The 144179-nt window shown below is 41.1% G+C and overlaps 3 protein-coding genes across 8 annotated transcripts; 1 reads left to right on the plus strand and 2 right to left on the minus strand.

Annotated features, from left to right (window-relative positions):
* Positions 1-7146: 7146 nt before the first annotated feature.
* Positions 7147-29568, minus strand: CLTRN (collectrin, amino acid transport regulator). Its single transcript, XM_019282651.3, has 6 exons — positions 29371-29568; positions 28941-28999; positions 23178-23263; positions 15286-15402; positions 11989-12183; positions 7147-7963 (listed from the first exon to the last, which is right to left on the minus strand). The coding sequence occupies exons 1-6, from the start codon at positions 29435-29437 to the stop codon at positions 7813-7815; spliced, it is 675 nt and encodes a 224-aa protein (XP_019138196.1). The 5' UTR covers positions 29438-29568; the 3' UTR covers positions 7147-7812.
* Positions 29569-36023: 6455 nt separating this feature from the next.
* ZRSR2 (zinc finger CCCH-type, RNA binding motif and serine/arginine rich 2) lies at positions 36024-54899 on the plus strand. Its single transcript, XM_039550847.1, is given in 12 exon segments — positions 36024-36124; positions 37896-37975; positions 38124-38220; positions 38516-38627; positions 38630-38749; positions 38939-39025; positions 41273-41311; positions 43374-43489; positions 46348-46561; positions 48851-48906; positions 49079-49188; positions 49819-54899. Coding segments are annotated over 12 exon segments (1560 nt in total). The 5' UTR covers positions 36024-36077; the 3' UTR covers positions 50301-54899.
* A 62-nt stretch (positions 54900-54961) lies between these two features.
* On the minus strand, positions 54962-86123 carry AP1S2 (adaptor related protein complex 1 subunit sigma 2). 6 transcript variants are annotated; one of them, XR_005601751.1, is made up of 7 exons: positions 85960-86123; positions 84793-84971; positions 77505-77613; positions 76464-76601; positions 68660-68752; positions 57782-57790; positions 56838-56920 (listed from the first exon to the last, which is right to left on the minus strand). XR_005601751.1 is itself a non-coding variant. In XM_039550842.1 (7 exons), the coding sequence occupies exons 2-5, from the start codon at positions 84969-84971 to the stop codon at positions 76059-76061; spliced, it is 447 nt and encodes a 148-aa protein (XP_039406776.1). In that variant the 5' UTR covers positions 85960-86122; the 3' UTR covers positions 56856-56920; positions 57782-57790; positions 76048-76058. The 6 variants fall into 6 exon arrangements, 5 of the variants coding, with proteins under 5 accessions (XP_039406764.1, XP_039406771.1, XP_039406768.1 ...); XM_039550842.1 differs by lacking the exon at positions 68660-68752 and adding an exon at positions 76048-76079 and having other exon boundaries at positions 56856-56920; positions 85960-86122; XM_039550830.1 differs by lacking the exon at positions 68660-68752 and having other exon boundaries at positions 54962-56920.
* Between the last annotated feature and the right edge of the window lie 58056 nt (positions 86124-144179).

Consider the following 144179-nt stretch of genomic DNA (forward strand, 5'->3'; position numbering starts at 1 on the left):
ATGCAAACCTTGATATCATATCTGAGGAATAATCCAATAACTACACTCCACCTTTCTTGCCATTGCCTTTACACAACAGAAAAAAATAACCTGTGAGATGAATTAGCACAAAGTTATGTTTTTAAAAACTGTGTAAGAGCAGTGAGGAGTCACTGAGCCTCAAGCACATCAAACTTTCACAGATGGATTTGTTCCCACTGAGAAGATACATGGGAGACACTAGATTCATAGAACCATAGAATCCTAGAACATCCTGAGTTGGAAGGGATTCACAAGGATCAGCAAACTCCAACTCCTGGCCCTGCACAGGACAGGTCTGAAGCTCACACCATGTGTCTGAGAGAAGTATCCATGTCCTTCTTGAACTCTGACAGGGTTGGTATTGTGATCATTTCCCTGGTGCCCAGCCATCTCCTGGGGTGATACAAACTTGTTTGTGTCAGCCTTACAACCATGACAGGCTTTCTGCAGATTGGCCAGGCTCTTAGCTGGGAGTGATTTATATAGCCAGAGATGGTGATGGCCACCCATGCTTGGCTGAGGAGAATTTCTTGTGGTGGACCTTCATGCTGGTCTGGAAAGCTGGTGAGAGCATGGAGACAGTTTGTGCCACACCAAAAAGGAAACAGCAAACAGCTGAGAAAGGGAAGTACCTCGAGCCTTTCCAGGAAATTCAAACCTCCAAGGGCAGCAAGGCAGCAGCCATTGGTTTGGGTGATAGGAGAAGAGCAGCTGGGGGTTTAAACCATGTCTCAGTGAAATCCGCTGTTGTGTGCGATGGCAGCCAGCCTGCTTGGCAGGAGCAAAGGGCTGTGTCAGCTTGCCGCTGCCACAGCACAAAGGCTGCCTGTAACCTGACATGCTGACACAGGCTCCTTCTCCTCCCGTGAGCCAGTCCTCCCCTCCACCCCTCCCGTCTGCAGCAGGAGCTGCGGCTCCCAGCTCCTACCTGAGACTCCCAGTCCTGTCCCTAGGGTTCCGAGTTGTCTGACATCTGCTGAAAGAGCTGCCCACTGATGTTCATCTGTACCCCGGCTCTGTTAGAGCAGTTTTCTGCCTCACCACTCATGTTGTTGGCTGAGTCCTGTGAAACTAGGACTGCAATAACAGAGAATTGCAGTTAGGACGTGTCTCAATAAAAACCCTCTGTGCTGTGTATTGGGCAGCACACACCCTTAAAAATTGCTTAAAACACCATGATCAGGACAATTTTTCCACACAGGAGCGCTGGTTAAGCTCTCTGCTACACTCTGTCGTTCTGCCTAGTGCGTAAAAGACGGACAGAAGCGTTACTCAGTGGCCGCTTTGCGAAGAGGGCTCTGAGAGGCTGCGGCTGCACGGCGCCGGGATTGCCCGGCCTGGAGCATCCCCAGGGAGAATGAGCTGCCGTGGCAGAGCCACCTCACGGCCTGCACAAGGCTGCGGCCACCCCACTCTCTGCCACTCCTCTGCCCTTTGCCAAAGACCAGCTCACTTCAGTTAAATACCTGGCAAATCCTTGCTCTGAGGACTCCCGTAAAGTGCCTTTGTGGAGGCAGTGACCCGCCCAGGGGAGGCTTCAGCCCCTCCGCACATCTCCCTGTAGAGAGGGGCCGTGCTGCACCTGGGCATCCCTGGGGGGCAATCCCCCATCCTCTCCCTCTTCCTCGTGCTTCGAACTGGGCGCTGGGCAAACAGTCCTTTTAATCCCCTGAGCAGCCTTTTTCCCACATGACTAACTCTTCTGCATGCGTGACATCTGCCTTTTCTCAGATGAAAGCCCTCCCGCCAGTGCTGGCACTGGGATGCTGGCTCCCTGGCTCACAGCTGCGAGCTTCAGCCCGTGCAACAGGGGCTGTCCCCACGCTGGGACACATCCCCGTCCACACGAGGAGGCTTTCATGAGATCCTCGTGTCCAGTCTCTCAGGGGATACCGGAGCTGTGTGGCAGTGAGGAGGGTGGGCATCTCTGCTCCTCTGCAGGCAGGCACAGCCTGTCCAGCTCGACATCTGAGCCACCAAAGGCACGTTACCAGCACAAAGTCTCAGCTCGAGCATCAGCAGTTTGGAGTTAGCTGGCTCTTCCTCTGCAGGAACAAGAAAGGGCAGATGAGTGGCTGGGTGGATTAATTCCCCATTGCCCAGCAGGAATGGAGGTAAAGGCAGCAAGTGCAAAGCGCAGAGACTCACCACCTGCTGCCCCACACTCAGGACCTCTGTCTCTGAGGGGAAGAAGCGAAGGGAGGCTGCTACCTGGAGAGCACCCATCTCCTGCAGCCGGTTCGACTGCCCAGCCACAGGCCAGCGACCTCCCAGAGCATGGAGGGCTTTGTACCCCACTGCTCTGAGCCTGGGACTAATGCCTTAGACAACTAATCCATACCTCTCCATAACCTCCTGTCCCAAGACAGGCTGATTCGCTCCCTGTTTTTCTTTTTCGGACCTAAAACATGCTGTCACCTCCACACAGCTCCTTTGCACTCCAAGGTTGCCACAGGCTGATGGCTGTTTCACACATCAAAGAGTGCTCAGCATTGCCACGGGGACAGTGCCCCATGTACAGGGGCCAGCTCCAGATCTGAGGACATTAGGAACAGTGTAAAGATGCTGTCAGTTTCCCAAAGCATCAGGAAATCCAAGTGTTGTGTCGAAGTTTAGATGAAAGCTTAGAAGCTGAATGATTTTCAGGCAGATGAGTGTACAAACTGGCAGGTTAAATTAGGGTATCATGAAGTACTACTTTGAAGGCTACAGTCAAAATCAAAACCATATGTTACGAAGGCAGAGGAGAGGCAACCACTCAGGGGCACAGTATTCTGCATCCCTTACACCTTGCCCTTTACAAAAAGCCACCTTGCCCCAACAAGGAAGGGAAAGGAATTGATCCTCTGAAACATGGCTTTGCATCCGGGCAACGTGTGTTTCTCACTTCAGTTTTACTGAGTGGTCCCAGTTCATTTTACAGTGACCATGTGTTCGCACATCAGCACCTGCAAAGCTGTTTAGATACAATATCATAAAGAATGTTAGTCCAAAGTCTAAAATTCCTGTTGGTCCAGAACTGATAAAAGCCACACACTGTAATTTGTAGCAATTAGAATTCAAATTATAGGACAGAAGCAAAGGTGATAGAGAAATAATGCAAGAACACTCTTGCAGTTTCTCCAAAATTAAATGCTTTCCATTTAGCCATTGCTGTAGCTAACAAGATGCTTTGACAGCTTCAAATCGCCACCTCCATGGGAAAGGGAAACATGGTAGGAAGGAAGAGGACAGGCTAACAAAATCAAACTTTACTTTTTGATCTTTGGTCAAATTCAGTTTCTACTGAACCTGCTTACTTTACTCAGAACAAAGCTGAATCTGGGCTATAAGGGCAAAATTCCTCTGGACTGATGCAAAATACCCAGTTAAAACACAAGTCTATTATGTGGAATGCATTCACAGTGCTTAATGTAGTCACAAAACTGAACATACTGACACAATGTGCTGGCAAGAGTGTACCACTCATCACTGTTGATGTACTTTAGCTTTATGTGATTTGAAAACTAGCAAGGTCAGTCTGTCAAATTAGGTGTATCTAACTGTGCAAATTTTTCATTAGCAATTGCCTGTTTGCATAGGAAGCTGTGGTGTCACTCCGTTGCACACATCCCTTCTTGCATGCCACATTAAAAGGAAGCAAAAACCATGAGAGGCCAAAAGAAGCTGCTCATAGAAAGCCAAGCACAGATTGCTCATTGCTAATGGATTGTGGACAGTTGGTCAATGCATTTTCTATAAAAACTTGGCATATTTAAAGCAGCTCATTTCATGAGTCACAGGTTACTGCACTGATGAACTGACCAAATTTCTGGGATCATCTGAGCCATGTTTTAAGAGGGTCTAGAATCACAGAGTCCTGCTATTCACTGAGTTATTTCACGTCTTTCTTGCACTTCTGCCATGAGCATGAAAGTAATTTCTTTTGTTTTCCCAGATGTGGGAGTTTACACATGAAAAACTCCTTCTGATGTGATAACTCTCCTTGCTTGGTCAAAACTGGCACCCAGCCCTTGAAAGAAATTATCAAACCAAAAGCTCTTGTGCTAATACTGTGATTTGTATTAATTTGGGAATTATTTTGTTCTCACAGTGATGAAGGAACAGGACTTGAATCCTGCCCTGAGGCTTCTTGAGCCCGCTTCACGCATCTCTTTTGTGAACAACAGCAGAAACAATGGACTGACTTCCCTCAAAATGTAGAATAAAGGTGCCCCTTTATGAAGGCTCAGCCAGGAAAGGGTTCTCCATGAAGATCAGTAAGACAGAAGCAAATGTTATACCTGGACAGACAAACAGGAGCATATAGTGTGCATGAGGCCCATGAGTTCAGCCTTGAAGGCTCTTCAGCACTGGCAGAGCCCCAGGGGAATACTGATTCTAGTTGTGAGTACCAGGCTTCAAGGTGGGCTGACAGAGATGTTTAGGGCTGAGTACCACAGACAGACTCTTTATATCGACGTTCTGCAGCACTCCAAATGTGTAGCTAATGACTGACAGTGTAAACAACTTATTCGTGCATGATTTGTGCTCATTCTAGTGTAGACATCAATGCTCTCTCTCAAGTAAGCTGAACAGAACTGTAAATGTCCTTTCTGAAATGTCAACTTGCTGGGGATGTGGAGCTAGTGATAAACATTGCAGATGTTCTTCAAACAGAACTTCTCTGGGTATATTGATTCATTTAATTTAATTTTCCTTTCTCCTCTCTTTTCTCAAACACTGCTCTTGAAAATGAAACAGTTCAGTCTTGGGCACACCATGTACCTTTTTTCAAAATTCATTGGCACTGTAAAAATGTAACTAAAAGCAGAACCAACTCATTATTTTAGGAAGCAGTTCACCATATATTCTATATTGCTTGCTACTCACTTTCTTTTTTCTTATCAACTGTTGGATGCAGGTGTTTTAGAGAAAAAAAATGTGGAAGTTACATAAAACATCTGGGCCAGATCCTCAAGGGATATAAATTGTTGTTGTACCATTTGCAGGCTCTGGAGGACAGGCTGTACCAAATCAAAGTGTTCTTTGTTTTCTAATATGATCCTACTGCACAGACTAGAAAAGAGATTTATTTCTTCTGCAGCACTGTGCCCTTGATTAACCTCATTTGTGGTATCTATTTCAGTGAAAGAGCTAATACCTACACCGGCTTCAAAGTGTTGCTAAGTGTGGTATATGGCTGCTCATGTATCATTTGGTTCTCTCAAGCCATTTTCTGTCATAAGAGAGGCAAGTTAGATGTATGCTCTGGGTGAATCCCATATCATCAGCAGCAGAATATTAAGCCAAACTGCTGTAAAGTAATGATGCTAAAAGGTGAGCTGTAAGACACTGATTAAATACTTACCACCACAGTTAGCCCACATGGCATAATGTTTTGTTCAGAGGCTTTCAACCTCTTTTCAAACTGGTGGCCAGTGCCATGGGCTGAAACAAACCTTCACTCAGGCCTTAAGAGGTATGCTCAGATAAGCTTGGCCCTGTTTCATCTCAAGTGAATTTTATTTCAGTATCATATAGTAAAATACAGGATAACAGCAATTCTTAATCTGTAGCTTGAGGTTACTCTTGCACCACTAAGCTGTTCTCACCAAAATCTCTCACAGGTTTCTTGCAGAGGTGCTGCAGTCACAGCAATCCATTGTGGTCACACTGAGGTGTAGCTATCTTTCATACCAAGAATGGGAAAAGTGTGAAGGTTTAGAAATGATGGGATCTGAATTACCCCAATAAAACTTTTCCTGCATGAGAGACCTTGGTGCAACCACTGACGCAGTAATAATAACACTGTACTCTATATTCCCCCTCCAGCACTGGCAAGCTTCATCTTTGACATTCCTGTGGGAAATACACCCACATGTTGTGGATGGGAATTTTGATATTATATATTATATTTGATATATTATCACTAATAACCAACTTTATTAGTCCTTTTCAGAATGGAGCAGCACACACTGGGACACAGAGAAGATGCAGTCCTTGTGCAGAGGTACTCACCAGCAGGACATCAAAGACAACTGTGACAAATGAGACCACATGATGCAAATGATCAGTGGGTTCTGTAGTTTTGTTTTGCATTTAGCCTTACTCTCCCCTGCCTCCCCTAGCCTCGGGCTTCCCCTGCTCAGCTTTCCCCCTTCACCCTGCTGCTTTCCCTTCTCCTTCCCATTCCTCCCTGTCTGCTGACACCGGTCCAAAGAGCCAGTAGAGACAAGTCAAAGGTGCTCAATACAGCCAAAAGGCTGAAGGATTTCTACCCTGAGAAACAAGAAACCTTTGTACCTTCAGGACACTGGATGGTCCTTTACAAGCAGCTTTTACTCTGTTTAACCCTGTTCCTATTGGTGAGGAGTCTGATGAAATAATTCTATTAAGCAAAGAGGTTTTCTAATACTGCCTCTAAACATGACACTGGAAAGAGGATGGCTAATGGTCAAATCCTGCCTCTAGTGATGTGGGCAGATGGTTGGTGACTGCAGATACTGGATTTTGCTTCAACACATTTCCATTCTTTTTTTACAATTACCCACACACAAAACTCCCCTTTTCTGTGGATCCGTACTTCTGAATTTTATCACTTATCCAGGTCAGGTGCACCAAACCCAGCAGCTGGTGTTTCACACCTTGAATCCTTTCAAAAATTATCCACCTGTCACATGAAGGTTCTTTTGACCCCAGACTGGCTATGCTGGAAATCTACTCTAGCTTTATTATTAAAAAATGTAAGGAAGATTTTTCCAGAGAGTTGTGAAAGAATATTTACAAGGGCATGTAGGGGCAGGACAAGGAGGAATGGCTTCAAACTGAAAGAGGGCAGGTTATATTAGATACTAGGAAAAATCCTTTACCATGAGGGTGGTGAGGCACTGGAACAGAGTGCCCAGACAAGCTGTTGAGGCCCCACCCCTGAAAGTGTTCAAGGCTGGACTGGATGGGGCTCTGAGTAACCTGGTCTACTGGAAGGTGCCCCTGCCCATGGCAGGGGGATTGGAACTAGATGATCCTTAAGGTTCCTTCCAACCCAGGCTGTCCTGTAATTCTATGATTTAATGAGAGCTGGGCACTAAACACTGACTACACCTGTGGAAAATCTGCCCTTTGTTGACTTTGAATTTCAACAAATTTCAGAGTTTTGCAACTTTTAATTTCCAGCTCACATGACCTGTAACTTTAACAGTTAAGTGAAAAACACTTCTAAGTACCAGATCTTTGCTAGCCCCAGAGCTATAGATGATCCAGCTATTTTGACCTGGTCTTACAGAGACTGTGAAAGCTTCTTTGTTTCTCAATAAATGAAAACTTTCATGCACTGGTCACTGTTCCATCCAAAGGCATACAACATAGCAGCAAACAGAAGTAATTTTACAGAGAAACTTTTGCATATGACTTGAGAGAAAACCCATCAAGGACTGACAATGATAGATGATCTCCCCTGTGACATTCAGGAATAATGCAGTTTCACATTTACGTCAGGGAAAAACAAGCAATGGACGTATTTAAATAATCATTAAAAATGAGATGCCTGACACAAGGCAGGTTCCAACCCTGTTCTGCCACACATCTTCTGGAGATCTTTTCTGGATATTATCTGAGGCCTTCTCATTTGTGTTGCTCACGAAAAATTGTAATGGAGGTTCAAGTGTATGTGTTATCAGCAAAAGGTTCTCTCAAGGGAAATTACGTGAAAGGACATTTTTCTTGTCTTCATGTTTGACATTCAGGAGTAGTGATGAGAAAAGGTAGGCACAGGAGTCTTTCAGGAAAACACCAGAGAGCCGTGGCAGCATTTCATAGGGATGTGAACCGTTCATCATCAGCTGCAAAGACTCCATTAATGTGGCTTGCTTTTAAATCCAGTGCTTCACAAGGAATCCCATTTTCTAGTGTCACTTCAACTTTCTCTTCTAAATTTTCTCTCTCTGTTGAGTCTTTATTCTTTCTAAAAACAAGAAAGAAAATATCATCTTATTCTGTTGACCTGCAGCACTCCACCATGATTCCACAGACAGAAAACTGCATATTTAGTTAGAAGTTTGTCATAGGTTATGCTCATAAAGGCACAATCTGGTGTACTTCCTTGCTGTAGTAAATACACCAGATGGACGTATCTAGATACAATAGCTAGGGAACCCACAGATTGGAAGCCCTTGTTTAGGTGAGCTCACAACTGGAAACCAGAAAATCTGAAGTAGACATGTTGTAAGTATGTTTTAGAAATTATTTACTCTTTTTATTCTGTAAAATGACTGGAAGCTGCAGAAGGAAAAGATGGGGCAAAAAAAAAATTGAAAAAATCTCTAAATCTGTTTGGGATTTTTTACATCAAGAAGGACTGCACTAAACATCTAGTCTGACTCTGCAATGTATGTCATAGATTTCACCCCATGATCTGTACAAAAATAAAACACACTTTTTAGAAACAGATCAGTCTTAGACTAACTATAGCTTCCAAATGTGGAGACTTGGGTGCCCTCACATGCCTGATTACCTTCTTCAGAACATTCATGATTACCTTTTTAGGTAATCTCAATGCTGCAAATCTGCATTTTTTTTCTTCAAACTTCATTAGCAGCCACCTTCCTACCCAGTATTTTATACTTTTGTTTTCTAGATCAGATAATTGCATGGCTTTCACTTTTCCAGGCTCCAGTTGTCGCAAAAACATATTATAATAGTGGCTGAATAAAATTATCTACATTAAAAAAAAAAACAACCCTAAAATAAATTATCTAAAATAAAATCATGAGAAGATGTAATAAAGAAATATCAGTCAACAGGTCATGATGTTCCTTTAATTCCAGATTTATTCTGACCTTGAGGACAACTAGTTCATAGTTGAAAAACCTGCTGTACTTTACGGCCTGCAGCATCAGCGGTTTCAGAGGATAAGAAACTCAAAGGTCAGCTGCACTGCTTCTTCCTACCCCACAACATGTCCTCTAACAGCCTGACTCAGGACAACCATAAAAATCTGACTCAGTGTAACTGCTAATAACAGAGATATTAACAAGAATAACATTTTATTGGCCTTTGGAAAATTCTTGGCATTACAGACTTGTTAAAACAAACTTGGGGTGTAGTAGCAGAAATCTCTGACCTCCGGCTGTTCTTATGCTGATAAAAAGGAGTGTTCTTTAATACAAAACTGTGGGGACAAAATATAAAAGTTACTAAGAAGGAGGTTCAAACAAAATGAGAGAAGATGTGTGAAACTCATCACCAGAGGAATTCAGAGAAGCTAAAAATTTCCATGAATCCAAGGGGTGACTCAACAAGTTAAGGGAAGAGAAAACATTGTGGGTTTCCCAATACAAGAAGACCAAATCCAGCTCAGGAAGGCCCACAGCTGCAAATTAAATGCTGGGACACGAATAGAGGGAAAGACTGCCTGTCTACTCTGTTTTCACTCTTCCCAAGGCAAATGTTTATGGCCTCTGCTGCAGATGGAATTTTGGGGGATAGGGGGAGACTTTGGACTCGTTCAGGACAGACAGTAGAGGATGGTCCTGCCCTGGGCATGTGGCAAATCTATTGCTGTAGAGGGAGGTGTCCTATTGCTGCAAGGACAGGAGAACAAACATAAGGGAGACAGTGTGTCTGACCCAGATCACTGTAGGCACTGCAAGAAGCAAATCTCAGTTCAATAAATGATGCATGAGTCTAACTCGATAGTGAAACTCCTGTATAGGCCAACTCCCCTTCCCTGACACCCTGAGCACGGACAGCCTGGAGCATGTGCTTTTGGTCTTATCTGAACCAAGGTATTTAAATGATACTTTAAAGAGAGAATGCCAGATTTATGAGAAGTCAACACCATCCTTGGGGCCAGATTTCCAACACAGCTTACTAGGCAACAGAGTTCCCATTATGTAAGCTCTGGACAAGCTCCCAAGAAAACTAATTACTGGACACACTGAAGTCTTTGAAAACCTGGTCACTTACTTCAGTGTCTGAAAAAGAGATCAGTGCTTTTGTAATTCTTTTCTCTGATGTCTGGCTTTTTTTTTTTCCCAAGAAGCCAAATTGCCCAGACCATCCCATTTACCTCTCCAGTCCTCATGACAGTAGATAGAAGAAATATATGCTTGGTTTATCCTCTGTCTCACTTCCCTGCCCCTGCCTGCAGATGTTATTGATGTGAAAGGAGGGTTAGAGTTCAGCCACAGATGAACCTGCTCTGAGGAAAGGTTATATGTAATGGTAGAGTAGGGAAACAGAGGGACAAGTGAAAAAAGGAAAAAAGCATAGCAACTAAAAGGACAAGAGCATGAGACAGAGAGGGTGCCAAGCGCACACAGGCAGGCATCAAGAAGCCATATCAATGGCAGTGTGATGATAAAAGCATGGAGCTCACACCATATTGAGGGGAACTGCTCAAGCTCAGCTGAGTTATTTTGGAAATACAGGGGGAAATCCTGTCTTTCAGCGTGATAAGAAGCACAAGTGATTATTTTAGCTAGAAGAATCACAGCTATTTATCATAGTTTATTTATATTACACTTACGTGAAATGTTTGAAGACTCCCTTTAAGTTAGGCACTATAAAGAAACACAGAGCCAAGATACTACACAGAGGGCAGGTATGGGCTTCAGGTAGCAACATCATTCAGTTTTACAGAAGAGGTTGCCTATATTTGGGGCATGAAATAATTCAGTCCATACAACATGGTTGTGATAGGGCTTTAACTATCCACAGATTCCAAATACCTTGCCAGACTCTTTCCTCAACAGCATCTTTCATCTATTGTTTGCTGAATTTTGGGGGATTTTTATGAAAACAGAAAAGGGGTTTTGGAAATTCATACAATTCCTCTGAATGCAAAATATAACTGAAGGGATTCTGACCACACTACTAAAGGTTTTCTATGAGAAGCACTTAACCTTCACAAGTGTTGTTCTTCTTAGGTCTTTTAACATTCTTCAAGGTCATAAAAAGGCAGAAAGGAAGTCTCTGCAACATACCACTTTTCATATATTAATTCCTTGTTCTGATATTTTTGGGAATACAATCCATCATAGAGTCAGTAATTTTGATATCATCTAGTTATCAGCAGGAATTTACCCTTTTTCAGTTCTTCTGCTGTTCCTGTATGAATCTATTGCTGAAGTCATAATTTTGTGTAAACCTAAACTCTGCGGCAGCCAAAAGCATGGTAGAAGCTGAACTTCTGTGGCAGAATCTCAACACAGCTGAGAAATTTCTATTCCTTATGCTAAACTCCGAGTCAGCAGAGACGGGAGGATCAAAACTCCGCCTGCTCCCTGTGCTCCTCCCACATGCTCACACTAGGGAAGCATGAATAGCCTTCTCTTTTTCACCCGTGCCACCAGGGCAGAAACGGAGAAGAAAAGAGAGTCTCCCTCTCCTACCCTACCACCAGAAAAGCTCCTAAGCTCACGGGGAGATCTGCCCATGAACCTGTGAAGGGCTGGGTATTTTGGGCTCATCAAGTCATGAATGGTAGGTGAAACCCTGCACTGTTCCAGTGAGCAGGTCCTCTTCAGCCATACATTAATCATTACTGTGTGCTCTACTGAGTCTTCTCAAGCTGCAGAAGCACAGTTTTTTTAGCCCTGCCAGCTTTTGACACTACTGCCCTGGAAGGGATACAGTCACTGCCAGCTCCCTCTTGGTAGCTATGTGGGTGGTCTGTGGCACAATAAACCTTCACAAGAATGACATCAATTGTCTTTTTAAAGCTCATCTCTAGTTAGGTGGCCTCCAGGATCATATTCTTACACTCTCCATTTCCTCATTACATTCCAAAATTACTAAAGCATCTATACTTCACAGCTAAAAATTTTAAGCCTTTTTCTCAGAAAAGGAGACATGGGTTACCTTTACCTAGTTAGGGAAGGGAGCACAGCATTAATCTGTCCGAGGCTGCTCTGAAACACAAAACCAGCCCAGCTGACCTAACTAGCAAGTATTTCATTAAAACAGAAGAAAGACTAAGCTGCTTACTTCTTGTGTTTCTGAATTCCTGAAATAATGAGGAAAACAATCCCAGCCACAATGAGACAAAGAACAACACCAAATACAATAAGCCAGACAGGTGTAGAGGGTTCAACAGGAGGTGCTAAGGTTGAGGTTATCTTCAGGAACTGCAGTGTTTTGTCACTCAGTAGGAAGGCACTGTTGATTCTGTTCCGGTTCATCCTTCAGGAAAATAAAACAGAAAAACATCACAACTCTTTATAAAGGTATTTTACAAGTTCAAAAGGTAGTAGAAAACAAAAGGATTTTCCATGAATGTGCTGCAAGTTTGGCAGGGCTGAATGTCATCCACCATAATGAAGAAAAGGATGTTGTCTACCTTTAATGGGGGTCAGCCTCTTTTCTCAGGAAACAGAACAAGAGGACATAGCCTCAAACTGCACCAGGGGAGGTTCAGGTTGGACAACAGAAAGAATGTTCTTCACTGCAAGGGTGGTTAAGCATTGGAAAAGGCTGCCCAGGCAGTGGAGGAGTCACTGTCCCTGGAGGTGTTCCCAATGGCACCCAATGCCATGGTCTGCTTGACACAGTGGTGTTCGGTCAAAGGTTGGACGTGATGACCTTGGAGGTCTTTTCCAACATAAATGATTCTGTGATTCTATGATTTTATGATTCTGTGATTCTATGATGTTGTCAGGATTACACAGACCTTGGCTATACCAGAGACCTCAGTTAATCCATAGACACCCACACATTCGGAACATTTCGAACACCAGACTTTCCTACGCATTTATCTGAAAAACTGGGAAATACAAATGAGACCTGCAGTACAGTATTATTATTTATTTCTGGTTTGAATCATGTCCTGAAGACATAGTAGCTTGTAAGCAGTAAGGCTGGCTCTGTTACCTTGCTCATGTAGCATTCAAGACTAGCACAGGAGTGGCAGATCTACCCTTCAATGCTCAGAGGATTTACTTACAGTGCCTCCTCAAACTGAACCATCCTGCATGTTATGGGCTGGTACACGTGCCCCTGCTGCTGTAGATTTTCTTAGGTCCATGAGGCACAGGATACAATTCGTTCTGGAAGAATCCACACCTATTGGCAACATGTCCTTCTTCCCTGCAGGATGCAGCTAAAGGGATTTGTACCTTGCATATTTTTCCCATTATGAGAAACTGTAAGTCTGAGAAATATGCTTTTTCACAGAAGTAATACAACTGCTACCCTTCAGTGGATATCTCCACCCATTTTCACTGCCTGTAAGCATTTCACTGCCTGTAAGATATTTCTGGATCTAAATCTAAGCAGGCTTAAGGGGCTTTAGAAGTATCTTTCATTAGCTTTTTCAAAATGTTAAAAATTTTTAAGCAAATGGATTACATATATTGGTCTTGAGAGATTCTTTCTGATAGCCATTATGTGAATTAATGCAGCTCTTTTTTGTATACAATTCAATTTATTTACCAGAGAACAAGTATTTCTTAAGAAAAGATGTATGGGAAATACAGGGACAAGTTAGCAAATTTCACTTCTTGGAAATCATAATGTTTGGCTGTCCCTTAAACAGGAAGTTCTTAGCCTTAATGGAAAGTCAGCATTCCTGGACAGGACTGAAAGCCATGGCATGTTTTAAGACTCATAATACCGTAAGCTGTCTGCCATTTAGAAAAGATTTCCTTACTGATGTGAAAGGATCATTGTGAACAGCTGAAATAAGCATTGTTTACCCTCATCTAATGGCTTGAGTTTCAGAATTATGTGCTGAAACAGGCAACTACAAGTGCATTTCATGTTTGTATATGCATAGCTACATCTTGTGTATATTTATGCAAAATCTTGAGTATCATACAGAGCTCTGACATGGTTTACCTTCCTCTTTATTCTTACTTTGTAGGAATCTCATACAACAAAATTCTAGTCCATGACTAGTGTTATGTGCTACCATAGTATGAAGAATTATGATAAAGGTTTTGTATGGAAGCCTGCAATCAGAAGCAATTGAACAAAAAGCATTGTAGTTTTATAGACCATTTTATTTCTTGCTTTTAAACTAGGTAGGAATTAAAACTTTTCATAAATAGCATATTCTTTATCAAGTGACAGACAACAGTTAAAAACCAAACAATAACAGCATCCAATTTCTGTGCCAAACAGGGCACATAAAAGACTTAAATAAATCAGCTTATGCTACTGAACGTATCAAAGAATAACAGAAATGCAAAACCCCCGCATTCCAGCGCTCTTACAGAGAGCTTCAGTGAATAAATAATCTGTTTGCTCCACTAATGCTATGAAGCTATTGTTTGGTGTCTCTGTAGGAAATAGTTTAATCTGCTCATAAGCTTAAATTAATCTTTCCAAAAGAACGCACACTCATTCATCAGGAATTAGGCATTACACCTCCATAGAGATAACATGAATTTTCAAGACAGAGCACAGAATGCCTGAAAACAAAGAGATCCATTTTCCACTCCATGCTTGAGAAATGTATGTGCATTATGCTGCTTGAGGGACTCATCCCTATAAACCCCTTGTGCAGGTTTTTTTGGACCATTGAAGTCAGATTACCCATTTTTTCTTTTTTCCTTGTCAGTTCCACATTCTTCCTTTTACTTGCTACAGAATGTGATGGTAGAAAGTGAAGTGATTTGTAGTGCACTGTACTTTGTACAAGCACTGCTCAGCTGTGATCTTGACTGGCATTCTAGAACGAGCTGGTATGAAAAGAATGTGAGCATAAAATTGTTTAAACCAAGCTGGAACACAGCCAGCTCTGCTCACGAGGAGTTCACAGGAGCTCTTCTCATGTGAAAGCTGACTTCTAAATTAAGTCAGATGAAATGTTAGTGAGAAGCACTGAAAGGGAGCCTATGGTCATTAGCCCAGGTGTAGATGTGCATGTAGCATGCAGTGAAAACTAAATTATATTAATCCCACCCAGAAAGTGTGCCCTTCCATCATCTGAGGAAGAAGGCTATCTCACTGGGAAATGCAGCAGCTGGATGAGAGCAATGTACCACACACTGGACAGCACATCACAGGCAGGGCTCTGGAAAGGGACTAGATTTCTTCTGAGTCTCAGCATCAAAAGAGATTCTTTCCAAAGTTATAATCCCAAGGCTCACATGCTTTGCATTCTGTGGGACTGGTAAAAATCCTCTTATCTCACATTCATTAAAGAGTACTGATCCCTCAGTATTTTAGCAACTTGGATTAGTTCATCCTTAAAGAGGCAGAGTGCTCACTCATACAAGGCCCAGAGAGAGAAAACATCCCCGGTAAACAAGGAAGAAAGCATTGCAAAAGCAGTGACTGTACCTGATGGCTGCTTCTACCTCACTTCCAGGAACAGTTGTCACATTTTTGGAAGAATCTGTGACCACGAACCAAAATGACACCCGATCTGTCACATTGCAGAGCAGCACATTGGAAATTCTGCAGATAGTTAAAATAAAAATTATCGTTAAAGAAGCATGGAAGGAATTATTTAAATATTTTAGATTTTCATAAAATATTGCTCTCACCTAAGGGGGGGGGGGAGGGGGAATTCTTATTTTTTAAAAAGTTACCAGTTAATACTCAAGAAAGAAATCACTCACTGCATTTCCCATTTCCCAATATGATTTTATAAAAATCAAGCTTATGAAGACCAAACGAGTCTTCAAAAATTTTTCTAAATCTATTACAAACTTGCATGGTCTTGGAAATATATTCAACATAATTAAATGGACAAATACATATTTGAATAACAGTCATCACTGGCTGTGACAAAGGCCATATAATGAAGCAAATGCTTTGGTGAACTAAGAATTCTGGTTTTGACAGCAAACACCACAGGAACCGGTCATGGAGAATTGCACACAGGATTGTCAAGTGAGTGAGTTCTTCTACAAGATATATTTTTTGAAGGGAAGATCAGTGGACTTGATGTTATTCCTTTCGACATCTTTGTTCACAGAGCCAGGCACAGAGTGGAGGGAACAAGCTAAATTTAGTCCTTCTACTGGCATTGGCCTCTGCCCTTTAGCAGTGTCAAATATTTATATTATGTATTTTAAAGGAAGATTGCTCAGCTTTATGTGAAGTTAAATGTGGAGGGGCATGGGCAGGCAGCTTCTCATGGCATACTACGTAAATAGTGTGCAAAATGCCTTTTAAGCGCCATTTTTTTCATATCTCTCCTAGTAAATGGTGGAAATATCAGAAAACCCTTATGGAATGACACAATCACGGGTATTTAAAGGAAGGGAGGAAAAGCCGATAATGCAGGGCCGCGACAGGGCCCCAGCGCCCCGCGCTCTGCTGGGCAGCGCCACCTGCCGGCCGCCCGCAGCACCGCCCCGGCCCCGCGGGAGCTGGCAGTGGTGCGACCGGGGGCACTGGGGGCACTGCGGGGACTGGGGGGACTGGGGGGCTGGAGGGACCGGGGGGATTGGGGAGACTGGAGGGACTGGTGGCACTGGGGGACTGGTGGCACTGGGGGGACTGGAGGTACTGGGGGGACTGGGGGGGACTGGGGGGACTGGAGGCACTGGTGGCACTGGGGGGACTGGGGGGACTGGAGGGACTGATGGCACTGGGGGGTCTGGGGGGACTGGAGGGACTGGTGGCACTGGGGGACTGGTGGCACTGGGGGGACTGGGAGGACTGGAGGGACTGGTGGCACTGGGGGACTGGTGGCACTGGGGGGACTGGGAGGACTGGAGGGACTGGTGGCACTGGGGGACTGGTGGCACTGGGGGGACTGGGAGGACTGGAGGGACTGGTGGCACTGGGGCGACTGGAGAGACTGGGGGGACTGGAGGGACTGGTGGCACTGGGGGGACTGGAGGGACTGGGGGGACTGGTGGCACTGGGGGGACTGGTGCGATTGGTGGGACTGATGGGATTGGGGGTAAGAGGGGCAGGAGGGAACACTAATACCCACCAATATCTGGGCAGTCCCCATCCAGCCAGGGAGTTGCTTGTAAGGCAGATCACAGTACCTCATTATGGGTATTTTCTAGAAATGTTTTACTTGCTGATTAAAGCTTTTTTTGAGTGATGTTTCAGGTGCCCTGGGTAGTGCAATACCTCGTTTTACAGAGGTCTATCTATCATCTATCTATCTCATGGAATCATAAAATGGCTTGAGCTGCAAAGAACCTTAGAGATTTGTTCCAACCTTCCTGCCATTGGCAGTGAACCTCCCACTAGACAGGTTGCTCAGAGCTCCATCCAGCCTGGCTTTGCATACTGCCAGGCATGGGGCATTCATAGCTTCTCTGGGCAACCTGTGCCAGTGATTCACCACCAGTAAAGAATTTCTTCCTAACATCTAAACTAAATCTACTCTCAGTTTGAAGACATTCCCCCTTGTCCTGTCACATGCCCCTGTCAAAAGTCTCTTTCCATCTTTCTGATAGGTTCCCTTCAGGTACTGGTAGGTGCTATAAGGTCACACCAGAGCTCTCTCTTCTCCAGGGTGAACAGACCAAATTGTCTCATCTTTTCCTTGCAGGAGAGGTGCTCCAGTCCTCTAATCACAGAATCACAGAATATTCTGAATTGGAAGGGACCCACAAGGATCATTAAGTCCAACACTTATGGGAATGATCCATACAGGGATTGAAGCCACAACCTTGGCATTATTAGCACCACGCTCCAACCATCTGAGCTGATTTCATGTTGGCTCTTTAGAGCTCGCTCCAATAGGTCCGTGTCTTTCCTGTGTTGAGGACCCCAGAGCTGGATGCAGCACTGCAGGTGGGGTCTCACCAGAGCAGAGCAGAGGGGCAGAATCCCTTCCCTTGCCCTGCTGGCCACACTGCTCTTGGTGCAGCCCAGGATGCAGTCAGCTTTCTGGGCACATTCCAGAGAGATGTGCAATAAAATGGAAAGCAATGATTTTACTGAGCCAAAATGACCACTTTTACTTCTCTAGAACAGTATCAATTTTGCAAATACAGAGAATTTTTATACATAAAAGAGGAAAGCCATCCTCTGGAATTTGAAAACATGTTCACATCAGTTTGCTGGCAACAATCAGAAGATGAAAGCAGCTTTATTCTTTGCAAAACAAAAGGAAAGCACAAAACTTACAGGAGAGGGGGAAAAATGCCTACTTTTGGCTGGTGGCTGACAAACTCTTGCTGACTTCACAGAATATCTAAAATTGTAACTGCAGAGGACATTTTCCATCTGGGTGTTTATAACAGTAGGACCCAAAACTTCATGTTGCTGAAGTTCCTAAAGCTGCAGTTTCTGTGGTGCAATCAGAAACTGGGCCAGGTGGAAAATCTGAGCCTGGTGTTGCCCTACAGATGTTCTTGAAATGCAGTAAGTGAAGAAAGATTGATCCCCAAAGAGAAAGATAAAGGTAGACAAGGACTGGCAGAAGACCCTGACTTTCATACCCTCATTCAAAGACTCTTCAAGCTAGGGTCTTCTCTAAAGTGCCAAGGTTTTAGCATGAGACAAGGCAGCCAGTCACCATGGGGGTAACATCTGTGTCTAGACCAAACAGCACTGAAACAAGGGGCAGCGAGGAGTGCACTAAGATACATAAATTTGGCTTCCTTTCTTCTCCCCGTTGTTTCTAAAATCCTTCTCGATTACAAGCCACCACTTTTTCATCAGTGGAATCCAAATGCCATAAACCCTTCCAGGTCCCAAAGAGAATAATCCCACTCATGAGAAGCTCAAAGAAGATGAGTAAACACCAAAACAGACTGGTTCAACAAGCACCAATGTGGCAATTTCTATGCAGTGGTGCACTTTTTTTTCTCCCATGCCACTTGCATTCAGGTTTGATTCACAACATGCAGAACCATTGCAACTATGACATCACACTGTATGGATCTGAGAAACCTGGCTTCTCCAGGCACCAATGAAGTGTATTTGTAAATATATATGTGGACATTTCTTTCTTTCCTTAGCAGCTGATAGACTTTTGACATGGGATTATATCAGACTGTTATCATCAAAATGACAAGATCCTGGTTCAGCCTTATGGCACCATGGCAAAAGTCCAAAACTACATTTCCTTTTATATACACAAACACTGGTGAGCAGAGTACAGGAAACCCTAGCAATTCCTTGGTCTAAAACACCATCATTGTTCCTTCTGGAGATTTAAAGGATTGTTTAGGGGTAAGATAGAGCTGTCAGAGAGTCAAAGGGAGCTGAGTGCCCACAATGGCTGTTAGCTCATGAAAGAACCACAGCCCCAAGTCTCAAGTGCATATCTCCAGCTCTCCCAAAAGCATCACGCCTCTTCCAACACAGGGCTCTGCAGCTGCTCCTGCAAAGGAACATTATATTCTTCCCAGCAGCCATGGGATCGCCTTGATGTAACAGCTTTACTCCAGAGTCTTATTTTGTTGTTCTAAATGGTCACAATATTTTTAGTATTAAAAAAGCCTGTCTTAGAAAGATGGATAATGTTGATGAATTTTTTTCTGGTCACTTTGTAAGGAAAATTTCAGGGTTTTTTATCTATAAATGGGGGGAAGATGTACCAAAAGTAGATTCTGTTACTTGAATGGAAACAAATGTGTTGACATTCTTTTTGCTCTAAAGATTAACTAGTCTCAGGCCCAAAAGAGATGCATATTATTTCAAATGAGTCACAGATTAGAGAAGCCAGGGTTACTAACAAAGGCTACAACAATAATTTTTTAACACTGAGAGACCAAAGGTTGGCTTACGTAGTTCATGACCATATGTATTGAGAATCAATTGAAAGGCCACATATAAAGCAGGAAATAAAGGGGTATTAATTCTCCACTGAAAAAGAAGTGTTTCTATCTATATTATTAGTTACTGGGTGATTTGATTGATTGTGCCTTTCTTCTGCTTCACACAAACTTGAAAATTTGACAAGCCTTTCAAACATTAAACACTGTTCCATGATTTTTTCAGTTTGGAAATTAACTGCAGAGAACTTGAGATGTAACGTGCAATCCTCCCCAGTCTACGCTGGGTCACTCAGTGGTTACACAAGGGAAACAACAGCATCAACTGCTGTTTGCAGCAGCACATTGAAATGCTTGTCATCACAGGCTGGCTTTTATCCAGCTTCAGAAGCCTAACAAGAGGTGACTTTGAATATCAAAAATGATGGGACAGACTGCAACAATAGTTATCCTGATCCACCAGACAAATTATTTTGGGGCCTGACAGAGCTTGTGGAAGTTAATAGCATTTGGGTCTCATGTGGAAGTTAGTTGTGGCTGTGAGTTACTTCGGGGATGTGGGTGTGTTAGAAATTACTGGGATGTAAAAGGGGAGGTTTGTCACATCCTGGCTATGGCCATGTGCATAATTTATACCCTGACAGAACCAGTATTTAATTATGTAAAATAATAGTGATTTTTGACAGGTTCTATTTTGACAAAAAACTTCATTTAACCAGATACAAAATTTCCGTAAGTTTAGATGCTACCAGAATGCAGCCACAGGCAATTTGTTTGTTCTTACATGACAGAATAATTGGTCATTGGTCTTTTACATCTCCTGAAGAAAATCTGTTGGCATTTTCCTGCAAAATCTCCTGTAGTGAAATGTAATTTATTTGCCAGCAGTGCAGTGTAATTTATTTACTACAACCTCCTGCTTGTGCCTCCCTCTTCACCACAGTGAACTCTCTTTCCCAGCTCTGCCAGGGTGCTGTTCCTGTGTGCAGCATGCTGCTGTACCTTCTGGGACGCTGGGTGCTCCCACACCTCCATGCCCACTGCAGAAGGAATGCAGCAGGACTACAGTCCTTCCTTACAGCTGCCAGACACATGGGTGGGGAGTGTGTTATTTCCGAGGCATCTAATAGGATGGAGACTTTCACAGCCTGCCATGTAAAAGTCAGATTATTTGAGGTATATTGGGAGGTTTATCTAGCCTTTCCATCACTAAATGGGGACTTCAAGGTCCCTTGGGATTTGGGAGAGATTTATGCATAGGAAACTCCTCAGCCTGTTGCCTAGGAAGTTGTGCCAGAACTCAGAGCTGCAAAGCTCTCCTTCAGGCGACATGCTGTCTGTAATGACCCCAAAGGAGTCTCTAAGTCCTAGATGAGTTATCAGTTATACCTGCAATATACACCCCATGAGGGGGGTACCCAAGTTACACCCCACGAGAAAATCTGATACCATATTAAAAAGAGGTAAAGATGCCCACAGTTGGCTGATTCCAAATATTATACTGACTTTTCTGGCCAACTTAGTAGCAGGGAATTATTGATGTGTGCAACACCACCTCCAAACTGGAGTTGATGCCTTTTCCTGGTCTTAAAATCAAGAGTCAAACACAGTTTGAAGGGAAAAAGGGATTTTACCTTGGTATTTATTTTAAGGATCCTTAGGTGCACTACGTCCGGGTCGAATGCACCTCAATGCACTCCACAATGCACACCCCCAAAAGATCTGGTATAATATTATAGGTCTTACTAATTAGCATATCTATCAAAAATTCCCCAGTGAGAGGCTCGAATGAGCCCCCCTCCCCAAGGAACCTTCCCCTGGATGGTTCTATCTTAGTTTACAGACTGTGTTCTGGAGAAGACCTTGGTGTCTGAGGCATATTGATCCCTAACTACAAAACCTCTAAAATGTTGAGTCTCCTAGCTTTACAAACAAGTCCAAGAATGTAGGCAAAAAACACTAAAGAATACAGAAGTTGTAAAAAGGTATAAAAAGAAAAGGCAAAAAATCATCATGGCATCAGAGTAACACTGACATCATCATATTTGTCCATAGGGCAAATTCTCTTAGCAGGAAACTGAATTAATGAGTATAAATTCTATGATTGCCCAGAGTGGGTACAGATAACTGCCATTAAAACTTCTACTCCTTCCATACCGGCTTGACTTTTTCCCATTCCTGCACCAACCTTATTTTAATCTTCAGAAAACCACAGTGCTTGAAGAGGAAAAAGATCACTGGCTTCTGACACAAGTCTTTTGCTGTATGAAAGTACCATGACTTTGAAGGAAGAGAATAATTTTAAAAAAGGACCCAGGAATAAAATAAGTATACAAAAGTGAATCTTTATGGATCAGATGCTGAATGAAAACTCTGCTCCTTTGAAATCCTGAGAGAAAGTCCTACATAATCATCTCTAATTAGCTTGTATCTTGAACTCATTTTTGAAAGTGTCATTTTAATTGGGTTGAGTAGCACACTTGGCTGTTTTTGTTAAGCTTGACGTAACAGCTCTCTTGCTCAAAGGAGACCACTTCTGAGGAATAAAAATGAAACAGCAGGAATCAAACATTCCTGTCACATGGAGGGGGAAATCCCCTTTTACTTAAGAGAAGTGCAGCAGCCACAATAATCATCATGTTACTAAAGTTAACTAATATCTTTGCAAATGTGGAATATGCTTCACCTGATGCAGTGACTGCCTGAAGCAGTTTTATTTTTAAGTAAATTGAAAACCTTATCCTCATTAGCCTACCAGAACCATCAATCTTTCATTTCAGGTTGAAAAACAATGAAAAAAATAATAGGTCTATGGAAATGCACTTACAAGGTTTTTTATTTAAGAAAGATAAGAACATCCTGAAAATATAGCTTGCTAAATGGTCTGTCTAATCTGGTATCTAATTTCATAGAGTAGCAAGGATCAGAAGCCTGAAAAGAATATTCAATACTTCAGGGTAGATTTAATCCCAAAACCAATTACAGGCTGATTTCTATCTGCACTGCAACATCTGAAACTTCTTGATGGTAGGTAACTCAACCGCTGTGATATCAGGGATAGGAACGCCCAGCAGAGCACAGCACCGGCATACCCACCTCCCAGGGCTCTGAGTCAGCTCATCTTCAGCACATTGCTGAAGCTGAGCTCCAAGGAATCATGCACCAGAGCTGCTTACTCAAAGATCTGTGCTGCCTTTCCTGACCTCCCAGTGTGTCCCTTTGCCTCCTCCCAGTATAGTCTCCAGAAGGTGTCAAATCGTCCTGCCGCATTCTGCTTAAAGTGAACAGGCACCATCCCACTGAGCTCCACAGCTGTGTCACTTCCCATCCACAGGAACACTGGTTCAAAGATTGAACATTGCTTAAGACAGAGACAGTGTGATGTTGCATATGTATGTGGGTGTCAGAAGTACACTGCAACAGCCTGGTTTTAGAATCTCTATATAATGATTCCTACAGCTCAGTACAGCAGAGGAAAGGTCACTACATGCAGCATTGTTAATATGTATAAGGCAAATCCAAGCAGATGCTTACTGAGTTGTGCTCTTGCTGGAATATCTTCTCATTGCAAAAGCCACCATTGCTTTGAAGAGGTACTCTTCATTAGCATCCCAGGCATACTGTAAAGGAAGATGGAAAATAATTAGTTTCAGCACCAGTGCTGGCAGTACAGAGAGGGAAAAGAGTTGCTGAACTTGAAATGCTGTATTGATCAAGAAAATGAATAAATTCTCTGGTTGTGCTAAGAAAATAAATGCCCATTGTTTAGTATGGACAAAGGACTTTTTCTAACGGAAAAAAAAAAGTGCAATATAAACTGCAATATAAATAATATAAACTGCAAAGAATGTTTCCAAAAATTGAATTAACTTAATATTTCTGAAAGCTGACCAAACTGGAGATGTAAAGTTTCTTATACCAAAGACTAGAATTCTCCCCACACAGCTGCTTTCATGGCCTTGCCTCTTTTGCTGGATAAACTCAGTAAAAGGTTTAAAACCACCCTCAAAGACTTTTGGCCCTGCCCAAAAATAACAATAAAAAAACCCCTAATGTTGAATGTGGTCTCTGGGAGCTGGACATCAGGACAGCAGGAAATAAAATGAGATTGCAGCCTTATTGCTGCACACTGTTCTGATTACAAGAAGACTCAACTATATTACAAATTATTATATTGCATGTGAGATAAAAGAAAGAAAATAGCATCCCTACTACTTCAATAAGGAGAACATAGGCTCCAAAAACTGTTCTCTGTTGTCTTGATGAAAAATCATGCTTTCATAATCTAAGTTTTCTGAGACGGCTTCACTGGGTTCCCCTGGGCTTTCACTCACATATGCAATTCTAATGACCTGTAAGAACTGCATCTATTACATTTTTATAACAGGAGCCATGACTGAGGCATACCGATTGAATTTCTTCCCCTTTCAGCAGATTACAGAGATTATTAGTTTCTTGGAATTATATTAAGGGAGGTTAGAAACAGCTGTCTTCAGTCAATCAGAACACAAATCTAATCTTTAACTTTCAGCATTAAAAAAATCTGCTCTGTAATCATCCAAACCAGACACCCAGTGGTGCGGACACTTAACTCTGTTGTCAACTTGGACCTACTTTTTCATAGTCCTTTGTAACACATTCAAAAAACAGCAATGTACATCAAAAAGAAGTAAATAGCATTGCAAATTCGAAATCTTAATTCTGGTCTTTAAATTCTGATTTTGGGTGCATGGAGATGCAACCTCTCCACAAAAAAAAGAGAATCCAACTTTCAGGTATCTGCAGCCCTCATGTTGTGCTGGCATCCTGTGGACTGGGAAACTAAACAGGGAAGGAGACAGTCATTTAAAGAGGAGAAAGTGATTTGTTTATCATCCCTAGATGAATGTTGAGTGAAATGGGCTCCCTGAGATGAGACAGGACAGGGTCAGCAAAGCTGAGGCAGCAGTCAACTTGAGCAGCATCGAAGTGCAGCTGCAGTGCTGAGAACCTGGGTTCTGACTCACTACTCTTGCCTCATGAATGAAGAGGGTCGTGAGCATACTGTAATAATGCCTGCCAACCTGGGAACTTCAACTGAAAAAAAAAAAAAAAACAGAAAGAAACTCTTTGGAAAAAATTTATAAAAGCCTGTGTTTTGAACCCACTGCACTGAAGAAAATGTGACAGTAATGAGAGCAACTAATACTAAAAGAGATCATGCAGTAAAGGAATTAATACAGATCGGAGCCATAAAACTATTTATCATCATTTTAAAGATATCTATATTTAAACCATGAAGCACAATTTGCAGTACTAACAGGGAAGATCTCTTTTTTTCTGTGTATGGCACTATTGACTGAATCCCTACATGCCATCTGCAGTCTTTGAGAACAGGTCTAAGAGGACAGAAAAAAGTCATTTGTTAGCCAGTGGATTAAGCCAGCTGTAGAGATAATTTAATCAGTTGTCTTGAAAATGGATAATGATGAAGCACACTCCATTTCATGCTTACATGGACACAAATACAATGCAGCAGTACCAAGTACATGTTTATGTTTAGTGCAATGCATATATACATGCACAATTTGTCACAGTTTTCATAAATAATGCAGTAGCCTAGCACTTCTTTAAGTCAGAGTAAAAAAAAGGGTATCTCAAAACAGGGAAAATAATTTGTAGTGAGGAATTCCAGGCCCAGCTGAAAGAGTAAGCACTTTAAAAGAGACAGAATAAACAGAAAACTGCAAGAAAGAGGGGGAGAAGGCTGGCAGAGAAAGCTCAGCAGAAGTCAGGGGTCTGCCTGAGTAAGGAGAAGATACTGCAGACAGCCCTCTGGGCCAAAGGGCAAGAAGCCCCAGGAAAATGGAGATTAAACAGGAAGTAGTGGAGATGGAGATTGCTGTGGGCTCCAGGTGAACAAGAACCTCTGTCCATGACTGCATACAGGAATATACAAGGTGAAGGCAACATAACGAGGAGGAAAAGTAAGGCAAGAACTTCAAGCTAAAAAACTGTATGAACTCAGGACAGGTCGGCATGAATTTCCAGAAAACAGTTTCTAATCAGCAGCTTTCTCCAATCAGAGGGATGGATGCAAAGAAACCTTGAATGATTTGGATTGAAAGGACTCTAAAGATCATCTAGTTCCAACTCTCCTGCCATGGGCAGGGACACTTCCGCTAGACCTGATTCATTGTACTATGGGGCTTTATCAGCTTCATCTTTACCCTCCAAATGCAAAGGCCTGGCGTGCAGCTGATGACTGAGGATGTTCCTATACAGAGCAGCTATTGATGCACACTTTCTGCTGCTCTAGAGGAAACATTAAATATTATTTGCAACCACACACTATAAACATAACTGTTAACAATGAAACACTACATGACGCTATCAGAACTATTAATGTTTACATCTTCCTGGTGCTGCAAAGGAACCAACACAAAGACGTTGGCTCAGTTGCACTCGCCATCCTTTATATTTCAAGGAGGAGCAGAATTGGACACAGGTGACTGTGAAAGGCAGTCTTAACTGCCTCTTACTGAACGAAGATGATGAGATAATGCATGAAAGATGATGAATGCAGGTTGCTGATGGGGTGAAATGCTGTAATAGTGCTCTAAATGACAAAATTTAAGATATGAGAATATGATATTACAAGACTGCTCTGACCTGATTTCAGTGTGGACCTGGCTTGGAGCAGCAGAGGACTAGGGACCCTAGAAAATCTTTTCCCTCCTAAATGGTTCTGTGTTTAACTGTACAGCCATTCAGACTGCAGAATGGCTACAGACACACAACACTTCTGGATCCCATCTTGTGGCAAGACACAAGGTGTATGTTAGCATTCCTCCTCTTCATCCTCTACCCTGGAAGCAGCGTGAATACATGAGCCAGAAGCAAGTGCACTTTCTACTTCACCTGGCTGCACCCCTGAGGTGCCAACTCTTTGACTCTTACGGTTAAAATGAGTGGTGACACCAAGTTACATGGACTTGTCAGTGCTCATCACTTCTCACTCTCTAGTTGCCTCTGTTCCTTTTGAATTAACTCTCTACTCCTCTGCTGACTCCATGAACAGAAAGCAACCAGTGACTAGCAGCTATTCCAGAAGCCACTCATGAAGTCAAAACCATCCTCAGAGAGACTCATAAATCACCTTCCATTTAAGGCCTACAGGCACCGTGTTTCCTCCCACGGATCAGCAAACATCTCTGTCAAGTACACCCATTATTTGCAAATAAAATGATAACAGCTGAATATCTACTGCATCTGAACTGCTCTGTCCAGCTCCATTGTGATAAGAACTAAATAAATACACTAAATGGAACTCTCTGCCTCAGAGTACAGCTTAGGTGATGAACAAATTAAAAAATGGTGTCCCGTTTTCATCTGCTTCACACACAGTGGATGGCGTGCACTAAACCATGTGAAAAGCTGCACCAACCTATTTCCTATGCCCTTGCATGTACACTGGAATTACCCTGCCACTCCTAGAGGAAAATTCCCACAGTATCAGGGCTTTCTGTTATCATGGAGCTTGAAGTGACTTGGAAATGAACAAAGCTGACCGTGTCCTGCTGTGACACAATGAGAGTATTACACTTTTCTTTGCTAAAATACATAACACAAAAAAGTAAAGTGTCCCAAATCCTTTAACCAAAATGAATTTCAGTTTCATAGTAGTTTCAGTTTTCAATTTCAGTCATTCACAGAGAAGACTGAAATGGCTATGAAAAGTAACTATTACTACCTGTGTACTAAATAAATTGTTTATTATTTGTGGGTGATTTTCTATGGCATCATACCAGTTTCAGCAAGCTGTTGTTCCAAAATGCTGCTCTCAATTGTACCATTCTTTGCGCTTTCACACACTTCGTTATATGAAATAAATGACTACAAAAAAAAATAGACTCCTCAGTTGTTGCTTTTATCTTGCAATATAAAGTGCCTTCAATGGTAATGATTTGTTTCATATCCTTTTTGAATGAAAAACAAAAAAAAAAATAAATGATCAAACAAGCTCCCCTTATTTTACTACAGCTGGAGATGGAAAAGGCACTAAAAAAGGTCATTACTGGGAACTGCAATTTTTGTTCTTTGCTACTATGTTGAACCAAGATTAAACCAAAATATTAGCAGTTGTCATCAAGGAGAGATTTAATAATTATTTTGATGTATTTTCAGCCATAGTATTACACTATTTTTAATAATTAAAAAAAAAAAATCTAGGCTCGCACTACTGTTTAATTAAAGTCTCCCACCGAAGAGAATTGACTTCAGTATGAATTCCAGACATTTACTTTAGCTGGTATGTTGAATATTTCTTTGTACTTTGTCTGGTTTACGAAGTTACCAGTGAAATTTAGGTTCCTGCTAATGTTAGTTTAACTTACCTGATCTTTCAGGGTAATTTCAGAACAGCTTCTACAGTCATAGGGAGTTTCTCATATCACCAACCTTTTATAACATAATACTGCTTTATTTCCCAGGGCTCATAACACAGTCAGACACCAGACTCACAAGTGGAGATGACTGTCCAGGATGTTTCATACCTAATTTTCTGCTGAGCCCTGTTAACATGCTGCAGATTTGCTCTACGTATTCAAACTAACAAAGTACTGGGCTCTGACATATTAAATAGTGCCTTAGATCAGGAAGGACCACTCAGTCATCTAATGTCCTGATCTCTTATGTATCTCTCATTGCTCACACCAGTACTTCTACATTAAGCCCAAAGATCTGAATTAAGCCAAAGCATTTCAGTCCTTATGAGACAAGCCTGCGCACCACAAGCAGAGAAGAAAGGCCACTATCTGAAGCCCTCCATTAGCAGGGAATTGATGAGACATGCTTGAATGATCTCTACAGTTAATGCTTGTCTGAAAGCCTGATATAAAGCCCCATTTCATAAAGACGTAAAAATCTTTTCCTGCTTCTCTTTCCCAGACATGCTTGACTTTACAATTAGCACCCTCGAACAGAAGTGCTTTTCCCAAAATACAGACTTACATTTATGCAGCACTTCTCATGCATAAAGTGTAACATCCCTACTGTTTTTCCAGGGGAAAAAAAATCTTTGACAGAAAACTACCTTTATGAAAAAGCAAGCTTTATATTTCTTCTAAAGAATGCTTTTTAAGGAGTGGGCTAGTCAAATGTCAAGAAATGGGTGCCTGGATCATGACTTGAGCAAACTATTACAATGAACACTGCAGAACAAATTGCTTCTATTGCCTTCAGAAATTTTACAGTATATATTACTTCTATTTTGGCAGATATTGAGTTAGGAAGAATATGTGAAGATACAGTACTTACTGCATTATCTCCCAAAGCTGTTTTGATACTAATTCGTACTTTGAAAGCATTCTGTGCATCTGGCACAAAGAGAAAAAGCAAACATATACAGATAGTCAGTCAAAATAGGACTTTAAATCATTTACTTCCCTGATTATTTCACAAACATCAGTTTCTAAATGTGTCTTAAGAGATCACCCGCTTAGGAGAACAGAAGTTACTTGCATGAAAAAGCCCTACAGAGTCTCAGTGAGGTTTACCACAACCTCTTTAAGTGACATCAACTTCCATACTTAATTTGCAAACTCATAAAAGATCTGAATGCTCAGTGTTTTAATCTTCAAACTGAAGAAAAACAGTTAAAATAAAAATCTGAGAAGTTGGCAGCTTTGTAATCTAAACTGATAGCTACTTTACTTAAAGAAGGATGGCAATCGGTTCCAAATCTTACCTGGCTTGCAGAGCTCAGCACGAGCAATGGCAACTGCAGAGAGTGTAAGCAGCAAAGCCCGTAACATCCCGTCTGCATGGAAAGGTTGAGGCAAAAAGAAGTGAGTCTCCCCAGCAAAGCACTCTTAAACTTTCTGTGACCCAGGATTAAAGCATCAGGAGCACAAGTGAGCAACCAAGTAAAAGGTTTAATAATTAACCCCCATTATTTTAGCTAAAAACAGGCACTAGAAACAACTGTCTTCTGTTAGTTATTTACTAGTTTTCTCTGTAGTAAAAAAAAAAAAAAAAGCTGCAACAAATATTAATTTTCCTTCTTCCTTTTTAGAAAAATACAAAATTTTACAGAGTGCTCCAGGCCAATCATTTTTTCTCACAGGCGTAGTATCAGACAGACACACGAGGTGTCTGTGGGATGTCACACCAGAGCAGCTGGCAACTGTTACCCACAGCAGGTGAATCTGAAGCTTGGCTGACACTAGATCCCAAAGAAAGCCACCACCTGTCTTCCCTGGGAAACTGTCTGGCCCTACTGAGGGTCCTTGAGGATAAAGGAAGATTGAGCACCCTTTTCACCCCGCCAAAAGAAATGTGTGATGAACACAGAATCCCTGGACCCAAAAAACAGGGCTCAGGTATTGCCCCTCACTTGCCTTTGAACTCACAGCACTTGTGAAGGGCCAGTCTGATGAGCACAGTGCCACGTCCCCCCATCCCCACCCCGGTCCCACTCCCATGTCCTGGCTCAGGAGCTGGTCTGAGCACATCAGAGCAAATGCCTTGTTCTACACAAAAACATCCAACATCTGAGGCATTGCTTTGCATGAAAAGAACTGTTATGTGCATGGAGAAATACTTTTTTCCTGTTAGAGGCTCGTTACGGTAGCAACTAGAATAAGCAGAGGTGCAATAAAAGGATTTAGTAGGAAGCATGTTGTATAGGAACATATTTTTGTTTTGTAGACATGACTCACTGTGTATACGTGTACACACACGTGAGGAAATATTTTAATGCACTCTACACTATTAATCAAATGTTTACCAAGACAAATAAATAAATGTGGACAAAAACAATTCCGAAACTGAGATGTATTGCAGGTATTTGAACAGTCTCTGCAATCTAGGCAGCAAGACAGGATTACTTTATTTCATTCTGTTGCTGTACTCCTCCTGTAGCCATTCTGATTAATGGTTAGTTCCTACATTGAAGATCGCTTCAGAATTACTTTCAGTTGGTCCTTTAGCACTACGAAGGGTGTCTTGAGACTGCAAACCCAAAGAGCTTCACACAAATGACAAACAGTGAGAAAATCTGACTTAATTGTTGGACTGAATTTACAAAAAACAATAACCAGTATTTACTACATTCGATATTTGACTTTGGGGTAACAGAGAACTTACTGTTTCAGTAATTTAAACCATTTTTAGAAGCCAATTTTAAAGGACTTGATATCCCATCTTTGAAAGTCATTCACCAAGCTGATTCCCAGGTACCTCTTTACTCTTACTAGGCAACCCAGTCTGGGTTCAAAACTATTGGATACATTATCTACTTGAATGTTTAATCTCTGCCTATGAAAACAAAAGTGATGTATTCATTTCTAAAGACAGCTTAAATTAACCTGCTTTATATATGCACATCAAAAGGAGCGAACTGAAAAACGTACAGATGTATGAAGGACTGTCAGGTTACTGGAACATCTGTAACTTTAAAAAAATCTTAAAACAATGTGAATACAATCAGTTTCATGGTAAATTCATGTGCATTGCTTCAATAGTGAACACGTGAACTTTTTTGTACCTTAGGGGGAAACACTGAAGAAGTTGGGAAGAGAGGAGAAGAGCCAAGCACTCTTTCCCTGCTGCCAGAAGGCAAATGGAACTGAGTGTGATACGCAGCATCACCACTTCTCCCTGCTGTAAAACACCACAAATCAGTTCTTCCCCTCAGAATTGCACAGGACCGGTGTCAAAGTACATCGAAGGCACACGACACCCAGCAAGAACAAACTCAGAGGACATGACTGGATTCCCTGATCAGAGCTGCTGAATTCCAGCCAGGATGGCTGATTTTCCCCAATTTGTCTTGCTGGCAAGAAGCAAGACAAATGATTTTTTCCAGCAGAGAGGGGAGGAGGCCAGGAGAAGAAGCAGTGTGATAAACACCCCAGCTCACAGCTCACAGGGAGAGCACCGTGCACTTGATATATATGTGCACAGCAACGTGGATGTGTGCCAAATGTATCCAGCTGAAGGCCCACGTGCTTATCCATTTGTACATGCACAAAGTGCTGCACATAAGCAATCAGTTGCTACACATCTATAAATCTTTTCCCAAAGCCAGCACGTTTTTTAAATAAGCCAGGTGGACATGCAAGACTACACCAGGTGTTAGCAGGAAGATAACTTTGCTCCAAATTAATGGTATTTTTAAATACTGTCTTAAAAAGCACTGCAACTTTTCAGTTTACAAATGGGGTATATCTGCATAATCTAAAAAGACAGACAGACATTCTGCCACTCTGTATCTTTTAATAAATCTATATGCATGGATAACTTTCTGTTCCCATTTTGGCCAGATACATAGCACTGTTTAAGCATGTCTGCATTTGTTTACCACTGATTAATCAGTCAGGCATCAGTTTGTTTGAACAAATTACAATCTTCATGTACATATGCAAGGTATGTTTTTAACTGACTACTTTGTGAGGCGTTAGACTTTTAAGTAGCTCCTCTTTTATAGCATCTTTTTTTTTCCTAACTACTGTGGAGCTACAGATCATAGCCATGCAAAATTTCATGCACGATCTGCATTCCAGAAATATCACTGAACTAGTGCAAAGAATTATTTCTCTTATTGCACCAAATGAATTTGTCTGCCTGGTTGAAAATAAGAGTATCTCTGTAATTTTTTTCAATGCTTTTGGTCTACAGAAGCTAATGTATTATCTGTACATACATATTTTAAAATACATCAAATTTTGGACTACCAAACAAATCAGGAGAGGACTGAAATTTCAAGGAAGCATATGACTTGGTAAAATAAACAAACCCCTTCCATCTTCTCCATGTGATTAGCAATGTACTTTTTCTGCTCCTTTTGATGTCTTTGAAATGGAAAATCCCAGGGAAGTAAAATATTGATAGCTATTGTATAAGTTAATTAACAGCTATGGCTAAACTTAACCTCAGTTTTCAAATTTGACAAATTAACAGTTTTAAACTCTGAGGAAGTTAATCTTTAGTCTTAAATAGTAGTGTCGAACTCTTATGAGGAAAGAGTCAATGTGTGACTGTCAGCATTAGTCACTCATGGAAATGTACCTGGCGAACTCCAGACCCAGTTGTGCACAGCGCTGCACGGTTCCTTGGGTGCAGTGGAAATTACAAACACTGCAGATCTTTACCAGAAGGTTTTGGGGAAACAGGGCATTGGATGAGGGCTGCCACCACTGTCATCACTGTAACAGTGCAGAAGTGACTTGGTTGTCTCTGAGTTTTTATCAGTGCTCACAGAAGCAGACAGTGTGTGAGAAATCATTTAGCTCTCGACACAGTCATGTAGCTGGGGGAAGGATGCACTCTCCAGCATTCCCATGTATCGCCTTGGAAAGGGCACTTTGCAGTGGAAAGCACCAAGGACAGCCCACAGTGGGGATGGCACTGAGACTGAGAACACAGAGACCTCCAGCATAGAGGGGGTGGGAGGATGGTGCTGCTGCCGCCACTTCATCATCAAACAACAAACAACAGCCCTGAAGTATCAATGAAAACTGACCCGTCCCAAGCCCACACCTCCTGGATGTCTCCTACTTAGCATGTACTTTCTGGGTCCAACAAATCCAGGCTAGTGATTGACTGCCATTTCCCTCGTGTTCTCTTATGTCCATTTGCATCAACCATGAAAAAAAAAAAAAAAAGTACAATTCCATGAGGGAAAGTGCCACTCTTCTCCTGGAGCATATGGCAAATATTATGGTGAGGACAACTTTTACATAATCTGTATGTTTATAAAATGTATCTTTCTTTTTTCCACGGAGGGCTTGGGCATACTACAAAGAGAGTGAACCCTTCTTATCTGCTTGTGTCAGTCTACAATGGCAGAAAATACAAGAAATGGAAACCAGAAGAGCCACAGTGAAAGGAAGTTCAAATGTGTGCCAAACAGAGTCACTGCACTTCGACTCAGAGCTGCTCTACTGTGCATGCACAGTTCTGTGCAGACATCTGGAAAGGCACAGAGAGATTTAGAGTGCAACGTGGTATGTAACTCATGGTATGTAACCAGAAGTTGTAAGATAAAAGTTTCTCTGTTCTGGGCTATTCCATGAAGTATAATCTGTGCATCCAATACTGACCTTCTCATGATGGGGTTCACATGGCAGTAGACCATGCAGGAGTACTTTTCTTTACAAAATATGGAAAAGTGAGTTCCACAACCTGAAGGTTGACACAAAAATAAACTCTGCTTGTGAAGGCCCACAGTCTATAATTCCAGTGTAAGGACTAACAGCTACTGACTGGAATGCAATATTACTTTGGATATGTGAATGGCTCTTGCCTGGAATGGCCATATTTTTTTCTTTCTGACACTGTATTAATTAAATTGTATGGAAGTCTGCACCTGGACGTGAAGATCAAGTTGCTGTATGTGTATAAATTAATAGGAATAAACAAAACGGAGAAAAACACAACTATTGTATTCCTGCTTTGAAGAGAATGACTGCTTTTTCCAGAATCATTATGGATATCTGTAATAGCTGTTATATTTTGTGTTTTCTTAAAATGAAATCCTACTTTTCGTTGCTGAAATAGATAAGCTTAAGATGGTGCCTTCCCTAAGAACATTGGAAAAACACCATGATGAAATGTAGCATACCAAAGAAAGAAATGATTGAATTTCTCAATTTAGACTTATAAATAGTTTAAAGGAAGGTTAATATTATGGCACTTCCTCTCTTGAAGGGAGGATGAAAGTTATAATTTCCTAATGAAATAAGATTACAAAACACATTTGGCTGTTTTTTTCAAAACTTTCACAGGTGTCATGGCTCATCAGTTGTTAAATGCACAATACTGCCATCTTCTGTATCCAAGAAACAGCAAATTATGTGTTATTTTACATGTATGTTCTGCACAAGAACACTGAAAGTACTACTGATGACAACTCCTTCATTTTAAAAGAGAGTCTAGGATCTGGCACATGGTTAAGTAACAGCAGAGAGGTCACGGTCTGAATATTCATTGGTCAAGTGGCAAATGTAACTGCTGACTGTAGCAGTCACATGCTTGCTTTGAATAACTTCACTGAGCTTCAACCTAAGAGGATACTCATTATGCTGTTAACGAACAGCACAGTCAATTAGTCGGATTTTGATGGAGCCTGCTGTGGTGTGCTTCACCGTCAGCAGCTCTGGCTGTTTATGCAGCGTAGTACCTCTAGGATACAGGAAATAAGCTCACACATTGTGGTTTAGGAGAATAATTTAGGCCTTAATCAACAATGTACATTATTAATAACTATGCAAAACATGCCCAAATGAAAGCTACAAATACACTGCCTCCGAAGGCTGCAATCTAGCACTCGTGTCGCAGAGGAATTGATTACTGACAACTTGCGTATTTCCATCCATCATACCATGAGGGTCTGTGTGGAGTAGTTTCCTGCCATGAAATGCGTTTATAATCAGGTCAGGTACTATGCCTCAGAGACGATGATGGGAATACATCAGCAGTGTGAGCTAAATTGATCTATGTACCACTCCGGTGTGTTGCTGCTACTGCTGCTGCTGCACTGGAACTGTGACTTCCCTCAACTCTGAGAGGCTGTGGGCCAGGGCAGCCATGCTCACAGCAGCCAAGGGACACACTAATAGTTCACCTCATGGCAGGCACCGAAACCCCCGTTCCCACACACAATTCCCAACACAACCAAGACAGCTCCCAGAGCACAGGCTGTGGGCAGCCAGTCACTGCCCGGAGCATCACTCAGGCACTGCCATGAGCAGCAACACCCCAGGCGAGCTGAGACTGCACAGGCACCCAGTCACCCAGCAGGGCTGAGGACATTACACAGAATCAGGAAAGGCCGAGGGAACTGGGCCTGTTCACCCCGAGAAGAGACAACTGAGAGACCTCATCAACACATTCGAATATCAAAAGCGGGGTGCCAGAGGATGGATCCAGGGGTGGACCATATTCAGGGGGTGCCGAGCAACAGGACAAGAGGCAATGGGCAGAAACTGATGCAAAGAAGTTCCACTTGAACATGAGGAAGAACTTCTTTACTGTGCGTGACGGAGCACTGGAACAGATTGCCCAGACAGGGTGTGGAGTCTCCCTCACTGGAGATATTCAGGAACCGTCTGGACACAGCCCTGTGCCCTCTGATGGCCCTGCCTGAGCACGGAGGTTGGAGCAGATGATCCACTGTGGTTCCTTCCAACCTGGCCAATTCTGCGATTCTGTGACAAAAGAGCGTTCAGTGCACTCCCTCGCTTTTGGTCTTTGAGAGAGTTCGGTAAATGGGACTCCGCAGTGCCGCCTTTCCGTGCCCTCGGTGCCTCGGCAGCGCTCCGGACGGAGCGGCCACACGAGCCCCCCCCGCGCCACGCGAACGCGGCGCGCGCCCGGCCCGCGCGCGGCTGCCGGAACCGATTGCGCGCCCTTCCGCCGCGGGGTCACGTGACGTCCCGTCGGCACCGCAAGATGGCGGCGCCCATGTTGGTGCCCGAGCCCCCCCTGGGGAAGCCGAGGTGAGGCCGCGGCCGGGCCGGGGCCGGGACCCCCCGGGGCAAGGGGAAGGGCCCGCGGGTCCCTGCGGAGAGTCGCCGCCTCGTCCTGGCTGGGACCGCCCGAGCGCACGGCGGCCGCGGCTGAGGCCGCCCCGTGGCCCGGCCCGGCAGTGGCGCAGCTCCGCGCGGCCGGGGCCCGGTGGGGCGAGGGGAGCCGGGCTCGGAGGTTCGCGGGACGGGAGCGCGGCCGCCCTGGGGGCGGCGAACGGGCCCGGAGGCAGTGGAGCCGCGGGCGGGGGGCGCTGCCGGTCCCGCCCCGGCCGGAACCGGGGGGAGCGGGGCCGCTGTGCTTGCCCGCCCGAGCTGTGGAGGGGCGGTGCAGCGTCCCGAGCCCGGGAAAGCGGCGGCCGTGGGTGGTGCGGGGAGCGGCGGAGGCCGCGGCGCAGAGCGGCATGTGCGTGCCCGGGCTGAGCCCCGTCCAGCCCCGGCGCGGAGGCTGTGGGCCAGGGCAGCCATGCTCACAGCGACGTTCCCCGGTCGGGGTGTCCAGGTGTTTGCCAAGGCCTCGCTGCGGTGTCGTGCGGCTGGAGGGAGAGGCGAACCCCGGCACTGCAGCGGCTTGGGCTACGCTGCTCCTCCTCGCGTGCTAGCCTGAGAGTAAGGGGAGTTCCTCCGTCCCTTCCTTGGGTGTCAAGAAAGGGAAGTTCCCAGGGAACTGGAAAGGAGGTTATCGCTTGTCAGCGCCAGGCACCTGCTGAGGGATGCGATCCGTTTCAGGCAGGGACACGAGGTGAGAAGCAGCCGGGCTGGCCGGGTCAGAGGCGGAGGGCACAGGTGGGGACATTGGTCTGTGCGGGCAGGCGCTGCTGCCAGAACACGCACCGTGGTGTCACCTGGGCACGCAGAGGTGTGCAGGTGGTGAGGATGTGAGCAATCCTGAACAGGATTGGAGATGTGGGTGAAGTTCTGAGTTACGCTTGTGGAATCTTTAAAATTACACGCTCCAAAAGGGGAAGGTTTTGATCTCCCGTCAGCATTTGGTGTGGCACAAATATCAAGAGCTGAAGATCGTCCCTCCCTATTTATCCATTATGAACTGGCTAGGAATAGGAAAAATAGAATGAAACTTGAAAGAAAAGAGCCTGATGTGAAAAGGCTTTTAGACATTAGAGGCATTTTAACCATAGTGAAAACGTGGTGCTGCCTGTAGGCAGCTCTTCAAAGCTGTCAGACAAGCAAGGAAGAGTCTGGCCAAGCTTCTGTAGCAGAAGAGCAGAGCTGAGCATTGTCTGTGGGGGCTGTGGAGTGTATTTTGTTAGCTGTGCATTGAGACTGCTGCCTGTGGAGAATATCAAAGGAGAAGAGAAAGGACTTGAAATTTCATGTCCTGTAAATAAAAGACTAGAATGTGCTGAAAGGTGTGCCAAAATTGTAGGGTAGGAGATCTCCAAGCTTTTCTCCCTGATCTTATCTAGTGACCAAGTTTTAGAAGCTGAGTGAGATTTCATGGAGTTGGTGATGATGTCAAATACTGCATAACTTAAATAGGATTAGACCCCATGTGCGGTGTCTTCTTGCTGCTGCCCACATGCAAGTCTTAACAGCACAGCCACAGATTTACAGATGTCCTTGTCACGTCAGATGCTGCCGTGGAGTTACTGTTTCATATAAGTGCCTGTTAATTGTGCAGTTTGTGGGATTTTTCTATTGCTGAAGGAAATTAAGTGCACATATGACAGTAAAAATTATTTGTTTGGCTGTTTTAACATAAGGAATGTTCTCTCATCCTCAGCCATCAAAAGTACAGAGCTATTCTAAAGAAGGAGAAGAGGAAAAAAAAGCGGCAGGCACTTGCCAAACTAAGGGACTCAGGTAACTGAATTTGGTACTGTCAGTGGAACTAGAAGTGATTGGGGGTTTTTTGTTTCTTTAAAAGATATCACTTTGTGTATCTTTGTTGGCTGTAGCATCATGTAGATGTTATGTAGATGCATTGAACTTCTCATGCGTTTTTTCTCAGAAGCTGCAGAAAAAGATGAATCTGTGTCAGAGGAGGAAGAGGAGGAAGTGGAAGAAGAGGAGGAAGAAGAGGAAGAAAAAAAACTTGAGGCAGAAAGGTGAGAAATCTAGAAAATGGCATATATGCAGTAAACACTCGTAATCAATTCCATTTTGGTACTTTGAAAAGTTTGAATATATTCCATGAAACACAATCTTTATTGAGTATGTCAGGCTACACCGTCCTTTTCTCTAAAGCCTGAATGATTCCTATGGAATTTTCTCCTTTAAAGAAGATTAGATAAGTTGCAGTTATTACTATAGTAACAAAGTTGAGTTGTATTTATGACAGTTGCATCAGTTATGGGTAGTCATTAAGTGGGTGGTCTAAGTGGTGTCTGGTTTCTTTGGTAGACAAAAACTACATGAGCAGTGGTTGCTGAGAGAAGAAAAGGCCCAAGAAGAGTTCAAGCTAAAGAAAGAAAAAGAAGAGGCCGCAAGAAAGCGTCAAGAAGAAGAAGAGGTATAAAGATATAAAAACTTAGAGTTGGGCTTGGCAACAAGGTAGACTTAGTATACTACCTTTTATTATTTTGTGATGGACTCACTTTTCTTGATGCTGTTGTGTTTGGAAGCATAGACTCTACTGTCTTTCGTATAGAAAAGCACAATGGAAAAGAAAAGAAAAGAAAAGAACTCCTAAAATGGTTTTTGTCAGAGATTTAGTTGCTTCTGACTGGATGAAAACTTAATGGTCAAGGAGTTGTAATGCAACATGGTAGTTTTGACTTTGACTGATTGTAAAACCTTGTTCCCTAATTTCTTTTTATTACAAAGAGGAAGATCAAAGAAGAATGGGAAGAGCAGCAAAGAAAAGAGAGAGAAGTGGCACAGCAGAAGCAACAGGAGAAGAAAGAGAGAGAGGTAATTCCTGGTGGTGGGAGGATATACATATTATATATCCTGTGACATGATCAGATGCAACAGTTATGCATGTTGAAGAGGGATTTTGTTATAATTAGCAAATGCATTAGTTAACCCATTCTGTCTAAGTTACTAAACTATTGTTCAGTGTTAAAGAGCATCCAGGGGGTCCAGATACCCTGAAGTAACTCTTGGTAATGCATCTGGTTGTTCACAGTATGTAATTGTTTACATCAGGTAAATATGAAGGCACTGTGCCAATGCAGGTTCTGATAAGTGCACTTTCTGCATCATGTGTTAAAGATAATCCTTCCTTAATGTCCCAGTTGAACACAGTCAGTGCTGAAGAAAATGCTCAAAGAGGATATGGAATATGGAAGTACATTGCTGCTGTTCCTTAACACAGTTCTTAATCAAAAGATGTGTTACAGCTCTTCTTTACCTGACTCATCCAACAGGACGTATCTTTTTTTCAGAGCTCCTTGAGTGGAATAAAAAATGATATTGAAGATATAAGTCATTGATAACATTTCTGTTAACAATACATTATTCTTAATATTCTAAGTTTTAGAAGTTCAGTGACCTGGATATAAGATGTCCTGTACAGTAATGCAGTGTGAGGACTGGTCTTATTGCCACTGAAGAGTGACTGCAGCTTTCTAGGATCTGGTCATTTTAGATTCTCCACAATCACAAAGTTTCCAGTCATTTCACTGGGAGGTGTGTTGTGGCTGTGTCTGGTAGCCATGGCAGGAGAAGAGCCATGAACAGACAGTTCTGTCTCTCTGCAGTTAATAGTTGGTTGTGCCACTGATTATGTAACAGATGAATAAGAGATGCCAAAGAACAGCAATTGTTGTATTTTCTGTCTTACTCCCTCAGGTACTGAGTGTCCGTTTCTCTTTTTGCAGAGTAGGGAGAGAAAATGATGCTCGTGTCCTTTATTTAGGGTTGAGATATAGTTTGAAGAGAGTTGAACCATGATAACAGCAAGATTTTATTCCTCCCCTCTGTCCACGTGTCTGGGTTTGCCAAGCCTTCAGTGGGATAACTTGTGTCCCTGAACTAGATGGACGCAGCTTTCTTTTTTGCTTGGTTGTTGGATTCTTTGCTTTTTGTTTTTCTGGGTTATTATTTACTGGGATAGTGAGTTGTTGGCTCATAGAGGGCACTGACAGGCACCCAGAGGGAAACTGATACCCAGCTAAGAGTGGAGTCACCCATTTTAGCAGCAGAAAGTTAATTGGTTTTGCCTGTGTCTTGAAACAGCAGTTTATTCAAATTGTAACAGTGATAAAAGAAAAAAACTAATTTTCCTCCCTAAAATGAAGAAATAGGTTTTCTGGTTTGATGGATGGTGGTGGTTTGAGGCTTTTTTGGAGAGGGTGAAGGAGTGGTTTTGGCTTTGGATTTTTGTTTGTGTGGTTTGGGGAGTTTGTTTGTTCTGTTTCATTTTTCTTTATTAGGGTGGATAATATCTGACATCCTTGGTGATCAGTACCAGATGCTGTCTGAGTCCTCATCTTGAATTACATTTTTAATTTTTATTTCCTCTTTTTTAATTTAATTAATTCTCTTTCAAATTAGATCGGTCCTAGCATATTTTCTTGTATTGATTATGTTTAAATGTCTTTTTCCTAGGAATTTCATAGAACAATTTGTTAGAAGTAGTGTCCAGCCAGTTTTGGAGAGTGATACTGTTTTACTCAGCCCGCTTAGGAAGAGGAAGGGAAAGAATATCCTCATTGCTTTCCTGTATTTGAAGAGCTAGATGTGGTTAACTTATGATGTTTAAGTTTCTTACGAGTTGCATCTCTTGTTTCAACAGAGGCTCACTAAGCATTGTGTTTTTCTGTGTGTTCCATAAAATGTGTAAGTTAAAACATTTAGTGCAACTAAACCATTATGGACTTAATTGTAACCAGGCTGTGTACTAGAGCAGGAGACAGATTTAAGCATCCATAGTTCAATGATAGTTTTAAAAAAGAAAATTAAACTTTGACATTGTCTATCATTTAGTTTGGAAAATAATCTACATGAGGGTCTTGTCTGATGTATCCTTTAACAGCTTTGTAGTACATGAATTGCTACAGAGCCAAAGTAAATCTCTTGTTTTTAAAGCAAACCCCATCACACTTTCATTATACATAATCACTGAGCATTGTAAATTAGGTTCTTAACTAAAGAAACCAGATGTTTTGCGTGTCCTCAGGGTTTTCACTAGTCCTGTGTTTGCACCATTTATAGGCAGCTGTGCAGAGGATGCTGGATCAAGCTGAAAGCCAGGTATGCTCAGAGACTTTTTGAAAAAAGAACTGAAAAGTAATTTAATTTCCATCCGGTGTTTGCCTTCTAGCATGTTGTCCATCTGCTCTCGAAAACCTAAGGGCCTGAATAAATTTAATATATAGTGGCTTGCATGAGCTGTAAACAATTATTTACTGGGTGGAACATAATTAAGCATATTTCTGGCTGGTTGGTGGCAGTGCAGTTGTGCATGCTGATGACTGTTCAGGAGGTCTGAGTCAAAATGAACCTGGAAATACTGCTGGGTGCTATTAAAAAACACTATGCATGATGGTTTATTTGTGAATTGTAATTCTAAATAAATCTGTCAGTCCTGGGTGGCCAGATAAACTTGTCTTTTTAAGCAGATGTCAGGCTGTAAATAAGAGGATTCAGTGGTAGAGGAGGGCACAGATCTTTAAGGAAAAGATAAAAAGGTGGGGGAGGGAGAAGCTTGACTGCTTGGATGTCTGGAAGAGCATGGATCTCAAGCTGGCAGTGTGTAGCAAAAAAACCTGCAGTTTTCATTTGATCTTAGAGACTGCCTTAAAGAATAATATGGCTTTTATCCCTGTCATGTGGTTAAACTTGTGAAGATTCTTGCTCTGTTTAAACCACTGCATGAATCTGAAAAAATGTTTTAACTTAGTTATCCATTGTTTATTGACTGCCATAGCTACATTGGAGTTACATTTGGTTCCAAATCATGTTTAAACAGTTCTTTAGGGAATCTGTTTCATAAGATGGGTAGGAAAGTGCTCTGAACTGCTGCCTGCCCAGAGCTCAAGATGCATTAGCAGTCATGTCTGTGAAGGAATAGTCAGAAATGTGGTATGTTAGAGACTGCATTAGAGTATCAGTTCAGGGTTCAGTTACTGCTGATATAACAGGGCTGTTCTGGTGATAGAAAATTATGGCTGCAAGTCATGAACAGAACTGGTAGCTAGGTCAAATGCTGCTTGTGAATAAAAAGAGTTCTCAGTTGATTTAAAATGAGAACTTAGGCCAGTCAGCTTTACAGATTATTTGGTTAGAATGAAAATTCCCTTTTTTAAATATGTGTCTGGGTTGTAGTCATTCAAGGCTTGCAACTTGGTAAAGCCATTTTGAATTATAGAAATCTTAATGATCCAAGATGATCAGTGTGGACACTTTTACTTCCAGTTTTAACTATGAATTTAATTTTTTTAAATTCTGGCCTTTAGCAGGTTACTTTTATTTTAGCCTTTTCTATATGCAGTTATATACTTAACAGTGATAATGCTGAGCTTTGGGCTGTTGCAGAGAAAAATAAGTAAATAGTTGTAGCTTTCTCTCTGCCAGGTTATGGTGGTTTTGGCTGGGGTAGAGTTAATTTTTTTCATGGTGGCTAGTATGGGGCTTCGTTTTGGATTTACACTCAAAATAGGGTTGAGAATGTGGAGATGTTTTTGTTATGGCTGAGCAGGGCTTACACAGAGCCAAGGCCTTTTCTGCTTCTCATACTGCCACGCTGGTGAAGAGGCAGAGGGTGCATGGTAGGTTGGGAGGAGACACAGCCAGGACAGGTGACCCCAACTGACCAAAGGGATATTCCAGACCATTGATATCATGCTCAGTATATAAAGGGGGGAGAAGAAGGAGGAAGGGGGGGGAACATTTGGAGTGATTGAGTTTGTCTTCCCAAGTCACCATTACACATGGTGGAGCCCTGCTGTCCTGGAGATGGCTGAACACCTGCCAGCCTGTGGGACACAGTGAATGAATTCCTGGGTTTGCTTTGCGTGTGGGCCTGGCTTTTGCTTTCCCTGTTAAATTGTCTTTATCCCAACCCACGAGTTTTCTTTTACCCTTCCATTGTCTCCCTGATCCCACTGGTGGGGCTGTGAACAAGTGGCTGCACAGGGCTTGGCTGCTGGCTGGGATTAAACCACAACACGGGTGTACAAGGCAGAAAAACAATGCTTTAATTAGGTTCAGCCTGCTTTGTAGAAACACAGTGCTCACAACTGCATGTGAATTTAGTTAGTTTTATTTCTTTACTTGTCTCTAACTTCTGTGTACTTTAATGTTTCTTCCACAGCTGGAGAATGGTGTGAGTTGGCACAACCCAGAGCCCCCAGAGAATCTGGGAACAGAGAAGGACAGAGCGAACTGCCCATTCTATATTAAAACAGGTTCCTGCCGATTTGGAGACAGGTAATCCATTGAATATATACCAGGATAGAAGTGTGTTAGGGAGATGAAAGGGAGGCAACTTAGTTAGGTCATAAGCAAACGGAGGAAAAATTGCCACATAAAATACTTCTGTGGATGTGGATGTGGATTGAGAGCAGAGCATTGCCTGGCTGGAATTGAGCTGTTTATTGTTATGGCATGTTATTGATGGTGCATTCTGGCTGCGTTCTGGTTACACTGGTCAGAATGAGTTTTCCTTAGCTTAAACACCTGCCAGAATGTATATGGTCTGTTATTAGTACAGGTTTGATATGTCATATGTTAGATTTTTTTTTATTTTCTAATTTGCATCTGTTCAAATCCCAAATGGACTAAAGTAAATTAAGGTAAATCTGCACAGTTGGGAAAGTTGTCACGTAGCTTCCAGAGTTCTCACTATTTAAATGTGCAATACATTCATTCATGATTCTGGTACGCTGACAGGATGCCCTATCTCAGGAGGGAAGTGTAGTAAAAGGCAAGAACAGAGAAGCTCGTCAGGATGATGGGAGATGAGCAACACCCCTGTAGAAGTGGCTGACAAGTCCAGATTCTGCTTTCAAAGAGGGAGATGGAGGAGGGCTGTGGTAGATGAACAGCAAACTCAGGAGTAGGGTAGGAGTGATTATTTGCATTTTAGTTAGGTGTCTCTGAATGTTTACCAGCTTTGAAAAAGAAAGGACTTTCTCATATGAAACAAATGGCAAACGTGTTGCCAGAGGACGTAGAGGAAGCCAGAAGTATAAATGAGTTTGTGGAGTACATGTTCATCGCCGACCAGAGACAATGATGACCCAAATGCAGCTTCTGGCTGGAAAATCCCTGATTTTTTTTGTGCTAAGGAGAAACAACAGCTTAGCAGAGAAGTACTCTGATATTTATTACATGAATCTTCAGCAAAAACTTCTGAGGTTATTTTACTAACTTGTATCACTGAAACATGTGTGGTCCAGCTATTGTAGTTTTCTTTGTAGTTTTCTTTATCCTAGGAGTAATTTGTTCCAGTGTGATGTATACTGTGGATAATTATAATTCAACTATATGGAAGCTTCAAGTTAACATCTTTTTTTCTATTCTTAAATATGTGTTGAATTCCATAATAAAAATTTCACCAGCTATGTCACTGTAGACAGCATTCTTTTTCAAATGTCTAGGTCTTTGTAATCTTCACAGTGTTTTTGTTTCAGTGGTCTTTAATGGAGATAGCCTCCATGGCTTATTTATGGATTGCATAAAATTCAGTTTTGCTTTGAACTTTGCATTTGAACTATGAATAACCCTTGGAAAATAAATACTGAGAAACATACTCTGCCCTTCTTCTTTTAACCCCTGTTGATCTCAGCTACCTCTCTTTCATCTTCTTCCTTTTTCCTCACATACCTGTTTCCTTCATAATCTGGTCATTGTAATGTCTAGTGCTGTCTGTGAGTTGAAGGACTGGTACAGCTAGGGTAGGACTGGAAGGATGGGTTGGAAGGAGTTGTGCAAAACTAAGAGCCAGTGTTATCAACAAATAACTGCTGAATCTTGTCTAAGTTCACTATGTCTTGAAGAAGCTAAAACCGGCTGAGTTTGCTACTACCAATTTCCCCAGTAATTCAAAACCTAACGTTTTGCAGTAATGTTGGATTCTTGAGTCATTCATTTTCCTTGGGGTTCCTTTTGTTCTGTCATGTGAATGTATCGTTTTATGTACAGACAATATTGGTTGGGTTTGTGTTCTTTTGAAATTGAACAGCAAAAGGAGGCAGCTTCTAAAATGTAAAAAAATAATAAGCATCAAATTAATTGTCTTCTGGTTTAGTTTTGGGTTTGGAGATTGGATTTTTTTTTGTTGTTTGCTTTTTGAAGTCTAAGGTGTCAACCAGAAGGTGAGAGTCCACTTCTGACTGACTGGGTGCAGAAAAGCTTCCTAGCTGGAGTCTAGGTTGTAGTTGCCCATTTTGAGACCTGACCTCCCTGCAGTTTGTCTGTGCTGTCCAGTGACATAAAGAGACTACTAGTCTGGATGTTCTTCTGATCATGTCATGACAAGGAGAAATGTGTTGGAGAGTGCATGACCCCATTGCTTGGGGACATATTGCATGGGAATCATAAAGCACAGTGAAATAAACATGGAGAACATCTGTGTTCTTACTGAATCTAAAGGTGTGTAGGGGAGAACTGTATTTCAGCATGTTGGTAAGGTAGCCTGAATATGATGCATGGTGAGGGAGACCTAATACTTTTATGGCTGCCAAGAAGATGCAGATCAAGATAAGACTGACTTAGAAGAACCTTTGTAATTGTTTCATGTGGTTTCTTGGTTTTTTTTGTTTTTGTTAGAAGTGGAAAAATACCAGTCTTGTACTCATCCAGGTGCAGGTCTAAATGTGCCGTTCTTCCCTCACTCCTGCTTTCCATCCCTATATGATGAAAACAACTTCAGTAAAAGTTGTTCAGTTTGCAAAAAGAAGAGCAGGGGACTTGCTTTAAAATCTCTTTATAGAAAGACTCCTGACAATCTTTTAAGCCCTTCAGAAAATGGGGACACATTAACCCTAGTAGCCTAAAAGAAATTACTTCTGTGCTCACTGTGACACTGATATTGATAGCTTTTGTAGTTGTGGTTTCTTAAGCAAGAACGTGTTTGTTAATGGCATTAAGGAAGCATTAAGGTTATGTACAAACTCACTCCAAAAGATTTGGTTTAGTAATTGTAATATCTTGATCTTCCACTAATGGATTTTCTTTTATAGTAACTGTAAGTGAAAATGGCAAATGTTTGAAGCTTTCACAAGTGTTTTTTCTGCTGAAAGTGCCAATCTTTCCACTTCTCTTTCTTCACTACACCTGTCCAGGTGTTCTCGCAAGCATAACTACCCCACATCTAGCAAGACACTGCTCGTGCGAGGGATGTTCATCACTTTTGGCATGGAGCAGTGCCGGAGAGACGACTATGACACAGATGCCAGTCTCGAGTACAGTGATGAGGAGACCTACCAGCAGTTCTTGGAGTTCTATGAGGACGTGCTCCCTGAATTTCAGAATGTGGGGAAGGTGGTTCAGTTCAAGGTATGCATCCAAGTGTGGTTCATGAGCCTTAAGAGAAGTTCTGTCCAGCATGCCCCAGCCAAAGCCTGTGTACACTAGGGAACTATGCAGCATCCTTACAGCAAACTGCATCTCTCATGTCACCTGTAAACTTGTCACTACTCTTACAGAGCACCATCTTACTCTGGGTGAATCTTCTCTCCCATTCCCCTGAACTGTTACAAAAGCTTGTGCTTCTATATTGCAAGTTATTCACACTGCTCAACAGTCCACTTATTCCATTGTTCTTTCTTTTCTTACCCTGTGCTAAGCCCAAGAGGGTCCACTAAGACTGTTAGACAATATAAATACATCTGAGCTACTGTATTTGGGCCTAAGGAATGAAATAGTGGGGTATGAAATGTATTTGGAGTGTACACCCAAACAATGTCATTTTAGGACTGGCTGAATAAAATAAAATCAGATTACAATGAACTGAAAAGATAGCAGATATTTCAGTAGGATGAATTACAGAAAGGTAAGTTACATAAATCGTCTTGAGATTTGTCATCCATCATTAGTTTGTGCATTTGGTTTGCTGAATGTTTTGTACTGATTTTTTTCCCATTTATATTATGATTTCTTATGGGGAAAAAGAGGGATCTGTAAATGGAGACCTCAGAGATGACAGATGTGTGTGTGTTGACAGTCCCATGTTGCCCCAAAATATGCAGCCTGGATGGTGCAATCTCCTTGTATCAGAATCTATTGCAGCATCCCTTTCTGTTTGCCATCGCTGTTTTCCTGAAGTCACCAGGAGGCACATAGTGCCTTTTCTCCTTTTGTGTTCATCTACTGACAACTGCCTCAGGACTGAGATAGCATTAGCATTTCAAGCAAGATGAAAAGTAGAAAGAGTGAGTTTTCAATAGTTGCATTATGAGCTTCATAGGTAAGAAACCTTCACTTGTTTGGAGGAGTGGAGTATCCCCTCCGTATTTTGACTCATGGGATATTAGCAGGCTGTCCTCTACTAGAACACAGGATGCAGATTTCCTATGGAGCATGGCTTGAAAAGCCTTATCAGCAAAGTCAGGTCCTTGGCTTTGTAGTGGCATTCTGTGCAGCCGTGCTAAGCTGCACCTGCTTGGGTCCCTGTGACTGTTAGTGTGGCATTTCGTGGCTTCTGAGACAATTGTGCAACAGCAAAGTGATTCTCATGGACATTTTAACTACATTAGAGATGCTACGGAATGACATGTTGGCTGCAGGGATCTTAACTGTGACTGAGCTGAGACTCTGTGACCGTTTAGAATCAGATTATACACACCTGTCTTTCAGCTGATTTCCTTTTCCAGTGTAGTCCAAGGTTTTGTTTTGGCTGTTTTTTCTGGGAAGCTGCTCCAGAATCTGGAAGATCCTGATAAAACACTACCCTAGAAGACTAGGGTTCTTCTCCTACCCAGAAATGGCTATGGCAAAATCATTCTCACTTGTTCTTGTCTTGACATTGTTTATCTCAAATAGTTTGACTCCTTACCCTGTAATACTTAACTGTACAACTGCTTGTTATTGTGGCTGAAGCCCTTTCCTGATCCAGCATACAAAGAGGTATTCCCTGAGGGTCAGCCAGGGTTCAGGGATGAAAGGAGCCACTAATCTAGTTTGCTGCGAATATTGGACAAGGCCTGCAGGCAACAGAGGCTGGAATTGCAGTTCTGCCCCGGAGAACTGGGTTCCACCTGCTTGGACCTGCCCATCTCAGAATCTTTTGTAACAAGCAGCAAGCTTTTTCAAAGGTAATTTTTATATTTTTGAGAGCTTTAGATATACTTTGAATGCTAAATCATTACAAAAAAAAGGTTTTTCAGAACTGTACAGTGAAGGATGGTGTCTTCAGCTTTTCGAACCCAGTTCACGGGATGCTGTGAAGATACACTCCTCTAGAGTCGCTTACTGTAATGAATCCCTCATTTCCACTTGAGGATACTACTAACTGTTGTCAGAGCAGGATTTGGATGTTGCATAGTAGGGTTGGCCCAGACAAGTGCAAGACAATGGAGTACAAGCTGTCTTGTGGACTAAGTGAAGCCAAGGTCCCAGATTTAATCAAAGCATAGTGCTGGAAACAGTCAAACGTAAGCCAGAAAGGCTTTTTTTCTGGGGTTTTTTGTTTTTTTGTTTTTTGGTTAACACTGTATTCAGAAGAAAATCATCTCTAAATTGATATGGATGAACTGTCATAAATGAGAATTGCCCATCTCAGAATGTGTGAGCTGCTGTACAGCATAAACCTTCCACTGCCCTAACTTCCTGTTTCCATCCCCTCAGGTCAGTTGCAACTATGAGCCTCACCTGCGAGGAAATGTGTACGTCCAGTACCAGTCGTAAGTACTCGCAGTCTTACCAAGCGTTAGAACTGAACTCCAGAGCTGAGTCATGAATGAGAAGTGTTTGTACTGTCCATCCACTTCATTCTCATAGTGTAATGGAGCCCAAAATTGGTGTCTGAAATAACTGTGTGATGGTAATGCTGTCTGTTGTTTTTACTTTTTAAAGGGAGAAGGACTGTCAGGCAGCTCTGGCTCTGTTCAGTGGACGATGGTATGCAGGCAGACAGCTTCATTGTGAATTCTGTCCTGTGACGAGGTGGAAAACTGCCATATGTGGTGAGTCTTGGAAAAGAGAATATGTGTTATTGAAAGAGTACTCACTCATGGAAGTGAAAAAGAGGGATTAGTCTGTAGCTTTCAGATCTGCCTAGTGTTGTATTCATTTCTGTTTGGAAGACAAAAGTGCTAACTTGCTTGTGTAGATCCAGGAAAGAAAGGGAGTACTACACCATGTCATGTAAGTGTCTGAATTGTTCTAGTGGATTTACCATGGTCTAGAAATGAAGGTTTGGATTATAACTTTAGAAATAATAATCTTAGGGTGAAACTACAGGAAGTGCTAATTTATCTGTTGAGAAGCAACAGCAGTTTCTGGACTATCAACGGTTCTTAGCAGTAACTATAATATTTGACTTACCTAGATTTACCTTCTTACATTAAGGTATGAAAAATGAAGTTTGTTCTAAACTAAAACCAAATCTTCATAGCTGTTAAAAAGCTAATTCCAAGAAAAGTACACAGTGAAAATTAATCTTGTGTGAATTAAATTGATAGGTGGTCAGATGCATGTTCTTCTGTTTGGAGAAGCAAAAATTCCGATAATTAAGTTTCTTCCACTAGGTACATAATGAAGAAAGAGATTTAACAGGTCTGGTTCATAAAAAAGCAAACCCTAATCTGTTGCAGGCTTATTTGAAAGGCAGAAGTGTCCGAGAGGGAAACACTGCAACTTTCTTCATGTATTCAAAAATCCAAACAATGAGTTTTGGGAGGCCAATAGAGACATACGTATTTCTCCTGAACGGACTCATCAGTTGTCTAAAAACTCTGAGAGGAGAAACAGATCGAGCCATCGTGACGACTATTACAGCCGGTCCAGGAGAAGGGGCAGCCCCAGCCCCGACCATTCCTACCGGAGAAACGGAGAGTCTGAGAGAAAAAAGAATCGCCGCAAAAACAAGAGGCGGCGCCGGTCGGGGAGGTCGAGAAGTCGAGAAAGGAGGAGGTCTCACAGCAGGGGCAGGAAGAGGAGAGGCCGCAGTCGCAGCAGGAGTCACAGTCGGACACGCAGCAGGAGCAGAAGCAGGAGTTCCTCTCGATCCAGGAGCAGGGGTAAAAAGAGATCAAGCAGCAGAGGAAAAAATAGTGAAACTCCCAAAACAAAGTGAGAATTATTTTCAGAAATCACTAATTGATAAAAATAGAGCTGACAAAGAAATCTTTCCAATAGGGCACCAGATATATTTGAATTTCAAATAAAGTGTTCTTGCACATTAAAATGTTTCTTCCTAATAAAGGAACATAGTTTACTGTGTGCGAAGCTTGAGAAAATTAAAAGTTTTACGTCCTATAGAAGGTGTGAATGTCAAGTACTCTAGCTCCTCTGTCCCTCTGAACTGCTGCAACACCTGGATGCACACTGAGTACAAATAGAGAAGTGAAGCCTCTTTGGTATATGCTTATTTCTGTTATGTGTGTGTTAAGTGTTTACTGTCCCTGTAAGGAGTTAGTACAGATCAGCCAGTGTGCAGTAAATTCACACCCCAGCACACTGCAGATCCAGGTCTGTGTAGATGACTGCCATTTGTATTTTTCATCTGTTTATGGGAAATCTCTTTCTAGACAAAGAAAATCTAATCGTTTTATGAGTTGGAGAAAAGGGATCTCAAAGACATCACTGTTTGATGGTACAATACTTGGCCAGTAGGAGCTTTTTGGTCATGAGTGTTGGATTTTTCTCTGCCTTCACTGAGCTGCTGAGCTGATTGTAGGGATTGCAGTAGACTAAAACCAAGTAGCAAGTACACAGAGAAACAATCAGTTTATTCAGTACCTTAATCCCCAAATAAGAGTGGAGACCACGGAACTGTAATCCTCGAGTGAGGTTAGAAATACTTTGCATACCTCTTGGTTGCACACCATTTGTAGGTGAAAACAACCTGCCTAACCTGTGCTGGAGGGGTGGAAAGTGTCCATGTGGGAACCAAAGATGTGATTGTGAAGGCTCAATCAAGATGGCTGCAGAGTGGCTGAAGAAACTGAAGGGTTTATACATGAAAGAATACTTTTATGTTTTTGGGAGAGGAGGACTTGACTTAGAGCCTTTTAAAGTTTATTTTACGAACAGTTTAAGGCACTTTACTGCCTTGCTTTCCTACAGCCAAGGTGAAGAGTAGGGTACATAAAAATGAAATTACTGGGACAAAACCCTTTTGAAATGACAGCTATATTAGCAAAGTACCTGCAGTTAGATAAATCCTTACCAGTATTTTTTCACTTTTATTTAAAAGATTTGTGCTGCTAGATGTACTGTATTTCACATGGCTTATCTTCAGGTTTTTAACTTGGGCACCTCAGTGTCCTCAGACACTTGGAGAGAGTTTGTGGCACTGAAGGTGCAAGTGCCCTAATGGTCTGTAGAGATAACTCCCTTTAGTCTCTCCAAAGAACTGGGCTCCTGCCTTTAGAGAATCAATCAGACCCCATGTTAGAAGCCTAAAGCAGGCATGAAGTGCTCCCAAATAGGAATTCATTACAACTCCCAACACTGTAACATAAACTCCCTTAGAAAATCTGGGTATCTGACTTTTACCAGTAGCATTCCTCACAGCAAGAATGTTTTTCCCCAGGATAGTTAAGATTGAGTGAACATTGCTTCTGGATATTATATATATATATTTTTGCTTTTCTAAATGCATACTGCACCTAGCATGCTGATTATACATTTTTCCTTCTTTCTTCATGTGTAACTTGTCCAATATGGAGTAATCCAACAAAAGTGATGTTCAGTTCAAACCCGACTTTCACTATATATTGTCATAACTGTAGGCAGAGCTGTAGCTTAGTTAATTTGATTAAATGTTTTAGTTATTAACAGATGTAGGAGTTGCAATTTAATAGCGTAACTTTTGAAATAATAACTTTTTTGAAAGGCATATTTCAAAGGATAGACAGCACTAAGTTTTTAATTCCATTTGAGAAATTTGTGACCGCCAGTTTCTTACAATGTACCTTTTCTCACTACACCTTAGCAACCAATTTTCCCTAAGGTTTCTTATTTTTTTCATAGATGCTCAGTTATCTCGCTGGGTCACTGGCACAGCATGTAGCAAACTGTGGCTCAGTTCGCCACCAGCAGGCTGGTAACATCTTCCATTCCCTGGGGCTGCCCTGCTTCCCACAGCTGTGGTGTGAGAGCTGACTTGTGCCCGTGCAGGTGCTGTGCATCCCGCGTCACAGGGCCGGACGGCACGGAGCATTATCCCAGCAAAATCAGCTGTCACGAAAAGTGCTGGAGGAGGTGGTGGGAACCTGTGACCAGTCAGGTGAAATAAGCAAACCAGGCCTCCGTGGGATTACAAACTAAGTGCCCAGTAACACCAATGTGAGAATGGGTAATTAGGCTCCTTGTCCCCACAGTTTTGTAACAGGATCTGGGAAGCCGAGTGGCTGTATTAAAAAAACAAACAAAAAAAAAAAAAATCAAAAAACCAAACTTGCTCAGAAATGCATGTAAAAATTAAAATATACTTTATTTCTGCTACTACAATGGCTGAAGCTTCAGCTTGTTTTTCTTGAGGTCTGGACCCAAACGTGCTGGCTGTATCTGTGCAGTGTAGGACTGGTAGCTGTGATTGCCCTTCACTTTCACACACTGTTTATTACACAGAATTTGAGTGCTGTAGATCTGACATTTAGCTTGCATTTGTTAGCATGAAACCTGGGATTCTACCAGTTTCCTAACTTCGGAGTTTGTATTTTTCAGTATTCTCTGCTTCATAACCTTAAGTAGTGTTATATGCATGGTTTTGTGTTTCCTTATTATTATCTGAGTGAGCTATTTTATTCTGGAGAGACAAACAGCCTAGAAGTTTTTTAATGTAAAGATTAATTATTTTCTTTCTCAAAGGGAAGAAGCCCCAGAAGAACACAGAAAGCATTTAAATTTGTAAGGAATAGCCTGTTCCTATTGCGTGTTATTCCACATAGTCACAGAAAAGGACCTTGTAAAGTGAATTAATAGGGGCCAAGTTTTGTTTTGACTTAAATGACTACTTAAAAGCAGCAGCTTTCAAAATACTTTTTTTCAGTTGTGAATTCTGCAGGGATCACAAAGGTGCTTTGGAGTAATTCTGGCATTTACACAGAGGTTCAGGGTGGCAGTGCCAGAGCCTGCCAGATGCCCCATTTCAGTCACGGTGGGGAGAAGGTGCTGCTCCTGCCCTTCAGTGGAGGAGGAACTGCCCAGCCAGGCAGCAACACTACCTTGTTCAGCAGCACAAGGGGAATAGTGGCAGTGCAGTGGGAACCCCTGTAGGCATGGGCACTGCTGCTGCTCAGCAGAATTAAGGCATCAGGGAACTGGGCTTGCCCCCTTGCAGCAGAGTGCCTTCCCTCCAACTATAGCTGGTGGCCACTTCTGTGGGATTTCATTCCCTGTCTGCCTGTCCAGAGTAGCCAACCCCCACCAGGGGTGGAGGAGGGGTGGCACATGTCTGTGTGTTGAATGCAAGGCATTTCTTAGGGACACCCAACAAGGCCTTCCCTCTCTGCCCTAGCCCTTATCTACGGGGTACATTGTCCAAAATGCATCCCAAGTGACTCCTCTCCCAGTTTTATGCCCTGTGATGGCAGCATGGCTGTTTTGCATCCGGTTTTGTATTAGCACGTTCAGTCTATCGGAAACTGCCCTCAGGTTTACCAGTGACATTCCTGTGCACTAAATAACTTGGTTTTTTCTAAAGACATGCAAGAGCCTGCTAAAAGATGCTATTGCTTCCTGTCCTGGATCAGCACTTCTTACAAAACATGAAACATGGACGTCTATGGTAGTTAATAACCTAAAAGCTTCATTTACTTTCTTACATCATCCAAAGAGTGCAGCTCATTTTGCTTTCACTATAAGCTTGCAATTAAAATAAACCCCAATTATTCCACATATACTCCTGCTCAGCACTGATGTATCAGGTGAATTCAGTATCTATGGCTGAAAACCAAAACTGATGTGACACGGACAGGGAATACTTTGTCGAGCCATGGGACAGACTGCAAAGCAAGCTGGACAACCATAACCCATGGTACGTGGGAACTTGACAGAGGCAGCCACAGGGTGACCATCATTGTGGCCTTACCCCAAAAGGAACAGCAGATGTTTAGGAAGGCCGCTTTGAGTTGAAGACTTAAGTCAGTGAAGTTGAAGACACTCAAGACAACAATCAACTTGCCTGAACAATCCAGAAGTTCTCACTTATTATTTAGCTCCCCTCCCCCCACCAAACCCTTCCCCACAAGACCAGAAATTCAAAAACCAGAATTTCATTTCAAATTAATTTCAGAAATGCCCAAAGATGGTAATTTTTCCCCATGCTTTTGCTGATAACATCAAGCAGCAGTTCAGTTCTTTTAGAAAGGTGGAGAACAGATTCATCTGACATATTTTTGGTTGAGACCAGGATTGTAAACGTTGTATTGACTTGCTCAGAATTCTATGAAAATAACTGAATATTCAGTCTGTATTATCCAGAAATCTCTCCCAACATGTGGTTTAATTTTCAAATGAAGTGGTACTACCCCATCAATTTAACATCCACTTAAATAGATTTCATGTTTAATGTGGCAAGCTTTCCAAAAACTTGCTAATTTATTGCTTTCTCTACAATTTAAATGGATGTAAATAACTAAACTTGGACACAGTATTCTCAACATTTTTTAATGAAGTGCTCAAGAACAGGTTAAGCACTGTAATAAAATACCCTTTTTTTAAGCCAGCACTGAGTGGCCTCTTCTTTCCTCTGCAAATACAGGCACTAATTACATATAAACACAGCAATGGTGTAAAAATGGACATTTATTACAACTAAACCAATGTGACAGACAGAGGTCAAACAGTTTGTCACAATCACAACGAAGCTTAATCCAGCCAAGCACATACAAGTGACAGTGTAAACTTTAAAAACGTGTTTAATACATATAAAATTGCTTCTGGTTTGACTTAAATCCATTTTACCACTTTAATCTCACACACAGGGTCCTTTTGCTACCCCTCTACCCTCACCTATCCCTGCCCGCTGTGCACTGGGGAAATGCCCTGGGACAAAAATGATCTCTGGTCATCTGGCATCTGTGTGCAAATCCCGCAGTGGGCATCCCTGGACAAGTTCTAATGGCTTGAGTTCACAGGTACGGCCCTGGCACTGCCACAGGAGTGGCACACAGAGCCTGGCCCTGGCTGGCCGTTCTGCTGGCACAAGTACTGATGCTGCATCTGGATCAGGGGTCTTAGAAGTGGCAACACCGCACTCTTCCTTTGGCTGGGTGCTACTGAATTGGCTCTCCAGCTGGCCACAGAAGTGCCAGTGACCACTGCCAGTGCTAAACTTGGTGAAAACATGGCACTAACTCAGGTGAACAAGCCAAAACTCCTAGAGGGAGGGATCTGGGACGGGAGGGCAGGGACGGCAACCCCTCCATGGGGACAGGCAACAGAACTTGGCTACTCCCAGGCCTAGACTCCCACTGTCTCCTCAACACCACATATGGATCATATTTCCACAAGTGAAACAGGCTTAGTTTGTAATTACTGAAAGTCTGCTCAGAAGTGTCAAAATATATTGGATATCAATTTACATGATTTGTAGTGAATATACTATGCAAATCTAATGTTTAAGAGCTCTCACTGCAAATTAGCTGGTTCAACTGTACATCACGCAGGAGTTTTGTAGGGAATGTGGCACATATCTAACGTGTTGATCAAGAAAAGCAGTTAAATGACTTTGACACTTGATGTGTCCTAAAGGTACCTATACACCCAATAAAGCATAACTATAAAACACCAATGCATACAAATTAATTGGTAGACTTTGAAAGAAAATAATAAAAGGTTCCTTCTGTAAATCTTCTTCTTTCTCATCTCTGAAAGTATTCAATTTTCATTATGCCTCTCTCTATTCAGTTAGAAAGCTGACATCCTTTCCTGTGTTCATAGTCTAAGCAAGCTAATATCAGACCTAAAAACAGTCTCCTTATTCAGTCTGGGTTGGTTTTCCTTTTCCCCTACATGCATTCCCTTTTGAGTATAGTAACTTGCACAGTTTTGCTCAAGGTAGCTACACTAAAATACACCTTCACGTCTAGTGAGTTGATCAGTTTTCTTTAAAAAGCAGTTATCACCTTAACAGTTTTTACCAGTTTGATATGCAGATCCTGGCAGGATTCTTTGGTATAATGACAAATTCAGTAGTAAACAGGTATTTCCAATCCTTATGCTACAACTGAAATAAGCAGAATAATCACAAGTGGTGACTAAAATGTAGATGAACAAATTCTTTGGTTGCATGAACAATTTCTACACTGTAATGTTTCATATTTGGAGTTGTCCATGTAGTTTCTTTTCATTTAGATAGACTATGCTTATGTCATAGTAATACATTTATTTCCTGAAGTCAAGTTTACTTATAAAAAACAGTAGACTTACCGAAGTCAAATGCAATTTTCCTATAAATGCAGTGAAGGGAAACACTGAGTCAATTTAAATCTAATTCCCTTTCACTTATAAATTCTGAACTTAGGTTTCTTGTTCCCTTTTCAAAAAAAAGTATTCTTCTTGTAGGCCTGAATGAAGCAGCTTAGCAAAACAGTAATACTGACAAACAGCATCTTACACCATTAGCTAAACATTACAATGAAGGCAGTGAACATTTACAGTATGAAACACTGAGATGGTATCAGCTGAAGAGAAGATTTATGTCAATCCAATTTCTTCAAGTACACTACGTGGGGTCTCTGCTTCCTACGGAGGGAAAATGTGAGATAGCAGTAAATGAACACTGTGTTTGTATTGAGCGGCACCGCACACGAGTTAGTATGGAAGATGCTGAATTGAAAAAGCAAGCTGAAAAGACACGAAAACATGGAAGTACTGCAGTTTGCAAACATGGTATTAGCTGCACTTTTCACAGAGCTGTTAAATAGATTGTCATGGTTCACAGGAATAGCTGGTAGATTTTATTGCCCTTAAGCGTAATAAAAATAAAACAATTCAGATGTACCAGCAGGGAACAAATCACAACCGAGTTAACAGAGATAGGAACTGGGGAGGGACTGGGGAAGGGTCTTGCAATGGAGTCAGTGAATTTTTCAAGGGTCTCAAAAATCTGTTAGGGAAGAACGAATAAATGGGTGAATCAAACTACTGATGCAACTAAGATACAGTATCCCTTCAGATCTTTATACAAAGTCTTTTTTTTCTTTTTTTTTTTTTTTTTTTTTTTTACAGTGATCACATGCTTAATTCATCAAACCAGGTCAAGGTACCTTGGTATGCCTGGTGTCAAATTGATCCCTTTTCAGAGCAGGAGGAGTTTTTTAGAACAGGAATTTTATTATTCCACACCAGGCATAAAGTTTTAGGTTAATTCTAATCTTAGAAAGCTTTCCTTAGATTCAGAGGAAGTTGTTTAGTACCAAATTCCAAAGAATTACCATCAGTTTTGTATTCATTACTTCCATAGCATCTGAAAAGAAATAGTTTAAACTGGAAACATTAGGCTGACCTTTACCATAACTATTAACAATGCCCTACTAAATAAAAGGGGATACTGTGTCCATATCAAAACAAAAGCTTTAATATCAAGAGTATAAATAAACTTACTTTAGCATCCTAAAACAAGACATGTCATGCAGCAGAAAAAAAAAGGCAGATAACAGTTAAGGCAGCCAACTAATTATTTTTCAACTGCTTTGCAAATATTTATTAGAAAAATAATGTTGGTAAAATACAAAATTAAACACCTCAAACCTTGCAAATAACATCAGAACACTGTCTCTATCAACCTTGATTATGTGGCATAAAATTTTCAAGTTTACGATCGTCATTCAGCTCATGTATATGGTGATTCAGCAGTGAAGGAACAAGCTATGATACTTTAAGGCAACTTCATTTAGAAGTCAGAGCTTGGAACAGGCCACCTCTCAGCATTTTGAGATGACTTCTAAAATCCAGCAGCAAATAAGAAATTACAACAAAAAAGCAAGTTAAATCTGAAAACAAGATACTTGGTATATTAAAGATGTAGTGTTGGCTTGGCTTTTTTCCCCTCACTGATGCAATATTTAAATATTCTTAGAACTGCACTGACCTTGACAAAGCCAGACAGGATGGCAGGATTAAAGATTTACATGTGTATTTTACCAAATCCCCAAAAGGAGGCACTGACTGAAGAAATGGCTATGTAGCATTTTTAATATAACTTTTTGTATTATATTCCCAGATTACTTTGTTGCATTCATTTTAGAAGAGACACACCTCCCCTATCCACCAAGGTAAGGCATTTTACTCAAGAAATCCTACACTGTTAACTAACTATGGCACCAGAACTCAAGAGCATTCTAAAAGAATACAACTTCTCAAGCATTTAAGGCTCTTCAAAATATTTGAAATAAATTCCCTTTTCAATTTTAAGTTGATTAGACAGCAGTGGACACTTAAGAGTTACTCAGGAGCGAAACAGGATATTTACAAAGTTACCTGAAAACAAAGTTCTTTATAGCTATGAAGAAATACAGAGCAGTGCTGCCACTGTCTTTAGAGCAGTTTAGTATTCCTGTCTTCATTGCCAATTCAAAGTCTTAGATGATTTTCAGCAGGCATATACTTAAACACTAAATTTCTTCAAGTACATAAAGGTCATTGGCTAACTATTAAAAGCAACCTATTTCAAGGACATTAGCTACTTGTCCACAGATACATCACTCATACAACTCAGACATATTTTAATTTTTTTACTACTAAAGCAGTAACCTTGAGGCAGATGTTCCTTCTTATGTGCTCATCAACAATATAATCTCAAGGAACACCTAAGGCTAAGTCTTTTGCTAGAGGAATAACTTCACCAATTACTACTTTTAAGAAACAAATAGAATGAATTTTATTATGTTTTGTTCACATTATTTGTTTTAGTAAGTGTCAAACATTTTATGTAATTCTTATGTAAAACATTCTGCGGTGTTATATACTACCTGCAGCTCAGAATCACCCAAGGCAAACAACACAAATTTGAAATATCAGAACACAGATGAGGAAAAAAGTCATTCACATGAGACAGAAGTGCATGCAATACTTTATTTCAAACATGCCAGAAAAGCTAATTCATTACCTAGTCATTTAGAAGCAAGCAGCTGTATACAGATAACAAGAAAAACAGCATCTCATTACAGCTCAATGCACAGCATTTTAAGCCAACAGGCATGAAATAATGCAGGCTAAAGCAGCATTAACCAGACATCCAAACACATTGTTAATGGCTCACAGGAAAAAAAGGCAAACTTGGAAATGGAAAACCACTCCTATGATCTTATTTTCTAAGATTTCAGAATGCTGCAAATCCAATCCAAATCTTTTGTCTAATCCGCTAAATCTCCCACTTTTATGTCAGTTTAACATTTGGAAGGTAGTGCATTACCACATATAGTACATGGAAATAGTTTTTTTGTGGTTCATTTTATAATCACCTCCTTGATAATAATTCATGGAAACAGTTTTCAAAATCAGTATTGGTTTTAGGTTACAAACAGGATGCATTACATGCCCTCTCACTCTGCCCACTTTTCAACTGAATCCACTCACCCTCGTGGCAGTATTCCAATACACAAGGCAGCCTGCACTTAGAACTGGAAATGCCAATTTAAGAAGGCATATTGCAAGTATACTGTTAATGGACTTAGATCTTTCCAACCCTAACCATTAATGGCTGGACTCAATAAGCTTAGAGGTCTTTTCCAACCTTAATGATTCTATTATTCATTTGTAAAGCAATGATCCTGTTCTCGCTTTCAGTGGCAGCAACTGTTAAACTACTCACGAGAGTGTTCTGAACATCTAAATACAAATGTTTTCATTTCAGATTTACCCATCATTCTCTTTGACCTAATCAATTCTGCCTCCCTCCTTTTTGTAAGGTCAGTCACACTATTGTGCCAGTCTTCAGAAAGGGACAGTGGTATTTGCACCTTTAATTAAGATGCATGGTCTACACAGAATTTCACTCAACATCATTTAATACTTGTGTGTATACACATTTCACATGATACTACTCCTTCACTACTTTCTCTGTAAGTCTTTTAACTTCACCTACAGACTTTAAGTGTATGTTTAAATACTACAACCTATTTAAAAGATAAACATGGGTTGAGTAATGTTACACTGTAGGTGTTGCAGTATATAGATGTTTAGCTCAGAAAATGCTACAGAACTTTTAAGCATAAGACTTCAAGCTTACACACAATAAAAAAGTTAAACCATATGCCAACAAGCACAAGTTTTGTTGAAATGAGACGTGAAGAGACAACACTGTAAAACAGGGGGAAGAGGAAAGTACAACAGCAGAGAATGGTTGTGGCATTCTATTAGATTCAAGATGACTGGATTCAGCAAGCTGATGATAATGTTCTGTCATGAGTAAGTCACAGGTCTATCTCCTCTGAAATTCTGCATGCATGATGAATGAAGCCATTTAGTACACTGGTACATTAAAGTATTCATGACGTGGCTACAAAAGAAATGTACATATTCTTATACATAACAGAAAGGTGGACAGATACGCAAGAAAACAAAAATATTATCTCACTATTGTATCTCTGACATTAAAAGGACATTGGATACAGAAATACAATATTGTATTTTTGACTACTCTAGATTTCCAGGGGGTGAGGATAGTGGGGAGAATCATCATTTTACCCCCCCATACTTGCATGCTGTGTCCAACACCACACAAAACAACTTCACATCATAAATACTTGATTGCATAAGCTCAGAGTTTCTTCTTAGCCAAAAAATGTTTCAAGCAGAGATACTGTTCCAGAGATGGACCACCCTATCTATTACTTGTCTCTGCATCAAGCATTGACTGTTGGCTTCTGTCAGAGACAGGCACAGGGCTAAGTGGCACCTGACATCACCCACCACATCTGCTCCAATAAAACACACATTTAGAGGTACCAGGCCTCCAGAACACGGCTGTGAGCAGCACTGCACCAGGGTACTACAGCAGTGGCATTACTGGTGACAAAAATTACATTTTGTAGAAAGAGGGTCTGTTTAGAAAAAGGGAGGCATCTGATACACCTCTCAAAGTTTTCTTTGCTTTTGGATTATGCTGCTGAACTCAATACACTCTTGCATGATTGGCATGAATGTCAGTATTCAATTTGCTGAAAGATGAGCTAGAAAGAAAGCAACACTCAATTTTCTTATCAAAATCAGTGCCCTGAAGACAGATGACATTTTTAATGGAGTAACAGCAGTTTTGGAGCATCAGCCCCATATATGCCCATTAAACTTTTCCTGGGATGAAAGCACACAAAATCTACTCTCTGCATGTCAGTTTCCGTTTTTGATCCTGTACCAATTACAATCTTCAATCTATTTTAGTATCCCACTTCCCAGAATGACAGAAGTTTTAGAACAGAACTGAGAGAGTTCCCATGGACTTCTAAAACTGTCTCCTCGGCGCCATCTCAGTTTATTCACATGTCCAAGCTTGCGTGTTTTTAATTTCTATTCTCGAATTACAAAAAAAGCACAACAAAAATGTCCTAGAAGTTCTACAGTTTTTACACTGTTTTTCAGTATCAGTAATCTGAAGATCATGTCACAGTAGTTTAAATTATTCTGACCAAGCTAACTACAAATCCAGTAGTTCACAAAATAATAGCACCTATACAACTCTTTAACAGTTGCAAGTAAGTTTTATGATGCATGCTATAACTTTTAGAATTCAAAAGAATCTGGTATATAATAAAGAATTACAAATGTGAATTTTAACACTTAACACCTCTTGCATGGCTTAAGTAAAAAGCGTCAGTCTACATTAAAAACAAAATGCTGAGGCATATTCCTAACTGGAAAGGCATTGCATGATGAGAGTGTATGTTATTAGGGAGTAGGAGTCTTGACTAAAAAGAATAAAGTACTACCTTTAAAATTCCTGGAGCCTCCACAGACAAATACTCCCAGGGAGGTCCCTGCGGAAAACTCCTGCTTTACTTACACTGGTGGACTGTTCATGAAGACAACTGAAAAACAGGCATACTGGAATAATCTAAAATGCCAATTTTTATCTGGGAAATATTTGCATACACGTAATTCCCCTCTTCCTTGAAAAAAACTCATGTCTTCCAGTGTTCACCACTGGAAATGTGGAGCCAACATTTGGCGTTGGTGTCTTCACTGAAATGCCTGTCAAACCTTGCAACAGATTTCTCCCTGATTTTACATTAGATCTCTGGACAGACAGAAGGAAGAGCGAGAGCCGTTCATTTTCTGGCAGTCTTATGCAGCCAATTACAACCCACTGTTGTTATATTCAAGGATTATGTGTGTACACAATCTTTAGCACCCTCTTTTGCCTGGAAACACTGACCATGTCCCATTTTACGTAACTGTACACATGAACAAATAAGGCCATGAAGTGTTCACGTTCATTTCATGTTTATCCACTTATTACCTTTTCAGTATTTTCCACACTTACACAGTCCTGGGGTATTCCTTACCCTGGCTTGTACTTTTAATGATTTACAACTTGAGGAATTCACTATCTTTGATGTTAAAATCACGGTACACAAAATAAGATGATTGACTCAAATTACTGCTGTGGGATTAGTGCCTCATCTTCAAAGAAACTTACTGTTTACTGATAAAGCAAGATAGATTGGTCAGGTAACAATAGGAAGAAAGTGGTTATTTCACTCCTGGTGGCTTTTTAGTTTGCAGAACTAAACCACTAGTGTGGTAAACACTACCACAACTAGACTAGCAATGAACTGACCTTGTAGAGGTGAAACTAAAGGATTCAATGGAAGACAACAGTAATGGAGATACAAAGTGATAACACAGCAATGTAAGGAAAACAGTGGAGTTCCAGTGAGGCCTCTGTACCTCACCAAGGACATCCGGGACCGTCCCACACAGGGCCTGGCACTGTGGGCAGCCTTACAAACAACCAAAAGGAAAATGAAGTTTTGACAAATTGTTTGCCATCACAGAACTGCGGAGAACAAGGTTCAACTGTGATTGACTTTTTTTTGTGTTCCCCACTACACTATCTCCAGAGCAGTTGGCCTGCTAGTCTAAATACCAGAAAATACAATATGGGGAAGGAACAGTTGTCAAATTCCACATCAATATCTACATTACCTTGCCTTCCTTTGGTGGGAATGTGCAGACCTCAAGGACATGCTCACAGGCTCAGATGTTGTCTAAGATAACAATCTAGATCTAATGAGTTTATAAATTAGTTGATCTAGAAGCTAGGAGGAGGCAGTGATATCCTTACAGCACAATATAATGGCAAACTAACATGAAATACCACCTCTGAAAAATCATCACTGAAAAATTTGGATGTAAACTGGTTATCTGACTTTAACACATAGGTCTTAGATCCTAGTATTGCCAGAAAAGTAACAGCTCTACAACACAAGCTGCACACTGTGGAATTGCAATATTTTAAAGTTACTAGAATTAATCTTTTTCAAAACGGCATCTGTGTTTACAACTCATTTTTAAAAGCTAATAATACTCTGAAATTGTCAGCCTGAGTCACTGGAGATATTTTAAATCAGAAAAATGGTACAGTTGATCTGAGTAAACAGAACTATTTAGGCAGTCCAACCCAAATGACATCTTCTCAGCCAACTCAGTCATGACCCAAACTAATTAAAAATCATAACCAAAATAAAATTAGAAGGGACTTCATTTAATCCAGTCCCCCAAATAGCATACCTGTAACTTTCCTGAGAGTTATTTCATCTATTAAAGGCATCCAGTAATGCCTTTTTATTGTGCTCCAGGCAATCTACTTAAATGCTACATTATCATCTCCACTGCAAAATTTGCCTAACATCTACCTTGAATTATTTTCTTGCTGCAATTTGAGGTATTTTATGCCTGTAGTGGACAAGAGAAGTGTGTTATTTCCTCAGGGAAGATAGAGAAATTATTTGTGTCTACACCAAACTGTCTCAAGTTCAGTGTGTTGTAGGGCTGCCGTGTTACTGATGACATCTCATGGCAGTGACATAGACTTTGTGAATTCTTGGCACGACTTTTTTTTCAGGGGAAGTTTGCTTAGGTTATTGTTTTAACTTCTTTCCCATCAAAACCAGCACAAAGCCTATGAAGGCAAGGCATGTTAAACTGCAGACAAAAATTACAGCTGCCACCTTTTGATAAAGAGTTGGCTTTTTTCCTCAGTCAGCATCTAACAAAAGCCTAGCTCAAACAACAGACAAGATGTGGGACCATGGAGTGTACAGAAGTTTGGGAAGAAGCAGGCTATGGGGAAATCAAGAGCGGAGGATGAGGGTTTCCATTTAGAAACATGAAGTTTTTGCAGTAGGAAGAGATTAACATTTAACAAGCACTTCCTAAGCAATGCTTCAGAAGCAATTACTTTTACACTCTACTTCTGAATCGTTATTAGGAAATATTTCTAATGAACGGCTGCTTTAGGACATTGCTGCTGTTCACTTGCCTTTTCAAGGATTTCAAAACAGGAGAGTAACTGTTTCCCAAACTTTGGTTAGCTAACTGTTCAGAAACTTCTATTAGATAGAAGGGTTTGGGTTGGAAGGGATCTTTGAGATCATTTAGTTCCAACACTTGTGCCATGGGCAGAGACACCTTCCAACAGGACAGGTTGCTCAGGGCCCATCCAGCCTGGCCTTGAAATTTCCCACTAAGGCATTTTTGTTGTGAAATTCTATTTGTACTTTCAAAGAAGAGCAAAGTGTTTTCTCACAGAACCTAGAAATGCTTATGAGGTCTTGAACATCTTCAAAGACAAGTATTAACTATGATGCTCTTACAAAAAAAAAGAACAAAAAACCAAAAAAACCACAAGCAAATAAAAAGAACACTGCTTCATCAATGCTAACTCCTAGTCAAGATCTTGTCTGCAGCTTCGTATACAGAGAAAACAAACAATCTTCAAGATGGATGCAAGTCGGTCAACACAATTCTCAACTGGAGTATGAAACAGCAAGTTGTCCTGCAAATGTTATTTAGCAAAACGTCCTAGCACATGCAGACTTCGGCTCTAAAACATCACCTCAACAAGGCCAGAGCAGAGGGGTATGACAGAAGGTCAGCAGCAGCCTGCCTGCCTCTCTCCCAAAAGCAGAAGCAGAAAGATCAGCTGAAGCTTTGTGTGCTATAACCGGATAATAGTAGCTGCTTCCTGCCTCTTAGCTGCTACTCTGATCTGCCGGCTCAGAGGTGATAATCGCTCTGGGAGGCTCTGCTTCTCATGTACCAATCAGTTGCTATGCAGCGAGCCAGGAACAATCGACAGCCCAGCCTTTAGCAGTAAGGATGGTTCTAAGAATCCATCAGAGGCTCCATCACCAAAACACAAATGCTTTAAGCACGTATTACAGCTGAGTACTTTGTATTGTGAAGCTAGAGCCAAAATTATTAAAAATCACTGAGTTCTCGAGCAGATAAGCCAACAGCATCTGTATGTTTGGCAAACTGCCAAACTATGCACATAAGGATTCATTAATGTTTTCTTCCAGCACTGCAGATACAGGTTTGCATTGCTTATTCTCCTTTGCTAAAGGAAGCATTTCCTAAACTGCAGGGCTGTTATCTTTGAAAGGATGACCAGAATATGCTGCTGCAACAAGCCATGTCACATCCAATATTATTCAGCTTCCATGGCAATAGCATTTAAGCATCCCCCTTCCTTCCTGGTCCTGCAGCACTTTGCGTTCTTACAACTGTTTGGACAAATGTTTGCAGGCACAAGTTATAAACATGGGAAAAAAAAGCTGCTGACTTTATGTTTTTAGAAATGAGAAATTTAAATTGGATCAGTTTAAATGGATCTGAAATCCAGTTCTAGAATGATCATAAAAATAGTTTTTCTGGCACACAGGAAAGAGGTAGAAAAAGGACAGCTGAAAACTCCAAAAGTCAATACTGCTGCTGAAAAGCTCCTTGCTACACTCCTATGACTCAGGCCAACAGCAGGGGTGCAGCATATGACAAGCAAATTAGAACCTACCTATGCATGCTGACTTGGGGGTTCACAGCAGACAGTCAGCCAGGACAAGGTGTGTGGAACACTGGCTTTTTAAAACACTTAGATACTGTGATTTTTTAAAAATAGCATGTAATTTAAGCTGCACTATCAGCTTTAGCAAAAGTCCTGGCTTGCCAAAAGCAGCTGCTTTTTACTTCCCTTTTCAATGCCACTTTCTTCCTCCTGGCACTTCCCTCATGCTCCCCTGCATGAGCTCAAGTTTTAGCTAACAATCTAGGAGCCCCAGAACCACAGGGCAAGTGGATCAACACAACACAAAGGTGGCAGTGGGAATGGATTCAGCTTTCTCTACAGGAGTCACTGTCACCATGCATTTGGGTGATGAGCAAACTGTGTCCTGACTCAAGATCATGACTTTACCACTGTAAAATGCTCTCAGTAAAAAGCAGAATTTCTACACAGTACAATTTGAATGTACAATATAAAGATTTCACCTGGTTTTCCACTATTACACAAGTCTTACCATAAATTTCACCACATTCTCTATGGAACTGACTACTTCTGAATACGTGGCTTATTACAATTGCCACATGGAACATGTAGTACTCAACACCCTAGTTTACAAGAAACTCTCTCTAAAACAGCCATCCAAAAAAACAAATTCTACTCATTCTGGGCTTGGTTATGCCTCGTAGAGTAACAAGGATTAAAGTAATTTGAAGTTGTATAACCTATTAGTTAAATATCAAGTTAATCCAAGCACCAAAGCTATGAGTCAAACGCCTCCCCTTGCCCAAAGGCAACCTCCTTTACCTCAGGAGATCTTTCTTTAACACAGATGATCTTCACTCCTATATACAAGCTGCAGCTCCTTACTGCAGGCAAACTATTCCCCATCTCTTACTATGTGCAACCATCTATTTGTCCCTCTCCACTCAGCCCAGCAGATGCCATCTCCCTTTCTCCATATTCTGAGGAACCACAATAACCTTGTAAATTAAGGTCTGAACACAGCAACTAGAATACTTCACTCCTTCCAGGGAACAGTACAGGCCAAGAAGTAGCATTCCATGGGCATCAGATAACGTCACTGTTTAACGGGGACAAAGCACATTTCTTCAACTGAAACTATGCCCATACACAGAATTCACCCAGGGACATACTGTAGACAAGTAAATTGGAGTTACACAGAATTCTCTAAGCCTGAGCTTGTATGTGCCAGAAGTGGTCTTTGTAGCCATCTGAGACCCAAACAAACAAACAAACAAAAGATTAGGACTCCTAAGTAACAGCTCTGTTTGTAGCATAGGTCCCAAACAATATAGGTAGCTTTTTAAAGTTCTAATTGCAAGGAAAGTTTTACAGGCACAGTTTAAACTCTAACCTCACCATGAGAATCACACTCTTTGTACATGAACTTGTTATCATGAAGAGCATAGAAAAAGCAATAAAATTGGGGAAAAAATGTAGGAAGTATCAAGCTTGAGCACGTAGGTTTTTCTCACAGCTGTTTCAGAGTATGTCCAAGCTCATACAGGAAATTGTTTTCAACAAATGTTGTTGGCTGCCCTAATTCTTCAGGTCTAATATCCAAGCAGGTTATTGGCTGCTCCCCTCTTCCCTACACAGATCAATGGCTGTATCATACACTAGGAAACTCTTAAATGGTGAAAATACCCATACACCAACTGTGAATTTGGTTTTGAACATGTTACAAATATTTTTGCCTACTATAATTATTTTCTTTTATCTGGAAACTAAGTCCTGATATTTATAAAGCTGCATGTGAAATTAGATCTATTACCACAGTTCCACATTACAAAAGCCAATTTGTTTACTGAGCTACTTGTTTATCATTATATCAAATAAGCAGCAGAGGAATTAAGTTTTCTCCAGCAAATAATTTTCATGTCCGTTTTAAACTTGCTTTATGCAAATTAAAATCTTACCTTTATTAGTAGGACTGCCACAACGTACTCCACTTATGCTTTGGACAAAAATATGTTGCAATGCACTATATATGCAAATAAGCTTTGTTCTATCATGCAGCATCCGGCATTTGATATACAGTCAATTGCAGCAGCACCCAGTCTTTTTAGGGCCCATTTTCTTTGCACAGCAGATGTAAACAGCTCATTTTCCAATAAATACATGTTTACATGGGCTGATTGTAAGTAAACAAAGCCAAACATCTGTTTAGTTATTAGCTTTGGTATCCATTTCTCTAACTTGCATTATCCCACTTAATTATCAACACCAAAGAAAGCCAGTAGAAGTCAGACATTTCAAGTTGATGCGGTTAGTACATAAAAGGAAAATAAAAGGAAACAGTCAAAGCACTCTTCAAAGACCATCATGCAAGTGTTGCAGAAAGTTAAGCCCATCACCCATTTTTTGTTTACCCTTGCAAGGACTTAATTACACGTGCAGCAGTCTTTGCATAGCACCCATTTAATCCATGCCACCAAAATGGTAAACTTGGTAGTTACCAATCATTTAGATGGGTCAAAAGGGCTAATGCCTTAGATTGCTCTTAATCATAAGATATCCTCAGACAAACCTCCCCAGTCTTCATTCTGGCTCTACAAACAAAATCAAGCAGCAGTGAAAATGTAATACCAACTACTGAAACAAAAAAAAAAAAAAAAGAAAAGAAGCAAACAAAAACTCAACATCCACCCAATCATGTACAGCTTATTTACATTTAAAACAAGACTTAAAAATATTCTAAACTATATATAAAAGTAAATTCAGTTATTTCACTCAAATCTGTTTCAGCTATTGTTGTTCTTTAGGTTAATATAGTTTTAATAGGTCTTCCTAAAATCCACTGTTAAGAAAGCAAATAGAAATGCATCAGAAGAAAACATCTGTTCAAAGACTTCAAGTAGATGCATTAAAAAAAAAAGTTTATTTTTCATTTCTTAACCAGAGTAAAGGATAATGGTACCTTAAAAGAGTAAGTCGTAGAGAGTTCTTTAGAAAGCTTCAATTGTGCATGAAGGAATATTAATTCAAAGATTTTATTTTTTTAAAGAGACTTAAAAGCAGTTGCTCATTATTAGAACAGATTGAGAGTGTAATAGAATAGGATGATACCAAATTTACATATATTTAATTCAGTGATTAACTGTCACATAGTATTATTACTAACATTGTTATTAAAATAAGACTTGTTCCATGAAGAAAAGTAAGTTTCATTCAACCTATCATCCTTGAAGTAATTTAAACAATTTAATTCAAAATTCATATTTATTAAGTCACCATTGTTACTTGCTGGGCAGTCACTTTCATGTCATATTGCTTAGTGCAAAAAGTTCCACATTTTCACTCTAATCAATTCATCTGTTAATCAAACATACTCATAATTCTCAAAGAGTTGTGAACAATAGCTCTTCTCAGACTTTTTTTTTGCCTTTTAATATCAAATTTTCTGCATAGAATTTAATATACACACTTTCATTGTATCTTGATACCCATCACCACTTGGCAACAAAAAATATAGCTTCTCCCTTAAAAGTAAATAAAAGCCCTAAAACACATACCAGCAATGTGCCCCAACATCTGTACAACAACAGAGAAGACCACAAAGAAATGAAAATCTAAAACCAAATACAACAGGATGCCTCCTGGGGACATTTGTATTCTTCTCACCTAATATTCTCTGGCACTCTAAAACCATCTTCAAAGGAAGTGAAAATTTTAGAAAGGGTAGTAGCACTGCAACATGACACATCATCTCAGACAACAGAGTAAAAATGGAATTTTCTCCTCACAATCTCAAGATCCAAACATTAACATTGCTCTTTTCAACATTCTGCCACATCCAATGAAATTGTTCTACTAAAATGCAGATTAATGTGAGCATTCAAGAAAGAGCACCTGATTGTGAAGATACTCCTTACTGTCAAGCAGCCTCCTGCAATTGTTCACTGAGTTTACTGTTTATTAATGAGAAGCACATGACTAAACTCCTGAAAACAGCAATAGCATATGCAGCAGTGCTAAATATTTCATTGCATCACCCTGACACAGTGCGTCTAGTGCTAAGGACAGGAGAACGTCCCTGAAAAAGAATCTATCTGTTCAGTGTACGGAATAAATATACCCTTATTAGAATTATGATCTACAAAGAGTTCAGTGTGTTGTTAATATATCCTCAACAGTTCTACAAGAATTGCTTATATCAGTAAATGATCAAGTTCACAGTTTGCAAACTGATCAGTATTGGAATTCTGAGGGGGTACTGAATAGTTACGAGACAGCAAGGACTGCTTATGCTAATTTGTCTTACTTATAATTGAAACTTTCTGATGTTTCAATTTGCAAAGCTTAATGAATGCATATTTAGCACTTATATGGAAGACTCCTTCCTCAACTTGTTGAGTCTTAAGATCTTCTCATATTTATTTCTTTTGATTTCTTTAATGTAGTAGAATTAGCCACATCTTACTTGTATACACACTTAAAGAAACAACAGCAACAAAAAAATCAGACTGAGCATGGGAAGAGGTCAAAGCATGATATGCTAACTTCCTGGATACTCAGCACCACCTTTTCAACAAGTTATTTAAATCTGCAAGCGTTAACCTCCTCTTCCCCCATTAGTACATGGGAAAAAAGAGATGCAGGTTCTACTATTCATTTTCTGGAATACTTCCTATTGCTTTAAACATGAGAGTATGATCTGATAAGTATTTGCAGGAAAGCCTATTCCACAGTGCAAGAAGGACAGTTTAAAATTATCTATTAAAAATACAGAAATACCAAGGTTTACAGAGCTGTCTGCTACTATTAAATTCACAATCTTCAGAGGGTTGTTCCTAAGAGCTGGATGCAGCACTCCAAGTGGGGTCTCTCTAGAGCAGAGTAGAAGGGCAGAATCCCCTCCCTTGACCTGCTGGGACACAGTTACCGATGCAGCCCAGGGTACAATTGGCTTTCTGGGCTGCAAACACACATTGCCAGGTCATGTCCAGCCTCTCACCCACCAGCACCCCCAAGGCCTTCTCAGCTGCTCTTGATCTGTTCACCCTTCAGCCTGTACAGATATCAGGGATTGCCTTGACCCAGGTGCAGCATCTTGCACTCGATCTTGTGGAACTTTGTGAGATTCCTATGGGCCCACTTCTCCAGCTTTGTCCAGGTCCCTCTGGATGGCATCCCATCCTTCGCATGTGTCAACTGCACTACTTGGCTTGGTGTCACCTGCAAATTTATTGCGGGTGCACTCAATCCCTCTATGTCATTAACTAAGACATTAAACAGCACTGGTCCCATTACTGACCCCGAGGAACACCGAGTCATTGACCACTGTCCTTTGGATGTAACTGTTCATCCATCAAATAGACCTCTTGAATTTAGAGAGAACAATGTTATGGGGAACTGTGTCCAGATAAATGACATCGGTAGCCCTCCCCTGGCCCACTGATGTAGTTGCTCCATTACAGAAGGTCACTGGATTGGCAGGACTTGCCCTTGGTGGAGCCGTGCTGGCTGTCCCAAATCACCTCCCTGTCCTCCACATGTCCTAGCACAGCTCCTAGGAGGAGCTGTTCCATGATCTTCCCAGGTATAGCAGCGAGGATGACACGTTGGTAGTTTCCAGAGTCCTCCTTTCCACTCTTTTTAGAACTTAAGTACAAAGCTTCCCTTTTTCCAGTCATTTGGGACTGCATCTGACTGCCATGACTTTTTGAGTATCATGTAGAGTGGCAAACACTAACAGCACTATAACCCCCCTCTTCTATAAATACATGTTCAGAGATTGAGTTCTGAAATGCATTTTACAAAAGCATCGCTACCAAAACACTACAACTTGCTCTTCTGTGAATTGGAAGGGATTTCAAGTCCACAAAAATCATAGCTATTTCCTAATCCTTAAATAATGAACTAACAATCTATCACTTCTCATTCACAGTAACTCATAGATCCCCATATATGTACCTTCTAAAATGTAATCGTCGATCATTATCTGTGCCTAAAATCAAGCTGATGCATGTCTTTAAACTACAGTGACCTACCGACCAACAAAGCTGACCACCTGAAACTGAGATGGAAGTTACACATGAAGAGTACATGGCAGTCAAGGCAGTTAGATGTCCATGATCATAAAGATTCCATTATTTATTCTTGTTTCACATTCAGAGGAACACAGGTACAGCCAAAGCCAATAATGCCACTGCCAACTTAGGAAGTCTATTTCAACAGTCTATATTTAAGAAAGAACATTAAGTGAAGGCTGAATTAATTGTATTCATTATGGTAAGTTTCTCAGGCAAGTGGTAAGAAACAGCTGCTTACAAAGGCTGTTTCCTAAACCAGACAAAATTCCTTATACTCCCACCCACTGGAGGCTTAAATATCAGAATTTTCTTTTGTCAATGCTAATGACAAAATGAAGGAGTTTTGGCATATCTCAAAGACAACCTAATACCTACTACTATGCATACCTTCAAACCTATGGTTTCCAATAAGCACATTTCATCTCCAAGAAGAAAATTCTCACGGCATATGCAGGAAATTCACCAGAGTTTCATTTCCAAAGATGCTCATTCTAAAACCAAAAGCTTTAATCTATGAGCAGCTCTAAGCATCTAAGGCAAGTCAGACAACATGAACACTGTCAGCACCCTTCTGGATATAGGATGAGGCAAGGGTTTGAAATAGCAAAGAAAGTAAGGTTAATTGATAGCTTATCTCTTATTCTTCATGTGGAAGGACTAGTAAATACTGCCTGAGGCCAAACTGCAAGAGCCTAAGAAAAAAAAAAAAAAAAACCACTCACACAGCTTTTAGTTTTTTGATCATTAGTGAAGTAGTGACAGAAACAAACGAGTGATCTATGGACAGACTACTGGCCCTTTTATTTAGATACCTCTTAAAAATATAGATATTTTAGTATTTAGGTGTTCTGCAATCAAATACTAAAAAAAATATACAAACATCCTACAAAAGAACAGTGGTGGACAAAACAGGGATAATTTCCAAAATACTTTTCTAAAATTTACATAGGATAATCAACAAAAGCCATTCTCATTCATAGCCAATGTTTAGGAAATTTTTCTTACTTCAAATGAAGATGAGCAAGTCTGTACAGATTTGCTTTAAAATATATATACATGACTGCTTGGTTTAAATATTAGAATTATTAACTCCTTGATTTTAGTACAGTAAATGACCAAGCACCATACTGAATTACTCAAGCCATCAAATAAAACCAGAGCAATTAGACTTTTGAGAGAAATAAATCAAATCCTCTCTTTTGTATAAAAGATCTATCATTGGTGGTTTCATGCCTTAAAAAACTCAAGAGTCACAAAATCACACATAGGGTTATCTTTTAGCTGTTTCACATGTCACATGTATATATTTAACTCATGCAACAACACACTGCATCTGCCAATTTCTCTCAGTATAACTGAGTTGCTCACACAACCAAAAACCACCTTTTCAGCAGTGCATGCCTTTGTAATCACCGGTTAAGTATTTAAAATCTCTCTAGCAAACAAGATATAAAATTATCAGCAACATGTAACAGCATTCTTTTGAACAGAAGCGTTTCTACAACAGAGTGACAAGGAAGTATGGAAGTACGGGAGTTAATGACCTTTTACTACCCTTCATCTGGGTACCACTGCTAGTATTGATGACTGACTGCTGATAAGTTATCAGGTGGTAATAAACATGGGGGAGGGGTGAGGGAATGAATACTTGAACTAAACACATTCCTGAAGAACTAACAGGAATGTGAAGGTGAGAAGGGTTTTAAAAAGTTAGTGTGTTTCAATCACACAAACTGTAGCAGTTAGTGAAGGGACCTCACAGCACCAAAAACTTAAACTGAAGTAGATGCTCAGACATAAAAGTACATCCCAGAAAACCTCCACAGAAAATACAAGTAGGCAAGGCTAATGAGAATTAATTCACCACTCAGCAATTTGTGCCTCTGCATATTTCCTCCTAGCATTACACAAATAGTCACTTAATGTATCTGTAATGATTTTCTTTCGTGTAAGTATTCTGCACAGCTCTTCAAGGTACTTCATATACCAATGCATGTAGCATTACTAATTAATAATGTTGTATATTCAATTAGTAATACTGTGTACTCAACTATATATATGTGTATATATGTACATACATATATACACATATATATTTGGCAATAAGTACTCCAGGCCAAATAAACACTTTGTTGCACATAATTAAAATCTGACATAGTCAAAAACAAATAAATTACAACCCTGCTAGAAATATGTTTTCAATTTTGAATCACACTATGTTTCAGTCTGGTAGTTTTGAAGTATTCTGGGAGGCAGAGATCAACTCAAAGTACCAAAAATTCTCCAGATGTAAGAAACTATTACTTTAACAACTCTCTTCATGTAACTCAGCATTTACATAGCAGCAGTTGATACAAAACCAAACTTTTACTGGAAAGAGGCCAAATTTATTGGAAGCTCAATTTAAATAACCAGACTTTTTACAGGGTTTATAAACTAAAAGTCTGGTATAGGGATTAGTTTTATACTAGATCAACAGTCAATACAATTAAGAACCAAACACAGACGTCCCAACATAGGACTCCAGTGGTGCTGAGATAAACTGCTACATTTCAAATTAATCAGAATTATTTCATAAACCTTTGCAACTGAAAATCTCCTAAAGATGGAGAAAGGAAGAGCTACCAGGGCTAGGAAAAAGTCTCACATTGAAAAGGTGGTATTTCCTTTTGCATAAGATTTTTAACTTGAAGTTATATTAATATGAAATAATATTCTCTGTAAAAAGAATGTTCATTGCTTGGAAAAAAAAAATTAGCAATGAATTCCTAGAAATAGAACTGATTTTTTCTTTAGAACAGCCCCACAAAAACAGTGAAAATAAAATTCAGAAACAGTAACAATGAGAAAGAATACAATAATTCTACTTTATGTACAATTAACTGCATTTGCAAGAGAAACTGGAAGACTTTAAGACAAAAAACAGATTATTTTTCTCCCCTGTTTGTAAACTCCAACAGGACTTCTGGTTAAGATAATTCCTTCAAAGAGTAAAGAAAGACTTAAAAAAATTGAATCAGAACACAAGAAGAGGTGGATGCATTTCCTTTCTAGAAAAACAGGGTAGCAAATTAGTGTGTAATGGCTGTCCTTGTTCATGACAAGAACTTTTAACATGCAGTGGATCTGCCTGTACTCTGAAAGGATTACAAACACAGCTGCTAGGGTAAAGAACACCGTGTGTTTCCCCATCCTACTGATATTTTGCCCATCAAAAGACTACCAAGTGGAACACAGAAGGCTTGGAAGAGAATTAAGCAATTAATTCACAGGACAAAATACCAAATTGAAGGTTCGCATAGGGGGAAAAATAGAACAACTTGGATCTATACAGAATCTAGGCAGTAAACCTCAATCCACTTTAAAAAATAAAGGTGTACCATCCCTGTTAAACCATATGTTCACTGACTTGCACACAAGACTGATCATTCACCAGCACACGAGAATTTTTTGATTTCCATTTAGACATTCAAGGACCTTAACAGTGTACAGTTCAGTAAGAAAAAAAACCAAACAAAATTAAATAAACCCAAAATAACCAGCACAGGATGGAGAAATATGGAGAAATGATATTAAGTTTCTCTATACCACTGAACCCCTTCACATCAAATGTTTTTTTAAAAAACAGTAGACATGCAATCTGTCATTCTTCAACAGTAGTAACAACAAAAGCATTCAAAGTGAAAAAACAATGTTCTTATACTTTATTCTGTATGTTTCTATGGCACAACTATTACTGTTTTGCCAGCTTAGACATGTTCCACAGTAAGCAGCCTATAGCAGAAAAGCAGGTCTAAGAATTAGAACTATACCTGAATGAGTCTCAAAGAAGAGAGTCTAGCTTCTGGATTTCAGCAACGAAACAGTAAAGAAGTGAACATGCATCAGGTATGACAAAAGAACTAATGGTTAATTAATAAAAAAAAATGAAAGACACATGAAGAACACTAAGTTAAATTAGCATGATCTACAATTATCTAGGTATAAACATAGAACAGCCACTTGCATTTACTAGCAGAACACGAAGTCACAGTAGGTTACAACATATGCATGCCAAACCAAACAAAAAGAGCAGCTAACATCATCCTATTGCACACTTAGGACAACTAGCTAAAACCACATGCTAAGCATGCTAAAAAGTACCTTCTAGAAGCTTAGAGCAACAGGTGGTTTTCGAGTCCCAGCCTACCATACTGACACTTTGGCCAGAGAAGCTGGATTTGCTTACCTCCTGTAAAAGATCTGCTTGTTCGATGGCTTTAAGGACATTTTTCTTGGAAGTCTCCTGAACTTCCCCTCCTAAAAGGAACTCATCCAGAATGAAATAGGCTTTTTCAAAATTGAAGATGATATCAAGTTCACATACCTAAAAGGAACATCAACCATTATTGCAAAGTGGGAGGATACTCTCACTTGAGGTATACCCTCTCACAAAACTTAATTTGTTCACAGCTTCACCAAACTTTACCAAACCAAGACATCAGGCTAAGGCTGTAACCTTGTAAGGACTGGGGCAACAATAAAAATCAGTCCTTGGAGGGAAAAAAAAATCCTATTTTTTGCTTGAGTTAAAAACAGCAACAGTAACCTCTGAAAAATGCTTTCACTGTTAAAAAGGGTTCCATTCACAGCAGTCTGTAAGACACAGCTCTTCAAGAGGCAACAGAATATTCCCTATAAAGCTCTCTCCTTGGCTGCCGTATGCAAAGGTAGCTTACACAATCTTACAGAAAGATATGAAAATGAATAATCTCACATTTCTTGTTCAGTCTGTGCATTCCATAGTCAGAAGGACTACAAATGAAGGCAGAATGAGCAGCAGTTCTTCTAGGAGTGCTAGTGTACATTACTACAGATGTTTGTGTTTGCTGTCTGGGTAAGCAGATGTCTCTCTTGTCTTTCCTTACCGTTCCTGCTACTTCACAACCAACTGCCTCCTTTGGAAGCAGATGTAAGAAGTGCTCACACTAGAGCAGGGCCAGGAAGAAGAAAAGCTTGCTGCTAAGAGTAAGACTTTATCTGACCCCAAGTGAGACTACTGTGAAATGAAATAAATACAGGCAATTAACACCGGATTAATAATAGTTCTTCTCCAAATCAATAATTTAATTTTATATTTTAACAGTTATAGAAGAGCATCAGTTTAGTTTGGCCAAGCAAGCCACACAAAATATATTAAATGCACCTTTTCAATTACTAATTGGTTATGTTCTTGTAAAAGTGCTGTGGGCAAAAAACAAAATGACAAAATATAAAGAAACTAACTCACACTGCCAAAATACTTGTCAAGAAGTTCTACATAGCGATGAATTATTTCCAGAGTTATTAGTTCATTGTCCTGATCTTCAATAGCACAGCAGAAATACAGGCTTGCATATCTGTAATAACAAAATAATCCTGATGTTAGCATACAAGCATAAGCAAAATGAATGCACTTGAGGAGTATCACATTCTCGGCAGTCCTTCATATTCAAGTTCAGCATATTGTTACTCCAAATCATAACCAAGCAAGTCCTACTAAAGAATGGATGAAAGACCAGAAGACACACATGTACAAAAGAGATATATCTCCGAGTCAAGCATGACTTCACTCTTTGCCATCCTTCAGCTGACAGAACTAAAATAGCCAAAGAGGTGGTTGGAAAACTAAATATCTTTGATTTTGTGGCATCATGGGAGAGTTCTGAGATAAGATACTTTCTCTTCTCACCGTAACATCCATACATCAGTATATTAATTAACTGATCCAATGTTAAACTTTCATCATATAAGATATACACAGATATTAAAAACCATAAAAAATGCCTCAAGAAAGATGAACTGAATTAGCAATTAGGTTTTGGTCTATATAGAGAATTTTAAAAATTCAAGAAACTCCAAAACCAACACCACTGACATACACCCCAATTACTACTAAGTCAACAGCTCAATTCCTACTAACTGTCCTGGCATCAGACTGATGAGAGGCCATCAAATAGTTTCTAGCAATCCATTTCCATCTAGGAAGACAGGGAATTCTTAACTTCAGCTATAATAGAGTTCCACTCTAACAAAAAGGCCATCCAATTCTACTGTGCTCTACCATATATTTGTTCAAGTCATGTTTTAAAAAAGCTGATAAAAAAACAAAGAAGGAATGAAAGCTGAAAACCCCATTTAGTCCCTTCTAATGTGCCAAAACCATATGCTTTTCAGTCACACATGGTGCAAACCAGATTTCAAGTACCACCTGTTTTAACTGCTAATTTACATGAACCAGAAACAGCTTTTGTTTGCCTCTTTAGGCCACATAAAGCACTCTCGAGTAGCCAGCCCTACTGAAAAAGAAGTCATTCAGATGTGAGTGCCAAGTTTAAAGCGCATATTTGTTTCCCATACAGAGAAATCCATGCAACTTTTAAACATTACACATATTTTATCAGCTGGGACTTGTCAGACTTTTTGGCTAGAAGTTCTGAAAAAACCCCACTGTTTTTTCACTTTATTGAAATTTGTCTCCTAGATGCCTATCCAGTACCTTTTATGATCTGAAAACGTCCCCCCTGCTCCCACTCTGCTCTGAATCAAATTGCTATGGCTTCAACACGAAAGATTAATCAGAATAGCTTCTATACAAATCTTTAAACTACTGTAAAATATTACTGCCTATCCTACCCCCAAACATGATGGGGGAAGAGAGGAAGACACCTCCAGTGAAGGACAATACTTTTGTTCCCTCACTCTTTCATCTCTTCACCATGGGGATTCATCAGCTCATCAGAAGTCCCATCTGAGCACAGTTTGTTTGATTTTGCAGGGTTCTGTTTATGCCTCACTAATTTTTCAAGGACATTTACAGTCATTGTAGTAGCTCGCAAGATTGAATCTGTATAAGGAACCTAAACTATTTAAAAGCATTGGAAAGAAATATTATAAAGAAAAAAAATGCTTTCAAACCTACTGAGGAATTTATAAGTCAAGCTCCATGTTATATTTCATTGCATCAAAAAAGAGCATTGACACATTATTTCACATTTACACTAATCACCAGCACTCATGCCAAATCCATCTAAACAAGGCTTTCACCACCTTCAGATGAGCAGCACTGATTACGATGAAGTGCAGCTAAACTGTTTCCTTACACTGCTTAAACCCAAGTTGAACCACATACCAGCAGACCTTATCAAATCAAATTTGACTCAAATATTTGAAGTTTATCCACACGGGACAGTTCCTCTGTGCTCTCCTAGTACTTAAAGAGTCTCTCTTGATGCACAGAACTATTTTACAGAAAAAGAAGGGGGGAGGGGAGAGAGAGAGACCAACAAAAAATACTTCCCCAGAAAATGGTCTGCTCTCAGTGTCCTCATTTAAAAGAGAACACAACATACTTTCAGAAGACCATATTTGGCAGCTAGCAAGTAGACTGCACATTCAAGCTCTGCCAACTGCAGTTCTGGAGAAATAAGACCAAGAAACAGAAATTACTCAGTGGGTATCAACACAAAATGGAGGCCTAGGTATCTATTATTATATGCAGAGAATATTTTTGTATTTATTTTTTAAGTAGCAACCATGACTAATAGATCACTACTCAACAAAAAACCCGAAACGCACATTTAATAAGCCTGAATGGCAAATGGCAGAAGAATTTAAACAAGTCATACCAAAGGGCATGAGCATACTACAAAGGAATGCTTCAGATCCAAATCCTCAGAGGCAATAGTTTATTACAATTTTTTTCCTCTGCAGGAAGGGCTTCAGAAAAAAAGTGTCCACTTATAATCCACAGCAGACACTCGAAGTTTTGCCAAGTGTAGAAGTTTACATGGACAGTATCCACACGAAGACGAGTAGATTACTTGGGCTCAAAAAGATTTCTGCTCTGCAGAAACAGTTTCTTCCTAATGAGCCTGACAGAAACCTTTCATATGCACCCAAATAAAAGGCAAACCCTGATAGAAAAATATATACACAAAAGTAAATGAAGTGCAGTCTGTAAGAAACATTCTGCCTTTTTTATTCCTACTGCAATTGTGGTCTTTTTTTATCTCATTAAATATTATTAAAATAATCTTCAGACTCAGCTGCTTACTCTCATTTAGGAAAATATTTTATGATAAATGTCCTCCACTTATCAGAAAGGGGTCCAAAACCAGAGAGACCAAAAAAAAGTTTGGACAAAATCACCTGAAAATGCAATAAAGGATTGAAGAACAAAAAGGTAACACAGTGAGTATAAATACTTATGCAAACTGCTGCCTTCAGACAGATGGCCTCAGGATTTTTTTTTTTTATAGGAAACAAATCCATGTATCTCCCCCCAAGAGTTGCAATAATTCAGTAGTGGGAAGCCTCAAAACAGGCAGGCAATGCTTCAACAGAGTTCTCATCTTCTGCTCTCTGAACAGCCAGGTTCAGTAACTGCTGAGAGATCAGGTCGCTGGAGGCAGAGCACAACTTGCAAATCCTACCAGCTCAGTGGTGTTCCCCTTCTAGATGAGAGAACACCTGCTTGAAGTCATCCCTGGAAGTTTGTCACCAGGTAAACCTGCAAACAAGCCATAAGTCTGTCAGCATCTAAGTCACTTTGCATGTAGATCCTAACTGCAGAAGTTTAAAGCTTACAAAGTTTGGCACCAACAGAACCGAACTCTGAAGGACAACCAGGAGGCAGATAAGTGCTTAAGGAGCCCAAGAATCTGTGGTTTGCTGACAGCTGACCCAATGAAAACTGGGACCACCAATAAGCTGTGCGTGACAAAAGATCTTTTTATTGTCCCACAACTTTACACATTGCTTTAATAAAACAGGAACTTCTGAGACTCCAGGACAGAGTCTACCAAAACAAAGCACTTTTCCAGTTTCTTATTTCAGCAAGGCTATAGCCCCCAGCAGTTTCGAAATAAACAAGAACACTGCTATTTCTCTAAGAGAAAGCTGCTACTTCTTGATAGTGAGGTCCTCCTAGTGCCACACAAACTAGAACCCTGTACAAAGAAGACCTGATCTAATTAAAATTAGCAAGCCCAAGTATCTAATTCACCATAATCATTGAATTCAGCCAGTTTTACAAAGCTACCTGATCAACACCATAGTAATACTTTTAGGAGGTACAACTAGCTGCCAAGCTATATATAAGAAAAAAGAGGGATCATGCCAACAGTTGGGAACATCCCAGTGGCCACATGGCTGTACCTTCAGTTCACAGTACTTTAAGAGGCACAATACCAGCACAATGGGCTCTTTCATAGCTTCTTTCAGTGGAGGGAGGGTAGAAAGAAGGTTTTAAAACTTACTCTGCTGTAAGTCCTTAATATGACCTCTGATTATGGTTATGGCATGCAAAGCAAAAGACAATTGCCACATCAAGAGCAGCAAAAGCTATGGTAGTTTCATATATTCCAAATACAGTTCCAAACTGACACATAAAAGCAAAGCCACAATCCTCAATCAAATAACTAATCAACAGTAACTAAGTCCCATGAATGCAGTTCACCAAATGCTAACAAAGTAAAATTTATACAAAACAAGTTTTTCTCCAAGTTCTGATTTTGCCTGCAACATACTACACAATGAAAATAACTTATATTGCCAGAAGATAAAATAGTGAACAGAAGAAGTCTTCAAAGAAAAAAAAAAATCACATCCTAAGTTCCTTTTTTAGCAGAATTAGAAATGTTAACATTGAACACATTTTTTCTGCCACAGGGGGAAAGCTGCACGAACTTCTACCCTATATGCTCCAAACCAATACGTTACTTTTGAAATGACAAAATGTGAAGAGCAAACACATCAATTGTGTTTGTTAAGTTTCTAATCAGCTGTCTGCAGATGACTCCCCCTCTATTTTCATAAAGTGTAATTGTTGTTGGCTTCCCATATTTCATTTTTTATTTTCCCAGAAAGTCACTTCAAATCTCTGTGCTTCTTGAAGTCAGAAGCTCATGTCCTTTTTTCAATCTTCTGGTGTCTATAAGCCTGAAAAACTATCTTCCAAACCAGCTACAGAATACTTATAAGCCAATTCACACACCATGACCAAAACTGGGCACCCCTCCATCTGTGTTTTGTAGTGCTGAAGGAAAAAAATTTAAGACGACAATGACTGAGCCTACGTTGCAACCATTATAAATGCTACAAGTATGAAAGCAAAGGGAAATAAAAGCTACATCACGTACGTTTACATGAATTTTAAGATCTATTTCCTTGAAGATTCAGAAAACACCCTATAAAGGTGAAATGCTACAGAGCAAAGGAGGCTAGTCAAAATAGTCCAGCAGTCTTAATAAATGTTAAGTATCATAAGGAAGCTAAAGCCACTGTCTTGCCAACTTTACATTTTAAGTTCATTTTGTTCTTGCAAAAAGGTACAACGATGAGACCTTGAATATACTTCTAATACTGCCAACTTTTGAGCTGCAATATCTAGGTTCAAGTCTCCTACATGTGAACAATAAACACACTCAAAAAAAAAAAAAACAGCACTTAAATTTCAGCAATTTAAGACTCAGAAATAGGAACATACTTTTATAATTTATATTGAAAAACATTTGCACCAGCAGGTTCAGATCCTTCTCAGCAATAGATCAGACAACAACAAATCTTAGCAGAGATCTTCTAAGATGAGATGCTCAAGAGGAATTGGGAGCACCTTTTGCAATTTCACAACCACAGAGTTCCTTCTGGTACGTTTCTCTTTTTGTAGCTGCAAAGGTGGTGCCTAAAAGTCACCCTTTACAAAGAAATCATACTAGTTGGTACTCACCATCTTTAACTATGGTGCAATGATGGGAACAAGTCCCACAAACCTAAGAGCTATTAGTGTTATCAGATACAGAAACTTAAACTATCATCCCTTATACCTAGTCCTTCTGCTGATGTTTTAGTCAAAAAAAAAGTTGAGATGTTCATTAGCTTGGTACAAGCTCATCTTTAGCAGTTTCATAGGCTCTCTGTGCCAGATTGGTCTGCAGAGAGTGAAATAAACTACTGCAGTCAGCTGTGCACACCAGCAGTCCAGCAGACAGACTGCAGTATTTAGACCATTTTTAGCCAGACATAGAAATCTCCAAGCAAATTTCTTCATTCTCCTTGACCATGGGACCCACAACACACCACTGAGCTGCAAGAACACCACAAAGTTCAGCAACTCAAACAGTCCTATCCAAATTTCCACCAGCTCCCTAGACACAAAAGGACGTGGCAAGTAGTTACTAACAGCAATAAACAGGGAGGGAAAGCAGCTATGTGGAATCATCCCATCCCCAGAACAGCCACTGCTGTTCAAAGACTGGGTAAGGAAGGAAACAGATTGGCCTATTCATGCCTCATTTTTCTGATTTAGTCCCATGAATGCCCAGCTGAAAAAGCACTTGCAGGCATTATCACTGAAGGAAGCACAGCAAGTGTCTGAGCAAGCTTGTCTACATACATGTTCAAGAAGTTTTATGAGGAAATCAAGAGGGAAAAGAAAATGTGTATGCTATCAGCACAGCCTCATGCATTGTTTCTCCTCCTTCCTCCTCATGTTGAATAACTACATGCATTAGACAGACCAGCAATACCCCCACACATGTATTTACACAAACCAATGTATATATGAGAGCAGGACTTAAAACATCTAAACATATTTGATACTACCCATTTGTTGTCCTGGAAAAGAGTTACAAACGCCTCATTTCTGGTCCAGTTCTTTCTGTCCTATCTAAAGGGAATACAACAATATTTACTGTAAGGCACAAATTAACTACCATCTCCATGACAAAAGAAGAACGAGTAAACCTTCTGAAGTTTACAACTAACCAGGAAGAGAGATAACTCAAGGCTTTGTGGCACCACCTTCAGCTGGAAGAGATGCAGCCTACCACATCAGAAGGAGGATTACTGTTATTTCTGGAGAAAAATTATGTTCACACCACTCCATTGTGATATGTTCTAAAGATCAGAAAAAGCTAAAAAATTATTGCCAAATACTCCTAGAAGGGTTAGGGAACAACTAAAAAATGAAATTATTGCAAAAAAAATTATACAGTACTTCCACCAAAAGAAAGCTAGCCATGATTTCTTTCATTATGAAAAATTTCGTTCTGTACTTAGCGAAAAAATAAAAAAATCCAAAAAAACAAACCAGGTACTTTGAAAAATTATTTCCTTATTTCTGTGAGCCTTTAAAAGCAAGTTATATTTTCAGGTGATTAACGAAGCCACTGCTTGATGTAAATATTTGCAAGATTTTTATCACTTATTACATCTGAAATGTGTACAAACATGAAGCATGTATGTACTGTGTGAACCTAAACAGAGTACCAAGAAGAACTGCCACTCCTTATGAAAGTAGGAGGAAAGCTCATTTCTTTTCTTCAGTACATTTCTAAATGCATGAGTGATTTTCCACACATGAATGATTCCTGCTTGGTTATCAAATTAGATTCAAGGGAAAAGTCAGTCTTCTCTGTAACGAACAGAGGGAAGGAAAAAAAAACCCAACAAAACAAAAACAACCTTCATTATTTTCTTGCTACTTTATACACCGTTTGTAATGTATGGCAATTACGAGGTTAGTGAGACAGAGCCACCTTTTGTAGACAATCTTCAGGTCTCTCCATTCCAGGAAGCTGCACATTTTCGGTTTGCGGGCTAATACTGTTTGAACAAGTTCCCTTGTGATTTTCTTCTTTTCTTTGTCAGATAATGGGACATACCACTTCTGGAGTCTCAGTTTCCCCTGGCGACTAAAAAGCAACATAAACTGCATCTGTTGAATTGGAAGGAGGGGAAAAAAGAAAAGCATTAATCTCAGTCTCCGAGTTTCGAAAAGGTCTCTCTTGCGAAAAACCAAACAAGAAGAAAGACGGACATCCAAAACCCTAACTACATTATCTATTTCTATAGCACTGGCAGATGTTACACAAGATTTGGAAGCAGCAATAATACAATGGATTCTGCTGAGCAAGGTCAGCCGAGCCAAAGGCAGAAGAAAGCGCACACAAGTTTCAGAAAGGGGTGTCAGAACCATCAGCTGGCAAGAGAATATACCCCAATTTCAAACCAGCCACGTCCAGCACCAGTATGATTTCATTTGCGTTTTCTACCCAAAATGACAGAAAAACAACACAGCACATTTTTCCCATACCCAACCTCATCTACACTTCACCAGATTAAAGCCTTACAGGAACAATCTGCACGTAAAACCTTTCTGAAAAGCCTCGGGATACTTTAAAAGACATCAAACCTCCCAGCGGAGCGTCCTACGGCACAGAAAAGCCCAGTCTTTTCCCACGTTAAACAAAAGGAGAGATTAAGTGCTTTCCCTGCGGTCCTGTGTTCCAGGTCTCGCTTCCCCTAAAGGAGTGATGTTGCAATTATATTTTAAGAGGAACTTGCCGGGCTCTGTTTTTCCGCAGCTGTAATATTAAATGAAATGGCTTGGGCTTTTTTCTTTTGCCTTTTTGCTCGAAGTTGTACGGGGCTGGGGAAGTTTCCCAGGCAATATGATAGACATGAAATACGATGCGAAAGACCAGCCTGGTCCCGGGCGACAAGCGTGACCAGCGCCAGCCGCGACGAGCGGCGGCCGCGCCCGCAGCAGCTCCGCGGTGCCAGGGCGGGGGCAGAGCCCCGCGGCCCCCGCAGCCTCCCAACATCCCGCCTCGCCTCCCCGCCGGCCCCAGCACCGCCCCGGCTACCCCCTCGCGGAGCGGGCGGCTCGGGAGGCGAGCCCGACTCCGCGCGGCTGTGCTCACCGTGCCCAGGGGACGGCGGAGCTGAGGCGGAGGAGGAGAAGAAGGCAGCTCAGCCCAGACCAGCACCCCCGGTGCTGCCGCCGCGGCCGCTGAGCGGGACTGAGGGAGGGAGGGGTCGGGAGGGGACGGGAGCTGCTGCCGCCGCCGCCGCAAGCGCGCGCGCGCCTCAACGGCCGCCCCCCTCGGGCAGGTCGGGGGCGGGGCCGGGCCGGCGGGGGGCGGGGCCGAGATGAGGGGGCGGGGCCCGAGCGCCTCCGAACAAAACTTTATCAGCTGCCGCGGAGCGGGGGGACCGGAGCGAGCTCGGCCGCCACCCAATCGGAGAGCTCAGCGCACGGGCGGGCGGGAGGAGCGAAGCGGCTCTGGACCAGTGAGAGGCAGGAAAAGGCGGGGAAGGCGGAGCTGGTGCTGGCGGCAGGAGGGGCTGAGCAAGAGGCGGGGTTTAGGTGCCCTAATCCGCGTGGCCCGAATTGCGATAGGGCAACGGCCGGAGCGGCAACAGCCAACCAGGCGGCGCGGTGCAGATAGCGGTCCGTGAGCAGCCAATGGGCGGGCGCGGCACGGAGCCGGGGAAATGACATCAGTCAATCAGGCGCCCGGAGACTGAGGCTCCTCCCCTGGCCCCGCCAGCCCCAGCCGGGGGTAAGGGAGGGGCGGCAGGGCCGCGCATGCGCCGCGCAGTGTTTGCTTCCAGCACGTGCGTGCCCGGGGGGCGGAGGCTGAGGGGGCGGGAGCGGCGGGGCGGGGGCGCCGCCTGAGAGGGATCGAGCTTGTGAGGGGATTGTCCGTCTGAGGGAATTGTCCGTGTGACGGGACTGTCCCTGTGAGGGGACGGACCCTGTGAGGGGATTATCCCTCTGAGGGGACTGGGTCTGCGAAGAGGTTGTCCGTGTGAGGGGACCGACCCTGTGAGGGGGTTGTCCCTGCGAGGGGAAGTTTTTCCCCTGAAGTCACCTTGATTGCGAGCTGCAGTTAGATTGGCAGAACCAGCTGCCGACAGACTTAGCGGTGTTGTGTTTCACTAACGCTTGGTTTTAAAATTATCATTCATGTGTATCTACAGAGGCTTTGAGAATGAAACAGCTCCGTTTGGGGGTTTGGTTGGTTGGCTGGTTTTGGTTTTGTTGTGAATTGGTTTGGTGTTAAAATTCTAATGCAGGTGGGCTGAAAACACATAGCGAGGTGTTAGTTGAAAGAAACAGAGCGGTGTCACTGCAAGCCAAAGTCGGAGCACCTTATTATAAAAAAAATGTTTCAAACGCCTAAAGCTCTCGGCATCGTCACTGCTCAGCACCACCCCCCGGCACTAAATGAACAGCAAAGCTGACCTGACCGGGCAGATCCGATAATGGTGTGACAGTGACCGACAGAACCCGGGAAAGGGTCGTGCTCCCACCGCAGCTTTCCGTCAGGAGCAGCTCACAGCGCCGCAGGATGTGTCACGCTTTTATTACTTTCTATTATTGACACTTTAAATAAGCGGCCATTCTTCTGGCTACGAAACGGCTATGGCAGCAGAAACCGGCGCTGGAAATGCTTTTGTGTAAAAATGTGCATGGTCTGAAAGGAAAGCCAATTTTCTGGCATTTCAAGGAATGCTATAGTCAATTGTACTTGAGGAAAACTGAAGATGTATTCCTGATTTTATAGAAGAGGTTATAATTGTAAGAGTAAAGTGGCATGAGGACAAGGAGGCGTATGTGAAACCAAGCTGAATGGATAAGGCAATTGCAGTATTAGAGGTCGTGTAGAAAATGAGAACTGCTGTTGTAGGGGCTTGTTCCTGTCACATTTAATGTTCGTTGAGCAGCTGTCCCGTTCTCACGGTAACCTGCCTTTCATCAAGCACAGGAACAGTTGTGCGTGGATCTGTTACCTCAGGGAGTCTGCCCTTACACCAGGGTGTTACTTTGTCCTCAGGAGTTGCCACACTTTGCAGTTCTGCTTGTTTCCTGTGAGGTTATTCCAGCGTCTAAAATACCCTGTTTTTCAGAAAACTTTTATAAACTATCTCTTTCCTAATCTGCACTTGCTTATCTTTGAATTCAGCATAATATATTCTGTGATTCTCTGAGTGCATACACACTTCAGGGGCTTTGAGACCTTCCAAATCATAGTTTAAGACAGCAACCAACTTTTATTTCTCTTCATCTGTGTAACTTCCAGTTTATTAGCATCGTTATGGTAGTGGGAGCTCCAAAATGAATTTCTGAAGGAGTCACACCAGACCTGTGTTATGATTTCTCACTTCCCAACTCAGTGAAATATTTCTGCATATGGATCAGACCACACATTTTGCAAACACATAGTTGATTGAAATCAGACGAACTACCCAGATGGTTCAAGAAATGTCTGTGTTTTGATGGCATAAAGTCTCGATTCGTTTTTTCTTTTTTCAATCCTGTATATTTTTTTCTCTTTTTTTGCCAGATTTTACTGCTCATTTACAGTGTATGATGTCATACAGTTATACAAGGGCAATTGTTCCACTGCTTTTCTCCCTTCTATCTTTTACTTGGATGGATTTCTTCAGACAGTGACCTGGTGGTTCTTCATTGAATTTCCTGAGCAGAATCACTCTGCTATATGCAGTTTCTGATGGTGTGATAAGGCATGTGAGACCAGTGCTACATCAGGTGTGGTGGAAACTCTAGCCAGGTCCAACTTGGAAGAAGCTTTCTGTCTTCCACAGCCTGTCCTGCCTCCTCATTCCTGTTTCAGACACAGGATGAAATGGTCTCAAGCCTGCCGGGATTGCCCCTCATGTGATCATTCCTTGATTCATTTCTCTCAAAATGACCCTGCTTGTTTTAATAAGTTTAAGGCGAGATTCCATGTCAGTTTTGGATGATCTAAATACCAACTTCTCCCACCCTCTCCTTCCATTCTCACATCCATGTTCCCATCTCTTTTCCTATGCTGGCACTTTGCTGTGTCTCGTATTGCCAAGAAGGCTGGTCTTGGCTGTACAGGTGACTGAGGGAATTGGCTTCAGGACTGAGCACCTGTATTGGGAGGCAGTGACAGAGGTAATGCTGTCCCTTCTGTTAGTGCTGTTTCTTTCAGGAACTTCAGAAGACTGTTCACATTTCTTTTCAGTGTTGCAATTTGCAGTAATTGTCTCTCTTAATACCAACTGCATCATTTGTTCCTGTATGAAATTATCCTGTCACTTACCCATTGAACTAGCAGTATACTGAAATAGCTGTAATTATTAAATTGATAGAGATATATATTGTGCTTACAACAATATCTTTGAATATTCCACAAACCAGTGACAGTGCAAATGGCAATGCAGTCTAATTTTAGACATGACACAGTGAGTCTTCTGTCCATTAGCTTTTGTTCATTGTCTTATATCCAGCTTGATGATAATGCCCTGATTTATTTTGGATGAATTTTTTTTTTTTTAGCTGCTATAGTTGTAGAATCCTTTGTATAGTTGCAGAATCCTTTGTATTCCATTTTAGATGTAAGGCAAGTCTTCGGGGGCTATGTTCATTGACCATAAGACATTTGGGGTTCTCAGCCAAGAGTTTGCTTTGTAAGTTATTTCCAGCATGACTTGAGACACAGAAGAGAACTGCCTGGAGCTGGGGGGAGGGGCAGGAAGGAAGCTTACAGCAAACAAGATTAAATTTGCTTGGGTTTGACTGGTATGGTTTATGTCAATTTTGGTGACTTTGGTTTTTTGTTTGCTTTTAATTAATTAGACTATAGTTGTTTTGTCTGGAATAGTGGATCTTATACAAAAATTAATAAGACCAACCTCCTGGCATTTGGCACTTCATGCGTGTTGTTATTGCCAAAACTGAAGCTCAAAAAGAATTTCTTGTGTTTTCGCTATCAGCCAAAATGATGGGTAAATCAAAAGGCCTTTATAACATGAACCATTCATTAAATTCCAATGGAAAATTTGCTTACTAAATTTTAACAGCTTTTTTTTTCTCTTCACACAGTATTTAGTAAAGAAAGGGTTTGCTCCTGCCTCCCTTTCAGCCATCTCAGTGCCTTACAGAGGAGAACATACTTTAAGCGTACATGCTGTGTTTTTGTAGTCCCCTACTGAAGTAGGGCATGGGTGTGTGAGTAAGACTCATTTTACTGTTAATTTATCTTCTCGATGCTCAATATCAGACTCCATTTTCATTGACTGAATAACTGTGGGGTCATTATGAAGGCATTAAGAACTGAGTTACTACCCTTGGAAGTGATTACTGCTGGATTTTTGCCTCTTATGCCTCCAAACAGGATGTTACGTTATTATATGCAATTCCCTTCCCTGATGTGCTGTCTGAGCACTGGCCAAGCTAACAGTGTGTTAGTGTCCCACTCTGATTCATGCAGAACACTAATCCCAGTTGAACCAATGGAAGTAAATATGAGACCATAAATGACAGTTTTCATTTCTATGCTCCTTTTTTTTTTTTTACCTGGAGCAATCCCTCTTGATGAAATACTATTAAGCACAATCTAGTAGCCTGATTACTAGATGCTATTAAATCATCAGTTCATGGCTGGTGTCCTTACCTCTCTGTCTTTTCTGTGTAGGGGTTACAGGTTTGCCTGTGGGAGTCTTCAGGACGTTGGAATTCTTTTAAATACAGCTGGTTTCCAGCAGACACATATGGCTTTCAGGAACACAGATGTCAGGTCACATGTGTGATAGGCACAGCTCCAAAACTTAGGTTCATCCCTAAGGCTGAATTTTCAGAGCTGAAGGAATAGTTTGAAGCTGGAGTGTGGTCTTTCAGCCTGGTTAATGAGAATTACAGTCTAAACCATGCCTTACACAGGTCCTTTGCTTTGGAAAATAAAAATATGCTTTTGAAAGTATCTGAACATGTAGAAATGAGGTGAGGGAGTATGGTCGATGCCAGTCAGTGAGGGCTTCCTGTTAGTTACCGTGTTTATTAGCCTCAGCCTGGTGCAAGACACAGCAGCCATTTGAATAGGACATGCATCAACCAGCCGGCAGCATTGAGTGTGTTGGGCTAGTGAGCAGCAGATTTCTCTCTTACTTAGGTCATGTTCTTACTTTTTGCTCGTCCATGTTTATGTTGGAGTAATGCTCAGAGGCCCCAGAAGTGAAGAAATAACTGCACTGCAGACGTTTATGAAGAAGTTGTTATGACTGCGAATGCTTCTTCCTGCTCCGCTGCTACAAACTCTGCCATAGTGCAGCAAAGCACTGAATGGTTTCTGAAGGAAATGTGTGAGGAAACCTGAATTTTTAGCTTCACAAAGAAGAGACTGGGAGGAATGGAGAGAGGAAAGGAGAGAAGGCTGGGATTTCTGAGACTACATCAATAGTTTAAGAGTTGTTGAACATGTATCTTGCTCATCCTTTGGCGATCCTAAGAACGCAGTTGCTGCCACTGCTGTTTCTGAAGTGGCTGATGCTGCAGGTTAATGTGCTTGCTGTATCCATCCCCTCATCTGAAGGACTATCTGGACAGGCTTGTGTAGAAGGACTCAATTTTTCCCAGGATGAAGAAATTTTTTTAATATACCAGAGCATGACTTTGGATAGGACACCTGGGAAGTCAGACATATTCAGAGGAAGACACTGCAGTAGGTTTTCTGGTACACGGTTTGGTCATCCTAAATCCACTGAAGTCCTCATTTAGGCATCTATGTCCACTTCTGTCCTTGCTATAAGACAGGCCCAACTGGTGTTCCTGTAAGGCATCTTGATCTGTGTGGAGACAGATCTAACATAGCTTAGGAGGTACTTCCTTTTGCACCAAGGAGATAATCCAGTTTCCAACTTCTGAGTTTCCCGGATTGGCACATTGCTTTGTGTAGCCAGGAGATATGGACTTCCACAGCAAGTGTCTTAATTTTCAGCATGTAGAAACTTTTCATGAAAACTTGGAAACTCTTCTGACTCTGAGATGGCAACCTGAAACCAGAATTTTTCATGTTATAATCAAACTCATAAATCTCCCAAGCTTCCACACTGATTCTACAGTATTACACTAAGCTTTCATTTCAAATCACTCTGGAAGATTCAGTATAACTTCCTCTGTTGTTTTAAAGAAAATGTATTGCATGATCTGCCACTACCATAAAGAGGTCACACAATCTGTAAGGTCTCCAATTACTGCCATTTTCTTCTTTGGCTGAAGTGTTTTAAGATTATGAAACTGGGTCAGTCAAGGCCTGTAATCCATTTACTGTCTAGTTTTAAAGGCTCAAGAAGAATTTAAATGATGCATAGACTTTGTGCTGGCTGTGTCCACTTGTGACAATTTTATCCATGCAAATTCTCATTCAAGCTGCCTAGACTCCCTCTATTGCCATGGCTTTGTGAAGCCAGTCTTTGCAGTGCAACCGTCGGCCTTCCATAAAGCTGCAGAACAGCAATGCCGGCAAACATCTTTGCCAGGGGGACATGTGCATCATTTACCTGGGAACTTGAGGTTTTGAAGGATTTTGAAGATCTAAAGTGCATATGAAATGAGTGTGATAAAGCTCAGCATTATAAATGGGAATGTGATTTTATAAACAAAATCTCTGTAAACTGTTGACGTTTTCTTTTTATGCTTTCACATCCACATACTGAGAAATACCAAAATGTGTGTGTTCAATTGGTCTGGCCAAGATCATGTGTGTGATCACACAGAATAAGGATGCTGTTTGTTTTTCCTCATTGTGCCTCTGGGTTTCTTGGTTGGCAAGTGAACTGATTTTGAACTTGTTTTTTATATTCTCTAGGAGGGAGTGGTGTTTGGGATACTTCACCTCACTATTTTGTTTCACTGTTCACAAATCAATGAATTTCATGAATGTGTGTTGCCTTTGTGTATTTTGTGGCCCTGGACTTGTTCTTTGTCTTGTTTGATACCTTATCTTTAGGTCAGTTTGTTCTTTCTCTTTGTTCACATATCTTTTTAACACATCCAACTGCTTCTTCTGGTACTTTCACACACACACAGAAAAACTTCCACTCACACTCCATTAATGCCAATCTTAATATTTTTTCAAATCACTGCAAAAGAAACAAGTAGGTCCTCCTATTTTCCTGAACACTTTGTTCAAGTGCAAGCCTCACTTTTTATTTAATCTATACAGCAGGATATTGAATATACTTAGAAGCCTGTGCCAGTAAGAAGGGACCCCATTTATTCTCTGAGTTTAGGATTCTGCACTATTCCAGAGGGTCATTAGTGGAACAGAGCCAAAAGGACATTCAATTATTTGCTCAAGTCTGAAAGGCCAGTGTTTCACAACTACAGAGCGTGCTGTTAACAAGGATGAACCTTTTGGCAATGTATCCTTTCTATTGCAAAATACTTGCTGTGTGGAACCTAAGACCCTTATTACAAATTCATTAATGGTTTAAATGCATCCTGGCAGCTTTCAGAAGCATTGCAATCATGTGGAAGCAAGCAAAGAAATAAAAAGATCATTGGTTTGTGCAAAATAATACAGCTATGCTCATATTTGATTGAGTTTTTTAGTAGAAAAGGAATACTTGAACTTTTTTTGAAAATTAAAAGAAATTTCTACTACATTACATCTCACCAGTTGATTTACAAGTCTTGTTCACATGAGATAACTCAGTATAGATCATCAATAACAGAAGAAAGATGTCTAAAATGAACATGGTCCTTGGTTTGTTGGAGGAGCTGTAAAATCATGTTGTAAAACATTACCCGTTGTCAGAATGTAACACTCTAACACAAAAATCTAGCTTTCAAGAAGTCCTTTCATTTCTTTATAATATTTTAAACACTCTCCCCAAGTTGTGGGTTTCACTTAGAGCACTCTTAGTTTGGAGGCAGTTTTTGTTACAAAGGTGTCAGAAAGGAAAGTGGATCTGAGAGTGAGCAGCATTTGTTTCCTTGGGGCAAAATGATAGTGGCAGTCAACAAGTAATATTTATTGTGGTAGATGCTTGAAGAAGTATCCAATAACAGATTTCTAGTACAGTTTTCATAATAATATTTTTCCCATTAAGCATCTGTTATGGAAACAAAAGAGATAGTATGTGATCACAAGTCAGAGAGAAGCATTGAATAGGATGCATTGAAATGAGGAGTGTTGTGAGTAACATGGTTGACCCTGACGTAATGCCAAAACTAAAGATTCAGACTTTCAAAATTCCATCTCTTATTTCTATAGAGCCAAACACAGCTGAGCTTTGGATAGGGCTTCCTTCTGCAAGGAGATCAACTTTGTCCCACTTGCTCAGATTTGCAGAATAAATTGATGTAAAGAAAGCTTATAATTAATCTCTCTAACCAGTCTTCCATGAAAAATTTAAAGTTTAACTGTTTGCTTTGACACTGATAAATGATATCAATAATAATCGTCATCATCGTTGTCTTTAGAATTAGGCATCTTCCCTCTCCATTCAGTCATGAGTAATTTACATGGAGGGGTACCAAAGAACAGTGTGGTGAAATCACCCCCAGGTAGCTAAACAGTCTGAAAAACTTAAGCCTTTGCATAAACTACAAGTAAATTAAAATAAAATTCCTCAAACAAGAGACCCATGCCTGAAACAGAGCAACAAGCCTAGAAATATTTAGGTTGGTTTATATTTATTTACGAATGTTTGTAGCAGATGGTTACCAGCATTTCATCAGTGTGGCTGTTTAAGCAACTTAAAAGCTGTAACAAACAGCCCAATTTATGTAGCAGCTCTCCTGCTTTAGCCCACTCTTGTGTTACCCAGAATGGCTCCCATTACAATTCATCACAGCTAAGTAGCTGAAAATGGAAATCGTGCAAAACCAGGAAAGCAGCATGGTTGTCCAAAGCTAGAAATCAGTGGTTTCCCCATCACAGATGCTTGCTTTGAGTGATACTTCTGTGCACAATGGTTTTCAGAAGATTTCTCACTCTCTTATGTACACAGTGTACCTGGGTTATTAAGACTTGTAGAGATTACAGATGCAGACACTACCTTAGCTGCTAGTTAGGTATAATTTACCTCACCACTTTCTTTTTAAGAGATCATATTTAGCAGATGAACTAAGCTAATCTGCTCTTTCCCTACATTACCTTCATTTTCATACAACAGTGAAGGTGGCTTGGATGAGGTGATGGCTGACAGGTGAAGGTAGATAATCAAATGGGTGCTATGATACATATTCGTTAAAAAATACTGTCTGAAGAAAAGAGATACAAATGAGGGTCTCAGCTTAATTTCCCCCAAAGAAGGCCTCACACCTAAGAATACTGCATTTAGAATTGTCATCTAGAATATACAGTTTTGTATATCTCCCAATGAAACAGAGAGATGGGCTCCTCTCTCTTGGATACCTAATTTGTTCACAAATTCAAGAATAAAGATTATCTCTTCATAGGCAGCTGGATGAAACTACTTGTGATGCCAGTGTAGATAGAAGGAAACATCAAATTTATCACCATAAAAAGGATGGACAGTATGAGTAAACAGTGATTTAAAAATGGAAACAGGAATGTTTGCTTTGTAAACATTTATTGTGAAGCTGACTTTCCTCTTTCTTTTCTAGAAAGTGGTAAGGAAAAGGGTGGTTGCTGGTTAAGGAGAATGTCACTGCAGATGGCTCCGAGAAGAGTGTATCACCATCATTTCACTGTCTGACTTGGCCTCAGGGGCTGCCTGGTGTCAGAAACCTATGCTCAGCAAGAGCTCAAAGTGTGTGCGCACATCCGTGTCTGAGAAAGTGTTATTGACTGGACATTTGCAAATTGAGAAGTTACTGGCTGCATTCATTTGTTCCTTCCTGGGAAAACTCTATCTACAGTCACCATGTGCAACATCATACAAACCAGGTGGAATCTGAATGGGAAATGGGTGTAGTTTATGCTGATTTAGTTGATTACGTTAAAATTACTACGATGCTGAGAATAAAAGGGGTTTTTTTGCTTTTCTGTTTTTCATCTATATGTGTGCTCAAAACAATTTTTATGAGAAAATCTCCTAAATTAGGAGTGATGTGCTTTAAAAAGTTCTTTCTGTGTGGCTTGGCACATTCCACAGCAAGTTTCATTTAAGACTAAGCTGTGCATGTTTAGAGCCAATGCTTGCAGGGTATATGCCCACTGTACACTTTGCTGAGGTCCTCCCTCAGAGCTGAGGAGCTCTGAGCTCACACATTAGCCCAACATGGGAACATTTCTGTTGGGGCCCTTCCCCCTGCCATGTAGCCCTGGGAGAGGGGCCCTGAGGGGAGGCACGGTGTTTCCCTGCCCCTGGTCAGCCTCGTTCCCCATTGGTTGGTTTGTGTTCCCCTGCGTGGGCAAGGACCCTCAGGTCCCGTGATTGTAAGAGCTCCTTGGCAGATCCCGGCCATGCGGCTGGAGAAATAAACATCTCTGAAACATCTATCAAGAATCCGTCCATGTATATTTCTTTTCCATGGGCCTCGTTGTCTGATACATCGTGTTGCAGTATCTGCACTGTAACACATTTCCATGTCACAGCATGACTGATGCTCCCATTGACTCATTATTGCTGTACCCGTTCATGTGTAGTGGAGCACGGAGCCCGTAGCGCTCTGTGTGCCAAGACCTGCCATTGTGCCACCCATGGGAGCCCTGGTGTGCCTGGGAATGACAGGGCTGCGGGGCAGGGATGCAGGGCTACTGACACTGGCTTGCCTGAACCCTCACTGCAGATCCAGCCAGTCCTAGAAACAGGCACTAAGTTAGTTTTGAGTCTTAAAGCAGCTCCAGAGTGAAATCACCAGACTGAGAAGGGGATGATGGATGTGTGCAGGCTGAAAACTGGCTGGGAGCCCTGAATAACTCTCCAGCATAGACATCAATGCTTTGGAGGAGACTTTGGCAGCATCTCCACTTACCTTCTACCAAGTGCTGAATCATCCTGCTCAGCTGGGATGAGCAGCACCTGGCCAGGGGAGGAATGCCAGGGATGCCACTGTGCTAAGGGGCTGTGCCTGACTGGGGCTCAGGGTGAGCTTTGAGGTTCAGGGTGAATTCAAGGGTTTGGGACACTCTTGGTTCCTGGATGGGAGCACAGACGCTCTCCCACCCATGCAGGGCAGATGCCTCCAGAACCAGGCAGAGCCAGACGTGCAGGGTCTGTATGAGAATAAGGCAGATTCACCAGACACCAGGCAGGCAGATTTATGTGGCTTCTCTTTTCTCCCTGTGCTGCAGAGAGGAGCCAGCACATTGCCATCTCTTGGGAAGCAGAAGCTGTGGGCCTTGCTGCTGGTGGATGCAGCCAGTGCTGTTAGACTTGTCTTAGAAGTTCTTGGTAATGACATATTTAAATCAGATTACATTTTCGTTAGTGTTGCCACCTGGAGAGAGAGGAATGCCGAGTACTGATCATTATTATTGCTTTAACAGATTGTATCTGTGCATGGCTGCCACCTGCCACTCTCAGTACTGTGCTGTAAAGAGAGCCCTGGATTTAAATCCTAGTGGTGACCATGTTATCAGTTCCGCATTTTTAAAGCCCACAGAAATCTGGACCCAAATTTTGGAATTTAGAAATAAATACAAAAGAGGTTTCCTTTGCCTTGTGGTTTGGTTTTTGGGTCTCTATAATCCATATTGGCAATTTTTCATTTTTCTTTCCAGGGTAGGCTAAGATTTTAGTTACAGGAAGAAGGGAAGGAAGAGGGGAAGAGGGGAGGAAAGGACATAAGAAATGAAGGAAAGGAGTGAAGAAGGGGAAGGAGAAGAGGGAGAAGGGAAGGGAGAAAGGGAAGAATAGCAAGCAAGAAAAAGAAGAAAAGAACAATAATTTCTATAGAACAATGCCAGGAACTGTATCTTTTAGAAAAGTAACTAGTAAAATAAGTTTCACATAAAACCAGAGATGATAATTCTGTCAGGATGTGACTTGCTGAACAAGTGCAAAAGGCAAAGGAAATGAATATATGTTATCTAGCAATAGCTTGTCAGCTCCAAATTATCCATGCCAGCATGGACATTAACAGGGTTGTAGAGCCATCCCATTCCCTCCTCATAAATTCCATGGCTTGAATTAGTGAACTTGAGATTTCTTGTCCCCTTAGAACTTATGATTCTTGGGACTCACAGCAGTCTACGTAATGGGTCACCTTGCTGTTTATTTTATTTTATTTTATTTTATTTTCTGAAATGAGAGCTGGGAATTCAGACTTTTGCACTCAAGTCTTACCTTTACTTTCTTGGCTATTGAATATGCAGATGCAGAAGGACAGAGTAATTTGAGATCTCTTCTGGTTTTCCTAGCTGGCTGAGGGTCACAGACATGATATCAGAAGAGGAGTGGGGATCCAGGAATAATTTCTTGGGTTATGCTATGAAAGTACAAAATTATTTTCTGGAAAAGACAGTGCTCTGAGCTTTGTCTGGATGCCCAATGTCCCTAAGACTTGTCCAGGCAGTCACCTGGGTCAGCATGAAATACGGCATAGATTGTTTGGAAAGTGTGGCTTTGAATCCTTATGCTGTGTAAATCCCTACATTCAGCAATTGAAAAAGGATGTTCAAATTTGTACCAGTGGCAAGTTTGTCCATGTCTTTAATTTATAATCCAAAATCTTTGTCACAAATCTGGAGAAAATTACTCCAAACTTTGATCCTCAACACTGGGAACTGTTATCATGTGAATCTAAACTGTGAATTGGCTGTGGTCAGAGGTTTGTGATACACATTGCTTCTATTTTAAATGTGTATGGAAAGAATGGATTTTGTAGTTGAAAGCCTGATAATGCTGTTATCCTTGTTCAGTTTTTTAGCACCATCTGTTCTTCCCAAGTGGAAATTCCTGACAAATCATATGAGCAAAAGCTTACTTTATTTCTCCATGCAGTAGGCGAACCATTAGAATTACCAAAATCTGGTTGGGCAAAGAAATATGTTTATAAAATGATTGGTTTAAGTCTTTGTTGTCTGAGAAAATGACTTTTTAATGTACTGGCAGCTGTCTCCCTCTGGCATGTTTTCAGTTTAACAGTTTATGTGAGAGCCAGATCATTTGTTTCATAACTGTCTGTAGTGTAACAAATGGCACTTTTAAATCTCCCATCAGCCCACATACCATATAAATGTTATCTGTTCCAACTGGGATACTTTTCCGATCAGTGTTTTCTTAATTGTGCCTGAAAAATGCTTAAATAATATGGTCACATGATAATCCTCTTTTAGGGCCCACAGAGTCATCTGAAACATTTGGATGTTTTTATTAGGTCATTTTAATTTAGTCAAGGAAGCATTAATGCTGAGTAAATAAATAAATAAATTTATTTGCTGAAGCAGTTCTACAATGCTTATTTAAATCCTACCTAGAAAAAAAATAGCATTATTTTCTGGTCCCTAGACCTTCCAAAACCTAGTGTGTTAGGCACTGTGCAAATACAGTCTGGATGCTTACAGGCTAAATCAGGGTTTCATTGCTTTCAGATATGGGAGCACTGGGCTTCATGGTCTACTTCTTCCTTCTGTATCCTGTGGTGTTCAGCAGACCCAGGCTGGTTTTGTGAGTGCAGAAGTCTGCACAGAGTTAGCTGTCCATACTTCCATCCCTTGGGCATCATACAGGACATCCTCACCACCACTTTGGTGCAACACCTGCACCTTAGATTGAAAACCGCATTCTGAACACTGAAATGAAGTCATAGGAGGGGCAACTGGAAGTGAAACAGAGAGAAGCTCTCTTCTTTTCCATCTGAAGTGGTCTTTTGACATTATTTTATCTCCTTAACTATATGCTGTGGACATGGAAAAGCAATGTCAACCTCGGACTAACATTTCTGTTGTTGGCAGTGTGGTGCTCCCTTTCCCTGTTCCATAGGGAAAAGAGAAGACTATAGGCCAATTGATCTGTAGCACAGTCTGATGCCACCAATACTCATTTGAAAAGGGTTCCTTACATCCTTTTGAAGAGATGTTACTGATTTTACTAATTGATTAGATCCACTCATTGTGGAACCAGAGCAATCTTCAAGCACCTTAAGGCTTAAAGATGTTCTTTAATTATAACAATAGGATTTGTACTGTCTCCTAAACCCCATTCTTCAAATAAACTTTGCAGCCAAGTTAGGAAGGATCTACTGTAAGTCGAAAATTTTCCGGAAAACCACACAGTAAATGTTGCCAGTCTCTGGTATATTTCTGAGGTGCATCTGTGTCCATGATCTGTCCCCAGGCTGTATGCATTTGGAACTGAAACACTTACTCTGTGTCACAATAATGTGCTTATGGACCATGTAAAAACAGAACAAATATTAAAACATTCACAAGTCTTGTAGCACAAATGAATAGATGCATAAGGAGGGGAAAATACAAGCTGTCCCTAGAAAGAAGTGTCTGGATAAAACATCTCTAATGGAAAATGTGTCTGGAGGGTGGCTTTTTAGGTGAAAAGCTGAAGCCCCATTAAATAAGTATTTGTTGACAGGCTGCTGCCATGGGCAGGAAAGGTGGTCTTCTGATGTGTGGCTTCTGAGATTTTCACTATAATCTGTAATAGTACTGGTGTGACACCAATATGAAAGGCAGGATTACCAAGGTTGTACTAGCTGTGCTTCCTTTCCCTTCCCTTCCCTTCCCTTCCCTTCCCTTCCCTTCCCTTCCCTTCCCTTCCCTTCCCTTCCCTTCCCTTCCCTTCCCTTCCCTTCCGACAACTGCCAAATTGGAACTAACTCTGATTCAAGGCAAAGGCTGGATGTCATGACTTCGTTGGACCCTGAGAGTTCTCATTGCACTTAGTGTTGACTGTGTGCTGGTCACAGCTCTAGAGAAGAATTCAACAAATGGAGCCACATGAGGAGTGTGGGGATAAAGGGAGAAAGAGAGTCAAGAGGGCTCTTTTGGCAGGAGTTATGATGAATGGGAAGATCTTTTAACCACAGAACTCACCATGTCAGGTAGGCTGATACTCAGTGGCAAAAGAAGCATAATGGTCAGAAAGGGAGCTATGGGACTTGTGTGAATATCTTAGATGATCCAGTTTCAACTTGAAGAAATACTAAGCTGGGGAAGTACATGTTGCATTTGTTATTTAATCTCTCTCTTTGAATTATTTGGATAACCTTAGTGAAGATCCACTCATTTTGGAATCTGAGAAGCCTGCATGTATTATATTCTATGTATGTCACACATTTTTTAGAACATGGATTCATATTATTGAACCTCTGGGAAAACATTCCATGTAAGCTATTTAAACTGAAGTTGCACCTGTATTTCCCTGCAGATACATAGTAGCTCTCATCAGATCATTCCCTCTGTGGGAACCAGGGTGGAGGAGAGACACCTGTTCATTGTTGGTGCTTGCTCTGGTTCAGGCACCAGAACTCAGTGTGCTTCCAGATTTGGTAAAAGGTAGAAGCTGGGGTAATCTTTGGGGCTAAACAGTTTTATTGTGAAGTCCCAGCTCTCAAGTGTTAGTAAATGAAGGATCTGCTGCCAAGACCACATGCAAAGATCTCAAATCTGGCTCATTTTTGCTTCCACGCGGCTTGGAAAGCTCAGACTCATGATATGTAGGCAAAACAGTCATGTCTACCTGAGCAAGATCCAGTTCTGAGGAGCTCTGCCAACATAGTGGCATTTAGTGTGGGCTTTTCTCCAAGTGTCAGGGGTTTGGTGCAGCACAAGATGGAACACAGCTCTCCTGGGTGAAAGCAATGCTGAGGAGAAAGCTGAAATTAAGCCACAGTACTAGAAACAAAAATATTAATAAATCTGAGTGCAATTTTCATGATTAATTTTATCCAAAAAAAACAGTGCTTTGAATTGTGGAAGCTCTTGCAAGATGCTCTCAGCTCTGAAGTGTGTTCTAAAGTATTTTTTCTTCTATTCAGATGGCAGTGGAGTGTCAGGAATGTCACGTTCTGTGTGTGCAGATGTGTAATAGCATTCATGATCTTCCGTGATGACACAGGTTTTGTTGGAGCTCTCTGACTATAACAGATCTCAAATAAGTGATTGTTCTGAGTAAATTGTCTACACTATTGTTTTCCCACTGCAAACAGAACAGATCCATTTTTAAACAGGCTGGATAAAAACAACACAGAATTCATTGTGGGGAAAAAACGACAATTTCAATTATATTTTCCCTGATATCTCCTGAACACTTCTCATAATTTTTTTTTTTTTTTAATTTCAAGGTTCTTTCTATTCAAGAACAGACAAAGCTTTGGAAAGTGTTTCCTCCCACTAATAAACATGGGAATAATACACAATCATTCACTTAATGTTTTGTCTCTTACACAGCTACAAAAGGGGCAGAGCTTGGGAAAACTTTGATAAGGCATTTCTCCAAGCCACAGTTGAAGAGAGCTGTGCTTTTGTTTCTTAGATTTCAGATGCTAATTGCAGCAGGATACTTGTCCAGTGCATTAGTGAAAGCCTTCAGTAGGACAAAGGTGCTTCAGCAGTCAATATTCACGGTTGAGCAGATGAGCTGAAGCCTCAGTATTTTACTGGGGGATGTGATGCTGTCTGCCTGATGAGCTGTTGTGGGGGGTTCATGACCTCTCATGGTCATTAGAGGGCCCATGTAAAATTTTTTGAAGAGGCACTGTCAATCCAATACAGATGATAGCAGCCTGACTCCTGAAACTCTCACTGCAGCTTCAACCATATGCATATTTTTGCTGTCTTAGGTTATGATTTACAGGACATTTACAAGATGCTTCACTTCAGAGCAAGCAGAACAGCAGCAGCAAGTAGGGCAGCGCCCGAGCAAGGTCTCACGTACATGTGCCCTTAGAGGAATAGCCTTTGGAAGGACTATGATTTACAAGACACTCTTGTCCAAATAGGCTGATGTTTCGGGGGATTTCACAGGCCAGTCTATCCACCTTTCAGCTCATCTGCTTTCTGTGCACTTGGCCCCACTCCCTTGCTCTTGGGGCTGCCTGTAACCTCATCCACCACCAGCACAGACAGGCATGACCTAGGCCAAGAGGGAGATTTCAGGCAGCTTCTGCCTAAGCAGACAACTGCTTCTTCCTTACCATGTCCTTCATCCCATGGCTCCTGTTTAAACCCTAGCTGAAACCAGATCGTGGTGAATGTGCTGATGCTGCTGCTGCCATGAAGCAGAGGGCAGTCTGGAGGGAACCCTGCTGCCTTTTCTCTCCCTCTGCTCTTGGGGGCACATTCCCCAAGGCACTGTGGTCCCTGAGGTACTGCTTCTGGTGTAGTGTTATTCAGGGAAAAAGCAATGTCTAAGGTCAGAGAGGATCCGCACTCATGTCCTTAGTTAATACAGTGCTTTGAGACTGGAAAGGTTCTATTTAATAGGACACATAAGAAATAAAAGACATTTATTTTCTAGAGCCTTCTGTTGTAAACTGCAATGTCAGCTAAATTGTGTGTAATTTTAAATTTAGCTTTCGTACTATATCAATTCCAGAGCCAGTCACATTTTCCCTGTGATAATATTACTAAAGTAATTCTCAGCTGAGCCATAGCTTTATTATGTGTCTCATCACTCTTTGGTAACTGGAAACATATCACAGATACTATGCATGTACTGGAAATGAGGAATTATAGGAAAGGGTTGTCTCATCCTTGAGAGTGACAAAGTATTTTCTTGTTAAGAACATTAGCCACAGACTGTCTTGAGGACTAATTCACAGTCAAAAGGTTCTCAAACCAGTTTTAGTGATCCACCTTCCCTTTAATAGCCCCAAAGTGCCTGCATTATGCTCATGATGGATTCAGACTTTTTTTTTCTATTTCAATTGCAGCAATTAAAAACATTAGATCACAACCACAGTTTGGGTAGGGTGAGAGGAAGATATGCTTGTTGCTCCACATTTCACTTCAGTCTCATGCCAGCCCTATTCTGGGCAGCACTATGAGCGAATGCCCTGTCTAAAATGGTTTTGTTTTACTGAAATGCCTATCACTGTTTCATTGTGTTTTCAGCAATATTCCTGCCCATTGCTGGATGTTCCTGTGAGAACGAGATGCCATCTTGTGGTTGGATTTTCATCTCACAAACCTGACCTTGCTTTTCCGAGAAACTAGTTCAACCGTCTTGACAGCTTGAGAATGCAAAATAACTAAACCTGCATTTTTGAATTTCATTATGAGCTCAAGTCCTCCACTAAGACCTACGGACTTTTACAATAAAAACTGGATAGTTTTGAGGTAAAATTGACTGCTATTAATCATCATGTAGAATCTGACATTTGGAGATAATAATTTTTAAGTTATTGAAATAAAATGCTGATATGGGCATATTCTTTTTTTCCAAAGTGGAGCAAGCGTATTAATTTTGGAAAGTGTAATGATTTTGTGCAGCTGCTTGGAAAAAGGTGGTGCAAGCATTTTTCAAGAGAAAGCTTATGTTTTCCATAATTTAGAATAATATAAATAGCAGCTAGGACTACCTCATGTTTTCCACCCAGCTTCTCAACCTCAGGTTAAAAGCTGAGTAATAAGAATACCAAAAACCAAAATCTGCCTGGAGTATATAGTTTATAGACTTTGGGAATTCTTACTTAAATATAGATTTTTGTACAGCTGGTTATTCAAGAATTGCCCATGAAGTTAAGATCTATTGCTTTTGAGATGCTGCTCCCAGTGCTCTGATATATTTTGTGCAACATAAAGATCCACTTTCTTATTCCATCCTCTTCAGTAAATGAAGGAAAAGCCAAGGGTATGATTGTAGAAATCTTCTAGCAATAGAAGATAACTGCTATCAGGGTTTCTTCACAACAACTTTATCATGAGCTCTGTAGGCAGAACAGTAGAGCCCTAATTATGTCAGAAACAACTCCAGTCTCTGGAACAGCTGAGGAATGAAAGCAATAACATGGATATGATGCTGCTTTACCTCCCGCTCCTTTTGGGCTACAAGTTCGGTCCAGCTTGGTTCTGAAAACCAGTTTACATCTGTTGGACCTGCCCTCAGGGTGCAGCTGCGCACAGTCTGCAGACAGACAGTGGCCGTGTGGGGGCTAAATGGACTCACGGGCATGCTGACCGTGGACACGTGTCTCTACTCAAAAATGCCCAGAAACTTCCCTGGGAATCAGGACTGCCTGCTGTGGGACAGCCCATGTCCATGCCAGTATCACCACCCGGCTGGCAGATGGAGGCAGCTGTAGGCACACTGCCCACGAGCCGTGGCCACCCTGCTGCCTTCACTGGCAGACTGTGCCTGGAAGCTGCTCTGGGGAGCATCGCTCAGCCACAATGGCAGCCAGGGCAGATTAGGGTAGACACCTGTGGTCCTGTACTCAGGAACCTGCTTGGATTGACTAGGTGGACAAACATCGAGTAGTAGAGGAGCTATGTATGCAGCCAGGGGAGGAACAGAGCGACATGGGAGTTTCACAGACTGTTTGTCATTTGGTGTAATTCTGTGCCGTGCACAGGAAAAAACCCCCAGACCTGAGGAGCTTGCAGGATGAGGGGAGAAAGGCAAAGGCTCAGGGATGGAAACGCCTGGCCAAAGCTGCCAAGACAGCCTTTGGCAGTGCTGTGACCAAAACCCACCTGTGCAAAGTGGAACATGCAGCCAGCACCTGCAGGTGCCCCTGGCCCAATCAGCACCTGGCCTTGTGCCCCAACTGAGCAGACAGATGCAGGGAGGTCTTGCCACTTCCATGTCATGTCCACCTGCATGCTGGAAGGCGGGTGATCCAGACGAGTTAGGAGAGTGGAGGAGTGGGATGCTCTCCCAGGCCAGCCATGTAATAGCGCTAGACAACACATGCTGCTACGTCTTAACTGGTGTCAATTTGTGGAGGAACATAACAAGTAAAAGTGCGAGTGTAAGCAGAGGATACAGTGAAGAAAGAGCCTCTATGCTGCTGCAAATTGATTTTTTTTTTTTTTTTTTGCAGCAAAGAGGCTTTTATTCTTACTGCATTGCAATGAGGGCTTCAAAGCCCATTTAAGTGCCTGTTTGCCTTTCCTTTTACTCTGCATTGCAGCTGGCATGACCAAGGAAAACAGCTTGCTCTGAATGCACATTAACACTTGGCCAGTGTATGTGTAAAGCAGAAGTGCTACAGCACCATTTCATAGCCAGCAGACATCAGGATCAGAGAAGAAAGTGGAGGACACAATGGCAGTTCCATTTCTCCTGGGTGCATCCTTATCCATGTCAGCCAAGGCACAGCCATTGGCAGTCCGGGTTTTGCTCAGACATGCCACATGAAAGGGATGGAACCAAAGGAAATGCAGACTGCCAGAGCTGGGTTATTGAGATCTAACTGACCTCTTTCTTCTGTAGAATTTCTCTACATCCACATATTTATTTTGAAAATTTTACAAAACAGGCATGAAATTTTGTACTGGATGTTGGTTTTTTCCTCTCTGCTCTTTTTTTGGTTTTTTTGGTTTTTTTTTTAAACTAGCTGCTACACTGATTGATATTATAGAAGAAAAGTGAAGAAAATGCATTTTTATTTTTTTGAAAGTGATCCATTCCCCTCCTCCCTTTAACTGTCAAATTTGACAAGTAGCAAATAGAGCAGCACTGCTTCCTGCCTCGAGTCAGCTCAGGAACACGCACTACTGCAAAATCAGCATGATCAGGAACTGAAGTGTCTATAAACATCAGGTGTATTTTTCACAGACTGTAGAGGTGAAAGGAACCCCTGTATTTTTCACACTGGTCTTCTGCATAAACAGGGCATAAAGCTCTTCTCTCCAACTGGATGAGAGCCTGTTTTGAAAGACACTTAATTTCATTTTCAGAGCCTGTGCATTTCCCCTAAGAAATCATTCCCGCTGTTAATTACCTTATTTCAAGGAAATTCTGTCCTATTTCAAGTCTGAGCTTATCTGGCACAGTTCAGCTTCTAGCTGCTGAGTCCTGGTAACCTGCTGTCTGCAGAATGGAAGAGCCAGGCCAGAGGAGCTGTGCTGTTTTCCCAGGGAGGAAGGGGAAATGTGTGGGTGTTGCTCCTGTATCACTAAAAAAGCAAATAGGCAGCCCCAGACAGTGCTGATAGCAGATTGCAAACCTATTAAAGTTTTCCTCCTCCCTTTTTCCCATGAATTCATGGGAAAAATGGTAAAAGCAACTCCTAAACCAGCACTTTTTCATGTGTAAATATCCATCTAAAAAGACTGTAAGATCTCTTACCCTTTCTCAAACAAGCTGAATGACTCAGTTCTAAAAATCCATTCCTCATTCTGGATCCTTTTTTGTTTCCTTTCTTTAAATCCCCCCTCTTCAACATCCCCCTTGGCAACACACTATTCTCGCAGCAGTCTTACAATTGCCACATACAGAACCAATATAACCTTCCAGCCCTAGCCTGACATTTCTTTTTATGTGTTGATTTTTCGGTGTTACAGCCACCACCAAGCCCTTTCCCAACTCACTGCTTTCTGTGAGAAGCAGTCTGTTCTCTCAGCTGACACAGATACATGGACATATCTCTGACAGGGTGGGTGCAAAGTCTCTCCAAAGACAGATCTGCCTGCAGCAGAGTGATTGTCCCCTGGCCAGGCCTGGAATTCAATTCATGCTGTGACATCCTCAGTCCTTCCTTGGCTGGTCACACAGAGCTGTGAGTGCAGGCCTTCTTCCAGGTGGTCTCTAACAGGTTAAACCCCTCAGACATTTCTGCTGAAGTTTGCATTTCTGCTTCTCTCTGAATCCCAATATCCTGTTACTCATTATGAGTTCACTCTTACACATTGATATTAGGAAGGAATTTGTACCTGTGAGGGTGGTGAGGCACTGGAACAAGTTGTCCAGAAAAGCTGTGGATGCCCCAACCCTGGAAGTGCTCAAGGCCAGGCTGGATGGAGCTCAGAGCAACCTGATCTAGTGAAAGATGTCCCTACCAAGGGTAGGGGGGTTGGATTAGATGACCTTTAGTGGTCCCTTTCAGCCCAAACCATTGTGGGATGCTATGATTTATGAAGAGATGCATGAGCCATATTAAGTGACCTGAGAAGCTTTTATCAGTCCACAACTGGAGAGAAGTACTTAATCTGGGTACCACCAGCACATAGCAGCCTGGAGAACCCACAGCCTCTTGCACCCAGACACCCACCACAGCTCTCAGGGGGGAATCCTGTGGCAAAATAGCCTGTCTGAGTATAGTCACAGAGTTTCTACTAGAGAGAACCCTGCTTCCCTGCTTAGAGTTTAGGTCGTAGAAGCTGGTCAGGATTATTTTTCAACTCTAACAGCATGGGTGATACTAACAAGACACCACTGTAGCATCTCAGTAACTCTGCCTGAAGTGACACTCCTGGAAAAATCAAAACAGACAAAAATTAATTGAAAACTCATTAAGCTACTACCATCCTCCCACATGCTAGAAAAGACCTCTTGTTCCCACTAGTTAGATTTCTCAGGTAAAAAGCCATCACAAACTAGCTTTCAGATTTTTTGTTAAGTAATTTTTTTAAAGTGTATTTAAAAAGAATTATTCAATAATGTTTATCTACAGTGTTTTATAACTGCCAAATGTGGAACATTGCTTATAAATTGAAAAATTTCCTGTTATTCCCACTTATTTTATGTTCTGACAAAAAGTCTGAACATTTTGAATACCAAATAGGCATCCACTTCTCTGCTTTCACCTCAGAAGTATAACAAATAGTGCACTGTCAGTTCTACTCAGATCCAGCATGAAGGGCTTGTCTCTCACTGTACCTACTCACAGTCTGAGTTAATCCTTTCATAGCACTTGTCTGTTAATATTTAACAGGCTCCAACACTCTCAGATTCAGTGACCAAAACTGGCTCTTGTAAAGTCATCCTGTAGTTGGATTCTTTTTTAGTTTCTAATGCTTAACCATTGCCACTGTGAAATATTTTTGATTACTTAGAAATTCTGACATGACCTTAATACATCTTTCATAAAGAATTATGGCAGAAGCAGCAAGCTAGTTTGGCAGTGCAAAATATGAAGACAGTAGTAATATATTATTGGCAGAATTTAGTCACAAATAGGAGATAATTCTTCTACTAATACAAATATAATTTTATCCTTCAGTTATTATTAATTAATTTATTTTACTTTTATTTGGATATTTTGTGTTTATTTAATTATTGCTTTCCACTCACTCCTGAACAAACATAAGATATATTTATCTATAAATAAAATATTATCTGTATTCAGCAATTAATGGAAAGTAACACCATTAGGACTGTAAATAATTAAACAGCGGAATTTATTTCTTGCAATAAGATATGAACTAAAACTGAGGTAAAGAAAGTGTCTACTTTTCTAATTTTAAATATACTTAAATACTATATTCATGTCAGGCTCATAATTTAAATGCATTCTTTGGTTATCCATTGTAAAAATTATAATCTCAGTAAATTCGCTTGGTAATGCTGCAGAAGCTCCCAAGTAGCTGTATCATAGGAATTGCACAGCATCCAAAATGTGACAGAGAAAACAGAGTCCTTCTGTTCTTCAGTGCATTTTCAGAAAAACAAAAGGCATTTCAGTTTATCTGGTTGTCATTTATGTGTCCTATGCAAAAAAAAAAAATTTAAAAGGCTAATTAACTATGCCATAAATCTGTCTTCATGCTTGTTATGGAACCTGTAGCTGTGGAATCCAGTCCCTGAATATGTCCTTTCTTTTTCTGTGTCCTTTCTCTTCCTCTGGTCTTGGAAGTGAATGAACTAAAAGGTTGTTGCCTAAAAGTAATAGAACAAACAAAGGCTACAGTGCAAGAATGCATTTCCCCCGCTGCTGTTAGTGGGGAGGGTGAGTTTTCACTCTAGCCCTTGAAGTGGAGGACAAACAGTAGTGACCTATCCTCTTTTCTTCCACCCACAGTTTATGGACCCTGTCTGATGCCTAGATGGGCGAAGTGGAGTTCCCACTGTAGAATGTTTGGGCAAGAGAAAAAGGTGCCTTCGATGGCTTCATTTGTGGAGCCTTCCTGGCCCACTCCTCATCACTGCTGTCAGATGCTGCCATAGGCAGCACTGTCTCACTTGGAGATCTGGTTGGAGAGCTGACTGCTTTTGACCAAGGAAGCTGGGCAAGGTGTGAGGAGCCCTCTGGAAGGTGTGTCATAAAATCAAGAAGAGGGAAACAGTAGTGAAAAGTTTAAAATGATCAACGTCTACCTTGTTCTACTGCTGATGCAGCTGAGGGAGTCCTAGAGGCCATTGGTGGCCCTGGATCCATGCCCAGGAGGCCACTAGTGTGGATCAGGAGTGTTGCAGCTGGGCTGAGAGATTCTCCATCAGCGTGGGTGTTCCCCCTGCTGGCAGCAGCTGAGGCTGGATGGGGCTATGGCTGCACTGCAGGATGCTCCTGCATTAGTTCAGCTCAGGGGAGGAGATGTTAATACAAAATATTCAAGCCCAGACACCTCTTCAGCACAGCACTTTAGAGATCACAAAGCACTTTTGGGTTGCAGGGACTGGATTTCCTTGGAAAAACTGAAGGGGTAGTGCTGCTTCAGGAGTGCAGTGAATGTGTCACGGCCATAAATGTGCTTTTGGTTTACAGGGCTGGGCTAGAGCTGGAAACATGGCCCATACAGGATGGGGGTAGTATAGGCACCAGGTCCTCAGCACAAGTGTTTCACTGTGCTGAGACCTGCTCCTATGGATCCACAATACTTACTGATACAAAACCTTACGGAAGAGCACCACCCCCTCAGCTTCCTGCCTGCCCACCCCAGGCCTTGCTGTCTCTGCCAGCCAAAGTCTGAGCTGTGACTGCATCACTGAAACAGCCTGGGTCAAGGCTGAGAACATGGGTTATATTTTGTCTTGAGCTGAACTTGAACTTGTTTGGCAGGACTGAGAGCACAGCATGTTGCCCTGAACACAGGAAAGGACAGCTCAATACTGGGGAAGGGCAATCATCACCTTAGTGTTGCTGAGGGTTTGCAGAAACAGCATTTTCCTGTCAGCTTGACAAGAAGCTGTAACATACTTCCAAGACACCTTTTCACATCAGCCTCCCTTCTCTTATTTAGTCCAGTTAGCAGGAGTTTTTGAGGTCAAGTCAGTCAATTTAGGAAAAATACAAACACCATTGACAACGGACATTTGAAGCTCAATAGCTGTGCAAAGGTTGATTGGTAAGAGTACATATTATATTCCTCATTATTCTTCTCTGCCCTGGCACCATGATCCATTCATGAGGGAAAAAGTATTTTAATACATTAACTGGAACCTCTGCCAGCTCTTGGATTGATATAATTTGTGGTTGATGAACTCTTGTTCATTATCATTGAATTCCGTAATGGGTTCTTTCACAGGCTGCTGTTTGGGAAAGCTTGCCAAGTCTAAACTATTTTTTCTTGGGGCTTTTCTGTATGCTTCTAAACCCCTGGATGAAGTCTTAAAGGTTAACAGAAAATAATTACTGTTTTTCAGTGGACACCCTCTGCATGGCATCTTCCTGACTTACTCAGTGAAACTGTTGAAGCCATAAGATCCAGTTACTTTAAAGTATCTCCCAATAGATGATTGCACACACTATAATTATGAACTGAGGTAAAAAAAAGATGTGTTACAGTGATAAACTTGCCTAGTTGACTAAGGCTATTTATTTTCTTTTAAATTATTTTTTGATTATTAAATCTGTTTGATGTGGAAATCAGGATTGAAATATTTCCCCATCAACTTTCTGAAAATCAGGCAAACTTGCATCTTGCCAGCACAGCTGGAGACAAAACTGGGGTGATTTGGAAAATGACACAAGTAAAGGATTTTCTAGAAAGGTTTTGTACAGATAAAGGCTTATTGATCAAGTGATATTTGTGTAGAAGTCTTACTAGAAACAGCAGCAATTACAGTTAGAGGTCATCAAAGCTTCTAAGAGCTCCACTCCTTTGTAGATACATGTGCAGTTGTATGTCTGCCTCTTCCCCTAAGAAACAGAATGAAGGCTTGGGGTTGGGTGTCGTTTTTGTTTTGTAACTCTCTTCATACCATGTGGGGTTCCTGAAGCCATAGCTTACTGGTTGGTCACTACTTAATGTATGTCAAGAGGGACTTCGCCTTGATAAGAGATAAACTTCAGAAGAAAAAGCAAATTTATTCTAGAAAAGTAAAGTATCATTTGATTGGTATTAAAATGCATGAAAATGAAAAAAATCTATAAAGTGCAGTTGTCCATGATGTTTAGCAATTTGAGCTGCTCCCACATCTCAGATAATCTCAGGGCTTGGCACTTAACTTCCCCCACACCAGGGAGTGTCCTTTGTGACTGGATTTTCTCCCTTTCTTCTACATGCAGTCTTCTCCCTACCTGTCTTGTCAGCCTGCAGGATGCCCTTCCCACCTTTTCTTCCATTCTTCAGCACTTTTAACATCACTGAGCTCTTCTATCCCACCTGCCTGTGATCATTTATAGATCTTCCCTCCCGAGCAGAGGGACTCATCCTCCTCTCCCCTCCCCTGGAACTGGGTTCTGATATTCAAGCTACAAAGGCTTTAAATGGGACATGTTCCCCCCCATCCTGGCAGCTCCTCTGAACTTGATGCACTGGTGCTGCAGCCATTACCAAGCAGATCTTTCTGCTTAAAGAGCCTCTCTGCTTCTCATATAATTTTCGGGATTGCTACAGCACTTTATAAAGGCTGTGCTATGAGAAAAGTGCTATTTCACAGTGCTGATACCTGATTATATCCACAATCTCTGGCTCAGTGCTAACACATTGCCAAGGGTACAGGTGACAGATTAGTGACTGGGGTGACAGACTCAGAACTCAAATAGAACTATCCAGCTTTTCCAGCATGTCCCTTTTCTCCCTTCACCTTTTACTGGTTTTAAAAGTTCCGTTTGTGTTTTATAATTGCACAATGAGAGCTCAGCTTCAGTGGCTGCACAGAACAGGACTCAGGCTGTGGAGCACTGGAGATCTGTTTAAGCACTGCTATTGCTGGCAAAACTGCTTCTGAGCAGCAGCTTCTTGAAGGTGCGGAGTTATGAGAAAGGGGGTATGGTGATCCCAAGCAGGAGCTTCACAAGAGCAGGGAATCAGGAACGCCAAATCCTGCAGATGGCAAATCCTGCCGGTCCTGGGGGAAAGATGCATGCACCTTCCCCAGCCAAATCCTGCCATTAATCTTGGCCCTATGTGGGGAGGTTTTGCACCTTGCAGAGCTCTGTGCAAGGCGCTTGAGGAACCAAACCCCAACAGGGGGAGTTACCAGGGATTCTTGTATACCAGGGATATCCTGCTGTCATGGGAAGCAGAGCCTTTTTGACCAGTTTTGCTCCATAGCACTTCCAAGAAGTCAAGCTGACCAGCAGAGTTCCTGGGGGCTTCTTGAATACTAGAGCTGTCATTATGGTAAACGTTAAAAAGTGGGACTATGGATCTTGTTCATTCAGGTTAGAGCTGACATCCAGCACATACTGGGTGCCTTGAGTCTTTCTCAACCTGTGTCACTGGGCATCCATATTACTTGTGTTCATTGCTAACTGATGCTCTGGGAGAGGTTGGCACCTGCCTCCTGTTTCAATTTGTTTAGTTCACAAAGATTAATGGGCAGGAATGATACTGTGTCTATCACCAGTCTGTGAAAAGCAGATGACAAGTTGTGCAAATCTGGTGTCTCCTAGAAAATGCAGATCAACCAAGCAGCTGGAAAATACAGTTGGCCTCATTGTACTGGCAAAGTTTACCAGGGAACACAGTGGCTGCAGAGCATCAATCCAACCTCATCCACCATAAAGTGCTATGGCTGAAGATTATGCATCCTTGATGGAAGTTAGAAATCCATTCTCAGGGAAGAAAAAAGTTCACTCTGCCCTCAGTGAATAATTCAACTAAGGAGTTTTGCTTTGGGCAACTTGTGAAAGTAGCAGAGCTCCCTGTATAAAATGGTATTTCTGAAAGCTTTACCCATTAATTTAACATGACTTAGCTCACTTCCAGCCTTCCTTATCTAGCACAGCCCATCTTCTGCTTTGCTAGTCAGGACTGATGTATTCCTCTGTGGCACGAAGTGAACCATCTGCTTGCAGACCTCAATAACTTGCTTCCATGGCAAAGCAAAAGAGGAGCTTTATAACAACAAAGAAAGTCATACAGAATTTCCACTGTACTCAGTAATTTCTCATTTATTCAGTGTTGTGCAATATTCATTGATGGATAAAGATGTTAAAAGAACCATTTAAATATATGATTGTTGTAAATACACATAATGCTTTTTGCAAGATTATTTTGAAATTTTTTAGAAATACCTTTGAAATACTAGCAAAGATATTTCAGAACTTATTTCTCTGTACTGTTTTAGAGATACTAATACTTGTGAAAAGCAAGGAGCAAAGGGAACTGCCTAATTGTAAATGACAGTCATGTAATATAATGGTAATTCAAATTGGACTTTGCTATTAGCATACTAGAATGCAGAACACCTGCAGAGACAGATCATGCAAACTGGGGCTCATATTTAAAGAAATACAAGAGGGGTTGGTTTTGGTTTTTTTAATACATAAATATGTCACCTTAACTCCACTCACTAATATTGAGATGTTCAGTAGTAAAATAAAAGGAGACATATAGAAGTCTAGTGGAAGAGTGGTTCTAGGAAAATGGTAATGGATAGATCAAAAAGCAGGGTCTAATGCAGCTTTAGGACTGGCATGGATGTTGTGTTGCTATCCTGCTGCTCTTTACATGTTACTTCAGTGCACATGCTGAATGTTTACAGGCTGTTTAGGTGTTCAGGCTTGGCATTTTTGGGGGGGTGGCAGGTTGGAGGCTCCAGGAGAAAGAGAGTTTCAGTAAAAGTGCTCTGGCCATCTTCAGTACTGAAATTAGAAAAGAACAGATTATTCTACTGAGTTGAAATAGTACTGTCAGCAGGCATCTTCCTGCTTTAGAACAGGAACTTGAACTTTTCCAAGAGCAGAGAACTCCCCCTGGGTGTGGAGGTGTACCTTTTTCTTTCATTGAAAAATAGCCTACAATTGTGGAGTTGCAACATTTAAACTGGTATAAATTCGCAAATGCTGAAGACTTTTCAGCTGTACCCTCAGAAAGCTGTCCAGCCCAAGTGTGTTCCTGCTTCTCAGAGTTGGAATTGGCCTGGGATCATCTGGGCAGTTGTCCTCAATTCACCCAGTAGCAAAATGAGAATTTCTTTTTTTTTTTTTTTCCTCCCAGCAAAGAGACGTTTAGCAGAAAGAATGTGTACCAAAGGAGTCTGGAGGACAGAAGAGAAAGGCAAAAAGAGAGTCTGGAGAAAATGTGGTATAATGAGAGGCTTAACTCTTTCAACCTATCTTATCTAAGAACAAGTTCATGGATGATGTGATTAATTATTTTAACAAGAGGAAAATGCTAGGTACTAAAGAAATCTTTGTTTTTTGAGAGAAAGATTCAGTGGGGTACTGTAACAATATACGAGAAAATTGGATTCAAATAAAAGAGTAGGCAGAGATGTTGAGAAAGGAAGTGAAAACACTGGAACAAATTCCTAAAATAAGCAATAAATTTACGTAGAAGTGTACTGCTTTTGGTATCTTATCCAGGCTTGCTGTCTCCAAAGAGTGTGCTTTGACCACTACAGTATCTTGGAATACCTGTATTTTTTCAGGTGACAGTCTATGGCTAGTTTTATACACTAAGTAAGAACTGGTGTCTTTTACTCTTGAACTCTTTGAATGTACCAAGTGGAGAAGTGGTAGGGACAGATGAAGGTACAACCTGAAAAAGAGGAAGGGACGAGGAGAAAAAGGAATGTATGAAGGAGATGAATGATGAAGGACAGGAAAAATATGGGAAAGAGGTGCCTGGATCTCAGCTGTGCTGTTGGATTATTAGATCATGAACCAGAGAGGACCCAGGTAGACTGCTTGCTCTAACATTTCCCAGAAACCGTCACTATTTAAGCCAGTTCTTCTTGCTTCTTGTTTTAGAAACAGAAATATTCCAAAAAACAAGCTTCTTTTTATTTTTTTAATATTGCCAGCAATTGAGTAGCACCACATCTGTTGGCAGATTCTACTGTGGCTGAGTACATTTGTTATTAAAAGCAAAGGATATAGTTTCTCTCCAAAATGGCTTAATCATTGGTTGTATGATGTAAAAAAGAACAGAAACATTATCTGCACAAATGATATATCAAATGTTACATTTTCAGTCAATTTGCTAAGTTTTTCTCTTATCGAAAGCATTTTTTTCTGATGTAGTGAAGGAATGAACACTTAAAAACAGCGAACCTTGACTTCAGTTTTACTGCTTCAAGCTTTCCTTTAAAAGAAGATCAGCAGGACTTTCTTTAGTTTCTTCAAATTATGATTCCCTTTCTCAGGCGTCTATTTCTGTGAAGATGTTTCCATAGAATCAGAATAGTTTAGTTTGGAAAATATTGTTAAGACCATCGAGTTCTATCATTAACCCAGCCCTGCCCATTCCACCACTAAACCATGTCCCTAAGTGCCACATCTACAAGGCTTTTAAATACCTCCAGGGATGGTGACTGCACCACTCTCTTGGGCAGCCTGTTCTGATGCTTGACAGTGATTTCAGTGAAACATTTTCCCTAACAGCCAATTCTAACTTCCTCTGGTGCAACTTGAGGCCATTTCCCCTTGTCCCATCGCTTGATTTCTGGGAGAAGGGGCTGACTCCACCTTGCTACAAACTCTTTTTAGGGAGCTGTAAAGAGGAATAAAGTCCCCCCCTTACCTCCTCTTCATATTCTTTTTCATGTTTGAAGACCCTTTTAAAGAAACAGCCTGAGAGATTCAGGTTTTCAGGACTTCATTTGTGAACATCCTCATTTCTTTATAATTGAGCACATTGCATTTCATCCTACCAGTAATGGTCTCCAGATCTGCCTCTCCTCTAGAATACCATTTGCACTGCAATTTGACTGCAAATTGCAAATAATAATGAGACAAAAGGTAGACAAGTCAGGTTGGAAACATCAAATTTAGGGATGGTACCACCAGAGGGCAATAAATAGACACTGTCCCTGGTAGCCAGCACTCCAGCAGTCTGGAGACTGGGAACTCAAGATCTGGTGTTCACTGTTTCTGGAGAACAATCTTAGATTCTTTCAATAAATTAGAAAAGTCAAAAGAGACTTTCCTTTACAAACTTTGTTTAGTTGTTCCACAGTCTTTTTATTAAAAGTGCTTTGTAAGTTCTCATAACCAGCCACAATAAAGACTAGTAAATAATAATAAATAGTAATAGGTGGAATGAAAATTCATGAACCATGGCATGCTTGGGTGAAGACATTCATACAGCTGGTATGTGCATATGCAGTAAAGTAAGTTCTTTGGCTACAGCTCGAGAAAAGCTATGTATTAATTTGATTTACAGCACCTCCCTTGCCTTTGAATGACAGGAAATACAGTATTAGAAACTACATCACAAACAGAAATGTAGGCTGAAAAAACTTTGCAATTGCCATTGATGGAGATACAGAGCTCTTCATGGCCTTCAGTATGTTTTCTTTAAAATGTAACTTCTAAGCTGAAATGTCTCTTTTGTGTACACAGCATATGCTGGTTTTACTCTTTTACTTCAATAGGATCATGTCAAGGGACCACTAACCAGTCTTTAACTTCCAGCTTGCACATTTTATTGGTTGTTGAGGAGATATTTGCTGAAATAGGAGAAAAATTGCATTTCTATCCTAATGAGGCAGAAAACACTATTGGAGCTCCCTTGGAATCTTGTTAGATAATTCAGTGCTTTAGGCCTACTCAGCATCATCAAACTTTTCAGCACTTAAAATTATTTAAAGGTAGTTAAATGTTTCACCCATCAGCAAAGGGGGATGCTCTATTTTGTCTGTCTTAAGGATATTTTAAGGCAGATTTGTTAATCTAGGAAGCCTTGCAAACATTCTGGGCCATGCAACCCCTGTGGCTAATTCCAACTTGCATAATACGAATCAGACCCAAGGCTGGAATTTAAGGATGTGAAGTGATAAAAAAATAATTCTGCTGTAAGTGTATCCCATGAAAATCATAGAATCATAGAATACCAGGTTGGAAGGGACCTCAAGGATCATCTGGTCCAACCTTTCTTGGTAAAAGCACAGTCCAGATGGCCCAGCACCTTGTCCAGGTGAATCCTAAAAGTGTCTAATGTTGGGGAATCCATTACTTCCCTGGGGAGATTATTTCAGTGACTGCTTGCATTGTAAAAAATTTTCATCTTGTGTGCAACTGGAATCTTCCCAGGAGCCACTTGTAGCCGTCACACCTTGTCTTTTCTGTATTGTCATCCTGAAACTGATGTTTTCACAATGCATTTTGTTTCAATGACCTCTATTCAGACAGTACCAATAGATCCGGCAGCTGTGTCGGAACAGCTTTATTGACTCTTCTTTTGGTAGTGATGTGAAATTCCACAGGGAGTCAGACTCTGGGATATTAAAAGTGTACATATGCTAGTTAGGAAAAAATAATCTGCAGTTCTCTTTGTTAGCACTAGCAGTGGGATTCATGTCTTGCCAAAGTTATTACTAGGGACTGCAGCAATGGGGCTGTATCCAGTTGAACCCTTAGTCTGTCTAATCTAGTGTTTTGGAGCTAGAAATAATCAACTAATTCTCTCTATGCTCTAAAAATACAGGGTATGATAGATTTACGTGTAACAAATGCAGTTGCTTAGGGTGAAGTAGGAAAGTTATTTTCTCCGTAGCAACCACATTTTTGTACATCCCAATGGGTTACAAAAAGTGAGAGAGTCAGGGAAAGGATGTCCTAGCAGCTTATTAGTATTCATCTCTCTTTCTGAGGATGAAGGAGGTATTAGCCTTACCTCTCCAAGGATCATGCACGGTACTGTGTGCCCATACACATGCAGGGAATGAGCTCTCACCAAGGAAGAACCATTTCATCTCTTCCTTTAAAGATAAAAAGAAGCCACATCATTTGCAAAATAACCCAAAAAACCCAAAACCAACCAAAAAAAAAAAAAAACCAGAAAAAAAAAATCAAAAAGAAAGGGACATCTGATAATTGGCTGAAATAATTTTCAAGTTCTAGTCAAATTGACAGAATCAGAGTATCAGAAAAATGAAAAATAGAAGCACTACGAACATTTTTTAACTCTTAAACACAATACTGATTTTTCATTTCAGAGGAGTTTTGCTTTAGACTTCACCTGAATGTACTTTTGAAATGGCTAAAATGATTACCATGGCAGTTAAATGATTTTTGTTCATTCTTCTTGGACCTCAGATTTTTTGCCTATAGGCAGGTAATGTATATTTTGGCAGCTTCTTTCTTCATCCTCACAGTCCAAAGATTTCTTGTTTTGGCATTTGACAGCTTCTCTTCATTCTTTGTTCCAGAGAGAAACAGAGCTTTTTTTTACTGAATAGGTGATGGAAGAAGTAGAAAAGCAAGAGAGTCTGTGAAGCAACTATAGGTCTTTCACTGAGTGCAGAATTCAGGACTTTCAAAATTCAGGATGTGTAGGAATTGCCTTTTCCTCCAGCAGCAAAAGTCTAGAGAAGTCAGCAGTAGGATAGCTCTGCCGGTGTGAGATTGATTCAATTTGGAGCAAACCAACACAGAAGGAACATGAGGCAGTATTGGGAAGGTCTCATCATCTCAGGAGTTTTGTGACCCTCTCCTGAAGGTAAATGTGAAGAAGTATAAAGGAATCTGTAATAGCTGTACTAATCGCAAAAGGATGCCACAGATACTAGCACATTTTTCAAGAAAAGCATTGTGATAAATATTCAAGGTTTATAATCTGTTTCTCATTGTAGCAGTGGCTATTAGAATTCAGTACTATTAAATGTTTACAGCAGAATATTGTTCTAACTTGAAAACGTAAGCATGTTCCTCTGCCAGGCTCTAGCCACCATCAGCCAGCCTAATACTGTTTTTCCAAGGCTGCAGAGTGCTGTGGAGTCACTTTTAACATGCTGTTAGCTGATGTGGTTCTTCTCAGGGGAGCCCTGTTATAGCCAAGAGCTGTAGCAGCAGTGCAGCCAAGGAGATGTGGTGGCACAGCCTGGGGCAGCTCTGCAGCTGAGTAGCGGTGGCTGCTGCCAAGGCAGTCTGGAATTGCCTTTCCCAGCAAGCACATACTTGTGTTTTTTAAACCTGGATTAAGGGCTTGGCTCTTGATCAAGATCAAGTCTGGTCTATTTATACTGTCAGTCTTTTCATACCGTGAGCCTACTCCGTGGGAAGTAATCACCTTGCTGAGAATAAGAGTGATACATTCAGCTCATTAGTGGTCCCAAAGCTCTTTCTGTCCTAGGCTTTCCAAGCGATTGCTATGCTAACAAAGGTTCACATCAGCTATCCATTTATGCTGCGTGTTCATAGTTAACTTCAAGTGTAAAAACGTCAGTGACAAATTAGGGAGAGCTTGGCATCCCACACTTCTGAAATGCTCAAGAAAGGCTGCTTCTTGCTCCTAGGTATCAACCAGCCTTTAACGATCTCATGGTGGGGTGTTACTGTATGCCTTTATTGTTCCTCTTTTTTCCAGGCATGTCATTTATCTTTTTATTTCAATATGAATGTTTTTAACTTCCCCTTCCAATCCTTGAAACTCATTATATCCTACAGGTCTGAGAGCTCTTAAAGTTTTGTTCTCATGTAGGTTCTTAGAAATTTTGTTCACAACCTTAACCCTCTGTTGTAGAAGAGATATGAACTGACACCTGTTTTTCATGAGGAAAGCACATTTTCCACTTCTCTGATTTTCCTTTTTTTTCATCTTTAATAACTGCTCTATTTTTCCAGCCACCTATGGAGCCAGGGGCAGCAAGACTGGGTGTGGAGTTGTACACACACCCCCACTCAGGCCAGAGAGGGGGCAACGGTTTCATCTCATAGTGGATGGTTTGTCTCTCCTGGGCCATGTTGGTGTTTTTGATTCTATGGTTGCACTGAATAAGTGCACCTGGTTAAAAAGAATACACAGGAAACAGTCACAGCTTCTCAGTTCCCGATGCTGTGATAATTCCGGTGTTCTTACACAGGTATGACATGTGGTGTTACAAAAACAGAAACCTTTGAATTTCACCACTTCACCAACTAATTTTGATTATACCACAATAGTGACCTACACTTTCCATTATTTAGCACTGCACAATCTTTTCTGTCACCTGCAAACTCCATCAGCAATTTATCATTGATGGGTGTTTTGATTTCTTTTTTCTGCTATGTGACTCATCAGCCTTTATGAAAGATATGGTGGCAGAGTACTGTATTTCAAATATTTTCACCTTAAATATTTAAAATCAAGGCAGGAAGAATTTTCCATGCTTCCAGACAAGAGAGGAAAGCTTACAAGCCCTGAATGGTTCTGAGTCAGTGAGATGGTGGAAGGACAGGAGGAGGAGAAAGAAGAGAGAGGAAGGAAGGGAAAGAATTCCAGCAGTGGAAAAAATCCCTTTTATCCTTAAGTAGATTTGGGGCCCAGTTCTGTTGTTACCTACACCATTTTCCACACTAAAGCAGTGTGGCCTTCACTGAAATACCTGTTTTGTGAAAAATTAGAGGACAACCAGGCTTTCACACGGAAGGAGTAAAGTCACTTGACTATATTCTGGTGGATCTCTGAGGTGCTGAGAAACAATCACCTTTAGAAAGCATCTCAACCTGAAGGACGCCGAGTGAATGATTATAAAGGATGCTAACACGGAACAGGTGTCAAAATACCTGACGGACCGAAGTTGTGTGAGTTGGATCCTACCGGCAATGTTCAACATACTTCTGTACATTGATTTGTGACAAACAGTGCCTCACCTTGCAGGTGATAAGGGAGCTTTGGTTATATTGAGCATGCCACTAGACAAAATGCTTTCACATAAAACACGAATGGGTCCTGTTTAGTCCAAAGCAAATAGATTGAAATTCTTGCTTTATTTCGCATGTGTGCTGTGAGCTGCTGCCATGCAAGGCGCAGGGCCGGGGCCGGGTGTGGGGCTGCAGCGGGGTGTGTGACAAGCGCACGGGCCAGGTGTGGCCAGGAGTGGCCAGGAGAGGGCCACCCAGCCCTGGCAGTGCCACTGCGCTCTGCTCTCCTGCCAAACAAGCTCTGTAAAATCTTAATTGCAAAGGTATCAGAGTTTGCAGGTGGCTCACCACAGGGAAACAGGTGCATATTGTCATGTAAGAGAGAGATAGAAGAGAGACGTTCCTTAACATCTGCTGCAGATGTCAATTTTAAGAGACAGAACAGAAAAAAAAAATTAAAAAGGACATGGAAAATGCTATCAAAAGTACAGGGAATCCTTGCCTTTCATCCTAGCAACCTCTCTCTGATAAATGTCTCACAAGCCATAGGTTCTGTCATCTCAACTCCAGATGTCCCACAGACCAAGTGGAACCACTCCAAACCTCCTGCCCCATTAGGGGCAGGTAGCCCAGCCATAGGTAGTTCCTTTGCTAACCTGTTTTTCTCCATTAGGACTAAGACAGGTTAGCAAAGGAGCTACATATTCCAGTCTATCCCAAATGCTGAACATGTCCTAAGTGAGAGAAAAATCCTTTAAAAGGACTGAGTAGGAGCTAAATCACTACCTGCTTCAAGGCTGATTATGTAGGGCACGTAGGGGTGGTTCATGCTTCACCCAAGTGTTGCCAAGGTTTTTCCACATATGGTAGAAAGTGGATGTGCCAGCCCCTTCCCTACCTGTGCCTGGTGCAAGCACAGGCAGCCTGCAGTGCTGCAGCCCCTCTTAAGGAGTGTGGGGAGACCACATGGACTCATGCTCCTCTAACCTAATTTTAAACACCTGCAGGATGAGTACGAATCTAGTGTTTCCTTCTGAGCTGGCTGGAGTTGGTAGGGTATGTGTAGCATATTTTAAGCACCCTAACAAGTGGAGTGTCTTGGGCTTTCATGCTTCTCTATGCTCACAGGTACGCATAATGTCCTCTCAATGCCATCTCATATTACTGAGTTTGGGAGCTGCTATTATTTTTATCCAACAATCACATTATTAAACGTATTTAGTCTCTTTTCCATGCTGCTCCCAAACCAGTCATGCCAGGTCAGTGCTGAGGCAGAGCAGAAGTGAGCTACTGGGGGTCCATAAACGTGGGGCTCAAATAGGGTTTTCCTTGGGCAAGCCCATGATAAAGAGATCCATGGTGAAAAATCCCTGCTGCCAAGCCTTGCCTGTGGCATAGTCAGTCATTGTGGGCTTGTGCAAGTCAAGTTGGGGTCTCATATGCAGAAAAAGCTACTCAGAGAGCCTGCCCATCCATGGGCCAAACTCTGCACCTTGAACCCTGGCACCTCAGTGTCTGTATGAGAGTACTCGAGTGGTTGAGAGATGCTGTCAGTTCTGTTGCTGGTACCACTGTTTCCATTTTAGTGTGTTACTGTACAAAGTCATTCTCATTCTGAGGAGAGACTGGCACTGAGATGTAGACATCTCCTTCAGTCCAAGCAGCACTGAGGTGAATCTGATAAGCAGGGAGCAATACTTTGAGGGACTGCCATTTTCTCCCACATGAAGAAAGCTCCACTTGCTGCTTCCTTCTCAACATGATGAGCGCTGCATTTAACTTACAACTCAGATGTAAACAATACTCCTTCTAACATTTTATCCCTGTATTTGGTTTGTCTTCTTTGAGGTTCCCATGTACTAATCCTGTTGTTTAGTGAAGTTTCCGACTTCTGAAGTTTGCAGCTTGTGTGAGATTTGCTTCTTTAGCAGTCAAATGAAGTCTGAAATAACCATATTTACTGCTAAAATCCAAAATAATGTTATCAAACCAGAGGATTTTCTCCATACTTCCACCCAGTGGGGAACAAAAATTATTGCCATGATGACATCATCTTGAGAAGTCTTTCCAAAAAGTGATTCTTTGACACATTCTTTATCCTCAGCCTGCTTAATTGACATGTTTATTAATTAGCTAAAGATGATATATGTCACCTGGCAATGAACTTAGTGTCCTGTCTTGTTTTGTTTTAATTTCATTTGCATTTATCTCATGATAGCATATCACACATATATGTCAAATATTTTTAAATGAAACTTTTCTCATTAAATGTCTTACCCATTTTAAGAATTAAGCAACTTTTCCACTTAGTCAAAAAACCACATGCCAACTCTACAAAATTAACACCACAAGGCTTATTGCCCTATCTCCTAATTAGAAAAAAACTAAACACCATCCACATCAAGTGTAAATGTCTCTTCCTACTACGTACCCCAACAATTTTTAAAAATTTAATTCATTAGGCTTTTCAGTGCCAAAATTCCTTTCATACTAATAAGATAAGATGGTCCATAGTACGGATACACAGGCAAGAACTTCCACCATAGGGAAATATTGCATTACAGTGGAGAATGCAGCAGTTTACCTTCCCAAGGGCATGGTCTTCTCTTACTGCATTATTCTTGGACTCAGTTTTTCTCATCCATGCTCTCAGTCATTTCAAAATCCTAGTTCCAGTTTCCAAGACCACTGGTCACTGCTCTGGGTATAGTTGCATTACTGGTTTCATTGCCATTCATGAGTTGTTCATCACTTTACCAGGGTAGTTCCCACAGCTCAATACAAGGAGTGTGAGTTATAGGCACTGTTCTTGAGCTACAAGCTAAACTTTCAGAGGATATTACCAGGCACTGGGTTAACCTTTTCAGAGCATCTTGCAAAACCATTCTCTTTACTAAGACATAAGTGTTACTGTAGGTTAATACAGTGGAAAGGAAAAGAGAGAACAACAATGTGCCAAGTAATGCCTGCTTCTCCAGAAAAGATTTAAAAGGTCCTGATGTCCACCAGGAAGCACTGTAGACCTAATTTGCCCATGAAATATTTTGATACTGTTTCAGCAAGGGCTATACGAATATATAAACACAACCTACCACACTGTAATCAGACTGGAACCATGGTCGGTGGTTGTATCAAAGGTGGGCTGCATCAGCTGCCTCCAACAAGAACCCAGGCAGTCCATAAAAGACAAAGAAGAGGAATTAAAATGCTCCCTTTCCCTCATGGCACAGTTTTCTCCCCATCCATAGCCTCAGCTTTCACCAAACCTGGGATCTAGGGATTTGCCTGTATTGTATGTAGCAGTATCTTATCACTCAGATACCATTCAGATAGTCCAGAAAGGAGCTAAGAACTCTCAAAGTTTCATCTTTTGGCTAAATCAAAAGAAATTAGTGATCTAAAGGTGCTACTTTACTTTAAAATTACATATGCACTTACATACTTCCAATAAGCACCATCTGCAGTCAGGAAAGCCACCAGAATAAGAATGTCATAACTGAAACCAGGAAAAAAGTGCCAATGGAAGGTATTTTCAGAGCTCTTCAATTTTTTCTTTTATGTGTTAAGCAGCAAAAGTTTCTGAGACTAGAGAATATATGCAGACATATCATCTAGCCTGCCAAGGTGATTTTGGAGATTAGAATATAATAACAGTGAGTCAGAAAGTTATTATTTTGAGTATGGAGAAGAGGAGGTAGGAAATGTGTATTTGTAGAAACACTTTCTGTTGTGTTTTACAGCAGTGGCCAGATAAAGTGTAGCTGGGCTTTAGCCCTTCTAATTTTCTCCCTGCATAACTTCACAACATCTTTGTAGTCCTCATGAGTTGTCTGTCCTTTTCCAGAGGTGATAAACTCTCTTTTTCTCCTGCCAAGGCTCTCTGTTCAGCCAGGCCAGTATTCTTCCTCACCAGCTCATCATTTGGCACATGGGATGGCCTGCTCCTAAAACTTTTAGATTTCCTTCTTAAAGCAGGTCCATCCTTCCTGGACTCCTTTGCCCTTCAGAACTTCTTCTGAAGGGATTCTGTCAACCAGCCTCCTAAACAGGCCAAAGTTTGCCCTCTGGAATTGCCCTCCTTACTTCTCTGAGAGTTGAAAGCTCTATTGTTTTGTAGTTGCTATGCCCAAGAGAGCCTCCCACCACCACATCTCCCACCAGTCCTCTGTTCACAAACAGCAGCTCTGCAGGGCACCTCACCAGCTGTGTCAGGAGATCCTCCTCCACACAGTCCAGGGACCTCCGTGACTGTTTTCTGTCTGCTGTGTTGTACTTCCAGCAGACTTCTGGTAAGCTGAAGTCCCCAAAGATGTCAAGTCCCCAAGAAGTTCAGGAATGACATGCATTGCCACGAGTCTACCTTGCACGACATTTGGTAGCACCAAGTTAAATATGGTGCAAGGCAGACTGACACTGGTACCCATTCATCCTACTGGTTCAACAACAAGACTTTTTTCTAATTTTGAAAAAGTGAAGAGAGAGAGAAATCTGCCTCTTTCCAGTCACAATCAACTATGTGTTGGTATCAGGTTTTATCCTGACTCCTGCAAAGGCTGAAGTGATCATTTAAATTCATGCTTGCCACCATCTTAGCTCATCCCTGCATGGAAAAGTGCCCTGGCTCACAGAGCTCCTGAACACCTGGCACACATGGCTTTAGTTTCAGGACTATGAATATAGTGAGCGTTTTCCAAGTCCTACTGTAGCTTTTATTAAGACTCTACTAATGCTTTCATATGTTTTGATTTCTTTCCATTTTAATTTTCCATTTACACCTCTGGAGTTGACTACACCCCCGGACAAGAGATATCCTCCTTCATAGGTGGAACAGGCTGCCTCCATGTCTCTTGGGTCATGTACAGCACACATCCAAAGTTTTCAACACTCTTAGACCGTGCTGCTAAAACCACTAGATCAAAGATTCCCCATCTGCAGTCCACATGTAAAATGGAGGGAAAATAGATACTTTCCATAGTTTTGTGACATAATTATTTGCAATACAGAAACACCTGAAGTCTCCTCTGGAGATTAGATGCTGCATTTGTTAGGAGATGTAAGCACAGCATGAACCGTGTCCTCTGAAATGACAGCAGATGAAAGAACCAACAAAAGTGACGTTTTCTTTCCCTTCAGTGAGTGGGCTGGCAGAGGGCAGCCTGAGATGCCTTTACAGAAGCTATTTTAAAATTATCAGAGCATCATCCTGAGACCCTGGGACAGAGCTGTGGATTGAATTCAGATCTCAAGACACAGTCAATAACTTTCATCCAAAGCAATTTTCTTCTGTCTTGCTGACAGGCAAATTGGAAAAGTGACAGATAACAGACAAGCTGGCAGAGTGACAGGAAGCTTTCAGATGCAGTCTGCAAAATGGGCAAGAACACGTGGTGGTCAGTGAACCTACATTACAAGGGACAGAGAGTTCTCAGTAAGACAAGTCCCCAGTACCACAAGAACCACTTCATGTTAGGGTGACCAGAAAGGCTTCTCCCAGGATGCTTGTTCTGTTATGTTAATCTATCCCAGTTTGGATTCCCCGGTTGCCTGTCAGCCTCTACCCCTTGTCACTCCCCCAGAGCTTCCCCATTGGTCTCCGTTCCCTAGTCCGGCCTTTTCCTCACCCCCAGATAAAACTGTGAGTTTTGGGATCGTGTTTGGATTTGCCTCTGCACCCTTCGACAGTGTAGCAGCAATAAATGCTCCTGGCAGAACGCACACAAATGCCCTTCTCGACTCTTTGCTGCCGACTGTAGCACTGAACCCACCCGTGCATCTGTGGGGGCACGCGGGACCCCACAGAGCCAGGCAGGGACAGTATTAAGAACATCCATTTTTCTCCCACACCAAATGCTCACTCCTACCTTTCCATCAGCTTCTGTTTATAGCCTACTTTGCCAGAAAAGGCGGTTTCATTTGTTTCATGGAAGTCCTTTAAGAGTCAGTCATCTAGGGCAATTGAGCATAGGCATTAAGATAATTACAGTGAAAAGTTATTAAATCCTGGCCAACTCTTGTGCTGTGCCTGCTCCATTTTTCTGAATACAAATTTCTTGCAAAATTAATCCCCAGACCACACTATAAATACTCACCCCTGGTGAGACATCCCAGAACTTTGATGTGGATCCACATGAATTTTTTCCCCTAAAGTAAACTCCAGAGGGAGGGGAGAAAATCAAATGGGAAAACTAAATTTATGAAAACAAAACCCTTAAACAAACAAAAACGCAGAACTTAGAAAAACAGAAATTAAAAGGGCTTGTCAACAAATTGTGCTTTTCAGCTCCATTCTTGAAGAGGGGGACTGATCACACATTTGTGTTGTTAGTCCAGCATCTTTCAGTACTAAATGTCACACAGTGTCATTTGACTCCTTACCAAGAGTCTTCTTACTGTTCCATATGAGACCAGTCTGTCTGCTTTCTCTTCTTCTCAGCAGTCTCTGCTCTTGTCTAACTTGCATTAATGCAATACAGGCCAGGTGTGGACTGCAGGTGAAAACCAGGCATGGACCTGAACTAAACCACACACAGGAACAGTGTGGAGGAGGAAAGAGAATGAATGGAGGAAAGCAGCTGATTGTAGCCAGGCATCTCAATAAGGAGAAGGTAAAGAGAAACACCAGAAAAGTGGGGAAAGAGATCAAAAAAACACTGGGCTCACTGTGAAACAGCCTGGACAGCACAGTACGGTAAAAGTGCACCAAGAGTCGTCTGTGCTGAGCCTTGGCTGAAAGCAGTTTGTAGATGTGAGCAAATAAATAGGCACCTTCTTGTTGTAGTGGTAGGTTTAGTTTAGCAAGCTTCAGCTTTCCCTGAGAGCTCAGCGGGGCTGCTTAGGGCAGTGTGACCATTGTCACCCTCCCGTAGCCCATTTCGATTTTGCTCCGCAGTTTTGCTCCAGCAGCTGTCAGCTTTACAACACAGTGACGGTGAAGGGTCCCTCCATGAGGGTTTCAGAGGATCTTTACTCTTACATGTTGTCCCAGCGATCCCCAGTGCCAGAGAGACCTTGTGATCCAGGTGCAGGGGGATTTTGTTAGGGGCTCAGGGGCGGTACATGGGTGGAGTTGGGGTACCGTAACCAATAGGGAGGACCCGAAGGAGTGGCCAGACTCGGGGCAGGGGAAAGCGTGGCCGGGAACGATGTGAAAGGCATTTAATAAATGAATCAGTGGGAGATACAACACCACACTTTCTCTTACTGGAAAGGGCTGCCCTTGTGTGCAAGAAAACAGTGCACACACTCCTTCTGGGGCACATGACTCTACCATCCACGGCTTTGCTGATGAGAAATAACCTAGAAGAACCCAAAGCTCTGTTAACCAACCAGGTCAAAAAGGAATAGTAAAATGAATAATGTAACAATTAGGTTTTGGCAGTATTTAATGTATTCACTCCAGGAAAGGTTTGGATAATAGTTCTGATTAATAGAAATTAATCAAATTTTACAGAGGTTGTCAGCTGTCCTCCCCCTAAAAAGCATAATGATTAATGATAGAAAAATTATAACAAGGAGGCAGTAATAGCTTGAATTTAGCTTTTTAAATGGTAAGGAACTTTACAGACAATCACTAATAGATTTAAATCCTCTGGTTGTCCTGTGGTGTGGATGTTGGAAGTGTAAGACAGCTATATTAGCCAGAGAGAGAGTGAAATTCATCATGCTCCCCACTGAAATACTGTCCATTTCAGTGTTAGAAAGGAAAAGTATTAGACTCTTAATGCTGGAATTAGAGAGCAGATCTTTTAGCTGCCATGGACCCAGAGGAAACCACACAATTTACTCCAAAGCTGATACACTCTTAGTAATGTTTCCTACTGTTCGCCACAAAGATGACTTCCATTAGCTTGTGTACCTTTTCAGCATACTCTCATGTGCAGAACTGTTCTCTCATCAAATACAGTACCACCATTATTAACAACAGTGGCTGTCACACTTCCAGTGCCCTCAATCAGTTGTGAAGCCACCTCTGGAGTGAAATATTAGTCCCTGTATGCAGGGATATGAGATCTAAACTCAGTGTTCACTTTCTAAAAGTACCCATTTTTTGCAAAACCAGCCAAGCTTCCTCAAAGTGAGAGAGAAGAGGTAGCTGTTTGGCTTAAAGGAAAGCTCCATGTTAAGATTTGAAAGTAATTGCTAGACTTGAATAGTCTAAGTGTGGATACATCTCCTTTTCCTCTTCAACTCTGTAAATTAGCATTACAGTTTGCTTTTCATAGAGAGGTATTAGCACTGTTTTCATAGAGAGGTATTAGCTGGGCAGCTCTTGCTCCACTTCTGTTTATCTTTTGTACTGCTTGCAGTTGAATTGGCAACAGAAGATGCTAACAAAAAGGCTTTTTTTGCACAGAACTGTGAAGGACTTTAGGAAGGAACATAACCCTAAAATAACCACTGCAAACATTTCACAGGATTTGGATACTTAAGATTACTGTTGTTCAAAAAGCAGTACTTTCGGATTCTCTTCTAAATGTTTTTTATACCATGCTTAATATTGGAACCCTGGGTTCAGAGAATTTTAGTCTTTCAGTGCTGACAGATGGTGATCCTCAAAAGCACACTCAAAAGCACTGAGGCCTTGGGAAAGGCTTCCCAAATTATGTGATAGCACTGAGATTGTTGCTGTGTAATTAAAAAAGGAGTTTGTTATATCACTGGGTGGAATTTGTAGAGATGTAGAAAATTTAGGTTTCTGGGATATAGTCATATACATGTAACAAGATGGAGGATTTGGGGTGTAGGTTAGTTCTTCTTCTTTCTTCTTCCTTCTTCTTCACAAGCCTGGATGATCTGGTATTGGTTCAAAAAACCCACAGTGCAGAACATGAATGATTAGTTATTGGATTATAAGTAAAAATAAATTAGTTGGCATTCCATAATTGGGTAGTTTGGGCTTTAAAAGACCTTGGAAGGAGGAACTCAGGAGCCATTTCCACCTTGTTAACTTAGAGGCACTTTCTGTGCAGCTGCACTATAGATAAGAAATAATAAACATCTGAGTCCAAAGAAAAGCTCAGCGTCTCCTGCTTTTCAATCCGAACTCTGAGTAAAAGAACCAAAAGACAGAGGCAGAGAAAGAAAAGAACAACAGAAAATTTAATACTTAACATCACAGTAACAGAAGACAAAGTAGCTGCAAATACCTCTTCAAATACCAGATGAGGTAAACTTGAAAAGTGGAGCACTGGCAACACATTGCAGAAGCATTTGAACTGCTTCTGCAGGGTGCTAGCTGGTACCAGAGGCAGTACAGCTGTGCTGCACTGCTGGGCTGAGCTAGAGCAACCTGCCTAGTGATTTCCAGATGTGTTGCTTCAGTGTCCAAGCAGGTACCCTGAACAGAGCAATGCAACACCTGGGGAACTGCCTGGATGTGGTGAGATTGGAGATCCCTGCACAGTGCTTGTAATGTGATGAGGTTTTGTGGTACACGAAGCCAGTGGTATCATGAAGCCACTGGTTTTTGGCACATGTCCTCTAAGACATGTTGCTGCATGGGTTATTATTTGGCATTTATTAGATTAGACAAGCTTCATGTCCAGATTACTACAAGTCCTTGAGTGAAGAGCATCACTTCAGTTTTGCCCATTTGTGTAGAACAGCTGATTATCTTCTTTGAGCTCAATCCCTTCAGAGGCAGTGCTGCTGTAAGGAAAAGAAAGGGAGAACCATGTATTGCTTCTGTATGTGCTGATATGAAAGCTGCACGCTTAGTCTGGTACTTGAGTCAATGTTTTATGACCATTTCAGTTTACAGTTCCGGTACAGATAGTGACAAAACAGCAGAAAGCCAACATGTCCCTGGGATGTTCCAAGACAGTAAGCAAATGAGGGGTTGGTGGTGCAGTTTACCTTTATATCTTATTTTGATACTTTATCCAGGAAATTCAGGTTTAGTAATAACTTACTGTGAAATGCTGACAGTGGCAAAAAAAAAAGTCCAGAAGAGCACAGATAGACAGATGCCAGCTCTCTGAAAGGCAGATTCAACCAGTGCAGGCATGCTCCCTCTGGGACCCCAGCTTAGCAACCATCATCCCCAGATGGCTAAGCTTAGTGATCATCATCCTCAGATCTGCCCTTGGATCACACACACTCCCGAGCGGTATAAACTTGCCATTATGTGGTTTTGGGTGGCCATTGCCTGCACCAGAAATGAACTTAAGAAACAAATAGCTGACATTCTTCTTTGGCACTCAGGAAGGTTTTACAGCACCACAGTTTAGATCTGCTCTGCTGATACACAGTAACTCATGAGCTCTCTGGGCTCTGACGAGACTGTGAATCCATCTCTCCTGTGGGAGGATGGAAGAAGTATCCCAAACCTGGTGGGGGGAGGGGTGGTTGTGCCTTCTCTCAGAGGATATATTTCTAAATTTGGCCAAACTGGAACACCTCCCGAGCAGTTCCATGATGGCATCATGGGCAAATTTCTGCCTCTCAGGAATGCTTTGGGGCTAATCTGTGGAGTATAAATCATTCCCCTGCTTGGGTAGTCCTTCAGTCACTAGCATCCTGCCTTTTCCAGCTCTAATAGTAACAATTTCTTCAGCAACTTGAAGCATTTTCTGTCACAGCACTTCATTTTACCTGGCAATCTTCATCCTGCTACCAAAATCTGCAACTTCTCCTGAACCTGAATTAATCCAGTAAGGTTTATTTCAAATGTTTTCTCCCCTCTTCTTGTGCAACAAATACAGAGCATGACACTTAAGCCTAAAGCTGTTATTTAGTTTACCTCAAATCTTTGAATAGCAAAATTTATAGATGGAATTAAAAAGGAAGCAGTAATTATCCTCAAAACTGTGGAGGTTCTGATGGCCGAACAGGAAAACTTCACTTGTCAGCAGCTGAGATTCTGTGGCAATTTTCAGAAAAAAAAAATCCTATGAGTCTCCAGTTTATATTTCTGCTTTGGAAGCACCCAGTCTAAATAGGCAAAAGCAAGGCTTTTAGTTTATGGAAGAGAAAAATGAGAAGCAGGCAAATTAAGGCAGGCACTAGGTTGCCAGAAAAAGACAGAAACAGGACTCAAATTGAAATATAAATCAAATGTCTTAATCACAAAGCTGTCCTTTCTTTTCATACTGAGGACTTAAACGATTTAAATGCTTTCTTGAAAAAAACAAACTGAGTGTAGAAGAAAAACTACAGAAGATTACGTAGGACTCTCATCATTGTCCTTTTCACTTACTAACCATGCTGGTTAGTGTTGTTCCTTCAGATGTCACAACTGTCATACAGCATTGAGTAAAATGTGCCTGCTAAATCTGCCACTGGCTCATAAGGTGCTTATTTTTTTTAGCCAAAGAAATTTTAATTATTCTAATCTCAGAGAAATGGTTCTGCAGGAAAATAATTTCTCATTTATCTAAGTATTGAGTTCAAGTGATGAGAGTCAGAGGGACATAAAATGAAAATTTTAGACCTGAGCAAACTGAATTTGAGATCCAGGTATTAAAAAAAATATATTTTGAAAAATGGTCAGCATTTGAAAGAAGCAGGGAGAAGGTGTGTGTGTTACCTGCTGCAGAAGCAAACTTGTTCCAGTTTTCAACCAGGCTGACCAGCCAACTTCCCTTTCAGAAGGCCCTGAGACTGAGCTGCTCACAGACCCCACTGGATGCACAGCTTTCTTAAGCACAGTTAAAGGTTAAACAAAGCACAGAGAGCTCAACAGAAGTGTTTCTATAAAAACACTTTACTGAAAACTGGCCTCAAAGTACTGGTGATGTGTCAGGGAACTTATGTACAAAGAACTCAAATAAAATATGCGTTATAAAAATGTGTAGATATCGTATGTCTCCTCAATGAAGGCTCTCTGAGGGTATTTTTGGACCTCTGAGTCAACATGCATTTGTCTTCCTCCTTAAAATGTCTTGCTTCTCCTTTCCAGCCAGCCTCCTTCTTCCTGCCCCTGTACGGGTATTTTTCCAAATTACCTCAACTCTAAATCTCCCTGCATTTTAATTGCCTTGAGGTGGAGTCCAGAATGTTAATGATACTTTAATACATTAAATCTCTGATTAAGTAAGGTGAACTCTTTTTGCCTCACTCCTGTAGTGAGAAAGATTTGTATTCAACACACTAAGTTTTAATGCCTGACAGCTGAAGCTTAATGTCTTTTCATAGTTTCAGAGATTAATATAGAGTAATTGAAAAAGATCTCAGAATTATAATAAAAAGAACTGAAGATCCTATGCAGTAAATAATCCACAGAGGAAAATAGTGTGTATTTATGCATAAATTTACCATTAATTTTATTTTAAATTCTCTGATATTTTATCTGTTGTTTTCATCAAACTTGTGTTCAGTGCTTCCTTGGTGCATATCTTTGAAACCATAGTCACCTTTCTGCTAGTTTAGGGATTTTAAAATGAAGCTGCTTCACTGCAGACTGGTAGCAGTGCTAAATGTGCATTTCCCTTGCCATAACTTTTAATGCTCTACCCAGCTTTATTTAAAGTGAGAGGAAGTTTTACACCCATTACAAATAGAATTGACTGGAAATTATTTCTTAAGTCTTTATCTACTCAGCATATCCAATTCTTTCTTGACTGACTAGAAACCCATGATAAAACTCACTATTGAATATATTTTCTCCTGAGTTCAAGCAGTATTTCCATAATGAGTTTACTGACCCTTAGCATTACAAAATTTTGACTCACTCTTACATCTGATGCCTTTAAAAGAATTTCTGCCTTTACAGTATGTCACTCATGAGCAATGAATGAAAGCATGATGTCTTGGAGAAGAAAATTCAAAGTATCTCAAAATATAAGTGTCAGAATGTTTTGGTCCCAGCTTATACTCTTTAAATATGCTTTCTTGTGCTTCTGTGTGTATTATGCATTATTGATGAACAAAAACACTACAACTCTGGAAATAAAATGTAAGTATCTAAAATACTAAGCTCTAAAAATACAGATGAAATCTCTCAGAGGTACTAATTACTGAGACTGAAAACATAGTGTGGTAGGGGCTGCAAGTACAACTCAGAACTGTTTTCACTTTTCTGTAGTATAAGTCAAGGAAAATATTACCAACTGAGGAATGGAACAAGGCTTCTTTCAAACAGATTGTTTTATTTGACTGTGAGAACATTTTGAGAAATCAAAATGCATACACCAGGACCACTTGGGTACCTTAGTTACATAAAAACAACCGTGTGAACTTTTCATAAAGTGCCTGCTAGAAGACATATATGCAATTAGAGCCCATCACTGCATCAGGATGTTTGTATGATAGGACCACCACTGCCCAGCACTACACTCAGAGTTCGGTGTAATCAGGTTCTGCCCACATGTCCTTACATTGATTGTAAGCTGTCTTAGGACAGGGAGGGTTTTTTGGTGTTTGTAGTTATGTTGAGAAAGATATAGGACTGATGCCTCTTTAGGTTTCAACAACACAAATGGCTCTTGGCACTGCTTTCAACAATACGGCTTAGCTGAGAAACTACAGATGGGTTACAAGTATTTGTTCTTGTGTTCTTAAGTAAAGGACACAGTTCAAAAGGTGGGCTATTCAGTAGCATGTCGGGAAGGAGAAGTTAAGACAGTGAAATGGTGCTATCCATTGCATTCTCGACACTGCACCACTTACCTAAAATTATTTTAATACACATACAGCAAGGGGATATCTGCTTTTGCTGAGGCCTGTTAGTTTTGCAAATACAAAGAGCTTTTGGCATGAGCTAGGCAAGAATAACTCCCTTGGAGAGGTGTACTGAGCAAAAAGGGTTGAAGTAATACTCTTTGTTTCCTTTCTTCACCTCTGGGCGCCTATCCAGAGTCCTTGTGCACATGGAAGTAGTCACCTAATCTTCTACTGAATTATTTGTGTGTTACATCAGTGTTTGCAGGTGTCTTGGGGTGACTTTATGATGTGTATCCCATATTGCTGCCCTATGCCCAGAAATTAATCCTTGTGCCTTTCTATGCCTCTAAATTGAGCCTGAGAGGGGGAAGGAAAAACTGAGCAAAACTTTTTCAAAGCAGTTTGCAGCTTGTTCAAGGTCACACAGAGGTAGCAACTTTTTTTTCAGCTGCGGCAGGGGAGTGGGAGGGAAGGGAAGAACCCGGCTTGCTTTTCTTTCCAGCCAGCTTTTTGGCAGGTTTTTTTTCCTCAGCTGTTTTTCCTTTGGAGAGTTGAACTTTTGTTTTCCTGGGACTTTCTTTTTTCCTTTTCTCTCTGCTGGACGGTTTCAACATCAGAATACATTGGGAGGACTTTCCACCGAGGCCTTGGCCCTGGAGGTGGGCCCACCACCCCATCCCAGCTCCAAGGAGGGGGAGAGAGAGATCTACGGAAGGACTCTGAAATTTTCCCAGGTTTCTCTCAGCAGGGTGAGGGGTTTTATTATTTAGCATTATTTTCCTTTTCCCGTGTGTTTGTTAAATAAATAGTTTTATCTCTTTCACTTTCCTTCGAGGAAAATTTACTTTTTTCCCGAACCTGGTGGGGGAGGGATGGTTGTGACCTGTCTTCTCTCAGAGGATATATTTCTAAATTTGGCCAAACCAGAACAGCAGGTTGAGGGCTTAATGGACAAGGTCTATATCTGTTATCAATTTGTCTCAAAAACTGAAGTGAATGATGATGATTTTGCCCTGAGTCTGCATAGATTTATGCATTTTCACTGTTCATTTCAAAACAACTTGTATCAAAAATTCTTCTGCAACACATAACAGTCATAAGACATTTTTATGTTTTCAACAATAAATCAAAACAAATCTAACAACCATATATTGCTATGGACAGCAGTCAGATTACTAGCTATGTTTGCCAAGTGTGTCCTGGAGCACCCTGCCAAAACCACTTCTGCAGGAATGGCAAGCCTGCTACATTCAATAAAAATTTGGAATCAGATAAGGAGATAATTACATAAAGGATAGCAAGGAGGGAGAAAGGCAAAAACTAGACGTGTTGGGTCTTATGAGCCTCATACTTGATATGAAGGCAGGGGGATGATCACTGCCTGAACACGATGCAATCAGTAGCTTCAGAAAGGTGCCAGCAGATGCTGATCTCAGACCTGCTTGAGAAGCTGTTCCCTGTGTTCCTGGAACATCTTCTTCCAAGAGACAGTAAGTTATGGTATTTGCCCAGGAAAGGTAACATAATGAGTAAAGATCAAGTGAAATGTTTAGGCTTGCTTTGGATGAAGCCTTGGAAACTGTCAGTTTGCCTTCTTGGCTTTTCTGTCTGAATTCGCTTTTATGCACTTTCAGGGAATTATGTAGTTCTCAGATTTCTTATAAAAATTTTGCAAGAATAAAATAAGAAATACATTAAGATACCTTTAAATCAGATTTTAAATATCCACAAACCTATTAAAAACATGTATAGAATTATTTTTTTCATATAAAATCAACAAATTTGGCTCCAGAATAATGTTTTCCATGCATTTCTCAGAATTTCAATGCTGTTAATAATTTCAAATATAGTTTTAAAAGTACACTGTGTTTAATAACAAAGGTAGCCTTCCTTCGTTATTTATAGCCATGGACTAGGCAGCATCAAAAAGGGTTTTATAGGCCAGAGCTTCAGCTAAAGGTTGACTTAACCACCTCCACTAATGGATTTCGATATTATTTGCCCATATTTTCCTATGTAAACATGTAATTAGAGCTCACAAGATGAGAACAATGATTCCATATTTGAATTTATTTGTTGCAAATTTTCATTAATAATTTTCTTGTCATTCTGTCTAAGTAGAATTCTATTATGGTGTCTATGAGCACTGTATTCTGCCACCCTGGTATTGTAAATTCACATGCCATATTAAAATCACAAACTGTGTAGGGATTTGTCTGATACTTAGTGTTACTAATTGAGATGATGCTTCAGAAATTCTGAATTTTAACCTGTGAGACACAGGCATGAGTTCATGATCTTCAAGCTGTATTATTTAAAAAAAAAAAGACCTCTACAACATCAGTCTAATATTTACTTCCCATAATCAATTAAAAATTACAAAGCATTGTGGATCGGAGACCCAAAGTACCTAGTACCATCTCTTATTTGGGAATTAGTGCACCTGGGGAATTCCAGCTAACAGAGTTTTAAACAACAAGAGAGATTTAAATAAGTACATGTGCAAGCAAGTAAATAGTTGTACTTATTGGATGATCTCACACCTGAGAGAGAACAGAGGTAATATAAGAAAAAATACTGGTTTGGGTTTAAGTGTATTTAAGTATAAATAAGTGAATATTATTTATACCAACCTTAACAGCAGTATACCTTTCAAGTATATTGAGAACTTGCCCTGCTTTACTAGCCTAGTTTTTGTGCAGTGATTGCTCTTCATGGCTTCTGGGTAAGATATTTGGGTTATTTCAGAGCTCTAAAATCAAATCTTCCCCTTGAAACAAATTATTTTGTCCAGAAAACGCTGACAGAGAAACTAAATTAAACCAGTGCAGGTGTTGGTGGGTTTGTTTGACTGTTCAGAACCTGGTCCACAGCCCTTTGGAAAGATCTACCTCAGCTCTAGGAATGGCTATAAACTCCATCAATGCAAGTCAAGGAAAAGGGAAAGGAGAAGGAGAAGGAGAAGGAGAAGAAGGAAAAGGGAGTGGTGATGCCCTAGTCCAAGACTGGTCCCATTACTAGAGGTGAGAAATTTTTGGTAGATACAGGTACCCACAGAGATTTGCAAGAGGAGAAAGAGATTAACAAGTGACACCCCTGCACACTGAGATATAGGGAGTGTTTAAGCTACTGCAGGTGGACAGAAACAGTGAGCATGAAAATCTACTTGTGATATTTTTTGGTTGGTTTATTATACATCTGCTGGTATAGTGCCTAATTTACACTTCAAATACTGTAATTTCCCTTGTCAGCACTTCTTCATATTGTGCATTTCACAGTGTTAAGATAATTGCTGTCACATACTTCTAAGGGAGATTACTGTTGTTGGACCTGAAAGTATCACAAGCTGTTTTCAGTCAGTCACCACAGCCATTCCCATTTCCCCTTGCACTGTGGTACACTTGCAGGGACAGGAAAAAAGAGGAAAGATCAACCAAACAATCTCTGAGGTACCCTCTACATATCTACAGTAATTTCTTTCTGTCCATTGCCCTTCCTGGACATAAGTCAGTAGTGAATCTGCTTGAAATATTTTCTTCCCAGACAGTTTCTGGAGCAGTGAGTCACTCTTACAGTCACACTACAATTAATTTCATAAATGAGGCAGCTATCCCTTTTTTTTTTTTAACTGTCCTTCTGCACAATGCCCATTTCTAGCCAATAGTGATCTGAAACATCCCATTGTTACTTTGGAAACTTTCCTTTGCATGCCCTGCCGGTATCCTTTGCCCAACATGGAGAAGATTACACAGAAGTAGATGTTTATCAAGAAAGATCTCAGCTGTTTGAGCCACAACTGTATTGCTCTAGGCATTCCACTGTGTGAATCTGGCTTTTACACTCTCCTATGCAACTGAGCTCCACTCTCCAGCTGTTTGCTCCTGGTTTACCACAGCCCTTTCCTCTGGGATGTATCATGGCACAGGTGTCAACCAGGAAGTGTAGATACAAAAAATGCTGCTAGCAAGGATTTTCTTGCTATTTTCTAAGCCCGTGAGAGACTTTTCTCTCTCACAGAACGGGTAGCAGAGTTCTGTAAACAACCAAACACCTGCAACCTTGAGAAGTCTTGTTTATGGTACAGTAGAAAAATATTTTGACAATGGATGTTTTAGGATTTTAGCCAATCACCCCAAGAGGTGGCTGATCCTTTGTACAATTAGACTATGAAGAAAAAAGTCTATAAAAGAGTTTGTAAAATAATTAAATCAATCAATCTTGCTGCACAACTCCTGCTGCTGGATCTTCTCTCCTCCTCCCTATGGCTGCGGGACACGGTGATACACCCTAGGCATTATTTATTTTTAATAAGGAAGAGAGGCAGAGAGCTGTACCAAACCACAAGCAATGCTTCAGTGTTCTGCTGTTGTTATTATTGTTATTATTGTTATTGTACAGCACCCACTTCTATCCCTTGATCTGAAATAGCATAGGTGGTTCCACAGTCTTACCAGTTTCTACCTCAAGTGAATGATGGCACAACCATTGACCTCATATGGGAAACACAACTGAGTGTTTGTACTCAGCCTACCCCATCCCCCCAGGGTTTCATTCACCTCAGCCTGCAGCCAGGGCACACTTGCAGCCCTCCAAAACTCTAGTCAGTGTATGAAGGCTTGTCTTTGACCACCTTGAAGGCTATGGAGATCTTTCTGATGATCTTGGAGCTGCACCAGGGATTCCCTTTCTGTGGCCACTCTGGGTAGTTTGGATAGGTAAATGTAATAATTTGACCTTCTGCCCCGACTGACCTGTTCCTTGGAATGATTTATTGTATGTCCATTTGTTTACCTCTGTTGTCTAAAAAAAAATACCTCTGCAAGTGTAATTTATAACAGAGAAGGTTCGTCTTCCAAAACTGCTAGCAAGAAAACAGAGCAGGAATGAGCTGCTCAAAATAACTGCTCTGTGACCTGGAGTTGTTCTGTTTAACAGTGGTGCACCTTTTGCTGAACAGTAATAATGAGCCACACTGTTGAGTTAAACCAGTGGTCCTTCTACAACAGAAAAAAAGGGCTACATTTTAAGAATGGAAAAACATATCCTTGATATAATCTCCCAGCTTCACAGCAGTTCATGATCCTCCTGAAGCACAGGTTCCAACTGCACCTTCATGCTGAGATACTGATGACAGATGTTTTTCTTTCTTCAACTGAATAATTTTCAAATTCACTGAAGTTTTTTGCCTGCAAAGTTACCTCTAACATTTTTCCCAGCCTAATGTTTCATGATTTGGGGTAAGTGTTTCTGTTTGTTTGACAGTTTTAGAATTCTTGCTAGTTCTTAAATTATGTCATTTTTCTGTTCACCTCCTCTATGCCATTGTGATTTTATGGAGTTCATAATATCAGGGCTGAGCTCTCTCTTTTCTGGGCTTGAAGGGTACATTTTTATTTCCAAAGTGCTTCATGGGGGCTTATTTACAAAGGTTTACTTGAGATGCTAAAAATGAAGAGTTTTACCTCCTGTCCTTATATCAGGAAGGATTTTTACCTTGAGATGATGGTACTATTCCAAAATACAGATTCTGAAGTATCTTGTAACCACAGAATTAAACTATTGCAAGTCTGTCACTGAAATCCAATGTGCATATGACAATGCAGAAGAATGAGCACTTCAGCATTTTTAGTATTTACCTTTATATTGGAGCAGTATTTCTTCAAATCAATCTAGCTAGCTAGCTAACTACTAGCTAGCTATCTCAGAAAGGATTGTCTACATTAATTGTCAGTTTATGTACATTTAAATATTATAAAAATGCATAAAGGTCATTCTTGTATTGCATTTTAGTTACAAAATTTTCAGTATTTTTTCTGAAGGTTATACATCTGAGTGCTCAACAACCGTTTGAAAATATGACCAATTAGATGTGTAAAATCAGAAATTATAACTTATTATTATTTACACAGACCTGAATCAATTTTTTTATTGTTTAAAATCTGACAAAAGTCCTTTGTTGCCTTAGAAAAACTCATATCCACATCAGTAAACTGTTGAGGCTGCTATTTTCCCCTGAGTGCATTGCTATGTGTCGTTAATTTTCAGAGAAAGCTGTTGATGGACTCAACATCTGTGAGTATATCATTATGTATGATGTACTCACAAGCCTTTGTAATTAAATTCCACTGTTTGGTAGAAATAGGATCAGATTTACCAGATGAGGCAGCAGAACCTTGTAATCAGAGTTCAAGGATTTAAATAACACAGCACTCTCCTGCAAATGTGTCTTGAAAAATAATTTGCTAGATTTCTTTGCAGAAATTCCCTTAATGCAGATCATTTAGAACTGGTTGAACAGTAAATAAAAAAAAGAAATAAATATTTCTAACCAAACATAATATAATTTGCAATTAACATTATTGGTCCTCTTCCAAAACCAGTTTGTGGCTTGTTGCATATTCCTGTAGCTATTTAGAATAAAAGTGAATGTGTAGAAGTATTATTTGATTGTGTTGTCTATGCCAGAAATACAAAATAGGAAGCATAAGCAAGAAACATTTGAATTCTAACACCAGCATTTCTACAAAGCCTCTGCCTGTTTTCATAAAAGGTTTATGAGTTTTGCATGGCCCATTTGCCATATGGCCAATCTGAAATGATTTTTGACCCAGTTAAATACTCACTGAAAACTTATCTGGCTTCAGCAAACCTCTATCCAGACCTTTGCATGGATATCAAAAGATGGATGAAACCCTAATTTGAGGCAGGCACATTTGAAATGTCAGCCTTTCTGCCTGTGTTTCAATGCTGCTTCCTATAAAATGATGAGAATAAATTTAACCATTCCCACAGGATTTTGGGAGGATTCATCAGGATGTCCTTGTAAAACTGAAAAGCACTGGTCCAACAAACATCTTCATCAGAAGTGTTTATCTTTGCTGCTACTTAGCTCTAAAGAAATGAAATATTGATTGTCTTCCTAGATTGCTTTAACCCTTTCTACTTTCACTGCAGCAAGTGGTGTTCATAGAGCAGAAATTACTTAATTAACCTCTCACTGGACATGGTCACATTACTACCAAGTGGGTTTTTTAACAAACTCTTAGTGGTTGATGATTTTAAGCAAACTTTCAGTGTTTGGTTTGGGTTTTTATTTAAAAAGAAAAACTCAGAAAATAGCCCTATTCATTTTAGTGGGGAACCTTTATCTTGCATACAAATGACATGCCATGATCCCAGAGAGAAAACTGCAAGGGAAACTAAAATTGATTACCAGTATGTAGGAAGACTACATTGTATAGGTCTTCTATAAATTTGGGGATGGAATGAGCTAGATCAGTTTGCTCATTCTGCTTCTAGCTTGAGATTTCTTCTCAGTGATTTATTCATAAAGGGCTTTATTAATGGGATGCTCAAGAACAACACATCTGCAGGCCAGGGAGCACCTTTGGTGCATTGCTGAGCAAACCAGCATCCCTTGAATGTGGTGATGTTTAGAAGCACCTTTAAAGCTTCAGAAACATCAATTTCCTGCAGTTTAATGTCACCAAGAAAGAGCTCTTCATATCTGCAGAATGACAGGCTTGCTTTCGTGCTTTCCTTTTCCCAGCTGTAATTGTTATGATCTGAACTTTATATGATATTTATCTATTATTTTAAGAGTAGCTTCCATAAATAACTTACAATTAAACAAAATAACTAGGTCCTGAAAGAAAAATTTAATGCTTTGCATCTGATGAGGACTATTAATCTCTCCCAGTAAGGGTTGCAGACACACTGGACATCAGCAGCTAAGATGAAGTGCCAAAGCTGTAAAAACTAAGATAAATGACTGTTTTCTTAAGCCCGTCTGCTGTTTATGGGCCTAAGAGGGGCTTAGCTTCTGAGAGATAACATACACTGTATCCACCCAGAACACTTTCACTTGGACTCATTTCACACATTTGGAAGCAGCTGTGTTAGCACTCTGTTCCATGAATATTGCTTTAAAAAATGGTTTGCAAATGCATCACATCACTCATGTTTGTAATGGCACTTGTGCCCTTTGTGGTGCATAAAGGCAACTTAATCATTCCAAATGCCATGTCACATCTTGGCTTCCTACTGAGAAATCTGGCAGTGCTTGGAGGCTTGGCAATGTGACATTACAAGCACTTAAACAGCATCTGCGGCTCTTTCATTGGCTGGCTGAAGAGGGAGGGGGGAAAGGGGAAAGGCATTTTTAATGTATGGTTCAGTGTTTACACCTAAAGTGGGACTAGGGATATGGAGACCCAGCAAGAAGCGACAGAGAGTAACGTGCTGCAGAGATTCCCAACACATTCCCACCCCACTGCAGAGATTCCCACCCACCCCTCTCCCGCCTTGCATGAAAGGAGTTGTATGTTTTTCCCAATTACTTTGGCTGGTCAGTTGTGGAAGTTCAAGCAATTCCTTAAAAAAGAGCGGCCTACACAGGCTTCCATTTGAGCCTTGGCATCCATTTGAGCCTTGGCATCCATTTGAGCCAATAACCTTATGCTGCCATGGTCGTTTGGCCAGGAGAGGCAAAATTGATGCACCTCCTTTCCCTTGGGAAGCTGCCTTCTAATCTCCTCTGCAGACTGTCAGTCGCAGCTGTGGCCCCTGGGGCTCTGTGCAGAAGAGCAATGCTGGACACTGTGGTTTGCCCATCTTCTGCCACCAAAATGCAATTGTAATTACAAGGGAAACAACCCAAATGTAGGTTTTCTTCATATCCTCAAACCCAATTGTTATAATCACCAGGTGATTGTTTCCGATGCTTCCTCATCTCTGGCGTATCCTCCTGGTCCTCACCCCTCAGCTACTGCATTTTTTTCTGAGAACAGCATTACTTGATTCTGCCACTCTGAGAGCTGGATGGAGTGTGCTGTTCCCTGGGGTAAAACATGGTTATCTTGGTGAATCCAATTTAGGCTCCCATTTGGTAATTTTGTTCTCTCTGGCTACAAGTAGTAATTGGTGACTGAAGAGCTTCCTCAGAGCAAAACAGTGTTTAGGAGAGTAGACAGAATTTTAAGAGAATCACTTATTGATATAAAACAGCTTGTGCTCCTACCTGCTCACAAGGTAATTTGTGGGTTTCCA

Source organism: Corvus cornix, chromosome 1 (genome assembly GCF_000738735.6).
Source record: "Corvus cornix cornix isolate S_Up_H32 chromosome 1, ASM73873v5, whole genome shotgun sequence".
Classification (NCBI taxonomy): domain Eukaryota; kingdom Metazoa; phylum Chordata; class Aves; order Passeriformes; family Corvidae; genus Corvus; species Corvus cornix.

Coding starts and splice junctions, on each gene's coding strand:
- CLTRN (XM_019282651.3), bottom strand. CDS start 29,437: ATGTTACGGGCTTTGCTGCTTACACTCTCTGCAGTTGCCATTGCTCGT. Junction 23,264..28,940: donor CAGCTTTGGGAGATAATGCA/GTAAGTACTGTA, acceptor CTTCCTTTACAG/TATGCCTGGGATGCTAATGA. Junction 15,403..23,177: donor TCCAGCAAGAGCACAACTCA/GTAAGCATCTGC, acceptor AACTATCTGCAG/AATTTCCAATGTGCTGCTCT.
- AP1S2 (XM_039550830.1), bottom strand. CDS start 84,971: ATGCAGTTTATGTTGCTTTTTAGTCGCCAGGGGAAACTGAGACTCCAG. Junction 77,614..84,792: donor CTGAAGATTGTCTACAAAAG/GTGGCTCTGTCT, acceptor TTGTTATTACAG/ATATGCAAGCCTGTATTTCT. Junction 76,602..77,504: donor TTGACAAGTATTTTGGCAGT/GTGAGTTAGTTT, acceptor TGTTCCTTTTAG/GTATGTGAACTTGATATCAT.